General features: G+C 45.4%; 2 long non-coding RNA genes and 1 pseudogene across 9 annotated transcripts; 2 read left to right on the top strand and 1 right to left on the bottom strand.

Annotated features, from left to right (window-relative positions):
• The first annotated feature begins 29566 nt into the window (after positions 1–29566).
• Positions 29567–92823, top strand: LOC146404481 (uncharacterized). Of its 6 annotated transcripts, XR_014840489.1 has the most exons (9): positions 29567–29676; positions 80112–80244; positions 82331–82453; positions 86106–86176; positions 87783–87884; positions 88812–88879; positions 88989–89098; positions 90388–90523; positions 91064–92823. It is a non-coding gene; the product is annotated as an uncharacterized LOC146404481 (long non-coding RNA). The 6 variants fall into 6 exon arrangements; XR_014840493.1 differs by lacking the exons at positions 88812–88879; positions 88989–89098; positions 90388–90523; positions 91064–92823 and adding exons at positions 86435–86519; positions 86605–86732 and having other exon boundaries at positions 80112–80255; XR_014840490.1 differs by lacking the exons at positions 88812–88879; positions 88989–89098; positions 90388–90523; positions 91064–92823 and adding an exon at positions 63938–64070.
• Positions 73534–74214, top strand: LOC146404482 (proteasome subunit beta type-5 pseudogene; annotated as a pseudogene).
• Positions 90351–105848, bottom strand: LOC146404483 (uncharacterized). 3 transcript variants are annotated; one of them, XR_014840485.1, is made up of 4 exons: positions 105419–105848; positions 94610–94761; positions 94135–94287; positions 90351–91475 (listed from the first exon to the last, which is right to left on the bottom strand). It is a non-coding gene; the product is annotated as an uncharacterized LOC146404483 (long non-coding RNA). The 3 variants fall into 3 exon arrangements; XR_014840483.1 differs by lacking the exon at positions 94610–94761; XR_014840484.1 differs by lacking the exons at positions 94135–94287; positions 94610–94761.
• Positions 105849–144179: the final 38331 nt, after the last annotated feature.

The raw sequence follows: 144179 nt of genomic DNA on the forward strand, positions 1-144179 counted from the left end.
TACAGTTTCAAATAATGCAACTGACAAGGGGTTAATCTCTAAAATATACAAAAAAAAAATTATCCAGCTCAACACCAAAAACAACAATAACCCAATGGAAAAATGGGTAAAAGACCTGAATAGACATTTCTCCAAAGAAGATATACAGAGGGCCAACAAGAACATGAAAAAAATGCTCAACATCACTGATTATTAGAAAAATTCAAACCAAAACCATTATGAAATACTACCTCACACCAGTCAGAATGGCCATCAATAATAAGTTCACAAATAACAAATGCTGGAGAGGGTCTGGAGAAAAGGGAACACTCCTGCACTGTTGGTGGGAATGTAAATTGGTATAACCACTATGGAAAACAGTATGGAGGTACCTCTGAAAACTAAATATAAAATTACCACATGACACAGCATTCCTACTCTTGGGTAGATATCTGGACAAAACTTTCCTTGAAAATTATAACATGCACCAGTATGTTCATTGCAGCACTGTTTGCAATAACCAAGATGTGGAAACAACTAAAGTCCATGGACAGATGAATGGATTTAAAATATGTGGTATATATACACAATGGGATACTACTCAGCCATAAAAAAGAACAAAATAATGCCATTTGCAGCAACAACAATGGACCTAGAGACTCTCACACTAAGTGAAGTATGTCAGAAAGAGAAGGACAAATACTTTACATGATATCACTTATATCTGGAATCTAATATATGGCACAAATGAATCTTTCCACAGAAAAAAACTCATGGACTTGGAGAACAGACTTGTGGTTGCCGTGGGGAAGGGGGGGAGGGGGAAGGAGTGGGATGGACTGGGAATCTGGGGTTAATAGATGCAAACTATTGCATTTGGAGTGGATAAGCAATGAGATCCTGCTGTATAACATTGGGAAATGTATCTAGTCACTTGGGTTGGAGCATGATGGAAAATAATGGGAGAAAAAGAATATATATATTGTATATTATATATATACAATATATATGAATGCACGTGTGTGGGAGTGGGTCACTTTGATATATAGTAGAAAATTCTTGACAGAACACTGTAAACCAACCATAATAGAAAAAATAAAAATCATTTAAAAAGGATTTCAAAAGCAAATACCAATTAAATCATAGAAATTCACATAATCTATTATCAAAAGTAGCATTTTTAAGAAAGCCTTTTTTTAACAGAAAGACCAAATCCAATTCAAGTTTTACATTAGCTTACTTTTAAAATTAGTTTAATTATTAAATTTAATTTTTAACTTAGTCCTGACCACACATAAAATTATTTTCACAATGTCCACCTCCCACAAAACTTTCATCACTTTCTGTATTCATATTATTCAGTTCCCCATCTTTCCATTCAAAATAACAAGTTATAAGTCAGACTTACTATCTTTTTCCTTTATAAAATGTAATTTTATTTCTCCTTCCTTCTTTACTGAAAACACACATCCTACTTTTACAGAGCAACCATGGACTGGCTTGGAGAGAACATCTCAGGGTGATTCATAGTTTTAAATGACTTTGGTGTTTTGGTTTAGTAATTGAAGTTTCAGTGTCTCATTTGACTTCTCTTAAACCTATGTACAGTAAGGTGTTATGGTTAATGTTTATGACTCTAAAGACATGTCTATGTTAATTAGATCCACAAACTTTATCTTTAATATTGGAAGTTAATTTAATACTGATTATTTTTCAGTTCACATGAACCTAAAATTAATATACCTTATGTATTTTGACAATTTATGTAAGTACCTAAATTTCTTTAAGCCAATTAAGTGGAGCTCTCTTATGAATTAATTTTGGTGATGCCATATATGCACAACACACACAAAGATACATACAAACAAGCAAAATGGAGACCTCATATTTCCCATTCCGAAGTTTTAGCCACAAATAAAGTGCAACTTTGTAAAACGCATCAGTTACAAAAGACACTACATTTAAATTGGGTTTCTGGCAGATGGAACAAATAGCATGATGTTAAGCTATGGGAGGGGTGGAGGAATCCCATACCTTAGGGTAAACCATGGAGGCTGGGAGAGGGAGTTTATCAGGTGTTGGATGAGAAAGGGTGAGGAGGTTTGGATTCAGCTTGTGGGGAGAGTGAGGAGAGACTGCAAGGAGGATGATCATTTAGTAGAAGAACCTAATATTGTAGGAGAAAATATCCCAATAAAATGTAGAAAGGAGAGACCCCAGCCATGATAACTAAGCAGTCCTCCCCCATGCATCTGCTTCCGTATCTACTACCTTGCCTGACGTCACTCCAGTCCAACTAGTCAAGCTTGGACCCGGAAGATGTAGCCCATAAAAGCCTTGTGAAACCCTTCTTCTGGGCTCAGACTTCGGAGAGCAATCTCCTCTGAGCCGGCCGGAGCAATAAACCTGAGTTCTCCAACTCTCCAAGTGCTCGCTTGGTTTCTCGGCCGGGTGAAAGAGCTGATCCACTGCAGCCGCAAAGCTGCCGGAGCTGGTATGCTACAGCCACGGGGCTGTTGCCAGAGCTGATACGCTGCAGCGCAGGGCTGCTGGGTATCTGCCATAAAAATATGAGTTACAGACAGAAAAACGGGAGGTTCAAGACCTTAGGCAGACATGAGTTCCCATCATGGCTCAGTGGTTAATGGATCCAACTAGGAACCATGAGGTTATGGGTTCAATCCCTGGCCTTGCTCAGAGGGTTGAAGATCCAGCATTGCCAAAAGCTGTGGTGTAGGTTGCAGACATGGCTCAGATCCTGCATTGCTGTGGTTGTGGTGTAGGCTGGCAGCTACAGCTCCAACTAGACCCCTAGCCGGGGAGCTTCATATGATGTGGGAGTGGTCTCAGAAAAGGCAAAAAGACAAAAAAAAAAAAAAAAAAAAAAAAAAGACCTCAGGCTGACAAAAGCCTGTATACAGGGAACTTTCAACAATTTCTCAGTGTGTTGAAGAAAATTTTCTAGATCATGTTGAATGTGGTAATCAAATTCTTGGGCTATTCACTTCCATTATCTAATTTATATTGGGGCCAGACCATAATGCAGAAGAAAATGAGATGCTCGGGCTTAATATCTGGGTGAACGCCCAGAGTTTAAAGGTTATGAAGAAGATGACAAAGAGGTATATCCCATAGAGGGAGAGAAAAGGAGGCACCCACAGCATTAATTTGGGAGTGGAAAGGCTGGTCTATGGAGCCTATTAGCCCACCTTGGTGCTCTGAGAAACATCCCACTAAGAGAGCCTAGGATCTGAACTAGCAAGTCCACCCAGACAATCAGAGGGGCATCCCCCCCACAAAAGTGTCTGAGACAGAGGCTCTCCACCAATTTGGAGACATCTTTCCAGAGGAGGGGGAGAGCAACCAGACCCTGGGACTCATCAGGACCTGGCTGACTGGACATCTCAATTTCGTGAGAGTAGGATCAGTCTGGGTTGGAGGGGAGAGAAAAATAAAAGAAGTGAGCTCCAATATTCACTCACCCTCCACTCTTCTTGAAAGGAAGGCCAGTGTGGAGTGTGTTGGGGTAGGTAATCACTGGAAGGCACTTGAGACTACAGAACTTGACAGTCACAAAGAAGAGAGACTTTGACTCTTTTGAGTGGTAGTTACTGGGAGAAAGAGCTAAAGAAACCTTCAGAGCTCACCAGGGAGTAGCCCTGGCCTGAGTCTTCAATTGTTCCAATAGCTTCACTCCCTTCACTGAATGTCTCTTCAGTTAAGGGGAGAAAGTAGGAAAAGACTTTAAGAACAGATGAGGTTTCTACCCCTTTGGGCTAAAAATTATTCACCACCAGGACCTAGAAGGACCTTCAGAACACCCCAGAGAGTAGCTCTGCCTGGTGTCTTCAATTGTCCCTCCAAGCCTTGCAGTGGGCCTGGAAGTGTGGTAATTAGAAAGGGAGGGCCAGGTAACCCTCCCAGGTTTTGGCACCAAAATGTTAGGAAAATCAAGAAGAGGCAGGGGGCCAGAGCACTGAGACTTCAAGTGAGTTTTATTGACCAACAGACTGCCAGGATCACTGAGAGAGAACTCAGGCTCCCCACCTCCACTTCTCAGGGAGCAGTTAATTATGCAGGAAAAGGGGTAAGTTTCTATTTTTAGCACAGGTTTGCTCTTGGGCTAAGTCAGTATTCAAGGCTTGGGGGGAGGCAATCTCCTTTGGAACATGGGTAATTGATCTGGGTAAGGGGTAGAGGGAAATTGTAAAAAAAAGTCCCATGAAAACTGGCTATGTAAGTATAACTGGTCTCCAAGGCAGCTCATTGTTGGGGGAGGGAATCAGCCTTCTAGATTGTAAGTCTGATTAGAATTTTGGTGGTGCCTGCAAGTCAGGTCCAATTCCACACCTAAGAAACTTGACTGGCTAAGAGAGAGATAGCTGGTAAAACATATCTAGGTGTATCTCTGAGGGTGTTTCTGGAAGAGATTAGCATTTGAAAAGAGACTGAGTAAAGAGGATTGTATTCACCAATGCAGGAGGGTATTATACCATCCCCTGAGTGCTCAACAAGAACAACAAAGTGGAAAAAGGCTAAATTTGTTCTCCCTGCTGGAGCTGAGACATCCCTTTTATTCTGCCCTCACACAGGTGTTGCTACTAGTTCTCCAGTTTTAGTCTTAGACTAGGATTTGCACCATCGGCAAGGTTTGATTTCAGGCCTTTAGACCCAGAATGAATTACACCACTGGCTTTCCTGATTTCTTTTTTAAAAACATTTTTATGGTTATTTAAATCCTAGTCAATAAATCACCAAGCTTTGTATAATAACTGTATTTCCTTCTCTTTGGCTCAGTTTTGAACTACATGAAACTCAGAGGGACACTGAAATAGAGTCCACTTTATTTTTTGATTTTGTTTTTTTTTTTCCAGGGCCACACCAGTGGCATGTGGATATTCCCAGGCTAGGCATCAAATTAGAGCTACAGATGCAGGCCCAGACATAGCAACATGGGATACAAGCTACATCCACAAGCCTCATGGCAATGCCAGATCCTTATTCCACTGAGTGAGGCCAGTGATCAAACCTGCAACCTCATGGTTCCTAGTTGGATTCATTTCTGCTGTGCCATGATGGGAACTCCTAGAGTCCACTTTCTTACACTCCAACCATCTGTCAAAATCCTGTTGCACTGTGCATTGTTTGGTTTTTGAAGAATGTGTTTCTTGGACAATCTCTTTTTAAACTGAAAATTCCTGATTGATATTGTTTTCTCTTGTGGGATGAAGAAATATATGCCTTCAACAGCAAATTCTTAAGATACTGAGAATTACTCATTCAACTTTCTGTGTATAATCCAGTCTCATATTCCCAAAATTTACTCACCTATTAAATTAATATTAGCCATGAATTTGTACATTTTTTGGTCTTGAAAATTTCAGTAGACTTCCATTTTTCTAATGCATCCTGTTCATTCTGTTCCCATCATGATTCTGTGGGTAAAGAACACAGTGTCATTGAGGATGTGTGTTCAATCCCTGGCCTTGCTCAGTGAGTTAAGGATCCAATGTTTCAGCAAACTATGGCGAGTTTGCTGAGGCATCTCAGATCTGGCATTGAGGTGGCTGTGGTATAGGCTGACAACTGCAGCTCAAATTCCACCCCAGGCCTGGGAACTTCCATATGCCACAGGTGTGACTGTAAAAAGAAAAAAAAAAAAAGATTGATGGAATTCCTTGTTTCTGTATAGAGCTCTAGGGTACACAGAGAAAGATCCACCATAAAGATATGTACCTTTGCTCAGTGGAAATAAATCTGACTAACATCCATGAGGATGCAGGTTCGATCCCTGGCCTTGCTCAGTGGGTTAAGGAACTGGTGGATTAAGCCATGGTGTAAGTCATAGATGTGGCTCAGATCCCACATTTGCTGTGGCTGTTGTGTAGGCCAGCAACTACAGCTCTGATTCAACCACTATCCTGGGAACCTCCATGTGCTATGGTGTTCCCTCAACATGAACCTCCTCACAGAGGGAGTCTGGAGGGTGAGCCCCATACTGGAAGGGGGCAGAGGGAGCTGGGACACATGCATGGTGAAGTTGGGGACAGAAGTTGTGAGGAGCACCTGTACTTGGCCTCTCCTTAGACCCCCACCAAGGACCCAGAAGTGGAGCCTCATTGCCAGCAGCGGGCTGGGGTACTCTGGGTGGGGTTTCCTGTCCCTCTCCTGGGGGCACATGCCAGGTTGGCCCCTTCTGTTCTGAGCTTTATTCTCTTGATCCACTGTGGGGCAGTGGTGTCAGCTCCCTGGCTGTCCCACAGAGTCCACCAGGGCCTCCTGGCCAGGATGCAGCTGGCAGAAAGGTTGGCACAGCCTCCCAGCCCCCTCAGATCTTGACTACTCAACATTGTGCCTTCCCCTGGCACTTCCTAGCCTGCTCTCCTGGGCTTCAGGACCTTGTGTGTACTAGGGAGCTGACCTTCCCGGCCCTCAGTGACAGAGCAGGTCAGCAGAGGGCAGAAGAGGGCCATGGAGCCAACCTACAGAGCCCACTGTCCCAAGGACGCCCAGACCACCACCAGAGGCTTCAGAGGGACCTCACCCCACCCCAACACCCATGATAGCACCCCTCCCCCACCTCCCCTTCAGGCCTCTCACCAGCTGCCTGCCTCCTGCAGAGAGCTCTCCCTCCCCTGCCCTCAGCCCCTTCCCCCATGGGTCATGCCCAGACAATCTTGGCCCAGCCCAGAGCCCAGCACAGGGTTTGCCTCCTGCAACCTGCCCCCACCCAGGAGGGGTTGAAGCTCTAGTACATTTTACATTTTTTTTTTTTTTTTTGTCTTTTTGCTATTTCTTGGGCCGCTCCCGCGGCATATGGAGGTTCCCAGGCTAGGGGTCCAATCGGAGCTGTAGCCACCGGCCTACGCCAGAGCCACAGCAAAACAGGATCTGAGCCACGTCTGCGACGTATACCACAGCTCACGGCAACGCCGGATCGTTAACCCACTGAGCAAGTGCAGGGACCGAACCCGCAACCTCATGGTTCCTAGTCGGATTCATTAACCACTGCGCCATGACGGGAACTCCTCTAGTACATTTTAAACAGCATATGGTGAAGCCATCTCAGGGGCTATAAAGCACATGTGTGTTGCCTCTGAACCACATGTCCTAAAGAATGCACCTCTCAGCAGCTCAGGGACCCCACTTGCCAGTGAGCCAGTATGGCCTCAGGCAGGCAGCACCTTCGTGGAGCAAGCCTTGGCCTCCAGGGCCTGGCAAGCATCCTCAGAGGCCACTTTTTCCCTGAAAGTGTGTGTTGGGGGATAGCAGATGTAGCTGTGCCCTGGGCCCATAAGGATCCCTGGACCCAGCATGTTGCTTTTTTTCTTTTTTTCCTTTTTTTTTTTTTTTGCCTCCCTGTAGCATATGGAATTCCAAGGCCAGGGATCAGATCCGAGCTGCAGCTGCAACCTATGCCACAGCTGCAGCAATGTGTATCCTTAATCCACTGTGCTGGGCTGGGATCAAACCTGCATCCTGGCACTCCAGAGATGCCACAAATCCCATTGCACCACAGCAGGAACTCCTGGACCAAATGTCTAGAAGGCTGCAGAGCCTTGTCACCTCAGCAGAAGGTCAGTCTCTGTGTCCTTTGGTGATGGGGGGCTTAGCCCTTCAAGGCTGCTGGTTCCAGAACCACCACAGCTGCTTCCCACAAGCCCAGGCTTGGCACTTCAGGGTCCTCTGCCCCACAGGTGGTGTTCTGAATTTGTTATCACCACTCTCAAGCCCTACTCCCTCTGCTGGTCCCAGCCTAGGCCCTGGGCCCACCCCTTCACCTGGGCCTTCCCTTTATTGTGTGGGACATTGTGGTGGTTTGAGGAACATTACCTTGCAGGCTCCCTGAGCTGGAGGGTCCATGTTTGGAAGGGAAGGTCTGGGGTCTGTTCCAGACATGGTGCCCCCAGTGAGGCAGGTGTAGAGCTCTGAGCCAGCTGCTGCACCTGAGCCACCTTTATCCTGCTGTGTGAGGCTCTGTGCTAGCCCAGCCCTTGTCCCCTCCCTTTCCCCTCAGTCCTGCCTTCTCCCCTGGAGCCCTCAGTCCCCTGACTCAGGGATCAGACCCCAAAGTGGAACTCAGGGGAGACCAAACTGACCCAGAGACCACCAGGAGGGAGGCAGCCTGGCTTGGGCAGGGGTTTGAGGGTGTGGTACCCAGACAAGAAGGGAGGAAAGAGACCCAGTTGTCCTAAACTTCCCTGAGCCAGGTGTGCAGGGGTCCAAAAGCTGGGGGCTGTAGAGGGCACGAAACCTCAGGTGGGCCATATCGTGTGTCTTGGGCCCAGGCTCCCTGGGTTCCCATAGGGTGGCATCTTCCACGACAGGTCAGCCTAGGCCTCAGCTGGAGGTGGCATGGATTCCCACAAGGCCTCTTATCCCCAAGTTTTGACTCCTCATTAAATCCAAGGCTCTGGTGCCTCCGCATCCTTTTCTTGCCTCAGAGGATGAGTGTGTAGCTCATCTGACAGGCTGGGTTTGAATTTCCAGTTTGATTCTCCTGATTTCACAAAATATTTCCTCAACCTAGACATTTACAAGGGCTGCATACAGGAGGAGTGAGGGACTCTTGTGGGGTAGGTCTGGGGGAGGTACCTGCAAGGCTGTGACACTCACCTCCATCTCTTTCTTTCTCTCTTCAATATGGCTCAAATATTTTATTTTATTATTTTATTTTTTTTATGGATGCACCTGTTGCTTAAGGAAGTTCCAAGGCTATGGGTTGAATCAGAGCTAGTCAGAACCTTAATCCATTGAGTGAGGCCAGGGTTTGAACCAGCATCCTCACGGACACTATTTCAGGTTTTTAAGTTTTTTTTTTGGACTTTCTGCCTTTTCTAGAAAGGGCTGCAATCATGGCATATGGAGGCTCCCAGGCTAGGGGTTGAATTGGAACTGTATCTGCCAGTCTACACCACAGTCACAACAATGCGGCATCCAAGCCACATCTGTGACCTACACCACAGCTCATGGCAATGTCGAACCCTTAACACACTGAGTGAGGCCAGGGATGGAACCCACAACCTCATGGTTCCTACTCAGATTCATTAACCATTGAGCCATGATGGGAACTCCACTATGTCAGTTTATTAACCCAATGAGCCACAACAGGAACTCTGGCTCAGATACTTAAATAGTGAAATGAAATCTATGTTTTCTATAGTGGTCTCTGCATTGTCTGGGACAACTTCGAACCTGTGTCCCCTCCTGCATAACTGAAGAAGCCACCCCCCTTAACAAATATCCCCAGGTGTCTGGGGGGCTGTGCTCTGTACTGAACCTGGTTTCTTTGGAGCAGGTCTTGCCCCCTTGTTCCAATCCAGGAACTCTTGTAAAGATGATTAATCATGGATCTCACTCCCCTGCAAGTCTCAGAGCAGGCTCAAGGAGGGACTCATGAGAGTTGACAGATGCAGGGACACAAGCCAAGGGGAGGCTGCAGAGCTGGCTTCACTGCAGACTGGCTCTGTCGGGTCCAGGCTTTGCACCTACCATCCCTTGCCTGGACTCCTTTCCACCTGAGCAACTTGGCCCAGGGCAACCCTCACCCTCAGACTGCACATGTCCTGCTTTAAGGATACACAGCTTCAACACTGTCATGGATCTTAATGGAAGTCCTCTATTCCCTGAAGAACATATTTCCCTTCCTCTTCTTCTGGCAGGCAGGGTCTCCATAAGAGCTCTGCAGGATGTGGAGGAAGCCCAATACAACAGCCCAGAGAAGGCAGGCACTCTCATGAGACAGCAGGAATCCTAGTCTTCAGGTCTTCCGTGGTGCCGCAAAGGGTCCTAGGAGTCTGCCATCTTGCAAAGAGTTAACAGCCAGCTGTTTTCTCCAGGATTTGAAGGTGTCCCTGTGAGCTTAGTGGATGTTTAGTAGTGGAGCCCAATATGGGAAGACCAAAGAAGATAAGCAGGGTGTGGGGGAGCTGGGGTGCTGGGCAGCCACCCTGTGGCCATGGCCATGGTGCCCCTCACTCGGTGTGGTGCTTGGAGCCAAGGGTGGTGGCAGAACCCCGCAGCCGAAGGATGGTCATGACCAGGAGGGGCCAGGGGCCAAATTGAACTCTCACAGATCACAGCAGCTTCTGAATTTTCAGTTTCTAGATCGCAGATCATGGGATTTTTCAGCCTTCAAAACTGTGAGTTGATTTCCGTTTTAAAAATCCTCTCTTATCTATATCTATGTTTATATCTATACATGCATCTATATCTGGATCTTATTGGTTCTGTTTGTCTTGTGTACACTTCTATAGTTATCATAAACTTTAAAAAAATGAATGTTTTCTCATTTCTGAAAATTTTCTATTGGCTACCTGGAATAGGATCCTTATACACAAATCTACCAAATCTACCAATTACCAATAACCTCACTTTACAATAGAAATAAAAACACAAGTTTCCAGTTTTAAAATTTTAAGGCTTGTATCAGGGTAATTTATTAGCAAGATATGTACCAATAAGATTCCTTTGACATTAGGGAGACTATAATTTGTCAAAATGTTTATATCCCTAAGATGATTTATTTGCATTGTGCATCTGAATTTCCCCTATTACCTGAAAATGGTTCTTCTTGTTAATAAGTAAAAGGATGGTAGGCAGCGCTAATAAATTTTAGGTAAATGCCTCTGATAGGTACTAGCTCTAGATTTATGCCTGTTGCACAGCCAGTAGCAGTTACATCTTACTTCTTCTGGAACAGCTTTCAGTTAGACATTTTTATCCTTAGTAGCCAGGAGATTATATTAGCAAGTCTTTGTGTGTATGTATTTGTGTGAGTGTTTGTGTAGCTTGAATTGCAGACTATCACTCATTCCTTACCCCCATCAGAGTAAAGGGAGAGAAATAGTCATTGCTTAAATGAGAATGGTGTTTTCACGAATCAGTGTCCTTATATATTCCTTCAAATCACCAAATCCCATTTTGTACTTTTCTTTTAAGATTATTTTAGATTTAGCAGTTATCTTCAGTTTATTTTATAGTTCTTCAAACTTTATATGACTCTCTCAATCCTCTTACAGTTTTTTTCTTTCTTTTTTTCTTTTTGGGATCCTGATAACACTGTCCTTCATTGTGAAAATCAGCTGTCACATGATTTTGCCTAACATTAGAATAAAAACATCCATGTGGCAGGTTAAACACTAGTTTCTTGCTATATATTATTTCATGTAATTAAAAATGTTCTGAAACACTATTATTATCCAAATAGTAAAGATTAAGAATCTAATAGCCAGCTAAGTTAAATAAATTTTATGTAGCTAGGAAAAGGCTTGTGAAAGAATGACCTGAAAGAATGAGAGGTGACAGTGCTTGGTCCTAAGACAGGACCAAGAATAGTGCCTTTTCCCATTAGCTAGACAGGAAGACTTCTTGGTCCACAAGACAATAGGGACAGTTATATAGAAGAATCTTAGCTCACTAGACAAGAATAATTATATTCAGGTTTGTCATTCTTTTAGGTTTGCCTTATTAGTCATTAAACCAATATGGGAATCCAACTATTTACACATAACTATATCACAGAAAAAAGCTCAATACTTTTAGATGTATAAAACATCCTGGGAGTTCGCGTCGTGGCACAGTGGTTAACGAATCTGACGAGGACCCATGAGGTTGCGGGTTTGATCCCTGGCCTTGCTCAGTGGGTTAACGATCCGGTGTTGCCGTGAGCTGTGGTGTAGTTTGCAGACATGGCTCGTTTCCCCAGTTGCTGTGGCTCTGGTGTAGGCCGGTGGCTACAGATCCGATTCGACCCCTAGACTGGGAACCTCAATGTGCCACGAGAGCAGCCCTAAAAAAGGCAAAAAGACAAAAAAAAAAAATCCTGGACCTGATAAAGTACAATTTCTGATGTCTATCATCCAGTGAAAGATTCTGAGGCCCTCAAGGACAGAGGAAAAGAAGATAAAAAAATGAAGAGACAATTAATCAGTTAAATGCAGTCAGAATTGGCACAGATGTTTGTAATTAACAGTGAAAATCACTAGACCAGTCGTTTAAAATATTTTTTTCTTCAGAATTCAGGTTCAACAAGTAAAGACCTTGGAAGTCTCATACATATTCTTAGAACAAGTAAAAGCTGAATGGACTAATTATCACTGATTTTTTTTCCCCTCAAAACTAACAGAATTGAAGTAGCAAAGTAAATGGCCCAAAAAACTCTGGAGAATTAGGTAGATACAGATAACATAGCCCAAATCATCTTACCTTGATCAGAAGCCACTGGAGCAATAAATATATATGAACACTTAATTGATCATTTGGACCATTTCCTATTGACCAAGCATAGAAGAATCTCATGTAGTCTTAGTTGGCCTCAACATGTCTGTGGATTTTACCTCCACTTAAGATATAATTTGTCACTGTGAAGAGATAAGATAAAAATTCCCAAGTGTCTCTAGCAGGAGGAGGGAAAAGTCATAGTCTTGAAATATGAATGGAGTGTTGTCACAAACAAAGATGTCTACTGACCATGGAGAAAACTTGACCAGAGCAGTGTCTCCCAAAGTGGAAAGGGCATTTACCATCTCCAATCCCCTTCTGCCTTCATGACTCACACTTGTGAAGGTTATACCCTAGGGCCATAGGACTTGTAATGGCTAAGACTTGTATAGAAAATTACAGAATACTTCATCTCCCCCATACCTTAGCCACACAACCATAGATTTCTGTCATAAAGAGTGGATTCCAGAGAGAAGAAAGATTATGCCAGATGGAAGTGTTTATCTATACAAAGGATCAAATGGTATCAGATGATAACTACACACAGACTTTTTTTTAATTTAAATTGATTCTTTGTTTAAACACAATAACCATGGAGCATACAATATATAACATATATTTAAAAGACAATGGTGGCACAGAAATCTGAGTGGGAGAAAAAAGTACTATTTTATCATATCCATAATATAAATTAATTATGCCATCATTCAAAAGTAGACTGTTAAGTTACATAAGTATACTAAAACTGTATGGCAATTTTGAACAAAATAAAGAGGGCTGATTTGCTTCTGAAAGAGATAAAATGGAAGGGTTTCCTTAAAAATTCAGTTAGAGAGTTTCTGTCATGGTGTAGTGGAAGCAAATCTGACTAGGAACCACAGGGTTGCAGATTAAATCCCTGGCCTCACTCAGTAGGTTAAGGATCCAGCTTTGCTGTGCGCTGTGGTGTAGTTCACAGAAATGGCTCAGATCCCACATTGCTGTGGCTGTGGTGTAGGCTGGCAGCTGTAACTCCAATTCTACCCCTAGCCTGGGAACTTCCATATGCTGAAAGTGGGCCCCCCCCCAAAAGCAAAAGACAAAAACAGAAAGAAAAAAAAAATTCAGTTAGTCCAAAAGAAGGCAAAGAAAAATAATGAGGGAAAAAAGAAATGGAGCAAATACAAAACACAAGATGATGCATATAAACCTAAGATATCACCAAACACATTAAACATAAGTAGTTAATTAAAAGGTAAGGATTATTAGGTTTGACAATGTGCAAAGCCAAACTATGTGCCTCATATATAAATTCAAAAAAACAAATGTTTTACAAATCAAAGATGAGAAAAATGTATACCACAGTAAAACTAATTAAAAAAAAACATTTAATGCAGTATCGAAGATATGAGAACATAGAATATTTCCAATACAAGATTAACTTAGAACTATAAAAAGGATGATTAGGATGACTTTTTTTTTTTTTTTTTTGTCTTTTTGCTATTTCTTGGGCCGCTCCCACGGCATATGGAGGTTCCCAGGCTAGGGGTCTAATCGGAGCTGTAGCTACTGGCCTACGCCAGAGCCACAGCAACGTGGGATCTGAGCCGCGTCTGCAAGCTACACCACAGCTCACGGCAACGCTGGATCATTAACCCACTGAGCAAGGGCAGGGACCGAACCCGCAACCTCATGGTTCCTAGTGGGATTCGTTAACCACTGCGCCACGACGGGAACTCCAAGGATGACTTTTAAAAATATTTATGTACCTAACAATTAGTTTTAAAATATAATAAAGCAAAAATGATGAAAATGGAAGAGAAATAGACAAGTCAGTATTTATAGTTGGAGGTTTCAATAACCACCAGTGATAGAACAAATATTCAGCAGGTTGATAACGATATAGCATACTTCAACAACATTTTGTACATTTCCTTACACTAACAATGAATTATCAGAAAGAGAATTTAGGAAAACAATGTCATTTACAATTGCATCAGAAAGAATAAAATACATCGGTATTAGAGGCTTGCCAGATATTCAGGTATACAGGCCATAGTGAATCAAAGAAACTAGATGGCACTTGAAGAATGATGCTAATCTTGGCTTGCCAAATATATGTCTTTCCTAGACCCCTGGGTGAAAGGGAGTGAGATGGGAAATGTACATGGTAACAGTGGCTGCTTGAAAGCAAGTTGCCAAATACTCCTGCAAGCCATTGACATTCTTGTTCTCATGACCAGAACCCTAAGGGAGTTGGAGGAAAGGGTGTAATAGCCTTAAGCATAAACAAAATAATCTTTCTCTGGAGGGTTAATCATTTATAGCATCTATGAGTACAAAGGGTCTGTGCCTTGCATATCTGTAGCCTTGATCAGTAACATTGTAAATGACACATGTGATTCTGTACATACAAGGAAGTAGAAAATAGCAAATAAAAATCATGGCTTGGCTCAGAGGGTTGCTATTGCCTCTCAATGGTGGTAGCCCCCTGATCTCCACTCTATTTCTTTGTCTCTTCTTTCTTAAATCTGTGACACTGCTAAATTTGGGACCTGAGTTAATGAGCAGGTCTCATCAGTTTCAATCCCTGGCCTTGTTCAATGGGTTAAGGATCTACAGTTATGGCAAGCTGCAGTGTAGGTTGCAGATGTAGCTTGAATTTGGTGTGGCTGTGGCTGTGGTGTAGACTGGCAGCCACAGCTCAACCCCTAGCTTTCATAGGCCATAAGAGCAACCATAAAAAAGGGGGGGAAATAAGAGCACTGAGAATTAACTGTAATCTAACAAAATAACATTTATTGGTTCCATCCAGTGCAGGAAGGAACTTGAGAGGAACCAAGGAACTGCTCAAGAAGTGGAGGTAAAGGATATTTTGTAAGGCTTGGGTTCCAAAGGAGAACTCTGACCAGCATGTAAGAGAAGGGAGACCAATTCAGGATCATCTGCTATTTTTGAAGCAAGATTGGGAGAAGCAGGAATTAAGTAGTGACTGCAGTTGCAGAACAAGTGATGTTAGTGCATTCACTGGTTATAAGCAAGTAGTCACTTCCAGAGGTTGTTTTTTTCAGCCTCAGAGAGGTTTGTCTCTCTTTAAATCCAGTGGAGAAATTTTGGGAAATAGTGCAACACACATCGCAAAATTACTTTCCCTAAGGGGTCTGTGAGCCAGAGTTAGAAATCAACTCCCCTGGGCTGCTAGTTGAAGGGGGATGGGGTGATAATAATACTTGCCTCTCCTTCAATGAACCATCCCCATGTTCACATTTTAAAAGCCCTCAGGCATAAAAATGCAGATACTGGCAATGTGAAGTTTGTAAGAGCACAGAGAAAATGTCAGGGAAATACTGAAAGCATGGGTGTGGTTGGCCTACATACATGTGTGTGTTAGGAGTAGATATTGGCACAATAATTTGAAACATTGTCAAGTTCAAAGCTGATTACGTGTGTACTCAAAGATATGTCCATTCTTATCCTAGATATCAAGACCAATAAATGCCTACATACATGTATATATAAATGAACATTTAAAAATGTGCATAGCAGTGTGATTTCAATAGCATTAGTTGAAAACAGTCATAGAATTAATTTCAAAATGTAGTGGTATTAATATATATGGGAACATCACACAGTAATGGAAATAAACAAACTACTATGACATCTGCCCACATGCATGAATCTTATCAAGAAAATGCTGGGTAAAAACAGCCAGACACAAAATGGTACATACTGAGTGATTTGATTTCTATAAAGTACAAAAACAAGCAAAAATTGTCAAGTATAGAAATCAGAATGGGGGAGTAGGCAGTGATCAAAAGGAGACTAGTGTGGAGAATTTATGGAATGTTTTTCTTCTATTTCTTGACCTGGTTGTGCTTACTTGATAATACATTGAACTATGCATTGTGGCTTTGTCACTTCACTATACAAATGTTATACTAAAAGTTCACCCAAAAATACATTGCATTGCTTTGTGTACCTCCTTCACTGGAATGCACCTCATTTAAAGTCTGTAAAGACTGAATTTATTTTTTTCCAGTCTCTACCTTTCAAGTAATGTGCTGAAATCATGGGGAGGCTTGTCCATTTTGTGGGGGAAAAAAATTTCCTCTAAAAATTTATATCATGGTCTCAAGCAGCAGGAGAGGCAGAAGGTGTTTAACTGCATTCTTAAGCCATCCTCCAACTTTAGCTTTCATCACTTTAATGCTAATTTTTGAATGTTACATATTTTACTTCTCTCTCTAAATCACTAGTATTTCTGAACGTGGGTGGGAATGATTCTCTTTTAGGCCTGTCCATTTTCAGTGTGGCAGGCCAGTGACTCTTAGAAAGGATTTTCAATCTCTTTTATGGACACTGGGTTCTTGCTGGTATGCCTATAGTGAACACAACTTCTTTCTTTGGTACTGGCTTACTGTAAGCTGTTTATCTTCATATGTGCTGGATTCCAATACATCAGTGGACACAGACTTCCACATGCCTTGCAGGTGTTCTTTGCTTTCTAGATGTAAATCTTTTTATTCTTGGTGAAAATAGGCATAAGGGATGGCAACATGCCCCATGCCAGGCATGGAAATCCCTACTCGAGTATTTTCTTTCATGGGAGAATAAACTCTTTCAGGTTTAAAACATTCTAGCTAAATATCTGTGACAAATAGCTGAGGGCATCCCATCATTTGCATGATTGTGAGTGATTTTGGTTGCTACATTTTCTATTTTACTACCAATTAATACAATTATTTGGGCTTATACCATGGAATAACTGCAGTTAGTTTTGGTACAAACTTACAGTAGAGAACTATATGAAAGGGGAAAAAATATAATACATTATCTAGCAAATTTTTCTCCTACTTTATTTATTTATTTACTTATTGATTTTGCTGTTTAGGGTCTCACCCAAGGCATATGGAAGTTCCCGGGCTATGGATCAAATCAGAGTTGTAGCAGCAGGCTTAGACAACAGCCACATCAACACAGGATCTGAGCCGCATCTGTGACATATACCATAGCTCATGGCAATGCCAGATCCCCACCCCACTGAGCAAGGCCAAGAATCAAATGTGCATCTTCATGGATACTAGTTGGATTCATTTCTGCTGCACCACAATGAGAACTCCTCTTCTTACTCTTTGTTGATCAAATTCTCCAATTTCCTTCTAGGTTTTAATCACATATTATTAAATCCATCATCTCTTTTTCCTCATTGAATATACCTGATATTTGTAATTTCTCTAAAAACAAGTAGCAATTTTTTATTGATTCCAATTATATGTTAAATGTTTCTATTTTTATAATAACAATTATATTAAAGGTGTAAGCACCTTTATGATATGGATTTTTTACTTTTTTTTTTTGACATTTTGTCTGCCCCTTGGCATATGGAAATCCTGGGTCAGGGATTGGAGCCATGGTTGTGATGTAAACCATAGCTTTGACAACACTGAATCCCTAACCAACTGTGCCAGGCCAGGGGTGAAGCCCACTGCCCGCAACTCCCAAGACACCACCTATCCCATTGCACTGTTTTTTTGTTTTTTACTACATTTAAGTATCTCTACAGTCATATGCATTAAGTTTACCATTAAAAAAAAGGTGGCCATCTTTTATAAAATTTAAATTGAAACATGGGAAAACAGTATAAAAATCAAGAAATTTGTATGGTACAGCTATTTCTAGGATGAGTTTCTCTAAGAGGGAATTTTTAAATTGAGAGACTTCAGGAAGGCATAAACCTAAGAATACATCTGCACAAACAAAATACTTTGTTAAGAATGATTGAACTTCCCTTTGTTGGATGAATTGTATACAGTTGATTAAATATTCTTAGGTAGAGCACTGTAAAGAAGCAAACAATGAGCAGATGATCTAAGTAGACATTTCTCCAAAGAAGATATTCAGATGGCCAAAAGGCACATGAAAAGATGCTCGACATCACTAATTATAAGAGAAACACAAATCAAAACTATAGTGAAATATCACCTCAACCAGTCAGAATGGTCATCATCAAAAAGTCTACAAATAGGAGTTCCCATTGTGGCTCAGTGGTTAACAAACCCGACTAGTATGCATAAGGACACAGGTTTGATCCCTGGTCTTGCTCAGTGGTTTAAGGATCTGGTATTGCTGTGGCTGTGGTGTAGGCTGGTGGCTAGAGTTCCCATCTGACCCATAGCCTGGGAACTGCCATATGCCATGGGTGCAGTCCTAAAAAGACAAAAGAGACAAAAAGATCTACAAATAATAAATGCTGTAGAGGATATGGCAAAATGGGAACCCTCCTATGGTCTTAATGGGAATGTAAATTAGTACTGGAGAACAATACAGAGGTTCCTTGAAAGACTAAAAATAGATATGATACTGCAATCCCACTCCTGGGCATACATCCAAAGAAAATCAAAATTTTAAATGATACATCCACCTTGATGTTCACTTCAGCACTATTTACAAAGCCAAGACATGGGAGCAACCTAAATGTCCATCAACAGAGGAATGGATAAAGAAGATGGGGCACATGTATACAGTGGACTATTACTCAGCCATAGGAAGGATGAAGAGAATGAACCATGTACAGACCTAGATATGATCATACTCAGTGAAATAAGCTGGAAAGAGAAAGATAAATATCACATACCACTTATATTTGGAATCTAATTTTGGAAGTGATACAAATGAACTTCTTTACAAAACAGAAACAGACTCACCAACTCTGAAAACAGACATACGGTTACCAAAGGGGAAGAAAGGTGAATGGGAAGGGATAAATTAGGAGTTTGGGACTGACAATACACACTACTAGGTAGGAAATAGATAAGCAACAAGGACCTACTGTACAGCACAAGGAACTCAACTCATTAGATTGTAATAACCCCTATGGGAAAAGAAACTAAAAAAGAATGGATATCTGTATACGTATAACTGAATCACTGTGCTGTACACCTGAAGCTAACACAACATTGTAAATCAATTACATTCCATTATACAATAAAAATTCAATAAAAAACAGAATATGTAATGGGTATGATGTAGGACTTGGGTTCTTTGATAAAGGAAGGTCAAAGCCTTTTAACCAGTGTGATAATGAATGTGTTTGCATCCTTGAATGGATTAACTTCAGTCCTACATTGTTTTGTTCCACCATTTTCCAGTTCTGAAACCCTTTTTGTGTGCTGCTTATACCTTTGTGATTTTTTTCAAATCATGGTGTTAGTAATAGATTTTTATCAGTTGATTTATTTAGAATCCTAGCTTCCGATCTGTGATTTCAAATACTGTCTATGGCTGTGTGATCAGTCTCATAAAATTGAATCCTCCCAATCTGTATTCTCTTTGATCCTTTATTAAGGTCGTTGCATTGTCTCTACACAGTTGCTTTCCTCTTTGTTATCTGTTGTAGGTATGAAGGTTCAACATCTTTCTTTCCTAAAATTGAGAATATACAAAAAAACAGACTTTGCAAAGCCAAGGAACTCCTGGGTCACACCATTACATGTCTCCTAGAAGCAGGAGCTCAGGCCCAGCTCAGGCCTTGATCACATAATACATGACTGCAACTGTATGTTAAACTGAGCACAGCCCTGTGGAGCCCCTGGCACAAAAGCCTTTGTGTATACTTTTCTTATTTTTTAGGAAATAGGCTACATTTAGCCTCCAGGACTTTCTCTGTGCTCCAAAGGGCAGGTTGAAACAATTACTAATCAGGGAAGGGAGGGGATGCAGAGACAGGGAGGAACCAGTCCAGAAACAATAGAGCATCCTTGGGGCAGGGTCCTGGTTCCTCCTCAAGGAATATACATAACAATAGCTTTAAATTTTTTTAAATTTTTTTCCTTTTTAGGGCTGCAACCAGGGCATGTGGAAGTTCTCCTGCTAGGAGTCAAATGAATGGGAGCTGCAGCTGCCAGCCTTCACCACACCTACAGCAATGCAGAAATCAAGCCTCATCTTTGACCTACATCACAGCTCACAGCAATGCTGGATCCTTAATCCACTGAGCAAGGCCAGGGATTGAACCCTCGCCTTCATGGATACTAGTTGGGCCCCTTACCTCTGAGCCACAATAGGAACTCCCATTATCTTTGAGTTATTCTGCAGAACTAAACCCCCCAGCAGAAGAAAATTGTTATGAAGCATTCTTCATTCCAGAAAGGAGGAGGACCACAAGAACCAGTCCTGGGTCCACTAAACCCTAGGTTTGAAGAAGATGCCAAGCTTGCATCTACCCTGATCCTTCAACATGGACCTATTTTCCACTCCCCAAACTATAAAACCACCTCCATTCTCTCCCCAAAGAGAGAAGGGTCTTTAGGGCATTAGCCTGCTGTGGCCTCCTTTGCCTGGCAAAGCAGTAAAGCTGTTTTGTTTGTCTGTCTGTTTCTCCTTCACTGCAAACTCTTGTTTGCAGGTTTCTGCTTAGCACTGATGGACAGAGGTGGAGTTCTGGCAACACTTGTTCACATTGTATGTTTTAATTCCAGTTAAGGCCAGAAGATCCTGACATAGATGAGAGGAATAAATCAAAGGTAATTAAAATGTCATTTAAAATTACACAAAGGATTTTTTTAAAGGTAAATTCAGCTTATTCACTGTGATTTTGGGGTATTCTCAATTTTTTTTTGTCTTTTTGTTGTTGTTGTTGTTGTTGCTATTTCTTGGGCCGCTCCCGCGGCATATGGAGGTTCCCAGGCTAGGGGTCTAATCGGAGCTGTAGCCACCAGCCTACGCCAGAGCCACAGCAATGCGGGATCCGAGCCACGTCTGCAACCTACACCACAGCTCACGGCAATGCTGGATCGTTTACCCACTGAGCAAGGGCAGGGACCGAACCTGCAACCTCATGGTTCCTAGTCGGATTCGTTAACCACTGTGCCACGACGGGAACTCTGGTATTCTCTATTTTAATAACAAGTGTAACATGGTTCTGATTTTATATTCTGCAATTGTGACTTATTTGATTTTAATGCTAATAATGGATGAAGAAAAATTCCATGTGATTCAATCCTTGCAATACTTTCTCATCATAAAAATTTATTTAGTAAAGCTACAGCAAACAAAATATGACTATCATTTTACTGCTAAATGCTATATTGAGCTACAACTATGATAAGAACTACTATATTTTGTAGTATGAATATTTCAATATTATTTAAATATTGATCTGCAAAATAAAAAAAAAATCACCCAGTAGCTTTCTGCATGGTTGTATGACTAAAAATGATACCCTTAGAAGAATTATATTGTAATTTAGACAAATAAATGATATAAAACATCACAAGGTTTTGGGTACTAGAAATCCAACTTGTTTTCACTGAAATACAACATGTGAAATATATTTTAATATCTTATTCATAGTTTATCTTATTCAATGAAGACATGATTTGCTTAAAGTATATCCTTTCTAAAGAGAAAAATGTTAATACCACCTAGTACAAAAGAATAAAAAAAAAGAGTAATAATATCCAAGTTCCAATTTATGAATGTTTTCACAAAAAGTAAAAATGTTCAACATGTCTTAAATATTTACTTCAATATCCATATCAATTAGGAAACTCACTGATATTACACTGTAATCAAAATCAAACCTCACAATAATGAAGTAATAAATGGACTCTCGTTAGAAGCCCTGTTGAGGATTTTACACATTGCTGCTTTTGGAGAAGCCATGGTTTCCCTTTGTTCTAGAGGTGCCACTTTGATTTCAAGGACAAGTGAATGTGTAGAAATCTCTGAGGAGATGAATGATTTCTGGCATTTATTTGTCTGGGTGATTCCTAAATGTGTGTTTGTGCACACAGACCTTAACAAGTGCCTCCCACAGAACATAATTTTATTTATCTCTAATGGTGCTGAACCATGTGGGTGGGAGTTCTGTGTGACACCAGGAATCCAGGCCACCAAAGCAGTTTGGCCTTAAACAGGTACCAGCGAGACTGCTTCCATCATAGCCAGATGCACCCAGAAGAAAAAAGAGTGAGTGCCCTGCAAATATGGTTTGGAGACATAACCTAGAGATGCTCTCTTGTGGCACAGCAGGTTAAGGATCCCGCATTGTCACTACAGTGGCTTGGGTCATCTGTGTGGTGTGGGTTTAATCCCTGGCTGGGGAATTTCCACATGCCCCAGGCAAAGCTCAAACAAAAAACAAAACATAATTTAGATGTCACTGAGCTCAATTCTCCTCCTATCTTCATTTTGGGCAAAGAGCCCCATGGCCAAATCTAAGTGAAATGGAGGGTGGGGAGTGAAGTCTCAGGTTAAACAGCTTTCTTCCAAAATGATCAGAGAAAAGAGCTGGGAACAGGGAAGAGAGCCATAAAGGTGGCCACAGAGAGAGGTATTCTTCCAAAAGCAGTGAAAAACTAAGGACATGGGACACATTTCCTTAAATATGTAGCTTAAAACATGTGGTTAAATAACACATTTGATATATTTTTTTGAAATGATGTTGGCCATGATGAAGTTTTTTTTGTTTTTGTTTTTTACTTCAGGGCCACATGGCATGTGGCATCCAGGCTTCTCAGAGAGAGTGGTTGGTTGGTGGTTGGGTGGGTGGTAGTGGTGTGCGTGTGTGCGTGTGCCTGTGCTTATGTGGGTGTCTGTGTGTATCCCTGTGTGTATGTGAAGTTCTGTGGAAACCCTGTGTCAGACAAGACCTCTCTGCCCATTTTGGACAGGTCTTGGCTCCCATTAGCTGTGGTGGCAGCGCTACGGAAACTGGAGGCCTGTGGCTTGGAGGCCCGAGAGAGCCTTGCGAGGTCCGAGTGTGGGCACAAGGGTGGCAGGTGGTGAGGAGCAGTGAGTGCATGAGTGGGGGTTGAGGGCAAGGAGTGTCAAGGGTGTGGGGTGCGGGAGGTGTGCTTGCGATAGGCAGACCAAGAAAGCAGGCAAGCAAGGCCAAGGCGAGGTCAAATGGTGAGGGCCAATGCGTGAGGTGAGTGGGATCCCAAAAGAAGGGGCCCAAATCTGAGGCATATTTAACTTCCCAGGCTGGGGGTCAAAGAAAAGCGGGAGCAGAAGGAACACTGTGGAGATAGTTTGAGAGACACAGGGGCAGTCCTGAGGCTTGGTTACCCAAAGGTCCTCAAATAGAGCACAGCTCCTGACAGCACAGGGCATCTGCGGGAAGGGTGGAACAAGCGCCACCTGGTGGGCTGCAAGGGGATGGGAGAGCTGCGCAGTGCTGGGGACAGTGTGCAGCAGGGTGGGGACAGGGCCTTAGAGCTGTGGGCTGGGATTCGCCGGCTCTGCTCTGGGGCCTGGCCGACCTGGTGCACCCTACCTCTCCCCCACCACGGGGCTAGTTCCCTGGCTCCCGGGCCTCCACTTCCTGCCCTGGGCAGGGGCACTCCCATCCTAGATGGACGGAGACCCACAGCTGCCCTGCCTGCCTAGGCCTCGGTCATGCTCAGCCCACTGCAGACAGCAGGCAAGCCCTGCGTGGGGCCGGGCTGCAGGGGCATGGGGCTGATGCTGGCGACCAGAAGCACGGGGGTGGGGTTGGATGGGTTGTGGACGGGTTGCAGGGCCTTGGGACTGGGCCCGTTCGGTGTGTGCTGTGGGAGAGATGGAGCCCCAAGCACAGCAAGGAGCCTCACCCAGAGCGCCATACACCTGGTCCCCTGCTGGCCACCCAGGGATTTGAGGGAGAGTCCCTCAGGGCTGGAAGCATGCAGAATGCTGCCCTGTCCACAGGGAATGCCCAGGACGGTCACTCGCGGGCTATGTGACCCGAGCCACCCCGCAGGGGCAATGAGCACCCCCCCCCCCCGGACTGAGGGAGCACCCTATGCTTGGGAGAAAGAGGGCCCCGGGATAGCCGAGGTGCTCCAAGTACGAGGAGGCAGGAGGTAGCCTGAGGCAAGGGATGGCAGTGTGCCCTCAGGTCCCTGGGCTGCTGGCAGGGGCTCCTGGTGGGAAACCCTCCCAAGGCCTTGGAGGAAGTTCAAGGACTTGGCTGGCCCCGGAGGCCAAGGGGCAGCTGAAGGCAGGGTGCAGAGGGAGGCAGGGCCCGGCTCCCACCACACAACCCCACCCACACCCCCACCTCACTCCCACCAACCCGTGCTGGGCCTCCAAGTCCCAGGCAAGGGCACTGCCCTGGGTCCCCAGAGCCATGGGTGCCACGGAGGCCGTGCAACAGGGAGAGCAGCATCCCCTGCCCCACGGAGAAGGACCTTGCCGATGAGGGCCAGGGGCCAGGGCTCTGGATCCAGGGTGGGGGGCTGTGGGAATGGCAGTACCCAAGAGCTGCCCTCCCTGCCTCCATCTGGCCAAAAGACCAGCATCCCCGGAAGCCTGAGGAGCGGAGCCCAGGAAGCTGGAGCCATGGCCCTCGGCCCTGGGCTTCCCCGCAGGGGTGGTGGCTGCGCTTTGGAATTTGGCCCTGGCACAGGCCTCAGCCCCGGCAGGGGGGTACAGGCAGGGGCCAGAGGATGACAGGCCTGAGCCCCAAGCACATGCCCACAGGAGAGGCGAGAAACGGCCGGCTCTGTCCCCCCACTGAGGCCACCTTGCACCCGGCGGGGGCAGCACCTGAGCCGGGTGGTCTCCTGGGGCGAGTGGCTTGGGCAAGACAGACCTGGTCAGGCTTAGGCCTCAAGGCACATGGCCTCAAGGCCTCTCCCAGAGAGCGATGGGTGGGTGGGTGGGTGGTGGTGGTGTTTTGTGAGTCAGTGCCTGCGCGTGTGCCTGTGGGTGTGCATGTGCGTGTGTGTGTGTGTAAAGTGCTGGGGCCTCCCTGCATTGGACAAGGCCTCTCTGCTCCATTGGCCCCCCGGCCTCCGCTCCTCTCCCCTGTGATGGCGGCCCTTAGGGAAGGTGGAGGCAGTGGCTGCTCTGTGGCTTGGAGGCCTGCGAGAGCCTTGCGAGGTCCAAGAGTGGGCAGGAGGGTTGCAGGTGGGGAGGAGGAGTGAGGGTGTGAGTGGGGTTGCAGGGCGAGGGGTGTCGGGGGTGTGGGGTGCGGGAGGTGTGCTCGGGAGAAGCAGGCCAAGAAAGCAGGTGAGCAAGGCCCACACGAGGCCAAAAGGGTAGGCCCGGGCCCGGGAGACAATTGGGAAGCCAAAAGAAGGGGCCCCAACCTGCAGCCTGTGGAAGTGAAGAGACGAGGAGTTGAGCCCAGCCACTGCCAAAGCAAATCTGCGGATGTACGTTGGGAGCCACCCGAGCAGGCCTTGGCCTGTGCTGCCCAAGGGCCCTCAAATGGAGCAGGGCAGCTGAAAGCACAGGGCCTCCACGGAGAGTGGGCAGCAAGCACCACCTGGTGGGCTGCTGGTGGATGTGTGTGCTGCGTGTTGCTGGGGCCAGTGGGGCACAGGGTGGGCACAGTGCCTTGGGGCTGCCTACCGGGATTTGCCCGCCCTGCCCTGTGGCCTGCCAGGCCTGGTCCCTGACCCACACAGCGCCTTGGCTCCCGGGCCTCCACTTCCTACCCTGAGCAGGGGCACTGCCATCCTAGAGGGATGGCAACCCACAGCTGCCCTGCCTGCCTGGTCCTCAGTTGGGCGCAGGCCACGGCGGGCTCTCTCCATGAAACCCTGCATCAGGGCCTCCTTGGGGGTGCCAGGGTGGAAACCTGGGGCCGGTCTCCAGGGGCATGGGGCCGAGGCTGGCAACCAGAGGCACGGTGGTGGGGTGGGATGGTTTGGGAACATTTGGCAAGGCATCAGGGCCGGGCCAGTTGGGTGTCTGGTGTGGGAGATACAAGGCCCCGGGCACAGCATGGAGCCCCACCTAGAGCTGGGGCCGGCTCCCCACCCACACCCCCACCCCCACCGCCATCCCTCACCTCCACCCCAACCAGACCTCACAGGCCCAGGTAGGGGGTCTGCATTTGCTCCTCAGAACCATGGGAGGCCACAGAGGCCCTGAAGCAGGGAGAGCAGCATCCCCCATCCCTTGGAGTTGGACCTTGCCTATGGCGGTCAGGGGCCAGGGCCCTGGGTCCAGGACATGGGGGCTGTGGCAGCAGCAGGACCCACCAGCTGGCCCTCCCTGCCGCCATCTGGGGTCAGAAGACCAGTGTCCACTGATGCCTGTGGAGCTAAGCCTGGGAAACTGCTGACATGACACTTGGACCCAGGCTTCACAGCAGGGACAGTGGCTGGGCTTTGGCACTCGGCCTCGGCACCAGCCGAATCCTCTGCCCTGGTCCCAGCAAGGGGGCCTGGGCAGGCCAGAGGATGGCAGGACTGCTTGAGCCCCAAGCACGCGACTGCAGGAGAGGCAAGACCCGGCCGCCTCTGTCGCCAGAGAGAGCCTGGTGAGGTCCAAGGATATGGGGGAGTGTTACAGGTGTTGAGGAGGAGCATGGGTGTGAGTGGGGGTGTGGGGCGAGGGGTGTTGGGGGTGTGGGGTGCGGGAGGTGTGCTTGCAAGAGGCAGGCCAAGAAAGCAGGCGAGCAACGCAAAGGCAAGGCCAAAGGGTGAGGGCTGGGCCGGGAGGTGAGCAGGAGCCCAAAAGAAGGGGCCCACACCTGTGGCATCTACAAGTTCCCAGACTGGGGGTCCACCAGCCTGGGAGAAGCACCGCTGTGGAGTTCTGTGGGGAGCCACATGGGCAGTCCACGGCCTCAGCTGCCCAGAGGTCCTCAGATGGAGCCAGGCGGCTGACAGCCCAGGGCGTCTGGGGGTGCCATGGTGGGGGGAGGAGCACCACCTGGTGGGCTGCTGGGGAAAGGGAGCCGCTGTGGGTTGCTGGAGACAGTGGGGAGGAATGTGAGCACAGTGGCTTAGGGCCGCACGCTGGGATTCCCATGCGCTTCCCTGGGGCCTGGCTGGCCTGGCCCCTGGCCCCTGAAACTCCCAGGCTCCCAGGCCTCCCCTGTGGAGGGGCACTCCTGTCCAAGAGGATGGTGACCAACAGCTGCCCTGCCTTCCTTGTCCTTGCTTGTGATCAGCCCACGGGGGACTCCTGGCAAGCCCTGTGCTGGGCCTCCTCGGTGGAGCCAGGGAGGAAAGCTGGGGACCGGCAGCATGGGCATTGGGCAGAGGCTGGAAGCAAGAACCATGGGGGTGTGGTGGGGTGGGGTGGGGCGGGGTTAGGTGGCATTGGCTCCAGGCCCGTTGGGTGTCTGCTCTGGGAGAGACGGGGCCCCGAGCACAGCAAGGAAGAATGCATACCAAGAGCCTAATGGACCTGGTCCCCTGCCACGCACCCGGGGTCTTGAGGGAGGGCCAGACTGGGCCTGAAGCCTGCAGGATGCTGCTCTCTCCACAGGCGTTGCCCAGGACGGTCCCCCTCGTGGGCCGTGCCACCCCAGGAGTCCCGGAGTGGCCATGAAGCACCCCCTACCCAGGAGAGCTCTCCTTGCTTGTGAGAAGGAGGGCCCCTGGAGAGCTGAGGTGCTCCAAGCTGGAGGAGGCAGGAGGTGACCTGAGGCCAGGGAGGGCAGGGTGCCCTCAGGTCCCTGGGCTACTGGCAGTGGCTCCTGGGGGAGAACCAACTCAAGGCCTTTTTCTCAGAAGTAGATTACGCAATCCAAAAATGTATATGAAACCACAAAAGTCCCAGAATTGGCAAAGCAATCCTGAGAAAGATAAACCAAGCTGGGGGCATAACTCTCCCACACTTCAAGCAACATTACAAAGCCACAGTCATCAAAACATTGTGGTACTGGGATCAAAACCAAGGGAACAGATTGGAGAATTCAGATATAAACCCTGACAACTATGGTCAATTAATCTTTGACAAGGGAGGCAAGAACATAAAATGGGAAAAAGAAAGTCTATTCAGCAAGCATTGCTGGGAAACCTGGACAGCTGCATGCAAAGCAATGAAATTAGAACACACCCTCACACCATGCACAAAAATAAACTCAAAATGGCTGAAAGACTTAAATAGAAGACAAGATGCCATCAAACTCCTGGAAGAGAACATAGGCAAAACACTCTCTGACATCAACCTCATGAATATTTTCTCAGGTCAGTCACCCAAAGTAACAGAAATAAGAGGAAAAATAAACCCATGGGACCTACTCAAACTGAAAAGCTCTTGCACAGCAAAGGAATCCAAAAAGAAAACAAAAAGGCAAAAAGACAGAATGGGAGACAATTGTTTCTAAAGATGCAAGGGACAAGGGCTTAATCTCTAGAATATATAAGCAACTTATACAACCCAACAGTGACAAGGCCAATCACCCAATAGAAAAACCGGCAAAAGACCTGAATAGACTGTTCTCCAAGGAAGATACACATATGGCCTACAAGCACATGAAAAAATGCTCAACATCACAGATTATAAGAGAAATGCAAACCAAAACTACCATGAGATACCACCTCCCACCAGTCAGAATGGCCATCCTCAGTAAGTCCACAAAGAACAAATGCTGGAGGGAGTGTGGAGAAAACGGAACCCTCCTGCACTGCTGGTGGGAATGTAAACTGGTACAGCCACTATGGAGAACAGTTTGGAAATACCTTAGAAATCTATACATAGAACTTCCATATGACCCCACAATCCCACTCTTGGGCATATATCCAGACAAAAGTTTCCTTGAAACAAAAGTTTCCTTGAAAAAGACACATGCACCCCCGCAGGTTCATTGCAGCACTAGTCACAATAGCCAAGACATGGAAACAACCCAAATGTCCATCAACAGATGATTGGATTGGGAAGATGTGGTATATATACACAATGGAATACTACTCAGCCACAAAAAAGAACAACATAATGCCATTTATAACATAGATGGAACTAGAGACTCTCATACTGAGTGAAATTAGTCAAAAAGACAGAAATACCACATCACTTATGACTGGAATCTAATATACAGCACAAATGAACATTTCCACAGAAAAGATAATCATGGACTTGGAGAATAGACCTGTGGCCACCAAGGGGGAGAGGAAGAGGGTGGAAGGTATCGGGAACTTGGGGTTATTGGATACAACTTGGAATGGGCTTACAATGAGATCCTGCTGAGTAGCATTGAGAACTATGTCTAGATACTTATATTGCAACAGAACAAAGGGTGGAAAAAAATGTATGCATGTATATATTAATTAAAAAAATAAATAAAATAAAAAGTTTCTGGAATATAAAAAAAAGTCTATGATAACTACTGTACTATACACAATATAAACAGCATGGTCCCCATGCTGCACAGCAGAAAAAAAAAAAAAAACGAATTGAATTAGAATAATTATTGAAAAACAAACAAACAAACAAAAAAACCCACGGTCATGAACCTTACCTGAAGTCCTCTATTCCCCGAAAAAGGTATTTTTTCTTCATTTTTCCCCAGGGCAGGAAGAGTCTCCATAACAGTTCTCACGATGTGATGTGGAGGACCCCAAGACAGCAGCCCAAGGAGGACAGGCACTCTCGCAAGACAGCCAAATCCGGGTCTTCAGCTCCTCCGTGGTGCTGCAGGGGCTCCTAGGAGTCCGCCATCTTGTGGACCATTAACGGCCAGGCAGCTGCTCTCTCCCAGAGTTGAAGGTGTCCCTGGGAGCTGAGCGATGTTGGGCAGGAGAATCCGGTATGGGAAGCTCAAAGAAGGTAAGCATGGTGTCAGGGAGCCCCTCGCAGAAGACCATGTACTGCTTGGGGTGCTCGGGCAGGCGCCGTGTGGTGGCAGCCTCGGTGCCCGTCCCTCGGTGTGGTACTTGGAGCCGAGGGTGGTGGCGGAAACCTGTGGCGGGAAGGATGTTTGTGACCAGGCTAGGCCAGGGGCCAAGTGGCTGCTGGGCTCACACACAGCTTGCAGCCACTTCTAATTTTTCAGTTTCCAGGTGGCTGATTATGGGATTTGTCAGACTTCAAAATTGTGAGTTGACTTCCATTTTAAAAATCCCTTACCTATATCTATATTTTTATCCATAGGTGTGTCTATATCTGGAAGTTACTGGTTCTGTTTATATTGTGTATAGTTCAATAGATATCTTAGACCTTTTTTATATTCCAGAAGCTGTTACTTATTTTTTTAATTAAAAAAAATTAATATATAAAAAATCATTTTGAACATTTCCCCCCCTCTTCCATATGGATAACTACAGTAATTAGAAAGAAATTGGGGGAGATTGTAACATTATTGCATGTGAAATCTTAGTGAAAAAGTTCCCCTTTCCACCAGTCTTGACCTAAAACCAAGGTGGATTTTTTTTTTTTTTGGTATAGTGTTCATAGCAATCTAATTTCACAGGTTTTCCACCCCACAGCCCAAGCACCTCCCCCCACCCCCCACACTGTCTCCTCCAGAGACCATAAGGTTTTCAATGTCTGTGAGTCAGCATATGTTCTGCAAAGAAATTCTGTCTGTCCTTTTTTCAGATTCCAATGTCAGTAAAAGCATTTGATGTTGGTGTCTCATTGTATGGCTGACTTTACTCAGCATGATAAATTTCTAGGTCCATCCATGTTGCTAAAAATGCGGGTATTTCATTCTTTTTAATGGCTGAGAAATATTCCATTGTGTATATGGACCACATCATCTGGATCCACTCCTCTGTCGATGGACATTTAGGTTGTTTCCATGTTTGGCTATTGTAAAGAGTGCTGCAATGAACATGGGAGTACATGTGTCTTTGCGAGTTAGGTTTTCTCTAGATAGATGCCCAGGAGTGTGATGGTTGGATCAAATGGTAGTTTTATGTATAGTTTTCTGAGGCCTCTCCATCCTTCTTTCCACAGTTGTTGCACCAGTGTACAGTCCCACCACCAGTGTCATAGGGTTCCTTTTTCTCCACAGCCTCTCCAGCACTTATTGTGTGTAGACTTTTGGATGGTGGCCATTATGGCTGGTGTCAGGTGGTACCTCATCGTGGTTTTGATTTTCATTTGTCTAAGCATGAGTGATGTTGAACATCTTTTCATGTGTTTTTTGGCCATCCATATGTCTTCTTTGGAGAACTGTCAGTTTAGATCTTCTGCCCATTTTTGGATGGGGTTGTTTGTTTTTTTGGAATGGAACTTTGGAAGGTGTTTATAACTTTTGGAGGTGAATCCCTTGTCAGTGGATTCACTTGAAAAGATTTTCTCCCATTCTGTGGGTTATCTTTTCATTTTCTTTAGGCTTTCCATTGCTGTGCAGAAACTTTGAAGTTTGATTAGGTCCCATTTGTTTATTTTTGTTTTTCTTGTCAATACTCTAAGAGGTGTATCTGGGAAGATGTTGCTGTCATTTATGTCAAGGTGTGTTTGGCCTATGTTTTCCTCTAAGAGATTTATAGTGTCTGGTCCTATATCTAGGTCTTTAACCCATTTGGAGTTTATTTTTGTGTATGGTGTTAGGGAGTGTTCTAATTTCATTCTCCTCCATGTGGCTGTCCAGTTTTCCCAGCATCACTTATGGAACAAGCTGTCCTTTCTCCATTGTATATTCTTGCCTCCTTTGTCATAGATGAGTTGGCTGTAGGTGCGTGGGTTGAATTCCAGGCTTTCTATCCTGTTCCACTGATGTATATTTCCATCTTTGTGTCAGTACCATATGGTTTTGATGATTGTTGCTTTGTAGTATAATCTGAAGTCCAGGAGCCTGATTCGTCCAGCTCCATTTTTCTTTTTCAGGATGTCTTTGGCTAGTCTGGGTCTTTTTTGCTTCTAAACAAACTTTAAAATATTTTGTTTGAGGGAGTTCCCATCGTGGCGCAGAGGTTAACGAATCCGACTAGGAACCATGAGGTTGCGGGTTCGGTCCCTGCCCTTGCTCAGTGGGTTAATGATCCGGCGTTGCTGTGAGCTGTGGTGTAGGTCGCAGATGCGGCTCGGATCCAGAGTTGGTGTGGCTCTGGCGTAGGCCGGTGGCTACAGCTCCGATTCAACCCCTAGCCTGGGAACCTCCATAAGCCGCGGGAGCGGCCCAAGAAATAGCAACAACAACAACAACAACAACAAAAAGACAAAAGACAAAAAAAAAGACCAAAAAAAAAATATTTTGTTTGAGTTCTGTGAAAAGTGTCCTTGGTAATTTGATAGGGATTGCATTGAATGTGTAGATTGCCTTAGGTAGTATAGTCATTTTGATAATATTAACTCTTCCCTTCCCCAAGCATGGTATATCTTTCCATCTCTTTGTGTCATCTTTGATTTCTTTCATCTGAGTCTCATAATTTTCAGAGAACAGGTCTTTTGTTTCTTTAGGTAGGTTTATTCCTAGGTATTTTATTCTGTTGGAATTGATGGAAAATGGGATTGCTTCCCTAATTTCTCTTTCTGCTCTTTCATTCTTAGTGTATAGAAATGCCATTTATTTCTGGGTATTAATTTTGTATCCTGCGACTTTGCCAAATTCATGGATGAGCTCTAAGAGTTTTCTGGTAGAGTCTTAAGGATTCTCTAGGTATAGTATCATGTCATCTGCAAATAGGTATAGATTTACTTCTTCCTTTCCAATTCGGATTCCTTGTATTTCTTTTACTTCTTTGAGTGCCATGGCTAGGACTTCCAGAAGTATGTTGAAGAGTTGTGGTGAGAGCGGACACCCTTGTCTTGTTCCTGATCTCAGCAGGAATTCGTTCAGCTTTTCACCATTGAGAATGATGTTCGCTGTGATTTTTTTCATATATGACCTTTATTATGATAAGGTGGGTTCCCCTATGCCCACTTTCTGAAGAATTTTTATCAGAAGTGGGTGGTGGATTTTTTCAAAGGCTTTCTCCATGTCTATTGAGAGGATCATATGGTTTTTATTCTTCAGTTTGTTAATGTGGTATATAACACTGATGGATTTGTGTATATTGAAGAACCATTGGATGCCTGGGATAAATCCCACTTGATCATGATGTACAATCCTTTTAGTGTATTGTTGGATTCGATTTGCTAGTATTTTAGTGAGGATTTTTGCATCGATGTTCATCAGTGAAGTTGGCCTGTAGTTTTCTTTTTTTGTTGTATCTTTGTCTGGTTTTGGTATCAGGGTGATGGTGTCCTCATAGAATGAGTTTGGGAGTGTCCCTTCCTCTGCAAATTTAAAAATAGTTTCAGAAGGAGAGGTGTTAGCTCTTCTCTAAATGTTTGATAGATTTCACCTCTGAAGCCATCTGGTCCTGGACTTTGTTTGTTGGAAGTTTGTTAATAACAGTTTCGATTTCAGTGCTTGTGATTGGTGCATTCATCTTTTCTATTTCATCTTGGTTTAGTCTTTGAAGATTGTACTTTTCTACGAATTTGCCCATTTCTTCTAGGTTTTCTGTTTTATTGGCTTATAGTTGCATATACTGGTCCCTTATGATCCTTTGTATTTCTATGATGTCCATTGTTACTTCTCCCTTTTTGTTTCTAATTTTATTGGTTTGAGCCCTCTCTGTTTTTTGCTTGGTAAGTCTCGCTAAGGGTTTATCAATTTTGTTGAACATTTCCAAGAACCAGCTTTTCATTTCATTGATCTTTTCTATGGTTTTCTTTGTTTCTATTTCATTGATTTCTGCCCTGATCATTATGATTTCTTTAACTAACTTTAGGTCTTGTCTGTTCTCTCTTGAGCTGTTTTAGATGTAAAGTTAGCTTGTTTCTCCTGAGCTTTTTCTTGTTTCCTGAGGTGGGCTTATATTGCTATAAACTTTCCTCTTAGAACAGCTTTTGCTGCATCCCATAGGTTTGGCAGTGTTGTATCTACATTGTCATTTGCTTCTGGGTGTTTTTTAATTTCCTCTTTGATTTCTTCAGTGATCCATTGGTTGTTTAGTAGCATGTTGTTTAGTCTCCAGGTGTTTGTGTTTTTTGCAGATTTTTTCTTGTTGTTGATTTCCAGTCATATAGTGTCATGGTCAGAAAAGATGCTTGATATGATTTCAGTTTTCTTAAAGTTACCGAGGTTGGATTTGTAGCCCAGGATGTGCTCAGTCTTAGAGAATGTTCCATGTGCACTTGAGAGGAATGTGTATTCTGTTGCTTTTGGATGGATGTCCTATAAATACCTATTAAGTCCCTATGGCTTCATGCATCATTCAGGGCCTGTGTTTCCTTATTGATTTTCTGTCTGGTTGATCTGTCCATTGCTATAAGTAGGGTGTTAACATCCCCTACTATGATTGTGTTATTGTCCATTTGTCCTTTTACGGTTGTTAGCAGTTGCCTTATATATTGTGCTGAATCTGTGTTGGGTACGTAGATATTTAAAATTGTTATATCTTCTACTTGGATTGATCCTTTGATCATTATGTAATGACCTTCTTTGTCCCTTAAAATATTCTCCATTTTAAAGTCTATTTTGTCTGATATGAGTATTGCTACACCGGCTTTCTTTTGATTCCTGTTTGCGTGGAATATTTTCTTCCATCCTCTCCCTTTCAATTTGTATGTGTCCCTAGATGTGAGGTGGGTCTCTTGAAGACAGCATATATATGGGTCATATTTTTGTGTCCATTCAGCCAGTCTATGACTTTTGGTTGGGGCATTTAGTCCATTAACATTTAAAGTAATTATTGATATGTATGTTCTTATTGCCATTTTACTAATTTCTTTGGATTTGTTTTCATTGCTCTTTTTTCTTTCCTTCATCTCTTGTTCTCTCATCTTCTGGTTTGATGACTATCCTTAGTGTTGTATTTGAGTTGATTTTTCTTTGTGTATCCATTGTAGATTTCTGCAGTTTTTCTGATGTTTTGATATGAGTCTATATGTATATGAGATTGTTTTCAGTTGTTGGTGTCTTAATTGCAAGTTCATCTCCAGTGTCCTGCATTTGTACACCCACCTTTTCTCATGATTTCTGATTTTGGTGGTATAATTGTGCATGGATGATTTTGTATTTTTACTTTATATATACGTTTACGGGTGAGCCTTTTCATTTGAGGAATTTTTGTTTCCTGTTGCTGTCTTTTCTGCCTAGAGACGTTCCTTTAGTATTTGTTGTAAGGCTAGTTTAGTGTTGCTGAATTTTCTCAGCTTTTGCTTGTCCGTGAAGGTTTTGATTTCTCCTTCAAATCTGAAGGAGAGCCTTGCTGGGTAAAGTAATCTTGGTTGGAGTTTTTTTCTACTCATCACATTAAGTATATCACACCACTCCCTTCTGGCCTGCAGAGTCTCTGCTGAAAAATCTGCCGATAACCTTATCAGGGTTCCCTTGTATGTTATTTGTTTCTTTTTCCTAGGTGCTTTCAAGATTTTCTCTTTGTCATTAATTTTGGTCAGTTTGATTAATATGTGTCTTGGTGTATTCCTCCTTGGGATTATTTTATATGTTACTCGAGCTTCCTGGATATGAGTGAGTGGTTCCTTTCCCATGTTAGGAATGTTTTTGGCTATTATCTCTTGGAATATTTTTTCTGTCCCCTTCTGTCCCTCTTCTCCTTCTGGCACCCCTGTAGTATGGATGTTGGTGCGTTTAACACTGTCCCAGAGTTCTCTGAGACTCTCTTCATTTGTTTTCAGTCTTTTTTTCTCTTTTCTGTTCTGCATCCATAATTCCCACTAATCTGTCCTCCACCTCACTTATTCATTCCTCTGCTTCCTGTATTTTGCTGTTAGCTGCTTCCATAGTGAATTTTTTATTTCAGTTACTGTATTTTGCATCTCTTCTGGTTTAAGTTTTATGTCTTGTATCTCAGTGTGTCCTGTAAGTTATCCATCTTTGCCTCCAGTTTATTTCCAATGTCTTGCATCATCTTCAGCATCAACAATCTAAAGTCTTTTTCCTGGAGGCTGAGAGTCTCCTCATCACTTAGCTGATTTTCTGGGTTTTTCCCTTTCTCCCTCATCTGAGTTACAGTTCTCCGTCTTTTCATTTTTATAGGTTTTTGGTGTGGTGATTTTTTACAGATAATAGAGTTGCAGCTGCTCTTGCTTCTGGTGTCTGCCCCCCTTGTGGCTGAAGTCAGTATGGGAGCTTGCTATTGGCTTCCTGATGGGAGGGGCTGATGCCTGCCCACTGGTAGGTGGAGCTGATTGTAATCCCTCTGGTGGATGGGACTTAGTCTCTGGATGGGATTAGAGGCATCTGTGTGCCTGAGGGGTCTTTAGGTAGCCTACTTACTGAGGGGTGGGGCTGTGATCCCACCTGGATTGTTGTTTGCCCTGGGGCTTCTCAGAGCTGACTGATGGGTGGGGCCAGATTTACCCAAAATGGCCACCCCCAGAGAAAGGCAGCTGCTGAATATTCCTGAGAACGTTGCCTTCAATGTCCTTCCCTCACAACCAGCCGCATTCACCCCTGTTTTCCTGGGATATCCTCCAAGAATTGCAGTCAGGTTTGTCCCAGATTCCTATGGAGACTTTGCTTTGCCCTGGGACCCAGTGCATGTGAAAGTCTTTCTGTGCCTTTTAAGAATGGGGTCTCCATTTCCCCCAGTCCTGTGGAGCTCCTGCACACAAGCCCCACTGGCCTTCAATGCCAGATGCTCCAGGGGCTCTTTCTCCCAGTGACAGATCCCAGCTTCTGAGGGTTTGTTGTGGGGCTCAGAACTCTAACTCCTGGAGGTGAATCTCTGTGACCCAGTTAGTTTCCAGTCTGTGGGGCTTCCCACCCAGGAGGTATGAGGTTGTTTATGTCATGAAATCACTCCTCCTACCTCTTGATGTGGCCTCCTCTTTTTCTTCTACAGTAGGATATCATTTTTAAGGTTTCCAGTCCATTTCGGTGGAGATTGTTCAGCCTTTAGTTGTGCATTTTGTTGTTTTTAGGAGAGAAGTTGAGCTCCAGTCCTTCTATTCCACCATCTTCATCTCATCTCCTCACTATGGATTTTAAATTTAAATTTGCTTTAAGTTGGACGACCAACCATCTTCTCTATTCTGTGTACTGTATTTCTTTTTTTGTTGTTATTTTATTTTTTAAATAGTTACTTCCCCAATACGTTTTTTTTCCTCCTGTATGGCATGGTGCCCCAGTTATGCCTACATGTACACATTCTGTTTTCTCACATTATCATACTCCATCCTAAGTGACTAGATATAGTTCCCAGTGCTACACAGCAGGATCTCATTGCTTTTGGAATGTGTACTGTATTTCTGTTGATAAAATATTGATCTGTTAATATTTTGACAGCTAAGTCAGCTTTGTTTGACTCATTGATTTAATTGACTTTTTTTAACTTTTTGCCATTTCTCGGGCCACTTCCACAGCATATGGAGGTTCCCAGGCTAGGAGTCAAATTGGAGCTGTAGCCCCGAGCCTACACCAGAGCCACAGCAATGCAGGATCCAAGCTGTGTCTGTGACCTGCACCACAGCTTATGGCAATGCCAGATCCTTAATCCACTGAGCAAGGCCAGGGATCGAACTCACAACCTCATGGTTCCTAGTCAGATTTGTTAACCACTGAGCCAAGATGGGAACTCCTGATTTAATTGACTTTTAAATCATAAGTACTCTTTGCAGATATCATGTTGGTTGATGAATTCATTGTGTGATTCTGTAGTTTGTTGAGCCTGAGGGCAAAAATGTATCTGAGTCCCCTCAAAGTCTTATGGTCATATTTAGCCCTTTCCAGTAGATTACTGGGATTTTTAAAAAATGAAGTGGATTGTAAATAACCAGAAAATTAAAATATAGGAGAGGCATCAATGTGGAAGAGAGCAGAATGATCATTATAGTTAGAAACAGATTTTTCTTTGTCAATAAGGAAAGGATATATTCTTCCTTAAATGGATAAAATAGTTGAGTACTTATCGAGAAAGAAATAGAGCAATAATCTTAGCTCAAAATGTACCGTACTCATTTCAGAAAGATGAAATATATAAACACTATGGACTTTCAAAGCTCATTTTCATAATCTTACACTAGTGAAAGGTTTGACTTTTTATGTATGAATTATTGAAAGAACATCTGTGGGGCTGTGGTGCTGTGCAGATATATCTCACTCTCTCTGGCCTTAGTTTCCTCTTATGAAAAATGAGGGGTCGATCCATGTTCTCTGAGCCCTATTTCATCACTCCCAGTCTGTAATTAGGATGGTGTGTAATTGTGTTTGACACACACATGCAATTGATCAGCAGGTATGGATATGGGTAATGACTTTGAATTGGTCCAAAAACATGCACTTTTTCCAAAGATGGGTTGTGATAAATAATAGATATTTTGATTAGGAGAAATATAGTTTCTTTGAAGTATTAGTTGAAGACACAGCAATTCTTGCAAATGTCACAGTGTATTCAAACATTTTTCTATCAAAATCCTTATGTAAAAGATGTCTGTTTTGTAGGTAACTTGTGGTAGTAAATGTTCTCTTTAGTTTAGAATTTAAAAAAATGTAACCTGTTGTCCTTCAGCCCTGTGTACTAGCCTTAATGTATTAATGTTAAACACTTGCTCACTTCAGACTTCTTCTGGCAGGAATCTGACACCCTCCCTTGTCTATCCACTCCAGATATAGTGGGGCTGCATGGGTGGGTATTGCTCTATCTCTCTGTATTTTTGTATATCTGTGTGTGTGTCTGTCTGTCTGTCTTTCCAGATGGTCTCTATGCAATTTTCAGTTGACCATGGTGGCTTGCAGGCAACTGAACATCTTACATGAGAGCTAAAGAATCTCAGAATGAATGCCCCAAGGGAGAGAGCCTGGCAGAATTTGTATAGACTTTTCTGACCTGGCCTGGTAAGTCTCATAGTGTCACATTATGTTTGTTCAAGGGAAATTAGTAATGCTAGCCCACATTCAAGAGAAGGCGTTAGATAACTACACTGTCTCATTTGTAATTGTATTTCTTAGTTTTTTGGTGTGGGCCAGATGAGTTATTTATATATTTTGGAGATGAATTCCTTATCAGACGTAGGATTTGCAACCATTCTTTTCCCATTCAGTAGGTTGCTTTTTAATTGTTGGTGAGTTCCTTTGCTCTGCAGAAGCTTTTTAGTTTGATGTAGCTCTCCTTGCTTATCTTAGCTTTTTTTGCCTTTGCTTTTGGAGGCAGACCCAAAACATCATTGACAAGACCTGTGTCAAGGAGCTCATCTGTGCTATCTTTGAGCAATTTTATGTTTTCAGGTTCTGCATTCATGTCTTTAATCCATTTTGAGTTAATGTTTTAGATACGGAGTAAGAGAGTAGTCTAGTTTCATTCCTTTGTATGTGTATATGAATCATGCATATTTCCTGGGGAAGAGTCTCTAATGCCCAACAAATTCTCATATTTTTATTGCAAGAACAGATAAATAGCCACAGCCCTAGAACTTAGAGGACATTTTGAAATGCTGAATTGTGTGTTATAGCTACAGGCTATGTTTTGGAAAGATTAAGGTGGCAAGCTGTTTTGCCCAAATCTGTGTCTTAGGTTATGGAATTTGGAGGGTATACTTATTGAGTCAAAATAAGCAAAACCAAATGGGACTTCTATTATGCTTAATTATATATGTCAACTGTACTGGCTAGGGTATGCCCTAATAGTTGGTAAAAGAATTCTGGTATGTCTGTGAGGGTATTTCTGGTAGAGATTAGCATTTGAATCAGTAGGTGAAATAAAGAACATTGCCCTCTGCAATGCTTGTGGGCATCATCCAACCTGATGAGAGTCTAAATAGAAGACAAAGGTGAAGAAGACATTTTCTTATGGTCATGACCTGGGACCTCCAGCTCTTGTCTTGGATATTGGTGCTCCTGGTTTTTAGGCCTTCAGACCAGATCGGGACTTCCACCACTGGCCCACAGAGTCTCGGATTCTCAAGTCTTTGGGCTCAGATTTACAGCATTGGCTTAATTGGTTCTCAGCCTTCAGACTTGGACTGCATTGACCATTGGCTTTCCTGGTTCTCTTGCATGCAACATCAAATCATGTGTCCTCCTGCTTTTGAATGAAAATTTTATATGTATTAATTTTGGGGGGAGGTCTAATGTGTCCTTAAAGGCCAGGGTTTCCTTATTCATTTGGTCTGAGTAATCTGTCCATTGATGTAAGTAGGGTCCTAAAGCCCCCTACTTTTATTGCGCTACTATCATGGTTTCCATTTGTGTTTGATTGTTTTTGCCTTGTGTTTTGAGGTGGGCCTATGTTGGTTGCCTATGTATTTACAGCTATATCTTGTTTTTTTTTTTTTTTTTTTTTTTGTCTTTTTGCTATTTCTTGGGCCGTTCGTGCAGCATATGGAGGTTCCCAGGCTAGGGGTCGAATTGGAGCTGTAGCTGCCAGTCTACGCCAGAGCCACAACAACGTGGGATCCGAGCCACGTCTGCAACCTACACCACAGCTCACGGCAACGCCGGATCGTTAACCCACTGAGCAAGGGCAGGGACCGAACCTGCAACCTCATGGTTCCTAGTCAGATTCGTTAACCACTGCGCCACGACGGGAACTCCTATATCTTCATTTTGGATGGATCTATCACCATGTGTTGGCATTCTTTGTCTCTTAGAGTCATTGTTTTAAAGTATATTTTATCTGATACAAGTATTGCTATCCCAGCTTTCTTCTCGTTTTCATATACATGGAATGCTCTTTCCATCCTCTTGCCCAAAGTGAGTTTCTCATAGACAGCATAGATAAGGGTCTTGTTTTCCATTTATTCAGCCAGTCTGTCTTTTTTTAAATTTTTATTTGAATATAGTTAACTTACAGAGTTGTTAGTTTCAGATGGCCAGTAATTTAGATCAGTTATACATGTTCTTATATCCATTTTTTTCAGATTCTATTCCCATGTAGGTTATCGCACAGTATAGAGTAGATTTTCCTGTGCTATACAGTATGTCCTTGTTATCTATTTTTTAAAGAAATTATTTAAGTTATAGTTGACTTCTCATGTTCTGTTAATTTCTGCTATACAGCACAGTGACCTAGTAATACACATATATGCATTCTTTTGCTCACATTATCCTCCATCATATTCCATCACAATTGATTGGATATAGTTCTATGTGCTATACAGCAGGACTCATTGCTTGTCCACTCCAAGTGCATCTACTAACCCCAAACTCCCAGTCCATCCAATGCCCTCCCCACTCTTTGGCAACCACATGTTTGTCCTCCCTGTCCATGAGTTTGTTTTTTTATGTAGATGGGCTCATTTGTGCCATATATTAGATTCCAGATATAAGTGACATCATATGGAATTTGTCTTTCTCTTTTGGACTACCTTCACTTAGTATGAGAGCATCCATTTTGCTGCAGATGGCATTATTTTGTTCTTTTTTATAGCTGAATGGTAGTCCATCATGTATATTTACCACATCTTGTTCATCCATTCATTTATCTATGGACACTTAGGTTATTTCCATGTCTTGGCTGTTGTGAATAATGCTGCAATGAATATAGGGGTGCATGTATCTTTTTCAATGAAAGTTTTGTCCTGAGATAGGCCCAGGAGTGTGATTGCTTGATACTATGGTAGTTCCATGTTTATTTTTCTGAGGTACATCCACTCCGTTTTCCATATTGATTGTAACAGTGTATATTCCCACTAAAAGTGTAGGAGGGTTCCCTTTTCTCCACACCCTCTCCAGCATTTGTGATTTGTAGACTTGTAAGTATTATCCATTCTGACTAGTGTGAGGTGGTACCTCATGGTAGTTTTGATTTGCATGTCTCTAATCATTAGTGATGTTGAGCAACTCTTCATGTGCCTGTTGGCCATACGTATGTCTTCTTTGAAGAAATGTCTGTGGAGGTCTTCTAATGGTTTTTCAGTTGAGTGGTTGTTTTGCTGTTGAGTTGTAATGAAATGTTTGTATATTTTGCAGATTACTCCCTTGTCAGTTGCCCCATTTGCACCTACTTCCACGCATTCTCTTGGTTGTCTTTTTTTTTTCTGGTTTCCTTTGCTGTGCAAAAGCTTTTCTGTTTGATTAGGTCCCATTGGTTTATTTATGTTTTTATGTCTGTTGCCTTGGGAGAATGACCTAAGAAGACATTTGTATGGTTGATGTCAGAGAATGTTTTGACTGTGTTCTCTACAAGGCATTTTATCGTGTCTTGTCTTAGGTTTAAGTCATTAAGCCATTTTGAGTTTATTTTTGTATATGGTGTGAGGTTGTGTTCTGGTTTCATTGATTTACATGCAGCGCTCCAATTTTCCCAGCACCACTTGCTGAAGAGAGCATCCTTTTCCCACTTTATTTTATTTTATTTATTTTATTTTATTTATTTTATTTTGTTTTGTTTTTGTCTCTTTAGGGCTGCTTTTTTGGCATATAATGTCCATGTATTGGATATTGTCAATTTACTGCCATGAGCATATGGGTGCATATAAATTTTTTTAAAAAATGTGTATTGCCTGTTAACTGGTTGAGATTCAGCACCCCCTTTGTGAGCTGCACAGTCTTCATTTGTCCATTGGAGCAGAATTCATGGATCCCATCCCCTCCCATAAAAGTCTGTGATCTTTCCAGTCCCCTACTGTGTGAACTCATGCTGTAATGGATTCACATGAAAAGACATGTTTAAAGATTTGAGCACAAATTTTAGTGGGATCAACTCTAAGGAAACCCAATTCTAGGAAAGGGGTACACCCCTGGGACTTTGCTGGGTCTTGCACACTTTTCTCCCAGAGTGGACTGTTCATGATTCCCTCGGAGATCTCCTGGGGTGCTCTGCATCCTCACATTGTCACCTGGGCTGGTGGTCACCCAACTAACAACCTGCCAGATTGATGATAACCAATGCTGTCTCCATAATGTTTACATTTGTGTGTGTCCTCCTCTGAGTGGTCAGGCATCTCTAACAGAGACTAGCCATGTGCATGGCCTCTTGTTGGAATTGCATGTGTTTGCTCAGGTTCTTGTTAGAACATTTGTTTTGAGAGGATTTTGGAGCACAGGCATGTTCAGGCCTTCTCTGCCCTCTTAAAATATGTGGGCAGAGAGAGAAAGACAGAGTTTGTATGGATTCATTCCAGGAAACAGCCAGAATAGGGAAAGATGCTGAGAAAGAAAGATTCGAAGTTGTCAGGGGCTGGGGGATGGGGGAATGGGGTCTCCGCTTTGGTTTTATTTTGGGGAATGAAATAGTCTCAAGCTAGACAGTGGTGATGGTGACACACATTGGGAATGCATCTGAATGACACCATTTAAAATGGAAAATGCTTCAATGTTATTTTAAACTTAAATTTTATTATTATTACTGTTATTTCTAATGTTTTGTTTTGAACTTAAATATATAGAAGCTGAATAACATGACAGCAAAAAGAAAGAAAGAGAATGAAATAAATAAAAACACAGAAAATATGCCATGTAGAATGAAGTAAAGATCGGGTTGGTGAGAGGGTCAGTGGTGTGGAACTAGAGCGGACAGTGAGAATGGTTGCAGAGCCATTGGGCCCATGGGCTCAGTGACTGCTGATGAGGCTCCTACCAGTGCAGGAATAGGAGGAATAGTAGTTCCAGGTTCACCCACCAGGGGTATTAGTTCTGGACCTGGATCTTGTTCTCGTGCAGGCCCAGGGGCATGTTCTCTCTTGAGGGGTGGTCAGTCCTCACTGGGCTGAGGGTCTAATGCAGGAACAGGTGCTGGTTCTCCCTGCAGGAGCTGGGAATCCTGACCAGGCTCTGGGTCTCTTGCAGCATCAGGTGCAGTTTCTTCTTGTTGCTGTGGATCCTGACCTTGCTGTGGATCTCCTGCAGGAGCAGGTGCATGTTCCCCCTGCAGGAAGAGAGAGAGTTGTGGATACTCTCTTGCCTCTTGGTTTCCTGCAGGAGCAGATGCAGACACAGGTGTGAACTGGCCCTCAGTGGTGGTGTGGCTCACCAGCCCCTCACTCACAGAGAGAGATTGGGTGTCCCCATCAACCAGACCATCGCCAAGCTCTGGTATGGGGAGCTGCACCCACAAGACCAGCAGTCAGTCCACCCCAGAGGTATCAGAGTCCCACCTGACCATCCTCACTGCTGCTTTTGCCCACAGGACCTTCCTCCAAATCAGGTCCATATGTGTGTCTGTTCAGATATCCACCCAGGTAGAAAGAGGTATTCCTAGAGGTCTTGGGATAAAGCTTGGCCTGAAGGGTGCTGCTCTAGCTCTCCATGTCCTCAAGCAGCCAGCTTTGACCTGGGCTTTGGACATGACTGGCCCACCAGGCTTCTGACCTGTCATCAGCCTAGAGGCAGACCCACTCCTCCTCAACCCTCCCTGCCCCCACCTCCACACATACTGGGAGGGCAGAGAGGGCTACCTAGCTGAGATCAGAGTAGTGGCCTGGCCTGGACTTCCCTATCCTTGGGCTCCATTTGGGCCTTTGGTTTCCTCTGGGCAAAGGGCCATAGGCACCTCAAGTGAGGCCTGACCCAGTGCCTACAACCATTGAAACCAGCTGTTACGGATGGCTTCCCCAAGGCCACAATAGCACATGTTCCCTTGAGGTTCTCCAATGAAGTCAACTGTGAAGGGGTCTTGTCTAGAGTGTGAGTCCCTGGTTACCCAGGTTTCAAGTTCTCTTGGCCTTTCTTGCCAGGGACATGAGGTCACTGCCTGAGTCTCCTTACCCAGGCTTCCTCCTTACAGAAAGATTCCCTATAACATATCTGGGATACTGACTGCTCACCCTGGACTGCAGGCCAAGTCCCAGCCCATTGACACACACACAGCCCACCCCCAAATTTCTAGGAGGCCTGGGTGCCACCAGGGCCCCAACTCTGAAGATACAATTGGCTTCAGACCCAGCTTCTCCTGCTTACCAGTCATGTGAGCCTGGACCAGCTACATTCCTCTCAGGATCTCCCTATCCTCCCTCTGCACAGTGGAGGTCATTCTATTCTCTACTTCCCATGGAAGTCATCAGGTACATAGAATGAGAACAACTGACAGAGCCTTTAAAACCCACTGGGCTGGTAATGCCATGGAGCTCATGCATACACTTGGTGAAGGAAAGGTGACCTAAAGGGCTGGCATAGCCCAAAATACAAGAGAGACAGGCCTGGGTCTGCTCTAGGATCTAGAGAAAGTCCCATTTCTTCCTATTTCCTAGTCCCCCCATGGGAGGGTTGAAATTCAGTAAAATTCAGGGATCACCCCTCTAGCACACAACCTTCCAGGTCCATCTGATATATTTAGGTTCAGGTCCAAGTGCCTCTTCTCAGCCTCTGTGGCATGCTGCCCCCACAATGGTTCCTGGGGCGTTCTTGCTTCCAAGTCAACCATCCACATGTAACCCTCAGCTTTCCAGAGTGGATGGACTCTGGTGACTGGGTTCTGACATATAGATCAGCTCAGGAAAATTGTGGGAGTTCTACTAGCTCCCCTTCCCCTGTGTTCCTTCTTTCTGTCTCTCGGTGCTCTTTCTCTCTACTCTTTCTCTGTCATTCTTTCTGGCTTTGTCCTTGTCTCTTGTTCTTTTTATGTCCCTACTCTCTCTACCCCCCAACCTCTTTCACAAATGAATTCACAAATCAGTAGAGATTTTGTTGACCTCCTTATATTGGATATTGTCAATTAAGTTGCCATGAGCTTATGGGTGCATATAACTTTTTTGAAAGGTATTTTAGTTGATTTACAAATGTTGTGTCAGTTTCTGCTCTCACATCATCCACCCTCCTGTTCCATTACAAGTGGTTGGATAGAGTTCCCTGTGATATGCAACAGGATCTCATTGCTTATCCACTCCAAAGTCAATGGTTGACATCTACTAACCTCGAAGACCCATGCCATCCCACACCCACCCCCTCCTCCTTGGCACCCACAAGTCTCTTCTGTATGTCTATGAGCTTGTTTCTTTTCTGTAGGTAGGTTCATTTGTGCCATATGTTAGATTCCTGGCATAAGTGATACCATATGACATTTGTCTTTCTCTTTCTGACTTCTTCACTTGGTATGAGAGTCTCTAGTTCCATCCCTCTTGCTGCAAATGGCATTATTTTGTTCTTTTTTGTGACTGAGTAGTATTCCACTGTGTGTAAGTACCACTTCTTAATCCTTTCATGTGTAGATGGGCTTTTAGGTTGTTTCTATGTCTTGGCTACTGTGAATAGTGCTGCAGTGAACACATTGATGCATTTATCTTTTTTAATGAAAGCTTGGTCCAGATATGGCCTGGAGTGGGATTGCTGGATTCTATCGTAGTTCCAGATTTAGTTTTCTGAAGTACGTCCATACCATTTTCCATACTGGGTGTACCAATTTACATTCCCACCAACAGTGTAGGCAGGTTCTCTTTTATCCATACCCTCTCCAGCCTTTGTGGTTTGTAGACTTCTTTATAAATGGTAGCCATTCTGACTGGTGTGAGGTGGTATCTCATTGTCATTTTTTATTTGCATTTCTCTAATAGTAGTGATGTTGAGCAATTTTTCCTGTGTCCGTTGCCCATCTGTATGTCTTCTCTGGAGAAGTGTCTATGTAGGTCTCCTGCCTGTTTAAGCACTTGGGTTGTTTGCTGTTTTGCTGTTGAGTTTGTGCGTTGTTGGTATATTTTGTAGATGAAGCCCTTGTCAGTTGCAGCCTTTGCAACTATTTTCTCCCATTCTGTAGGTTGTCTTTTTGATTTTGTACTGGTTTCCTTTGCTGTGCAAATGCTTCTCAGTTTGCTTAGGTGCCATTGGTTTAGATTTCTTTCTCTTTCTATTAATTTCTTAAGAGACTGGCCTAAGAAAATATTTGTATGGACATTTGTCAGAGAATGTTTGCCTATGTTCTCTTCTAGGTGTTTTAGAGTGTTTTGTCTTAGTTTTAAGTCATTGAGCCATTTCGAGTTTACTTTTGTGCACAGTGCAGTGTGTTGTGTTTTCCTTGATTTACACCTAGCTCTCCAGTTTTCCCAGCACCACTTGCTGAAGAGAGTGTATTTTTCTAATTTTGTATTCTTGCCTCCTTTGTTGGAAGTGAATTGACCTTAGGTGTCTTTGTTAATTTTTGGGCACTCTATTGTGTTCCATTGATCTCCATGTCTTTTTTTTTTTTTTTTTTTTTTTACCAGTACCACACTGCCTTGATTACTGTAGCTTTGTAGTATTGTTTAAAGTCTGGGAAAGTTATGCATCTGGATGTGTGTTGTTGTTGTTGTTGTTGTTTTCCCTTAGAATTGTTTGTAGACCATTCTCAGTCTTTAATGGTTCCACGTGAATTTTCAGATCATTTGTTCTAGTTCTGTGAAAGATGTCATGGGTAATTGGCAAGGGATTGCATTAACCCTGCAGATTGCTATGGGTACTGTGGCCATTTTAACAATATGAATTCTTCCAATCAAGGCGTATGGAATATCTTTCCATTTGTAAGTATCCTCTTTATTTTTCTTGAATAATGTTTAATAGTTCTCAGCATAAAAGTCTTTTACCTCCTTGGTCAGGTTTATTCCTAGTTATTCATTGTTGGCGGGCTTGATTTTAAAAGGCTTTGTAGGAGTTCCCATTGTGGCACAGTGGTTAATGAATCCGACTAGGAACAATGAGGTTGCAGGTTCATTCCCTGGGCTTGCTCAGTGTGTTAAGGATCCAGTATTGCCGTGAGCTGTGGTGTGTGTCACAGATGTGGCTCAGATCCTGCATTGCTGTGGCTCTGGCATAGTCCAATGGCTACAAATCTAATTAGACCCTTATCCTGGGAACCTCCATATGCTGTGGGAGCAGCTCAAGAATAAGAAAAATACAAAAATAAATAAAGAAGAGACATTGTATTTTTATATTCCTTTTCTAATATTTCATTGTTAGTATACCAAAATGCAGCCAATTTCTGAGTGATAGTTTGTGTCCTGCAACTTGGCTGAATCCGTCATTCAGTTCAAGGAGCTTTTGTGTGGAGCCATTAGGGTTTTTCCTCTGTGGTATCATGTCATCTGCATATAGTCAGAGTTTTACCTCTCGTATTCCCTTTCACTTTGGTTTGTTTGCTTGCCGTGGCTCTGAGTTCTAATACTAGGTTGAATAAAAGGGGTGAGAGTGGGCATCCTTGTCTGGTTCCATATTTTAGTGGAAGGCTTTCAGCTTTTCCCCATTGAGGATTTTATTGGATATAAAGATAATATACCTTTGTTATGTTAAGACATATTCCCTCTTTACTCAAATTGGTCAGAGTTTTTGTCTTTTTGCTATTTCTTGGGCCGCTCCTGTGGCATATGGAGATTCCCAGGCTAGGGGTTGAATCGGAGCTGTAGCCACCGGCCTACGCCAGAGCCACAGCAATGCGGGATCCGAGCCGCGTCTGCGACCTACACCACAGCTCACGGCAACGCCAGATCGTTAACCCACTGAGCAAGGGCAGGGACCGAACCCGCAACCTTATGGTTCCTAGTCGGATTCGTTAACCACTGCGCCACGATGGGAACTCCTGGTTAGAGTTTTTTAATCATTAGTGGAAGATGGATTTTTTTCAAATGCTTTTCCTTTAGCTGTCGAACTTCTCTTCTGGTTTTTAACTCTCCTTTTTTTTTAATGTGGTGTATGACATTGAATGTTTTGTACATGCTTACTCATCCTTGTGAATTTGGGATGAATCCCACATGGTCATGGTGTATGATCTTTTTTATATGTAGTTGGATTCAGTAGACTAAATTTTTGTTGAGAATGTTTGCATCTAGACAGATCAAAGATATTGGCCTATAATTTTCTTTTTTGGTAATGTCATTGTCTTATTTTAGTATGAGGGTGAAGGTGGCTTCATCGAATGTCCTTGGGAGAGTTCCTTGTTCTTGTACCTTTGGGAGAAGATTAAGAAGGATGTGTCTAAATTCCTTCATGTATGTTTGGTACAATTTGCTCCTGAAGCCATCATGTCCTGAACTGCTTCTTGTAGTGAATGTTATTCTTATATATTTGATTTCATTTTTGATGATAATTCTGTTCAACATATCTATTTCTCCTTGATAGGGAGAATTCATGTGTCTCAAATGTTGTCCATTTCTTCTGGGTTGTCACATTTGTTGGCATTTTAATTGTTCATCGTATTCGCTTTTGGTTTTTTGTGTTTCTGTAGTATCTGTTGGGATGTCTTCTTTTCCATTTCTCACTGGGTTGATATGAGTTTCTTTCCTCTTGGTGAGTCTGTCCAGAGTTTTGTCATTTTTGTTTTACCCTTTCAAAGAACCCCTGTTGGTTCTCTTAATTTTTGCTGTTGTTTTTTGAATCTCTATTGTCTTGATTTCCTCTCTGATGTTTATGATTTCCTTCCTTTTGAGGACTTTCTTTTTTGTTTGTTCTTCTTTTTCTAATGCTTTTAGGAGGTAGAAGATGATTTTCTTCTTCTTTGAGGAAGGACTGTATTGTTATGAACTTCCCTCTGAGAACAGCTTTTGCAGCATCCCATAGATGTTGACTGATTGTGTTTTCTCTGTCATTTGTCTCAAGGTATGTTTAAAATTCCCTTTTGATTTCCTCATTGACCCATTGTGTGTGTTTAGTAGCATGTTGTTTAGTCTCCATGTAGTCTTATTTTATTGTCCTGTGGTTGATTTCTAGTTTCATGCCATTGTGGTCAGAGACGATGCTTGAAAAAATTTCTTTACTCTGAAGTTTGTTGACTTCAGTTATATGCCCCCATATGCGGTGAGTCTATGAGACTATTCCACATGCACTTGAAAAGAATGTATATTCTGATAGTTTTGGATGTAATGTATACATTTGGGTGTAAAGTCCTGAAAATATCATTAAGCGTAATGTTTCTATTGTGTCATTGAAGATCTTGTTTGGCTTACTGATATTCAGTCCCAAGGACCTGTGCATTGATGTGAGTGGGGTGTTGAAATCTCCTCTAACCTTACTGTATCCCCCTCAATTTGTCTTTTTATGTCTGTTAGTATTAATTATGTATTTGAGTGCTCTTATTTTAGAGGCATATATATTGATGATTGTAATATCCTCTTACATTTTCCTTTTATCATTAGTGTCCTACTTTGCTTTTGTTTATGGCCTTTGTTTTAAAGCCTACTTTGTCTTAAGTGAGTGTTACAAAGACTTGCTTCCTTGTCTTTTCCATTCACATGAAATATCATTTTCCATTCCCTCAGTTTCAGTTTATATGGGTCTTTGCCCTCAGTTGTGTCTCTTGGAGGCAGCATATTGTAGGCTTTTTGTTTTTTAATCCAGTCTGCCACTGTCTTTTGATTGGAGCATTCAGTCCATTGACATTTAAGGTGATTATTGAAAAATATGTGTTTATTGTGTTTTAAAACTCATTATGTCTCAGTTGAGTTTGTGTTTCACTTTGTTTCATTCCTTTCTTATCTTTTTCATTCTTTCTTTCTTGGATGATTTCCTTTTACTTTAGGATTGTTTTCTCTTCTTTTTGGTTTTGGTGAATGTAGTGTTTGGTTTGGATAAGTGGTTGCCATGTTTTTCAAGTATGTTAACCCCTCCCTATATCTGCTCATCAGTCCTCAACTGACATTATAAGAAATATTCAAAGGTCTTCTTGCAGTGAAAAAGAAAAGACTACAAGAAATAATGGGAGTTCCCATTGCAGCTCATTGATAACATACCCGACTCATATCCATGAGGACATGGGCTTGTTCCTTGGCCTCACTCAGTGGATTAAGGACCTTGTGTTGCCCTGAGCTATGGTGCAGGCTGGCAGCTACAGCTCCACTGGCCCCCAACCTGGGAACTGCCATAGGCCACAGGTGTAGCTCCCAAAAAAGACAAAAGATAGATAAGAATGGATAGCAAGGGGAAAATCCCACTTTAAAGGCAAAAAATGGAAGTTCCCATTGTGGCTTAGCAGGTTAAGAACCCAGCTCATATCCAGGAGGCTACATGGTTAATTCCTAGCCTCACTGGTTAAGGATCTGGTATAGGGACAAGCTGCAACACGGGTCACAGATGTGGCTCAGATGTTGCATTTCTGTGTCTGAAGTGTGGTCCAGAAGCTGCAGCTGTGATTCCACCCCCAGCTCTGGTGTCAAATCATATGCTGTGTTCACAGCCCTAAAAAGAAAAAAAAAAAGAAAGAAGGAAACATACAAAAGGCTGTGAATGAAACCACTTAAATAAGCGACTATGAATGTTTGAAAAGAATTATAAAATCAACTCCACCTATGACAAATAGTTAGGGGACAGATAAGAAGATGGAAAAGAGGACATCAAAAACAGAAAATATGGGGGAGGGCATAAAACAGTAGATCTTTTAGAACTTATTTGAACTTCAATGAGTATCAGTTTAAAACAACTAGACATTGATATAGATCAACATATATGAAACCCAAGGTAACCATAAATGAAAATCCTCTAACAGATATGTGAAAACAAGGGAAAGGAACATCAGCTTAACACATGAGCTATGGGTTTTCAGCTCAAAGATGGAGACAGGAGGCCTGGTGTGTCTCCAGACAGGCAGGTGGATGCACAGGTCATCCAGGCAGCCTGGGCTGGTCGGAACCTGGCTGGGGGCGAGCTTCAGGTTCCCTGGGTTCTCGGGCTGTTTGCAGGCTGGGTAGGGTGGGCCCCCCTAACACACAAAGCATGAGTATTAATCCATGACAGATCCTCTTCTTCTGTGGATCCTGGTTTGCTAGTCTCATCATTGTCAGTTAATATTCTGCTGGAATCTCTGCATATCAGTGAACGAAGGAGGTGGTCTCCACTTTCCTCATGAGCTGATATCCTGGGCAGGCTATGGGTTCTTTGGGACACTGTTTTCCCCAACATCATTGAAAATTCTTCCCAGTGTTCTAAATTGGGAGAGTGTGGAAATCAGAGTTTGATGGTTGGTGGTTGGTTGGTTGTCTGGCTTGCTCCTTTGCCTGCTAAGTGTTTGCACATTGGAGTGTTTAATAAGTTTTTGTGTAGAAGGTACTTTGTGAAAAGTCTGTTGCTTTTGGACCTTGCTGGATATTTTAAAGCACTGATTCTATTTGTTTATTTATGTCTGAATGTATGTATGTAGGTATGTATGTATGAAATCAGTGGGTTTTCATACATGTTTGGTGGAATTTGTGTTAGCTTTCCTAAGGTTTTCCAATGGGGTGCATTGCAATCTTGGTTGGGATGGTGTTAGTGGTTGTGTCAGGTCATTGGAAAGACGAAAGGTGAGAGATGATCGCACTTGAAACAATGGGGCATCCAATATCTAAGCTGTGTACAGAGGAAAGAGAGGCCTATCAAGGGGAAGCAGAGGGATCCATCAGTCACATTCCAGGAAGAATTCATTAGAGTCTGAGGTCCATGGAAGGAAAACGGTGAGTGGGACATCCTGGGGGAGAGCAAGTATGAAAAAAAAAGGAACCCATGCTCCTTGGATCAGCAGTTCTGTTAGATGTGAAAAATATGTTGTGCCTTCTGTAAGCAACTCCTTTTTTTTCTGAATGATGGGAGCAGTATCTATGTAGCTGTCTCAAGGGTTTAGTCCTATCTTGAGCAGTATCATGAATGTATGATTTTATTTCTTGGTTTTGTTATTTGTGGTAGACAGTGGTCAGCTTCCTGAGGGACAGAAACATGGTTTCATTCATCTTTGACTTGTGGACTGTGTTTGGCACAAGCGATCTATAAAACAACACTTATGGTGAATGACCGACTGACTGATGGTTGCCAATTTAGGCCCCAAGGTCACAAACGAAACAGAAAAACAACTTTTGCTGTAGGGCTAGAACCATTGATCAAGTGCATTGGCTCCTTGGTTGGCTTTGACCATGGAGTAGAGTGACCCATGTAGACTCCATTTGTTTGATGGATATGTGGAGCACTTGATGGTACTGTAAGGTGACTGACTGCACTGTCGTTGGTGATTCAGCCTTCCCCTTCCTAGGCTTTCCTTAAATGAAACCTGGTAGATGATCAGAGGGCAAGAGTCCGAATATGTGTTGCAGATGTTGAGGTTAGTTGAGCACCAATGCTAGGGACCATTTCCAGGAATAAGCTATCCAAGTGGTTTTGGGGCTGAGGTTCAGGAGACAGGCCCAAGGCAGCAGGAGTCCTGAGCCCTGGTTCCACCCCCTGTGAGCTTTCCTTTTGTGCTGTTAGACCCGCCCCTTTGCTTCCTGGCTGTGCTGCTTGCAGGCGCATGTCTCCTGCTGAGTGAACCCAGAAGTGCAGCAGGTCACAGGGCTCACTTGCTGTCTGCCCGCCCAGGAGCCAGAGCTAGAGGTGTGAGCCAGAGAGGGTTCGAGCCACACTTTCCCATCTGGCGTTGGACCCTGGGCAGGGCCCTGGCTGGGGGTTCAGGATGCTGACCATCCCTCACCTATCTTCCCCAGGCCCCAGTTGGCAGCAAGGCATTGTCAACCTGTGCGGGTCACCAAGGTATGCAGGCCCCTCCCTAGGTTGCTTTGTGTGGCAAGCCTCTCCTCCTGTAGGTGTTGCCCTGTTGGGCTTGGGCCCACTCCCTCCTCTCCTTCTGTCTCCTCTGCCTTCCTGTTGCCTCCTCTAGCCCTGGGTCCCTCCTCTGGCTGGCAGGGATCTCTCTCGGATCCCCCAGGGTGGCAGTTGGGCAGCTGGCAGTGCTGTCACGTCCCCAGTGGGCCTGAATTTTGGCCTCCTATCCTCAGGAGCCCCACTGGGTGCCTCCTGCCTGGTCCCAGGTCAGGTGAGGTCCCTTTGTGGAGGTTAGTCAGCCTCTTGGCCTTTCTTGTGCCCTTATCGGTTTGCTCCCTTTTCCCCATGGGGGAAGATATTTTTGGCCATTATGGTTTCCTGGAGTCCCCGGGCTCAGAGGAGACACCCTCGCTGCTGACCTCGGATGAGGTGATGCCTTCTCGGCAGTAGACCCCACTGCAGGGTGGCCCAGGGCACCCCAGCAGCCTGGGCTGGACTGAACCTGGCCAGAGGCAACCTTCAGGTCCTCTGGGATCACGGGGCTGTCTGGCAGATGGGCAGGCTGGGCCCCATGAGTGCCCAAAGCCTCCTTTTCAGATGTGCCTGAGCAGAAATCCTCCACAGATCCTCTTCTTCCCTGGATGCTGGTGTCCTGGTCTCATCATTGCCAGTTCATAGTCTGCTTGTCTCTCTGCACGTCAGTTCATGAAGTAGGTTGTCTCCACTTTCCTCAGGAGCCCATATCCCGGTCAGGCTGTCATTTCTCTGGGAAGCGGGTGTCCCCAAAGAGAGTCAATGAGAAGCATTCCCAGCATGGGCTCGAATTTGGGAAGGTCTGGACCTCTGAGGTTGGTGCTTGGTGCCTAGTGCCTGGTGCTTGGTTGTTTGGCTCACTTCCTCGCTGGCTATGTGATTGGACGTTGATCATTTAGGAAGTTCATTCCTAGATGGCACATTTGGAAAAGTCTGTGGCTTTTGGCACTTGCTTGCTATTTTCCAACATTGCATCTATTTATGTGTTTCTGTGTGTCTGTCTATATTTATGTAGGTATGGAATCAGTGCATTTTCATATGTTTTTGATGATATTTGGGTTATATTTCCTAAGGTTTTCCAGTGGGGTGCATTTTGGTCTAGGTTGGGATGGGGCAGTGCTTGTGTCAGGTCATCTGAAAGAGGGAGAGAGGGTAGGGAATGGCATTTTAAGAAACAGTGGGGTGGCCAACATCTTAGCTGTGTGCAGAGAAAGAGAGGTTCATAAAGGTGATTGGGAGGCATCACTCGGTCACCTTTCAGCAGTAATTCAAGAAAGCCTGAGGTCCATAAAATGAAAATGGTCAGTGAGAGGTTCTGGGGGAGAGAGAGTGTGAAAAAAATGAATCCACGCTCTTTGGGATCAGCAGGTCCGATAGAGGAGAAAAAATCTGTTGTGCCCTTTATAAGCAACTGCTTTTTTTTATCCTGATCTTTGGTAGAAGCATCTTTGTAGCTATCTCAGTTGTTTAGTCCTATCTTGAAGTGCATGGTGCATGTGTGTGTGCGTGTGTGTGTGTGTGTGTGTGTGTTTGTATGTATGAATGTGTGTGTGTGTGTGAATTTTATTCAGTCGTCAGCATCCTGAGGGAAGGAATCCTGGTTTTTATTCATCTTTCAATTATGGTCACTGTTTGGCATGTGTGATCAGTAACATACTTATTCTGACTGAATGAATTACTGATCGTTTCTGGTTTAGTCCCCAGATACCTCAGTGAAACAAGGAAGATAGTAAAAGCTGTTGGGCTAGAATCATTGATCAAGTGCATTGGCTCCTTGGTTGGCTTTTACAGTAGAGTAGTGTGAACCTTGTTGAATCCATTTGTTGGATGGTTATGTGGAGCGCTTGATGGTACTATAAGGTGATCGACTTACAGAAGGTCATTGGTGCTTCAGCCTTGCCCTTCTGACATTTTCCTTGAATGAAACCTGGTAGATGATCAGAGGGCAAGAGTGCTAATGTGAGTTGCAAATAATGAGGTTGGGTGAGCACCAATGCTAGGGGCCATTTCCAAGGATTAGCTGTCCACGTGGTTTTGGTGCTGAGGATCAGGATACAGGCCAAAGGTTATCTGATTTTGTGAATCTGGAATAGGACCAAAAACATTGCTGTGAACAGATGCAAAGCAGTTCTCTGATGGCTCAGCAGAATCAGGATCTGGTGTTGTCACTGCCATGGCTCTGGTTCCTAGTGTGGTGCAGAATTCTGGACTTTTTATCACCCTCTTAGGGCCAAAACCATGGCACCTAAAAGGTGCCAGGCGGTGGAGGGAATCAGAGCTGCAACTGTGGAGAGACACTGTAGGGACAGCAACGCCAGATCTGTGACATGTCCAAAACCCAAATCACAGGACACAGCAATGCTGGATCCTCAGCCTTATGAGTGATCCCAAGGATTGAAACAATGCCCTGATGGTTACGAGTCAGATTCCATTCTGCGGAGCCACAATGGGAATTCCTGTGGAACACGTTTGGAAGACCTGTCCATACTGAGTCCTTCTAGGTGACATGGGTTGGAGCAAAGAAGACAAACTCAAGTTACAAGGCAGGGGCGGGGGGTTAATCCTGCTTCTTGGGCACCCTAATTTTACAGAAATGGTTTGGAGCGTGGAGTCAACAGACAAGCTTTCTGTCATCTCATCCTGGCCATTCTGCCAACCGGATATATGAACCCTGGACAGGGTCATGTTACCCAGGCACAGTATCCCCATGCAACCAATGGGAACCATTGTAACACACAGACAGCTGCTGTGAGAGTTGGGTGGGTTTGTATGCAGTTCCGCACCTGACCACAGGACCTGGAGCCTCTGGTGCATGCCTGGTAGTGACTGGGACACGAGTTGGGGTGTTGACTCCCATGCCTTCTTGACTCTCCTTTGAGGAGCCATCCCAGCCAGAACGTCATGGAGCCCTTCCTTGGGGGGCCAAATATGCTTGCTCTGCAAACAGGTCATGAGGTGTTCCTGCTGTGGCAGAGCGGGTTCGCGATCTGGCGTGTGTCTGTGGCATTGCTGGTTCTATCCCTGGACCAGAGCAGGGGGTCCAGCGTCCAGCATTGCTCTTGATACCTCCGGCCTAGGCTGCACATATGGCTCGGACACTCCCTCTGGCCCCCAAACGTCCGCATGCCACAGGTACAGCCGAAAAAGAAAAAAGTGCCGCGTCCCGTCAGGCTCCTGCTTGTCGACTGCAGAGTGGTTTGCTTGGAAAGGACACTGAACTTCTCCTGGGGAAAAGGAATATATATGGCATCCTAACATACATATGATGTATTGTATTTATTGCCTTTTCAGTGTAGGTACAGGCATACGTGTATCCATACACCTCCGTGATGTAATACATCTATCCACACACACATAACTCATGCACTCACACACTCACCCGCCCCCCAGACACACACACGGACAAGCTCCCGTCTGACACAGCCTAACTTCATCTCACCAGGCAAAGGCACATCGCCTCATTGAGGAGTCTCGTGAGCCTTCTCCATTTCCCTCCAAGGATTCCACTCTAATCCCATTCCTGAGCTTTCTTCTCAGATGTTGGAGCTGTGAGAGGAAGGTGGATTCAGGCTGTGGTGGGGGTGAGGGAAGGATTGGGACCCCCTGATAAGACACAGGGGACCACACCCTGGAGAGCCATGCTCTCCTTTCTGGCCTGCACTTGGGGAGGGCCTCTTGAGGTGGGCGTGGTTGTGTTGGATCCCCCTGGGGCACAGTGTGCCCTGGTGCTCTCATCTAGGCCCTGGGGTCGAGACGGAAGTCCCTGGGTCCAAGCACTTCTCCAAACCGCCTTCCTCCATCCATGTGGGCCCTGCCTATTTCCCACCTACCCTCTGTCCTGCATGCTGGGCTAAGGGGTCCCCCAGGCCTGACAAGGTCCCAGCCCCACCGAGCTGCAGGCTGCCATCCAGTTGGAGGTGACCTGTCGCAGCAGGCACTCAAGCCGTCAGCAAAGAGCAGCGGGGGTGATGTTGGCCAGCAGCCGTGCACTGAAGGCCCTGTGTGAGAGGGAGGGCCCCCGGGTGGGGGGTGAGGGCCACCCCTTTCAGCATGGTGGCCAGAGAAGGCGTCCTGGAGGAGGTGGCCTTTGAGCTGAGGCTGGACAATAGGGCCCCAGCCATGGGGAGAGGCCAGCAGCCAGAACGGCCAGTGCAGGGACCCCGAGGAGGGAAGAAGCCAGGCTTGGAGTTCTCCACAGAAGCCCCCGGATGGTCAGAGCCAGATTGGGGAAGGCCTCCCTGGTGCCAGGAGAAAGGGAGGGGAAGGCATCGGACAGTTTTGGGTTTGGCGGCTTCATTTGGCCTTCTTTGGCATCTGTGGAACCAAAACAAACAATCAAAAAAAAAAAAAAAAAACACACAACAACAACTAAACCATACCACAGTGAGGATGCATGAGGGGAAAGATGAAGTTCCTTTCCCAGTTTCTCACACTTCCTCTCCTATTCAATGAAGCTTTGTGAGTTGAAAGGATGAATGTGAGACAGCCACAATGGTTTAGTGACAAGGGGACCTTTTATTGAAATCAAAATACAATACTTATCCATGTTCAATGTGAGGGCCCAGGAATCCAATATGCAGGTATTCCTGAGAAGGTTAGGAAATGATATTGGCCTTTTGGAGCCAATTCCGATGAGGCACGCTGGTGCCAGCAGATGTAACTGGGAGGAGGGAGAGCATCAGGTCAAGAGAGCAGCTGGACTGGATAGGGAGAAATCCACTGTCCCTGTCTAGGGCGATGTCACAGGTGTAGGTCTTGGCGTGGCTGTGTGTGTTTCGACCCAGCTGTCTGTCTGACCAAGGCATCCAACCTGGGTGGGACTTGGGAAGGCCGAGCCCTCCCGGTGCGAGCTTCCTGCTTCCTGGGGAAGCTGAGGAGCGAGGGGTTGCCCTGGGACTCACGGGCACCTGTGGGCCCTGTGTGGGACCGCAGGCACCACAACCCTGCTGGGGCAAGGCTGGAGCTCGAAGTGGAGGTGGGCCAGCCTTTGTCTCATGGCCGCGTTTTCCCTTCTGAGCTGCAGGAGCTGTCTCTCCGCCCACAGAGCTGCCATCCCAGTTTCGTGGGCTCTTGTCTCATGGAAGAGGATCCCGTTCTGGTAAGAGACAGCGGTCCTGGCCACCTCTCTGCCCACGTCTTCCGCTCGCTTCTTGTAGACTCTGCCCTGCTGACACAGAGAGCCCAGGTGCCTGAACACCTGGGGGCATTTCTTCTGGAAGGCAAGGCCATGAGCCTCCTCCTCAATGGATCTTCTGAGGAGCAGCTTGAGGTGCTCTTCATGTAATTGAGGCAGCATCCTGAGTTGGAGCCGAAGCTCCTGAACCTCCCTTTCCAGCTGCGTGTCCTCGGCCTGCAAGGATGCGCACTCGGTTTGGAGCCTTTGTACTTGTCCCGCCAGCTCTCCATTGAGTGGATGGTCTTCAGGCCGTTTTCTGGAGATGGCCTCGATGTCCTCTTCGTGCTGTTGCAGGGGCCCATTGCCGTGCCCAGGGTCCCTGAGACGCTTCCAATGGGCTTGCGGCCGCCGTGCCGGGGGCTGGTCGTCGTCTGCCACTTGGGTTCCCTCTGCTTCCCAGGGCTCAGGCCAATGGGTGGTCTTCAGGGTGCTTTCAGCCAGAGATAGCAGCTGGCTCCCTTTCTCCTCCAGGACCCGCCGGCTCCGTGTGTGTAAACGTGCCAGCACATCTTTCTGTCCCCTCAGGACCCGCATTCTCTGCTTCCATCCCTCTGTTTCCTGGCAGAGTCTTTCCAGGCATTGCTGCAGATGAGTGTTGTCCTTCAGCCCAGCCATGAGTTTCTTCTTCATCACTGCCTATTCTGTCACTGCCAAAAGTATCCATATGCGCTTCGAAGAAACAAAGGATGTAAGAGGATGGGTTGTAGTTTTAAAAGCATTGCTTTGATTCTATAAAGGAAATTTGAAAGTTCATGGTTGACATCACTTTACAATTTAGACAGGAATCAGAAAAAATATGACCGAAGTCACTGTGTTTATCTCGATGGACTTCACAGATGATTTTGAGTTATGTCTTCCTATGTTTCCTTTTTCTAACAATTTATCATTTTACATTGGTAGGAAATTTGGGATTGGTTATACCGGTCATTGAAGATTCTTGGCTCCACAATCCTATGAGCTATTTTCAGAGTGTGTTGCCATTCTTGGATGCCTGCTATTCCTCTGTTGGCACTCCAATTTCCTGTCAGAAAATACAGCCATTTCATATCATGGGTGTGCAGCGCAGATGTTTCTGTGTATCAGTTTTGGGACCTCAGAATGCTTTCTTGTGGCTGCCATGGCATATGATTGCTAAGAAGCCATCTACAACCCACTAGTGTATTCGGTTAGCATGTTACGTAGAGTCTATGTGACACTCATCGTTGCTTCCTATGTCTGGGGTCCTCTTGCATACTTCTGTACAGACCATGGCTACATTTACCCTATCCTTCTGTGCATCCAATGAAATTAGACGTGTCTTTTGTGATATCCCTCATCTCCTGGCCATTTCTTGCTCTGACCCTCACACAGACCAGCTTCACCCCTTCGACTTTGTGGGCTCTATTGAGGTAGTCACTGTTCTGATTGCCCTGATCTCCGATGGTTTCATTCTGCTGGTGAATCTTTTTTTAAAATTACATAATTAATTTTATTACATTTATAGGTATACAACAATCATCACAGCCAAATTTTATAGTATGTCCGTCTCAAACTCTAAGTATATCCCCCACCCCCCAACATGTCTCATTTACAAACCACAGGATTTTCAAAGTCTGTGAGTCACTATCTGTTCTGAAAAGAAGTTCATTGTGTCCTGTCTTTTATCTTCTCCACGTAAGTGGTAGCATTTGATGTTGGTGTCTCATTGTCTGACTTCACTTCGCATGATCATGTCTAGGTCCATCCATGTTCCTAAAAATGCCACTATTTCCTTCTTTTTTGGTGTCTGAGTAATATTCTGTTGTGTATATGTATGACATCTTCTTTATCCACTCCTCTCTTGATGGATATTTAGGTTGTTTCCATGACTCAGCTCTTGCAAATAGTGCTGCAATGAACATTGGAGTACATGTGTTTATTGAGTCATGGTGTTCTCTGGATAGATGCCCAGGAGTGGGATATCTGGATCGAATGGTAGTTCTATGTTTAGTTTTCTGAGGAATCTCCATACAGCTTTCCACAGTGGTTGCACCAGTGTACAATCTCACCAACAGTGTACTAGGGTTCCCTTTTCTCCACACCCTCTCCAGCACTTTTTGTTTGTAGACTTTTGGATGATGGCCATTCTGGCTGGTATAAGGTGGTACCTCAGAGTGGTTTTGATTTGCATCTCTCTAATAATGTGTGACATTGAACATCTTTTCATGTGTTTCTTGGCTATCTGTATGTCTTCTTTGGAGAATTGTCTGTTTAAATCTTCTGCCCATTTTTTGATAGGCTTGTTTGTTTGTTTGTTTGTTTGTTTTGGTATGGAGCTGCAGAGGTTGTTTATAAATTTTGGAGATGAATCCCTTGTCAGTGGATTCACTTGCAAAGATTTTCTCCCATTCTGTGGGTTGTCTTTTTGTGTTGTTTAGGGTTTCCTTTGCTGTGGAGAAACTTTGAAGTTCAATTAGGTCCCTTTTGTTTATTTTTGGTTTTGTTGTCAATACTCTGAGAGGTGGATCTGAGAAGATGTTGCTGTCATTTATGTAAGAGAGTGTTTGGCCTATGTTTTCCTCTAGGAGTTTGATAGTGTTTGGTCTTATATCTAGGTCTTTAATCCATTTGGAGTTTATTTTTGTGTATAGTGTTAGGGAGTGTTCTCATTTCATTCTTTTCCATGTGGCTGTCAAGTTTTCCCAGCACCACTTATGGAACAAGCTGTCCTTTCTCCACTGCATATTCTTGCCTCCTTTGTCATAGATGAATTTGCTGTAGGTGTGTGGGTTGAATTCTGGGCTTTCTATCCTGTTCCACTGTCTCTGTTTCTGTCTTTGTGCCAGTACCATGCAGTTTTGATGAATGTTGCTTTGTAGTATATTCTGAAGTTGGGGAGCCTGATTCCTCCAGCTCCATTTTTCTTTTTCAGGATGTCTTTGGCTATTCTGGGTCTTTTGTGCTTCCAAACAAACGTTAAAATATTTTGTTCGAGTTCTGTGAAAAATGTCCTTGGTAATTTGATAGGGATTGCATTGAATGTTTAGATTGCCTTAGGTAGTATAGTCATTTTGATAATATTAACTCTTCCAATCCATGAGCATGGTATATCTTTCCATCTCTTTGTGTCATCTTTGATTTCTTTCATGAGTGGCTTGTAGTTTTCAGAGTACAGGTCTTTTGTCTCTTTAGGTAGGTTTACTCCTAGGTATTTTATTCTTTTGGATGCGATAGTAAACGGGATTGCTTCAATAATTTATTTTTCTGCTCTTTCATTGTTAGTGTATAGAAATGATGTGGATTTCTGTGTATTGATTTTGTATCCTGTGACTTTGCCAAATTCATGGACGAGCTCTAACAATTTTCTGGTAGAGTCTTTAGGATTCTCTATGTATAGAATCATGTCATCTGCAAATAGGGATAGTTTTACTTCTGCCTTTCTAATTTGGATTCCTTTTTATCTGTCTCCATTTTAATCTTTTAACTTTTGTTGTTGACATGGATTGTGCTTATTACATTGTTCTATTCCAAGTTAAGACCAGTATTTGGACTTAAAATAATGGATTAAGTGGAACAATTGTAACTCTATAGAGTTAAATCTGATTCATTTATTTATTGAAATCACTTATCATATGCAAAAAAGTACATATTCATAAGTTGGATTGCTGAGTGTGAAATTCTTCTATACTGATGAGGGAATGTATACTTAGAAATGAAATCTTGAAATAGATCCATATTTATTTAAATGAATTAATTTTGCTTATTTGTCTCATATCAGGTGTCTTCCCTGGAGATCTATCACAGAAGTATTCATTTATCTATCAGTTCATTTACCTAATAGAGTAGGTACCTGTGTGGGGAAGTGAAAATGAAGTAAGATTGGAAATGAGGACTGAGGATGATTTTGTGGTATGGCATCAAAGTATAATCGCCTCAATTTAGTCACTTTTAAGTTAAAAAATAAAGTTATATACATATTCAGAGTTTATATTACTTTTGAAGCTTTCAAAAAACTGTAGGGCATATTTAATGTGGTTTATCTTTATCTTTGGATCTAAAACTTCAGAAGAAGCCATTGTGGAAAACCCTGAATGCTAAAGTGATTTGTGGGTGATTCTATCCAACCAATAATAAACCAAAAACAAATCTATCCAACCAATAAAAAATATCACTCCAGATATTTGAGGGAAGGCAATAAAACTAATAACCAAAGAAAGCAGGTGCATCATATTGAAGAGATGTTTCCTCAATAGTGAAATCAAATATACCCTGAATAGTTAACAAAGGTCAATGACATCATTTCCTATTCTCAAATGCTTTCAGAATAACCATGAAATCATGTTCAAGTTCCCAGGGCACTGTCTCCATGGGGAGAGTCACCCATAAATTCCTCTGAATGCAATCAGACTAGTAATCACATGGGGGAACAAGAAGGCATTTCTTGTTTTGGATGAGTAGATGGCACTGATTATCATAATTACTAGAATCCTTCCAGTGAAAACTATCAACCTGTTTTCAATTTCAAATCACAGACATGAGTTTTAGTCACCAATGCCAGACTCAGCACACTATACCATGAATGTGAATTATCTTTTCATAACTATCCCTTCTGCAGAAAGACTGTGTTTTCATCACTGTTATTGTGTTTTTGAAAAGGAGTAAACAACCTTGTTTCTACATGCTATAAGTCAAATACCAGGACTCAAGGTCCAAAGCACTCTGAAGGTGGAGTAAGCATTTCTTTAAAGCTCCACCTAGGATCCTGGCTAAGTAAAGATGCTGATCATCAGGCCAGAGTTGTTGATACTGTGTCTATGCCTCAGATAGTCCTAGTATTTGGTAGGGCTTTCAGTGATTCCGGAACATGACCTTACCATTCTCTCTTACCATCATGCATCCACAGTGTTTTATTTGTGCTGTAGATATCCATGGCCTCTTTTTATTAGCATCATATAAGAGACTGGGTTGTCAGAGTGTAAATTCCCCAAGAGAAGACTGAGTCATGAACAATATAATGTTTACTTGGTATATGTTTCAAAGACATATATGTTTACATGTAATGGATATAGGATATTTATTTGGTAAAAGATTCTAGGAAGCAAAAATGACAGAATGGGGATGGTGAGGATAAGAAAGAAGAAAGCTAATAAAGTATGCAAAATGAGTAAATTACAGCTGTATTTTTTCATATTTAAAAAGTTTTCTTGAAGTATACTTAATTGGCAACGTTGTGATAATTTCTGCTGCATAACAAACTGACTCAGTTATACAGGTACACACAGCCATTCTATTTCAGATCCTTTACCCAGATAGATTTTCACTGTATATTGGGTAGAGTTTTCTGTGCTATGCACCAGGTCCCCTTTGGCAAGTCATTCCAAATACCACGGTGTGAAAACCCCAGTCCATCCACACCCACAGAAGTCCCCTTTGGTAAACATAAATTTGTTTTCAAACGCTGTGAGTTTTTTTTTTTTTTCTGTTCTGCAAATGAGGTCATTTGTATCCTTTATTTTAGATTCCACATGAAAGTGATGTTTGTTTTTCACTTTCCAACTTGGCATAGTATGAGTACCTCTAGGTCCATCCATGGTGATCGTAATGGTGTTATTTCATTCTTTCTTCAGGCTGAGTGACAACCCATTGTATACAGGGACCACATCTTCTGTATGCAACTATGTTGCCATCACCTTAAGATGTTTTGAAGTTTTCCTTTAAATATCTATGAAGAATTGTTCAAATGAAGGCTAAGGAGCTGAGGTATTTATCCATTGAGTTCTATGCCTTCTTAGTTGAGCACTTTTCTTAGCCCATCAGATCTCAGGCACTTCCAAAGCACCTTGAAGATAATCTGAGGATGATTTCAGGATCCTTTGACCTCAGGAAGAGAAGTCAAACACCTGAAATGGGAAGTTACCAGCACACCAGCATGGCTGTAGGTCAAGTCAGAGGTGACCGAGAATGACAAAGGATGGGAAATAGATGTGTCTGCTATAGCGACATCCACATTATTAAGTGGATGGCAAAGGCAAAAGAATACCAAATAGACTTTTGAAAGAAAATTAACAAGAGTTCCCATTGTGGCTCAGTGGTGAAGAACCTGAGTAGTGTCTGTGAGGATGAGAGTTTGATCCCTGGCCTTGCTCAGTGGGTTAAGGATCCAGCATTCCTGCAAGCTGCAGCATAAGTTGCAGATGCAGCTCAGAACCTGTGTTGCTCTGGCTGTGGTATAGGCAGGCAGCTGCAGCTCTAATTGGACCCCTAGCCCCAGATCTTCTGTATGCTGCAAGTGAAGCCCTGAAAAGAAAAAAAAATATGTATATACCTGATAAGCTGACATTTCCTCCTCTCCTTCCTGGATCACTTTCTCATCAGTATTATGCTGAGGAACCACACAGCATTTTCAAAGGCCTCAGGATACTTCCTTCCCCTGCTCCTATCACAAACACCAGGCAGAAGGACCTTGAAATTCTGAAAAGGCCCTCTTCTACCCTTGGTCTCAAGAGAGATTCAGGACAAATCCCCTCCTATATGGAGACCAAACTGTGAACTTATTCTTTCATATTTATATGTGTTGTCTCTTCATATAGGTATGAGAATATTCTGCTAACATGCAGTATGTGGACTACACTAACTTGCCCCTTCCAAACTCATGTAACAGGAGACTGCATTGCCTTTTCTTGACCTCCCAAATAGACTTCTGGACTTTGGTTAACATGTCCACCACACAACAACAATAGGATATCTTTGTTCCCACTATCTTTGCATTTTTAAAATATGGATAGTAAGGTTAAAGGTTTGTAAGTATTTCCTAATATATTTACAGTGGGGCCAAAACTGAGTCTAAATTCAATGTCACTAAAGGGTTGAAGAAGCTCAGTTCTTGGGAGAATTATTAATCTAGTGCATGCATTATGTTTTCAGTATTGGTGAAATTACCATGCCAGAAACACCCCATAATCTAGCCTAGGGCATTTCCTTTCCTATTTCATAATGTACCTAAATGCATTGAGGGGCATTTTCTTCTTAACCTCTTCTTTTTCATTTTACACATAGCACATATCACAAGCAAATAGGAAAATTAATTCTCTTGAAGCATGTGAAGAGAGGGCAGATGACCTTTCCACACATCTCCACAGATCCCAGTTATATGACACAAGTAAAACAAAAATGTGTTACTCAGCTCATACAATTTTGCCTGCATGTTTGAGAATCTAACATCATGGGAACAAATTATAATGAAGAAGTTCAGTTTTTGTTTAATTTTCAGGAAGTGTTCTCTGGTGGTCTAATATTTAGGATTTAGTGCTTTCATAGCTGCAACCCAGGTTTGATTTCTGGTCTGGAAACTGAGATCCCATATCATACAGTTGCCAAAAAATGCTGTGGATTTTACAGAATGAGGAAAGGAAACATATGTAAGAGTCATTGGCTTTATTAGCTGTGTTGAATATGAGAAGTATGGATGTTTGTAGTTTTTAATCATTTTGAAATACTATATGTGTGTACATATGTATATGTATATATATGTATATGTGTGTGTGTGTGTGTGTGTGTGTGTATCTACTGATGACATCTCCCTTGTTTGGTTTGTGCTAATGAATCTATGTTTTTACTTTTTGGTCAATACTTAGTCAATATGGTGAACAGAATTTTGGAAAGATTAAATCATGGGGCAGACTTAATATTGCAAATTCCTCTTGAATTTAAATTCTGATGGTCTTGAAATTCAAATTTAGTGACCTCCAGAAGTTCTAGTTTTTAAGACTATGAGTTTAAATATTATAGTTCATGTTAAGTTCTTAACCAGTAGATGAATGGACTATACCTTCCATTTCATCATTTTCTATAGGGATAATTATATTTTCCAGCTCTATTTATGGAGTAGATAATATTGTCTTCATTGTCCTAACATGCCACCTCTCTCATATAACACAGTTGTATACAATCATGAGCTGTTTCTGAGTTCTCTATTCTGTTCCACTGATGTATGTGCCCACCCTTGTACCAATGCTACATTGTCTCAAAAACCCTAGCCTGTATAAGTTTTAATATCTGACAGTGACAATCTTTTCAAGTGTCTAACTTATTCTTCATATTTTGCATTTTCTAAGTACATTCTAAGTTGGTGCCAAATCCCCCAATGAGGTTGTATTTGCAAAGGCATTAAGGAAATAAATTAATTTCAGCAGAATTGACATCTTTAAAACATCTAGTTCTGCAATCCACAAACATATTACGTCTGTCAACTTCTTAGGCCTTCTGTCATGTTTTTAAATAATTGTTTTAACTTTTTTTCCTTTTGTGGGTGTTCAGTTTAGTTTTTATACAATAGTCTATCATTAGGGAATTTCCATTATCTTTTTTTTTTCTTGCATTTTAGGGCCACACCCATGGCATATGGAGGTTCAGAGGCTAGGGGTCAATTTGGAGCTACAGTTGTGAGCCTACACCACAGCCACAGCAACACAGGATCCAAACAACATCTACAACCTATATCACAGCTCATGGCAATGCCAGAGCACCAACCCACTGAGCAAGGCCAGGGATACAACCCTCATCCTCATGGATCATAGTCAGTTGTGTTAACTGCTGACCCAGGAAGGGAACTCCCCGTATAATTATTTTCATAACAGTTTGGAAGCACCTGACTTTTTAAAAAAATGAAGGAAGGAGGAGTTAGGAAAGTAGAGGTAGAGACAATGTGAACCTTACCTTAAAATCTGTTCATTCAAAACATGGGTTGTAGCCCTGATGAAAGATGAATCAAAGGCATAAGAATAACTTTCAAATCAAAACATAGTAAATATTCCTTATTTCTATGACTGTCAAGTCCAGCTGACTGAATCTGGATGAAACAATCTGTTGTCCTGTCCATGTATATTTAATCAAGTAAAATTTTAGTCCTTCAAAGGAATCATGCCATATCTAGTTCCTCTTGTTTTTCATTATTGTCTTTCTTTTTCATCTTACACATCATACAATGATATCCTTTGCCAGCCCCTGAGGCATTTGAAACAGCATTCTATACAGTGATGTTTCTCTGGGTTAGATAAGAATATTTATAATAGTTTAGTGTGTGATTTTATGTGGTACAATAGTTAACATGTTTAATAAGTTTTTACTTTTCATAAAATGTGCTAGGAAAATAAAACTATGCTGTTAAACCCACCATTTCAGTGATACTGTGTTAGGGTAACAGCGAGTGTCCGAATGCCTACCAATTGTTCTTTTTCAGATAGAATAAACTGTAGAGGCAAGGATGACTCAATATGCAACACAGGAAAAACATCAGAAAATTCAAAAATCAGCACACAGTGCTGAGACTCACTTCTAGAGGAAGTGAAATGCATCTATGTGCAATAAAGTGGGCATGTTAAGGTCTATGGCAAGGTAGCTAAATCATCCTCTATCATAAAAACCATTACATAACATTTAAATTCATAAAAACATAGTTGAAGGAGAGCACAATTTAATAAATCAAATAGGAATACCCATTGCGGCCTAGTAGAAATGAATCTGATTAGGAACCATGAGGTTGCAGGTTCAATCCCTGGGCTTGCTCAGTGGGTTAAGGATCTGGTATGGCTGTGACCTGTGGTGTATGTCACAGATGTGGCTCAGATCTGACATTGCTGTGGCTGGGGCAGGGGCTGGCAGCTACAGCTCTGATTGGACCCCTAATCTGGGAACATCCATATGCCATGGGTGAGACCCTAAATGCAAAAAACAATAATAAATAAATAAAATATCAAACAGTGGAATAAAAATATTTGGATATGTGGAATTATTATGAAGTCAAGTAAATCAAAGTCTATTAAATGACCTTAAAAATGGTTTTCCTTGGAGACAGAGACTGAAGTTGCAAGGGTAAGAAGCAGAAAGCTATTCCTTATTTTAATTCATTCTAAAATTTGATACAGTTTAACTAATTACATGTTTGCTTTTTCATTTATTTACTTACTTATTTTGGACTTGGAAATCTAAATTGAACCCCCCTATTTTTTGGCCACAACCATGGTGTGTGGAATGTCCCAGGGCCAGGTATTTAAATTGCACCAACACAGTGGCCAGAGACTTGGCAGTGACAATGCTAGTTCCTTAACCTACTAGGCCCACAGGGAACTCCCAATTATCTCTTCTAAATAAAAAACCTTTTGAAAAATATCAGGATTTCCATTCTGGCCACATATTTTTAATGACATATTGTTGACAAAACTATAGAGGGTCTGTAAAGACCTTGAAATGAGAACCAGGACAGAACAGAAAAGAAAAATATCATGGCTACTCTATATCCTAGGTTGTAGTGGTTTCTAAATTTGGCTCCAGGTTCTATAATGGAGGTGAGTCTTGTATTTGCTTTTTTTTTTTTTTTGAGAGAATTAACATCTTTATTACAACAGACCATCCAATCCATGTACATGACATGCCTCTCCATTTAATTTTTTAAAATTATTAATTATGTTTTCTTAGCAGTTATGGGACTATTAAGATTATCTATTTCATATTGGGTGAGGTATGGAGGTTTGTGTTTTTCAAGAAATTGGTCCATTTAATTTGAGTTGTCAAATTTATATGTGCAGAGTTGTTCTTAGTATTATTTTTCTCCTTTTGATAACTGCAAGGTCTGTAGTGATAGTTTTCTTCATTCCTGATATTAAAAAATTGTCTTTTTTCTTTTCTTTTGTCAATGCTGTTAAAAAGTTTTGTCAATCTTATTGATCATGTATTTACTTTTTTATTTAATTTTTTGTGTATTTATTTACTCACTTGACTTGATAGGGCCACACCCACAGCATGTGGAAGTTCCCAGGCTAGGGGTTAAATTAGAGCTGCAGCTGCTGGCCTGTACCACAGCTCACAGCAACACCAGAACAATACCAAACTGGGCAAGGCCAGGGATCAAAACCATGTCCTCATACATACTAGTGGAGTTTGTTACAGCTGAGCCCAACAGGAAATCCATGAATCTTGATTTAAATTGCTCTAAAATGATTGGGTTTATCTTCCATGTAATGCCTTTGCATAATAAATTTTCAACAGATGACATCTCCTGAAATGCAATGTTTTCTCCAATGGTTCATCACACAGTTATTGTCCTTAATGGCTTGGATGGCCAAATGGAGTCAAACTGTGCTGAGTGAATTCATCCTCATGGGAATCGCAGACCTTTGTGAGCTTCAGGCTCCCTCCTCTGGACTGTTCTTCATCACCTGTGCCATATCAGTGGGTGACTTGGGCATGATCATCCTCACCAGGTTGGACCCACATCTACAGATACCCATGTACTTCTTTCTCAGACACCTAGCTGTCACTGATCCTGGTTATTCAGTGCTGTGAGACACAAAATGTTGGTAAACTTTGTAGCTGATTGAAATACAATCTCCTATGATTGGTGTGCTACACAGCTGACTTTCTTCATTTTGTTCATCTTTAGTGAACTCTTCATTCTGTCGGCAATGGCCTTTGACTGCTACATGGCCATCTGTGACCCTCGGCTCTGCATGGTAGTTATGTCCCAAAGAGTATGCTGAGTGTTGGTCACAGTCCCCGATTTTACAGTGTCTTTGTTTCTCTGATAATCACCATAAAGATATTTATTTCATCCTTTTGTGGCTATAATGTCATTAGTCATTTCTACTGTGGCAGCCACCCCTTGTTAACTTGGCTGTGCTCAAGCACATGAGAAATTGAGCTGTTCGTACTGACCTGTTCAGTGTTTAATGTGGTTTCATCTCTTCGGATAGTCCTTGTGTCCTACATATGGATCCTTGAGGCCGGTCTCAGGAAGAACACCTCACAGGGAAGACACAAGGATTTCCCCAACTGTGGATTGCACCTGACAGTGGCAGCTGTATTATATGCAACTCCATCCTTTATGTACATGCAGCCCAAGTCCAGACACTCCTTTGAAGCTGATAAAATGGCCTCTGTATTTTAAACTTTGGGAATCCCCATGCTGAATCCTATGATCTACAGCTGGAGGAACAAAAAAGCAAAAGGTGCTCTGCAGACGATACAGAAAAATCTGCACAAACACCCTGCATAAAATTGAATATGGAATGTGTATATGATGCATTTGGTTATAGAATACTGTTTACTATATGTGATAAACAATTAGAACGCAATCTTTTGTCAACAGAAGGCAACATACAGATTTTTTTCTTGCTTTCAACTTAAAAATGTTCAAGTAGTGATGATCTCTCTGGTATCAGCTTTGATATGCTTCAAATTTCAGTGCAAGAGACTACCATCCAGATCACCGTTCTCACACTGCCGAGCATGTTACAGTGGAGGGCAAACCTTTTTTTATGGCATCTATCATTAAATAATCTCTCTTTTTTTGAAATTTTATTTTTTACAGAATAAAATACACATATTTAAACAATTACATTCACACAGATTATTATATCATGGATCTTAAGAAACAGTGACTCCCTCTGGAGAAGTGGGATGGAAAATATGCTGAGACAAATAGGAAATTTATTCTATACTTTATCCCATTTTGTATGGCTTTCATCTTTACCATTTAGTATTATCTATTACATTTCAATTTTTCCTTAAAAATTAGCTTTGTATTAAAATTTTGTATATTATGCAACTAAGATTTATAAAGAAGAAATCCTTATATACCATTAAATATTTTATATAGTAAATAATCTTTCTAAGAAAAGGCTTCCTATGTGTTTTAATAAATGTTTTCTGTGTCTTACACAACATTTAAATACTAGTGCCTGTCACACTGATCTACTGACACACAGAGGATGGCAGCTAGTGTTCTTTGTCCTGGGCATTTATACAGCAATGAGTAACATATCATCATAACTGCCTAAGGATGCTTTAACTGTCTTGTCTCAGTTGGTGGCACCCTAGATTTCTGTTAAATTATGATATGTGAACATTTATAAGCATAAGGATACACAAATAAAAGTATAGCTCTTTTCAGTGTTTCCATTGTGGCTCAGCATGTTAAGAACCTGACATTGTCTCCAGGAGGATGTGGGTTTGACCTCTGGCCTCACTCAGTGGGTTACGGATCCAGTTTGGATCCAGTGTTGCTGTGGCTTTGGCATAGGCCCTCAACCACAGCTCTGATTTGGGACAGAGCTGGGACACTTCAATATGCTGCAGGTGTGGCCTTGACAAGGAATAAAAAAGGTATAACTCTTTTCCAGTGGCATAAATGTCCTAATTAAAAATCCAGAAGTATTTCCAAGTGTTTCCCCCATGAGAAAAGTGAGGTTGCAATGTTGGTAGATATAAGGTCAGCATACAAAAACATAGTTATTTTGCTATAATATTAGCATAAAACAGACAAAAACCACAATACTAGGTAATAAACTATATAGGAAAAATCTGTAAAGTTCTTAGGAAACAACTTGTGTGACTTCATTGTTAGGACATATGGAAACGTTTCTGAATAGGAAAGAAGACATGCATGCAGCAAAATATCATTGGCTGGAAGAAATAAACATGATGAAGTCATTTGTGCCTATATTGCTCCATATGTTTAATGCAATAACAATCAGAATTCCACTCAAGATAGTATTAACATTTACATGGAAATGCAAATGATTGAGAACAATCAGGACAATATGGTAGTAGAGGAAGGATTCCAGAGGACTTCCAGTATCAGACATCAGGTCCTTAAATGAGGCTAGATTATTTTAACAGTTGTGTCATCAATGCATGAATGGACAGAAAGACCAATAAAGTAAATGAAAGTAAATTCAATATACAGACTCACCCATATAATTTCACTTGATTTCAAAAAAAACCTCCACTGAAATATAACAAAGAAAGAAGGGGTTTTCAGTAAATTGATCTTGTTCAATTAGGTTTCCTATGTAAAACAGGGACCATAGTCATTGACTTGCTGTATAAGTAAAACTTAAATAAGATGTGTCATAAATAGAAATATGCAAGCTAAAATCACACAGTCCCTTGAAGAAAAGGAAGTAATATTATTATTTGGGTCAAGCCCAGTTTTCCAAAATGAAGTGCAAAAATTGTAACACCAAAAGATAAATAATATCACTCTTTCCAAAATTATAACTTTTTTTTATCAAAATACACCATAGGAGAGTGAAAAGCAAATCCTGAGAGAGTATATTTGAAACACATGCACCCTACAAAGTACTGGTATCAGACATTTGTAAAAAGAATAAAACAAACAGATAACAGGTTGCCTATCAGTGTGACCTAGTAAATCAACCTATTAAGGAAAAAAAAGGCGAAATACCTGACCAAACACTTCACAAAAGAGTGTGTCAGAACATCCAAAAAATACATAAATATATTTCCAAAATTACTCATTATTAGATAAGTGCAATTTAAGATTATAATATGATATCACTATACACCCACCAGGATAGCTTTTAGCTTTTAAATTTTACTCAAAAATTACTTTGGACAATTCAAATTTGATATGAACATAAAGAAACTAAAACTCTCAGTTTCTTTACGGACTATATGATGCTATACAAACTTTAGAAAAATCAGTGCAGTGAATACTAGTTTTTAGTTATGTATTCTCTGTGATGCAGAAATTCCATTCCTGAGTGGTTAGGTCTACTGGAGGATATGTAATAGCTTGTCTTGGAACATGTATTCATTATAGATATCAGGTGAAAAAGAGCCCAGGTATTATGGGTCAGTATGTAATGGCACACTCAGCATTCACACAATGTATTCTATAAGTAGTAAGGTAATGGAGGGAATGGGATGTGGGAGAAGAATGGGAAAGGGGACGAAGGAGGAGAAAAATAAATGGATACAATAAGGGAAAGATACCATACTCTCTATAAGTTACATCAATATACACACATATGAAAGATAATGAGCTGTACTCCTAAGATACCACCACTTTGTGTGTTGTACTTTTTTTTTTTTTAAAGAATCTGTGATACACTGAAAGGGGTACTAGCTGTAAGCAAGAATGACAGGTTGATTTTGCACTTAGAATTCAATCAATGTAATTAATATCATTATATTTTAAAAACAAAATAGGTTAATACTAAAATTCAATACCCATTTGTAATAAGCTGACTAGCAGACTAGAAAAGAAAAAAATGATTTTATAAATAATTACATATAAACTTCTACATATAGGGAGATGGTGAATAGGCAGAACTCTGAGAATTTTTAGGGCAGTGAAAAGACACTATTTGATACTATGGAGATGGATACATGTCATTAGATTTTTCTAGGAAAGCTGATAGCCATGAACCAGCACCAGTTTTTCAGACTAGGGGGTTATGTGGATCTGCTGGACCTGGGTCCAGGGAGCCCTGGCAATGGGCTGAGCCTGGTGGTGCCCACCTGGGGTGTCGCAGAGGAGGCAAGAATCAAAATGCTTCTGTTGCAGCAGACTCCCCGGTCACAGCAGGTGCCTCTGCTGCTTCCCAGACAGTAAAAAAAGGTGACAGAGATCAACCCATACATGCTGGGCACCAGGGCTGGAGGTCCTGGCTCAGCAGTGACAACTCTATGAGCTTCAAAATGCATCTCACTAACAGCTGCCTCCAAGCTGCTTGTCAGTGTGGTGTATCAGTATAAATAAAAGCATTGGGCTATCCATGGGCACCATGATCTGTGGTTGGGGGAAGAGAGCCCTGGCCTCTTCTATGTCGACAGTGAAGGAAACTGGATCTTGGGGGCAGCCTTCTCTGTAGGTTCTGGCTCTATGCATGCTTACTGGTTCATGGATCAGGGTGACATCTAGGACCTGGAGGTGGAACAGGCTTATCATCTGGCCCATCAAGACTTCTACTGAGCCACCTAAAGTGATGCCTACTCAGGAGGCTCAGTCAACCTCTACCATGTCTGGGAGGATGGCTGGACCCACATCTCCAATGACAATGTAGCTTATCTACGTTACAAGTATAGTGAATCTTTCCCCTGATGGAGGGTGTATATGGCTGTTTGCATTTTGGTGGGGGTGACTGTTGGTAATATGGATATGGCTTGCCATCCTCTTGTGGAGGGGTCTCCGATTGTACTGATCATTTTTTTTTAAGCTCTGGTGCAATGACCTTCATGTGTTACCAGTTGTTAGTGAGCTGCTGCAGAGGTCATTATTTGTTTTACTTGGATGTTAACATTACACTCTTTGACCTCAAAACAACAACTACAAAAATATCTACATAAAATATCTAATGCAGCACTGAAACACTTTAATATAACCCCCTGAAAATGATCTCACATGTAGGAGACCCAGTCTCTATACTCATTAATAGTCAGATTATATTGGACATAGTATTTATTTCACTATGATAAAGAAATAAAGGTACAAAAAAAAAGAAATTAGAAACTGCCACTTTAAAAAATTGATGAATATTATGATTAACTCCACAGTGAAAGATCTATACATAATGTATGAAAAATAACAAGTGACTTTAGTGAAGTTACTGGATACAAAAATTTAGAAAAATCAACTTTATTCCTACATCCTACTCACAGCAATTAGAAAATAACATTGAAAGATTATAACAATTATAAAACCACAAAAAATAAACCTAATTTAGGAATAAATACAAAAAAAAAAATCTAAGCCCTGAGCAATCACAGGTATAAAAATTTAACAGCTTTTTTTTTGGGGGGGGCGGATTGCTCCCAGCATGTGGATATATCCTGGGGTTGGACCCACACCACAACCGGGGCATGAAATCCTTAATGCATTAAGCCAACAGGGAACTCTTGAAAATATTGAACAATTGTACAATAAGTAAATAAAGGAAAACCGATACCAAATTTGTCCATGGAGTGGCAAACTTATTACTGTAGCAAAGTCTAAAATCTTCAGATTGATCCATAAATTCAATATAATCCCACATAAATCCTCTCTCCCTCCCTTCCTCCCTTCTGCCCTTTCTTCCTGTTTCTTTTTTACCTCCCTCCTTTCCTTCCTTCCTTTTCCTTCCTTCCTTTCCTTCATTCCCTTCTTTTGTCTTCCTTTTAGAACCTTGAAGGTGTATTATAAAATTGATTCAGAAAGTAAAGCACAAAAAATAGCAAAGATACCCTTGAAGGAAGGGAATAAATTTTAAAAAGTTACATGTTGCATGGCCAGATACCCTGGCCTATTACAAAGATTTAGTAATGAAGAAAACATTTTTTTGTGAGGACAGACCAGTCAATGAAATAAGTAAGTCCAGAAACTGATCCATCCACTCATCTACTGTTTCCTGACATGCTATTCTCCAAAAGAGAAGAAAATATCTTTTCAGGAAATGGTATTAGGTAATTTGCATATTGAATTTGAGAAAAGCATAAAAGAATTGGACAACTACACAATATCCTATACAGAATCAATTCTCCCCAAACTAAAGATCCTAATGTGAAATGCAAACTTAGACATATTAGAGGACAACACCATGGGAAAACTTTGTGATATTGGAACATGCACAATTTTTTACACAGAACACATAAGCAATAACTATATGGGATTTTAAAAGATGAACTGGACTATTTTTAGAAATAGAATAGAATACTAGAGAATGAACAATCTAAAAGTACATATTGCAATATATATTATACTAAGTAAAATAACCCAGATAAAACCAAAACTAATATATAGGATTTCCTTTATATAAAGTAACACAAATAGTTGAAAATGACTTCTGTTAATAGAAGTCAGAATATTGTGTGTGTGTGTGTGTGTGAGTGTGTGTGTTTGCATGAGTGTATGAATGTGTGTGTATATGTAATGGGACAGGTCAGGGTAGGAAGAAGAATAAAGGATTTTTCTGGGGTCCTAATATTTTAGTTTATGTTTTAATTGTGATTGCTGTTTAATTTGGATTCTGATTACACAGGTCTGATATGATTGTACTTTTCAGCATGCAGTCCTATCCACATTGCATACCTAAGTCTTTTATTTTCTGAGGTGTGACTGTATCTGGTCTGGTGTCTTTGATTGCTTTCCAAGTGGCTGTTGTGGCAAGGAGGAGCCCGTGGACTGTCATGTGAGCTTTCCAAGCCTGCTGTCTTCCTGCCTGTGTTTTTCTTACTTCCCTGAGATGTTCTAGTCATCCATGCCCCTGCAAATGGGGAGTGTGATTTCTTCCCTCCCAGTCTGTCTGCATTTCCTTGCCTTTGGAAGCAGCTGGGATTCTCAGGGTTGCTCTGCAGGGGGTGGAAAGAGCAGACTTGCTGTGTCACTCCCACCTCAGGGAAAGACCAGGGGCAGAACTGGGAACTGCCTCACATGCTGTCCAAAGAGACCTCAGACTTGGTGGCCAGTGTCACTTACAACACAGGGCTAGTCCTTGCCTGTAGTGATCATAGTGTGGCTGGCTCCACAAATGGGAACAGAAGGTGACAATGGACGACCCCTCCAGACCAGATGACACAGGCTTTAAGGCCAGAGTGAGGGACCTGTACCCAGTGCAGGAGCTAGTGAGCCAGATGAACAGAGAGAGAGAGAACCTGTGACAGCAGAGGAGGTCTTCTTTTGTGACTCTGTCCCTTTGCAGGGGGATCTGGGGTGGGACTTATCCTGGCCAGCTGCACAGAAGCAGCTGGACACAGAGCAAGGTCCCACTGCTTGCCCATGCCAGCTGTGTCTCAGCATTCCTGAAGCACCAGGTTCTTGGACTCCTGCTGGGGCACAGCAGGTGCCACCTTGCACCTGCCAGGAGCTATGTTATCCTCAGAGTTTTGGGTGTGGGGCCGGGGAGTTCCTTTGGTTTTCATTGGCACTTTCCACACTGTAGGGATCAGAAAGTCAGAAGTGGTAGATGGTCACACAATGCAGTGTCCTGGATGTGTCCTGGCTATCATCTCCTCAGGACATTCTGGCCCGGCCCAGGCTAGGAGCAGTCAGAAGAGTGGAGCTTCAGCCAGTCTCCTGGTGCTGGTTTTGGGCAGGGCCAGCACTGCCACACATGCAGAGGTCCACATGGGCAGAATACACAGAGGGATGGAGGGCCTGGTGCCTCTGAAGGGACTGGGCAGGATGGAATGGAATGTGGCACTTAGTCTGCATGGTCCCACAGGTCATGGAGCCCTGTTTGTGGCTGAAAACTCACGTGCCCTGCAGAGGCTACCAGAATCCCTTCTCTCTATCCAGAATTACATGGCATCTGGTGACCTGGAGGGCATCACTGATTCCAGTCCAACTGCAAGGGCTTAGTTTCCACATTGGTGTCCTCCTGGCACTGGTAGTAAGCAAGGGGAGAGAACGAGTTAAGGAAGGTCACGGATGGAGAAGCATCTGGTTATGAGAGTCCAGGTGCCCATGTCAAGCTTAGCCATGCTCCATTTGTTCCTGGTCACACTGCCCTGCATGGAGAGAGGACCCTCATGGAAAAGGAAAGTCATTTTTAGGTCAAGGATTCAGTGTTGCTCATGGCTAATGGGATGGGCTCCAATGTGGGTAGAAAGGCACAGACTGCAGAGTTCCACCCCCTGCCCTCCACCCACTCTGCTTCATGTCCCCAGGCAGCTGGAAACCCTTGTGATCACTGACCTGCTCTGACATGCTCACCTGTCCACCCTGCTCTGACTCACCTGATGCCTACTCCCACCCAGTTACCTTGTAACCATTTTGAGAGGAGAGGCGCATATTCAACAGCCAGGGTCAGAAAGGTGACCATGAGCTGTGCCCTAGACCCTTATCACAACCCCAAGGACAGAGGCCACTGGTAGATTCCTGAAACACTCAGGTCTAAGACTGAGGTGAAAAGGACTGCCAGCCCCAATCCCTGAGTGAGCAGCTCCCTCAGGGCTCTGTGGAGTATGGGTTTCTGCCAGAGGTGCCTAAATCCCTGTGAGGAGCCTGAGGTGAAAGCTCAGGCCCCTGACCAAGAAAAGGAATAGGGGGCAGGAGGGATGGGAGAAGATACAGGTGGTGGAGGAGGAGGATGTGGAGGAAGGAAGGTCTAGTTGGACCAGAGTTGCACGGAGGAAGGAGGAAGGCAGAGGTGAGTGAGGAGGAGTAAAAAAGGCAGGAGGGTGAGGAAGTAAAGGAAAGATGGTTGGAGGCAGAGGGGGAAGACATAGGAAGGAAGCAAAAGAGAAGAAGGGGAGGGTTGAGGTGGATTGAAGAGAAGGAAGGTGAGATGGAGAAGGGAGTGAAAGAGAAGCTGGGGGGCCAGAATTCCAAATGGTGTTACCTAAAAATTGTACTTGACTGAGCCCCTGGTTTCATGCTAGGACAGGGAACCTCAGGAAGCTGGGTGAGGCCTAGGTGGGACATCTCTGGCCTTATTCAAGTCCAAAGACAAAAACTTAGTGTCCACATTGGTATCTTCCTGGAAACCTCTAAGAGGGAAGGGGATAGGGGGAGTGAAGGAGGGTCAGGGTTGGGAGACCAAGTGTTTCTGTGGGTCCACGTGCCCATGTGCATCACAGGCCAGGCTACAGCTGCCATGGTCCCCTTCCCCTGCAGGGTGACACTCCTGTCCCTGGAGAGGATGACCGCCTTGGTTATGGGCTCAATGTCAACCCTGACATCTGACATCCACACTATTGTGGGTTAAATGATAGTGAACTGGAAATTCTATCTGCTTCCTGAGACCAGCTCTGCTTCATGTCCCCAGGCAGATAGAGGCCCTTGTGGTCACTGACCTTCTCTGGCCATCACTCACCTGCCTGCCCCGCTCTGACCCACCTGATCCCCACACCCACCTGGTTACCTTGTTACCTTGTTACCATTTTGAGAGGAGAGGCTCACATCCAACAGTGAGCATCAGAAAGGTGAGCTTGAGATGCACCCTCACCCTCGACTGATATGTCAAGGACAGAGGACTATGGTAGTTGCCTGGAGCACGCAGGTCTGTGGTCGAGGTGACAAATCCTTCTGGCACCGAATCCAGAGCATGCAGCTCTGTCTGGGTTCCATGGGCTGCAGGCTGCTGCCAGCATTGTCTGACTCCCTGTGAGGAGCCCAAGGTTAGGGCTCATATTCCTGGCCAGAAAATGAAGAAGTCAAAAGGAGTGTCATGAGAGGCTTCAGGAGGTTTCAGGAGGGGAGAGGATGCAGGAGGGGAGAGAATGCAGGAGGAAGAGGAGGAGGAGGATGGGAAGGAAGGAAGGTCTAGCAAGAGGAAAGGTGGATGCAGGGTAAAGGTGGATGGAGGAGGATGGAGGGAGGAGGTGATTGAGGAGGAGACATTAGGACAGGAGTGAGAGGAAGAGGAGGAAACATGAATGGAGGTGAGGGGGAGGATGCAAGGAAGACAGATCAGGAGGAGGAGGAAGAGCAGGAGGAGGAAGAGGAATAGATGCAGGAGGGGGAGGAGAGGACTGAACAGGAGGAAATGGATGGATGGAAGAGGTGGATGAAGAGGATGAAGGAGAAATGCAGGAGCAGGGAGAGGAAGTAAGGGGTCCAGGCCAGGCCAGAGCAGGTGGTATTGGGAGCTGGGTGGGGTCACTGAAAGGCTGTAGTTGAGTGAGCACCTGGTTTGATGATTGGACACAGTGAAATCCAGCAGCATGGTGAGGCCTGGGCGGAACATTGCTGTCTTGAGTCAAGTCAAATGGCAAGGGCTTAGGGTCTACATCAGTACTTTCCTAGAAACCCTAATTGGGATGGGAGAGGAGGAAAGAGTGATGGTCAGGGTTGAGGGACAAGAGTTAGAGAGGGACCAGGTACCCTTGTCCATCACCTGCCAGATGACACCTGTCCCTGTCACCTTCTCCTGCAAGGTATAGCCCTGCCCCTGGAGAGGATGACATCCTTGGTTATAGACTCAATGCTAACCCTGACCTCTGGCCTTGGTCCTTGTGGGTGGGATGGCAGTGACCCCAGAGCTGCACCCACCACACAGCACCTTCTCTGCTTTGTGTCCCCAGACAGTTGGACAAGGCCCTCGTGGTCACCAACCTGCTCTGACACTCACCTGCCCTCCTTCCTCTGATTCAGCAACCTGACGACTGATCTACTGATACAGAAGGGACACAGCTTTGACAGCAAGGGGTCAGAAATGTGAGTATAATGTGAGTATGACCTGCACTCTCACCACATCCTGACCCCTGCGGACAGAGGCAAGCTTGTGGGTGACTCCATCCTCCCTGGTCCCTGCCAAGGTGATCCTAAACCCAGCCCTAGAATGAGCCAGGTGCATACAGTCCCCTCATGGCTCTGATGGGTGTGGGCTGCTTCCCCTGGTGCCTGAGTCCATGTGAGGGGCCCCATGTCAGATTTCAGACACTTGGCTTGCTGGGGGTGGGGATTCATGGGAAAGTGGAGTAGTGCTGGGAAAGGATGCAGGAGTAGAAAGAGGAGACACAGGAGGGGGAGGAAGAAAAGGAAAGAGGAAAAGAAGTTGAGGGGAAGCAGAAAAGAAAAAAGGGGCAGGAAGAAAAGAAGAGGAGGATGGGTTGGATGTGGAGGATGAGTCAGGAGGAGATGGATGAATAGAGGAGGAGCAGGAGGGAGGGCCAGGCCAGCCCAGAGCCTGCTCTCTGGGGCTTTGGTGTGGTCACTGCAATGGTTGTACCTGAGTGAGCCCCTGATTTGATGCTCAGACCCAGCAAGCACAGGAAACTGGGGGAAGACCTGATGGGAAATAGCTGGCCTGATTCAAGTCCAATGGCAAGGGCTTTGGGGCCACATCACCATCTTCCTGGCACTGCTATCAAGCAGGGGGAGACGAGGAGTGCAAGAAGAGTTGGAGAACCAGCTAGTTGCAATGGTTCAGCCCAGTCAGTCTCCGCCTGCCCCTGCTGATGCTCCCCTGTGTGGAGAGAGGAGCCTCCCTCAATGGAAAATCAATTTTAGGTCAAGGTCCCAGTGCTGCTCCTGGCCAATGGGATGGGCCCCACAGGGGTTGGAAAGGCAGTGGCCCCAGATTTCCACCTGCTGCCCTGTACCCCCTCAGCCTCATGTCCCCAGTCAGGTGGAGGCCCCTGTGGTCGCTGATCTGCTCTGACACTTGCTCACCTGCCCACCCTGCTCTGACCTACCTGATCCCCACACGTGCCTGGTCACTTTGTTACCATCTTGAGAGGAGAGGTCCACATCCAACAGTGAGAGTCACAAATGTGAGCATGAGATGCACCCTCATCCCTTACTGACACTTCAAGAGAAGAGGCCTGTGGTGGGTGCCTGGGCCACTCTGGTATGAGCGTGAGGTGAGAAGGACCTCTAGCACCCACCACTGAGCATGCATCCCCTCAGGCCTCCATGAAATGTGGGCTGCTGCCAGAGGTGCCTGAGGCCCTGTCTGGAGCCTGAGGTCAGGTCTCAGAACCCTGGCCCAGGAAACAAAGAGGGGGAGGCAGAGGGAGGGGAGAGGTTGCAGGAGGAGGAGGAGGAGGAAAGAGGAATATTGGGAGGAAGGAAGGCAAGCCTGATGAGAGATATACGGAGGAGGAAAGGTGGATGCAGGAGGATGGAACAAGGAGGTGATTGATGGGACAAGGAGCACTGAAGACAGGAGTGTGAGGAGAAAAGGAAATGTTGATGGAGAGGGAGGGGGAGGATGAAGGAGGTGTATACAGAGGAGGGAGTGTAGGAGAACCAAGAAAGAGAGGGAGGAATGGGATGTGGATGAAAGAGAATGAAGGTGAGATGGAGAAGGGCTGAAGTGGAAGCTGCAGGTCCAGGCCAGCTCATAGCCCATGCTATTGGGACCCAGGAGCTGTTGCTTAAATGTGTGCCCATGTGAGTCCCTGGGTTGATGCGCAGACCCTGAAAAATATGGAAGCTGGGGAGCCCTGGGTGATCAATCGCTGGCCTGAGTCATGTCAAACCCCAGGGGCCTAGGGTCCACATGGCTGTCCTTGCTGGACCACTAAGATGGAAGGGGACAGCAGGAGTGGAGGAAGGTCAAAGCTGGGGGCCCAAGTGTTTCTGAGGGGCCTTGTGGCTGGATCCCTCACCTGCCAGGCTACAGCTTCTCCTGACATTTTCACTGCCAGGTGATAGCCCTGCCCCTGGAGAGGTTAAACTCCTTGATTATGCACTCATTGCTTACTGTGATCTCTGACCTGGGCCCTATTGCAGGTGGAATGGCAGTGGCCCACATGTTCAGTCTGCTGCCTGGCACTCACTTTTTTCTTGTCCCCAGGCAGTTGGAGGCCCTGTGGTCTCTGACCTGCTCTGACAGTCGCCCATCTTCTCCACCTCTCCTGCCCCATCCCTGGGTGCATTTCCACCAGAGGCACAGCTCCAGCAGTGAGAGGTCACAAAGGTAAGTGGGATGTGCACCCTCACCACATACAGACACTAGGAGACAGAGGCTACTAGTGGGAGCCTGGACCACTCTGGTCTGTAGCCAAAGTGACAAGGACCTCCAGCAACCACCACTGAGGGTGCAGCTTCCTCAGGACTCCATTGGGTGCCTTTGGCTGCCTGAGGTGCCAGAATCCCTGCGAGGAGGCCTGAGGTCAGAGCTCAGATCCCCGCTCAGAAAGGCAAGAAGGGGAAGAGGAGGAGGGGAGGGGATGACGGAGGAGGAGTTGGACATGCAAGGAAGCTGGATTGGGTGGAGAGATGGATGTAGGCAGTGGAGGGAGGTGGATGGGTGAATGTGTGTTGGAGGAGCAGTGGGTGAGGAGGAGGCACATGGAGGAGGACCATTGCAGAAGTGGACTGAGGAGACATGGGCCTAGGGAATGGGCAGAATGCAGCAGTAGGATGGTGGTGGATAAGCATGGAGGGAGGAGGAAGGTGGAGAAGTGATGGCTGGAGGTGGAGATTAGGGAGGCAAAGGAGGATGGGAGGCCTGGATGGAGGGACAAGGAGCAGCATGGGGGCAACTGGGGAGGAGGAGGTCTGCACTTAGGCAACTCTCCAGGGTGCACTCATCCCTCAAAACCTCTTCTTTAGCCTGAATCCTAGGTTTCCCATCCACCCTGCCTAAGATCAGAGATGCCAGCTAGGTGAGCACGTGTGGTCTGTGGGCTGGGGTGGGGACATAGAGCCTCCCTCAGTTCAGCATCCTGTCTGCCATCATTCCATGTGTCATCTGACTCAGAGACCCTGGCTGTGTTCCCCATTGGTGAGACCTTCTTTGTGTTGTCCCAGGACAGACGTGTCTCACCACGTGAGCAGGGAAAATGAGGTCTTCCCCCTGTGAATTGTTCCCAATATGAACCTCAGGATGGTCTCATAGCACAGAGGCCACCTTTGATCATCCTTTCCACAATCCTTTCCACCCACACCCCCACCCCCAATAGGCTGGCACTCTTCTCTGATTCATCAGCCAGAATCAGCTGAGAGTTGAGAAGAATGGAGCAGATGGGAGCCTCCTGTCCTAGAGACCTCTGGTCCCCACATCCCAGTCTGCATCGCCAGTGGGCACATCTGGTGTAGGGGCATGGTTAGAGAAGAGCTTAGTGGGCAGGAGCAAAGGGCTCTTCTTGGCTGGGTGAGCACCTGACATTATTTAAACCCATGCACCTTCCACTCCCAACTTCAGAGCCTCAGGGCCCAGGAGGTGGGGAATATGGTCAGAGCTTTTGTCGTTGCTAAAGTGTATGATGGAGAGGTTTTTAGGGTATTAGCAGAGCCATGCCACTATCACCACTCTTTCCACCTTTCACTCCTTCTTCAAAAAAATCTTTTACCATCAGACACCTTCCCTCGGCCCTCTCACAGTCCTGGGGACCGCTAACCTCTTCCTTTCTCCCTAGGCCTGGCTCTTCTGGACAGGGCAACTCCTCAGAAACTCATGACAGGCAGTCTCTGGGCCTGCTTTCTTTCCGGAGCATCATCTCTGTCCATGCTGCAGCACGTGGCCGTGTTTCACTCCCTCTCTGGTTGAATGATGTTCCACCACATCCTGGTCCTCTGGCCGCCTGTCCAAGGAAACTTAGATGGAGCCCAGCTTTTTGTTCTTGCAAGTAGCTGGGCTATGGACATACACATTTAGATGTCTGCATCCCTGTCTTCTTCTCTCTTGGGTTTATACCTGGGAGTGGCGCTGTTGGGTCATGTGGCAGCTCTTCATTTAACTTTTGGAGAAAGGGCTAGTTTTCTATAGACGTTGCACCACTTTACAATCGTGTCAGCCATATAAGAAGTTTCCAGCTCCTCCATGGCCTCATTTATCAGTGACATTCACTCCAGTGGGTGAGACGTTCGGCTCTCTGGTGGCTTTGATTTTCATCCCCCTGATGCTAACATTGAGCCATGTCTCCTGTGCCCATTGGGCCTGCTCTCTAAAGTTGGGTCGACTTTGGAGAAATATCTATACAGGCCCTCCACCCATTGTTTCCGTGGGCCGTTTCTATAGTGGAGATGGGAATTTGGCCATATTCTACATACCAGGCCCTTATCGGTCAGGTCATTCATTCTCATAGTTTTATGAATTGTGTGAGTTGCCTTTTTTTGGCAGTGTCATTTGAGGTGCAGCCGCTTTAATTTTAATCAAGTCCAAGGTAGCAATGTTTACTGTGGGGAGCCGAAAAAAGGCAGGGACTCAAAATAAGGACCTTGCCTGATGGCAAAAAAATAAAAAAAAAACCCTGAAGGCAGGTTCCTAACCAAGGAAGGGGGCTCAACTGAATGGTACAAGCTGAAGGTGGGCTTCTGGTCAGGAAAAAAGCTCACCTGAATGGTGCTGGTGGAAGGTGGACCGCTGGTGAAGATCAAAGCCTGCCTGCATGGTACAAGCCAAGGGCAGGCCTCAGGTTACATAGCTCTCATTTTGATGTTGATGGGGAAGAACTGGGGCTTTCCTGGGAAAACAATTTCCATGTTTGCACTGGAGAACATGGATTGTTTCTCGGGTGACCTAAGTCTTTCCTGCTCTTTTATTTGTTATTCAGTTTTCCTCAGCCTTTCCTGATTATTTTCTTATTATTCTTATTTTCCTGTGGTGATTTGTGATTTAACAAAGTCATAACAATAATATAATAAGAATTTCATCCTGAAAGACTTTTCCCTATTTTAATCCAACTTAGTTAAAACAGAGTGTTTATCTATTAACTAGTTATACAGTAATCTTTAGAGTTAGGATGTTAATGAGGTTCATAAAAGTTAGCCATATCTTATCCCAAAAAACCTAGCTGTGAGTTTTGTCTTTGATTTTAAAAGCTTTTAAGTGATAGCTAGTTTAGTGAAGTTGGTTTATATTTACTTACACTACCTCCCTGCCTTCAACGCTTTGAAGATAAGCACCAGTCTACAAACAAGGCTTGTGAATGCCAAATTCTTGTGTCTATGGCCTCTTCAAAGTACTAAGTTTAGTTAAGATAGAGATCTTAAAACATGATGTATAGCTGCTATACCATGTAATAGTTAACCAAGGTACTTTTAACACTGTGATGTAATCCATAGTGAAAAACTGTCTATATAATCAACCACTGTTGCCAGTAAAGTTTGAGCAGTCCAGCGCCCTGAAAGAAAGGACAAAGAGAATGTCTCCTTATGTACATTCGCTGACGCCGTGTCCCTCTCCAATGAGGAAAAAGTGTACACTCCATGGCTGCCGTAGCTGGCCTTCAACAACAGTTTACCTGTTGTTGGTGGGCTTTTGATGCCTAGGCAAAATGTGAGTCCCATGAGCCTGCAGGGCCTCCCCAGCTGGCAGCTGCCCTCCTCTCAGCACACCTGGGCCAGGAGTGCACCCCCTTGCACTGCAGGACAGCCATTGCTCTGGGTCTCTGGGCCCACTTCTCGGTCTCCCTCATCTCACTGTGACAGCATCTCCCAGGCTGCTGGGAGGGGTCTATTAAGCGGAAGTGTTAGGATGGATGTATGGGATGTCACCCACCCAGGCAGCACGGTTTTCTCCCCTCTGATCAGACAGACAGGGAGCTTCCAACAGGAGGTCACTTTAACCTGTTGGTTCTCTGGAGGACTTTCGTGCAGTGGCATATCAGGATTTTTTCTTGCAGCACCAGACACGGTGAGCCTCGAGACCCCACTGCCCCTGGAAGGAGCAGAAATAGTGGCCACGTTTGAGCAGGTGAGGCTTCAGAGGGAGCAAAGGCACTAGAAGCAGGCGCAGCCATGGCAGGGGTCAGAGCCAAGGAGAGACAGGGAGGCCTGGGTGGGACCAGAGCCAGGTTACCAAGTGAGGCCCAAGGGGGCATTGGCATCCACAGGAGCAGGGACATTCCCCAGGTGGGAATCCTAACAGCCCAAGTGCAGACCACAGCCTGAGGAGACAGGTGAAGCCCAGGTGGGGAATCACGGCTCTCAGGGCCAGGTATGTTTCTGGTAGGATCCAAGCCAAGGCTGAGCAGGTGAGGCCCACGTGGGGACCAGAGGCAGCTGGAGCAGGTGTGTCCCAGGCAGGATCAGAGCAGGTAGGAGCAGGTGAGTTGCCAGCAGCTCCTCTTGGGGCAGGGTCGTGTGCTGGGCCTGTCATCTGACATTCCTTGCCTCCCTCAGATGCTCTGCTCACACCCTCACCTTGGTGCCCCATCTGGGTTTCGGGGGCACTGGTCAGCGTCTCCAGTGGACCCATGGGATGATGTGGACCTCTCGCTCTACAAAGTCACAGCATAGGTTTTTCTGCTGTGAGTCATCTGGACACCCCCTCCCCTTCTCCCTCTCCCAATGGGGAGGGTTGCCATTTGTGGAATCATCTCTGGAGGCAGGACCCTTCAGCCTAGCTCAGGGCCTCCAGCCCTGATGGCCACTAGGGGCCAGGGTCCACACTAGGCTCATGATGAGAGAGCTCAGGGAGGTGGTACAGGCAGAACTGGGGGCTGGGCTGGCCTGGGCCTCAGTCCCATCGCCTCCACATCCACATTAGGGAGATCCCAGGGCATCTGTCCATCAGGGTCAGAGACTGCCCACCCATGTGAAGAGGGGCACTGCCAGGGGTTCTGCAGTCTTCTCCACAGCCAGCACCCTCCTGGGGCAGTCCACTGCTCTGGGTATCCCAGAATCAGATAGGGGGGGTTGGCAGGAGCAGGGATTTTTGGGCACCTGGTCCCCATGCTCTCCTTCTCTTGACTTGCAGTCAGGAGAAGCCTGGCCTCAGAACCCAGGGCCTCAGCATCCATGGTCCCAGCACCCACGAGGTGAGGGTGAGAGCCCGTTCACACTATGTGGGTAGGAGTTGAGAGGTGGCTGAGGGGTGGCTGTGGTTCCCTGCTGCCTGACCTCCGAGGAGACCAGGGGTCCTCAGGCTGTGAGTGGTCTGTGCCTTCACTGGTTCCTCTAAGATCACAGCCCTGAGCCAGGGCCACTTCAGGGAAGTGGGGAGCTTGACTAACACCACCATATCGCCTTCTCCAGCAAAGAGCCCAGGAGATCAGGCGAGCCTCTAAGTGGGTGAAGATGCTGTGAAATTGGAGTAAATACCAGGGCAGTCAAAAAGGAGAAAGCATAGGATCCTGACACTGAAGAGGGCTTGCCTGTATCCCCCGGGACTTCCCTGGCCACCCTAGCCATGGCACAGGGCAGGGCCAGCCATGACCACACCTCAGACTCTTCCTTGGGGGAGATGGGTACAAGTTCAGGCAGAGCCAGCCTCTTCTGAGCATCTTCTGGATGGGACTTCCTCCATCTCACCGTGGGGTGTCCCTTGCACCTGTCTTAGGGTACCTTCTTTCCCACAGATGCACTGGAGGGTCTATGAGGGGATCCCCCCACATGTAAGAGGAGAGACATGGTCTCTGCTGTTGGAGAAGGTGAAGGCAGACAATCAAGGGAAATACCAGGTATGGCTTCTCCATCTGTGCCTCTGGGAGCCCTCCCCTGTTCCCAGCTTTCCTAGTTCCTCCCAGGCTCACCTGCCCAGAAAGCCATGCCATGCCCACCTCCTTGCTCCCTGTAGCCTTGGCCCAGTGCAGACACTGGGTCCAGAGTTGCACAGGTGCCACCTGACATTACAATTAGACCTCCCAGATACCTGAGGGGGACTGAGTCACACAGCAAGGGACAGAAACCAACAGGACAGAGGAAGGAGACCCCCACAGAAACCACAGAAGATGACCACGCCAGATGAACACAGGTCTGACAGAAATGAGACAAGAAACTGGTCTCAACCCATTGATCCAGAGAGATCCCTGTCCCTGCCTAGTTCCCGCCACTCAGCCCCATCACCAAGGTGGGTAGCCCAGGTCCCGCTGCCCAGGAAGGGTGCTCTATGCGCCCAGGCTGAACTGCATCAGCAGGGTAAGTGTAGATGGAGTGAGAGTGGCAGGGACAGTGGCCATGGTTGTCCAAGTGGCATGAGGATGCATGGACCAAGAGGCCCAGAGCGTGATGCACACACACTGACACTGGGCCAAAAGTGCCAGCCTCACACGTGGTCTGCAAGCTCTCAAAAGGGCCTGAAAACCAGGCATGGGCTCCCCTTCTGGCCCTCTGCCTCACATAGCTTATGTGTGGTGGGACTCGGAGGGCTCAAGGGACAGAGGCCCAGTCACCCTCCCAGCCTCCCACTGCCCTGGGACACCCACACCTGGGAGTAGCATCCCAGGGGACAAGCCCAGGCCAGAAGCGGTGGCACTGTCATCATGGACTGCCTTGTGTGGGCTGAGGAGGGAACCTGGTGGCCTAGCCAGTGTGTTCCTATTGGGTGGGGGTTTAGGCCTTGCAGAAGCCATAGGCTGACCATTCACAGGTCCACATCCCCAATCCAGGGCTCCTGGATACAGACTGTGACCTCAGAACCATTGTGACCCTGCCTAGCTTGTGAAATAAGCAGAAGGTACGTTTCTTCAGAAAACACACATGCTGAGCCAGCAGCACCCACCCAACTGTGGCCAGTTGGTTAGCATTCTTTGCTTCTAATCCTCCACCCCTGGCTCCACCCACAGGGAACGAAGCAGCAGGCCAGGCTCTAGTCTCTGGACATCATGTTTATTGACGTGTATGTGAGCCACACCTTCCCAAATGATACTATGTTCTGGGAGTGCTACAGCATCAAGTGAGGCCACTGAACCACTGGTCCCAGGGCAGAGGGGCAGGGGGGTGGTGGCCAGGGTTCCAAGGGGAGGGGAGGCACAAGGGCGAGGGTGGGAGCTGAGGTGGCAAGAGTGGGGCCCGTCCAGGGCACCTTCCGGAGTGGGGGAACACAGGGCAGGATTGGCCCTGAGGGTGCTTGGCTGTGCCCTCAGGGATAAACAGGCCCCTGTGGGGAGGGGAGGGGCTCCAGGCAGCAGAAAGCAGGCTGGACTAGGACACAGGAGGATGGAGTGAGAGTCAGAGGGATCAAAACGGCACCTCATTTTGATGTTTTTCTACTTTCGACATTCGGCATCATTCATTAAAGTATAATGGAGCCCTCAATTCTATTACCCCATCCTACATTAGTGACCTTTGCCCCATCCAGGCTCCCACACTCACCACACACTTGACCAGGGACAGGTGTTTATAGTGAGACCATTGCCCCCTTCCCAGGCAGCAGGCCCTCTTCAGTGTGCTCACAGCTTACTCTGTGTACAACACAAGGAGTACCTGCTCCTGGGTCAGCCATCTCACAGGGGCCCTGCTTCTTAAGTGGCCTGTTGGCTCCAGTCAGGATGCCAGCTCCCCATGGCCACAGACATGACGTGTGTGGAGCTCTGCTCTCAAACCAACACGAATGGCCGTGGGGCAGACCCGGCTTTTCAGGACTGAAACGGTACAGGAGACCTGGGCTGTGCCAGCCCACGAGCATGAAAATGGTATATAGCAGGTTCACATAGGCCTAAAAAGCATTGCTTGTGTTGTCACAATTGAGTTTGGAACCCAACATGCCATTTGATGAATCAAAATCAATCAAAACTCTCACAGGGATGAGAGTTCCCAGCAACCCAGACTCCTGTGGGGACCCCTGGAGGGTCCTGTTGGTGCCTGAGTCTAGAGAGAGCTGTCTTCTCTGCCACAGTACACAGTGACCATTAAAGTGAATGAAAAGAATGACCAATATCCCATTCTGATTTAACGCACCTTTCCCTTCTAATCACATTTGCAACAATGGACTGTTCTGGGAGGGAAGCAGCTGAATCTTACGCCACAACAATGGTCTGTTTCCCACTACCAAGCCATCCCGCTGTTTTCATACATAAACTCTGACCTGTTTTTCTCCTCTTTCAGCTTTCCATCTAGTTCAATTTGTGTACCTACTACTAGTGTCTAAAGCACTGCAGTATTTCAGACACCATTACCTTATTAACACAAAAAAGCAACCCCAAAAGTAGCAGCTTCAAACATCAACATTTATTACTATTACAGATGGTCCCAGTGGGTCTGGAATTGGCTGAGTTCATTCAGATACTGCTGGTTCAGCCTCTCTGAGGAAGGTGCAGTGCGAAATTCTCTAAGGTCTGAGGTCCCGTGGTGGAGCAGCAGCAATGTGTCCAATCCATAGGTGGGTTCAATCCCTGGCCTCGCTCTGTGGGGTGAGGTTCAGGTGTTGCTGTGATGTAGGTCTCTCTGAAGTGGCTCAGATCCAATACTGCTGTTGCTGCTACATGGATCATCCACTGAAGCTCCGACTGACCCCTACATAGACTGGGTCCGACTGACCCCTACATAGACTGGGAACGCCCATATGCCACAGGTGCGGCCCTAGAAAGATACATACATAAACAAAAGAAACTGGGTGAGGTTGATGTCCTCAAAAATTGTTTATTCACACACTAGATGTATAGACTGTAAAGCCTTGAATGGGGAGACAGAAAGAGCTGTTGCTTCTTAATATTCTAAGGGTGGGGCAATAACAGATGAGACCAGGGCTTACATGTAGGCTTAGAGGAAAGGCCATGTGAGGACAGAGCCTTAAGGCAGCCATCCAGAGTCAGGGAAGAGAGGACACCCTCGAAGCCATCCCTGTTGTTGTCACCTTGATCTTGGAGGTCCAGCCTCCAGAACTGTGAGAGAAGAAATGACTGTTGCTTACGTTCCCCAGGCCATAGTATTTTGTCATGGAAACCCTAGCCAAGAATCTGAAAGTGCCACTGACAAGGATGATGGGGATGAGCACATAGAAACTGAGGTGGTGCAAAGAGAAGGAGGAATGAAGCATCATCAGGTTTGATTCAGAACAATCATGCCTCTTCCTTACAATCATCCGAGGAGGAGCATTTCCATATCCCGGGATTTTGGAATAAGTAACACATCATTTTTGAATACGAAATCTGGAGTCTCATCCAAAGTAAGTGGTGTCCATCTTCCACCTAACCTTCCTCTGAGGAATCTGAGAGCATTTACCAGAGGAATTCTGCTCTGCACAAATGGACATACTCAACCTCATTGAGGAGATCCAAGCTAACCCTCACTCACGGGTGGCAGAACAGTGGCATCCTCCATGGGTTGATGACCTGAAACAGAAAGAATGGTAGATCGTTTTGGCACAAACATGATGAGTGTATTGGGGATCAGCAGGAATTTCAACTGGAGGCCTGAAACCATGACCAACCATAAGCCATCTCCATCAAGGCGAGAAAAGGAGACTGCTTGCACAGAGGATAAGAGACAGTTTGGAGAGGTCAGTCAATCAATACAGAGCCCATGGCTCATGGCTCTTCATTGGTGGAACAACTTGCAAGGAAAGAAGGCTGTCTTATTCTTGTTGGGCTCTGCCATGCACAGGGCAGAGAAGTGCTTCCTGCGGGTCTCCCAATTCCATTCAGTAGAGTTTAGGTTAATTACTTCTCATGAGGGGAGAGATATGGATTCAGCCCTCTCAGAAGGGACCTGGTCCTCCTATCTAGCAGACCATGTGTTTTCTTCAGGGGGCATCAGTTTCCATCTTGGGTCCCAAAGGCGGGAGTGAACTTACTGTTGGAAAGCACGGTGGAGAAGCATTTGGAACAAGCAACACTGTATGAAGTGCAACTCCAACCTACCACAAGATACCACCTCGCACCAGTCAGAATGGCCATTATTCAGAAGTCCACAAATAGCAAGTGTTGGAGAGGGTGTGGCGAAGAGAGAACCCTTCTGCAGTGCTGCTGGGAATGTAAGCTGGCACAGCAACTACAGCCAACAGTACAGAGGTACCTTAGAAATCTACACATAGAACGATCATATGACCCATCAGTCCCACTCTTGGGCATATAGCCGGACAAAACTTTCCTGAAAAAAAAGACACATGCCCCCACATGTTCATTGCCGCTCTCTTCACAATAGCCACCACAAGGAAACCACCCAAGTGTCCACCGACAGTTGACTGGATTAGGAAGAGGTGGTGTGTGTGTATATATATATATATACATACACACAATGGACTACTACTCAGCCACAAAAATGACATAATGCCATTTGCCGCAACATGGATGGAACTAGAGACTCTCACCCTGAGTGAAATCGGTCAGAAAGAGAAAGACAGATACGATATGACTTCACTCATATACAGCACAAATGAACTGTTCCACAGAAAAGAAAATCATAGACATGGAGACCTGGGGGGAGGGGAAGGGAGTGGGAGGGATAGGGAGCTTGGGGTTGAAGAATGCAAACTACTGCTTCTGGAATGAAGTACCAATGACAACCTGCTGTGGAGCACTGAGAATAATATCTACACACTTACCTCACAACATGACAATGGGAGGAAAAATTATGTATGCATGTATGTGTAACTGGGTTCCCATGTGGTACAGTGGGGGGGGGGAAAGAAGATGTAATCAAAACAAACCTTCATGGCAACAAATAAATAGAACAAAAATCTCTATTAACATTTGAGGATATATACACCAAACATAAAAAAAAATAATTTTCAGCAGCTACTCAACCAGGGAGACTTTTGTTTCCCACCCCCACCCCCACCCCCACCCGGAATACTTCATACCATGAAAATGTGTAAGTATATATACACCTACACACAAGTATTACATATTGTTTACATACTGCATGTTTTTCATACAAAATACATTGACTTATTTGTGTGTCCTACCAAGTATTGCCCCCAATAATTCTGTGTTCCTCAAGACTAAGCTTATCAGGAGCAGAATCTAACGACTTAAAGCAAGGCTTGGTATATGAGGGCCACTTGAGATAGCCAAGTGTGGGGAACCTGTTTAGGCACCACAGGGGGAGAGGCCCCCTTGAAAATGACCTTGAGTTTAGAGGGGCACATAGACACACTCTGCTTCTAAGAGAATCTGTGCATATCTCAGTTCCACTTCCTTTACCGTCACTCAGCTGTGAAAGCCCCTGAACCTCAAGGACGGACACTTTAGATACCACATCAAAAGGCATGTTAAAACACATAGGATCATATATCCAAAGAAGAGCAATGTTTAAAGGGACCCTAAGTCAACAATTTATAATGATATCTGCAGAAAAGACAAAGGTTTTTCCAATGTGAAAAGTCTTGCAGAAAAGCATTTAAAAATGACTGCTTTTATATAAAGGATCTCTACATTACGTTAGATATTGAAAACATCTATCACATGCTTATCACTAAGGCTCTTTCCTTCTTTTTTTCTTTTTTCACATGGTTCTACCAGGGGCACATGGAAGTTCTTAGGCTAGGAATTGAATCCAAGCTGCAGATGCAAGCTAAAAGGCACCTGTGCTCATGCCCCATCCTTTAACCCACTGCCCAGCATCAGCATCGAATGCACATCTCCACAGCACCCTGAGTTGCTCCAGGCAGATTCTTAACCCCCTGAGCCACATCAGAGACTCCCAATCTATTTATTCATGCCCCATGTAGTTACAGGTTTGAGAGACCTAAGTAGCAAATGCCATGATGGGAGTAGCAGCAAAAAGACTAAAGACAAATGCAGGCATATTTCCTTTACTTCAGACCTCATTGCAAGGGACGCAAACAATGTGAAAAGGACAACTACTCAGAGGTGATGACCAAGTGGAGGCTTCCGGGACTGACAGATGTAGCTGAGGTGCAGCCTGTCCTGCTGGTGGTATGCCTCGTCATCTACCTTACCTTAGTAATTGGCAATGTCCCTACCAGTCTGCTAATGCACAGTGACTCAACGCTTCACACTCCAGTGTGCTTCTTCCTCAGCCACCTACCTCTGCTTTGTAGGTCTGTGTCATGCCACGAAGGTCACCCCTCAGATGCTGGTGCATTTCTTATCCAAGGGAAGGGAAAACAAATTTCCTTTCTTGGTTGCTCTATCCAGTTCCACTTTTTCATTCATCATCCTGGAGATCACACGATGGCTCCTACAAACCACAGATGACGTGATCACAGTCATGGCTTCTGACCATGGCTGTTTGCCAACCCTTGCTCTATGAGAGCAACATGTCCCAAAGTTTCTGCCTCTCTCTCACGGCTACCATTATAGTCATGGCTTTGTAACTGGTCGAGCCCAGACCATCCTGATACCCTGTCTCTCCTTCCTGGGACCCAATGAAATCAACTGCTTGTATTGTGCTGATCCACCTCTCTTCATCCTGCCCTGCTCAGATATGTATGTTAACATGACTGCCATGTTTGCGGTAGCTGGTTTCAACCTCTGCTGTTCTCTCACACCATCGTCCTCACCTCTGACGTTTTTATTTTCACAGCCATTCTGCGTTAACAGCTCTGTTGAAGGGAGGCCCAAGGCTTTTTCCAGCTCTGGGTCCCATCTGCAGGCTGTCACTCTTTTTTATGGATGCTCTTCTGCATATATCGGGGGCCTCCTTCTGAAGCATCTGTAGAACAAGGCAAAATGCTAGCTGTTTTCTATATCTTTGTGAGTCCCCTGTTAAACCTTTTGGTCTACATAGCCTTTGGAACAAAGATATCAAAAGGGAAATAAGGAGAGGCATAGTCAGAAAAATTGTCAAATAGGGTAGATATCTTCATCTCAGGTGTGTAACATATGCTGCGTATTCCCCTCACCAATGCGTGAACATTTTACAAAAGAAAAAATAAAAAATCTCTTTGTCACTGGGTACTTTGTCCTTTGTAATTGGCCTAAAAGACTTGGAAGAGTGTGTCCAATCATTAGCCTTTGTCTTCCCCGTGTATTTCAATGAATGAAATGTCACAAAGGAAATCAAAGAAAGCATTATTATTGCTCCATAACATCAGTAAATGATGGGTAATTCTAACCATGGAACGCCAATGAGTATCATGTTATAAAAGAGGGAATGACTAATGAGACTACAGTGGTGGCCATTTGGATTTTCAGGGCTGAACGATTTCCAACCAATGTTCCAGAAGCTTGCCAATCACAAAAGGGGCATTTTGGGGTATTTTTCCCCCTTAATTCAAATTACATAGCAAATAACATCTTGAAGATTCTTGGGTTACTACTCCGAATATTATCTTTAGTTTTTTAAAGGTGTTACATTATTTTTTTATTGGTGAGGATGACATAAAAATAGCTGACCATGCCTAGGTACTCCTCCTGTGTCAGGCACACTGCAAATATATTACCTCCTCAGAGGCTCACACAAATCTCTTGAGCCAGCAACCATTATTATTTCCATTTTGCAAACGAGGAAATGAGTATTTCGGTCCAGTATCTTTCCTTTGGAGTAACGTGTTTCAGTGGAATCCTCTTTCAGTTAGACCTCAAAGGCCCTTAGCACTGGTCATGTAGTTGTGTGGTTTTGTTTTTTTTGTCTCTTTCGGGCCACAACCACAGCATATCCAAACTCCCAGTCTAGGGCTTGCATTGGACCTGTAGCTGTTTCCTACACAAGAGCAACGCAGGATCTGAGCCACACAGGCAACATGCACTGCAGCTTCTGGTAAAGCCAGATCCTTAACCCAATGAATGGGACCAGGGATGGAATCCATGTCCTCATGGATACTACACTCAGGTTTGTTACCACAGAGACACAATGGGAACTCCCACAGCTGTTCTGAAAAAGCTAACTTCCTGTATGTAATAAAGCATTAGAAACTTCTTACCCTTTCTGTGGGTAGATCATCCGGTTCTTAAATCAAAATGGGGATTGAATCTGCATGAAAGCAGCCACCATGGGTAACTTTACTCACTTCCTCGTTTTTCCTCCCCTTCTATTCTTTGCCCTAGCTGGCTGTTTCCAAAATCATGGTTGCTTATATAACATCCGCTCCATATTCCAGCTCTGTCCTATCTCCTGTGAATGCTAAATCTGTACTCACTGCAACCTCAGGCCATGAATTTTAAATAATGCTATGGAATTTCTATGAGAATATACGCAACAGTGCACTGTCCAAAACTTTCCCCATAAAAGAAACTCTTGTGATCATATGTGACAAGATCAACTTGAAGACGACAAAGAAATGACTAATGCTGTAGCCAGCAAGAGCCCCAAGGAAACTCAGGGTCTATCTTTTATTAGGATTGTGAACAAAGGCTGTTCATCAAAGTGTGTGTGGAGGGGGGGTAAAAACACCAAAGAGTACGGATACAGCTTGCTAAACCAACACCGGAGGAGTGTACCTCTTGGGTGTATGATGAACAGTTTGCTCTAACCATCGTCCGATCTGATCTCAGCAAAGCCTTAACATTTACAGCAGGCCTGAGTGTCCCTTCACAGGGCCCATAACTCTTCACTATCTGAACTTCTTTCCTAGCTTAACCTCCTTGGCATTCCAAGGGGAGATCATGGTTTTTCCATGATCTCTATATTCTATTCTCTTTCATACTCTTAGCTCTGTGCTTTCAAGTTTGAAGCCTATGGCCCTGTTTTCTGGCACCCACACTCTTAGCATCTACAGAGCTTTTTTTGTTTTCGTTTGCTATGACTACACTGTATTTTATAATACCCTGACTTAGTTTCAGTCATTAGACAAGCTCTGTATTCAAACGTTATTCAGCAAGGATCCCATGTAATGAACACTCAGTTATCTCCTCCACCCTCTGTCACAAATCCATGAGTGGGTTACCATTGAGGCTTTGAGCAAGATTCATGCATAGGAATTTATAAAATAGACCCTGGAACAAAAGCTGAAAAGAGCATTTGTTATTATTCACTACAGGAACACTGAGACACAAAGATATGCTTGCTGCTTTTTCTATGCTCAAGACATCAACGTGGAAAAGCATCACTCCATGGACTATTGTCTGGGTTGTATGTATTGTGTACTCAGAAGCAGGGCATTATTACCTCTGAGTATATACTCTGGCTATATGCCTTCTCTGTCAGATTAGGCTTAAAAACTCCCTTCCTCCAAAAAGCCCTCTGTATCTTTCACCTGCTTCTGATATGTTTTGGCTTTGTATCACCAGGGAACATTTGACCTCGACTACATGACCATGTGTTCCCTAGCAGTAAGATGTTAAGAGCATTTGTAAATGGTCATTATCTATAGCTTCTCTACCTACCAAAGGTGGAACCATTCATGGGAATGTGAATTCAAACATGGCCTGCATTTTTCCCCCCCTAAATGTTCATGCTGATAGTCTCATCAAGAGATAGAAAGTGTTCCTCTACTCTCTACCTATGGGGTAGTCAACAGCATGCAGGGGAAGAGGTACATGAGGATGAAACCTGATTATTAGAGGGCTGGGCAACTTTCTTTTGGAATGCTCACCTACTACAACAGGATGAATCCTTTTAGAGCCCAGCTTCCATGTTGTGGGATGCCCAAAGCCATGTGAAGAAGTCAGGTGCCTCCAGTTTGCATCCCTAGAGGAACTCCCAATTGACAATAGGCATCTCTGCCCAGACCATGTGAGAGTCCAGCTACATAAGCCCCCAGATGATGCTACCATTGCCAAAATTCCAAGGAGAACCATCCAGCTGAGCCTCGTCAACCCAAAGAACCATGAGAAATAATGCAGTGGTGTACCTTTGTTATGGAACCAGCCATGAGACCACCCTCCACACCCCATCTTTGGACCCTAAACAGAAGCCTCCCTTACTTAGAGTTACATCCCACTCAGGTTTGTGCTGTCGGTAAGATTTTGAGGCCATGGCCAGAGAGTGGAGAAAGGACTCTAAGGTAACTTCTCCCCAGAGGGAGGTCAAGTACAGTACAGGAATTTTAAGGTGTAGGAGGCAGAGAGATCCTCAAGGCTTTAGGGATGGGACAGAGATGATCAGGCGTAGTTGGGGACAGCTGGAGGATGTGGCATTTTCCACATGCCTCTCAACATGGCACCAATCGTGTCTAGCAGAGTGTGATGCTCACCTTTGGGAAGACATCTCAGAATGGTACAAAAAGGAAAGGAAACTTGTGGATGATGCCATGTGTTCGCTGCCCATGTGCCTCCTTGTCATCAAGTCAGAACTAGGTCAGGGTGTGTATCTCTGAAAGCACAGAGATTTCAGAGTATAGCTGCAAAAGACTCTGTTGAACACCAAGTACTTGTGAAACAAACTCAGAGATAAATTGAAGTGAGTGTCCTCCACCTCTCAGGGAGGAGCAAATGCCTACCAATAAAAGTCCAGGACCAGATGGCTTCCCAGGTGAATTCTGACCCGAAGACACAAAGAAACAGATACCCACCTTTGACCTTTCCCAAAAGGCTGAAGGAAAACTCCCAAAGATATTCTTTGGTGTCACTATCACCCTAAAAACTATAGTTCTGCATCATTTATTAATATAGATGTAAAAATTCTCAACATTTTCAGCACCCAAATCCAAAAACCTCCATGTGTTTAAAAATAAAAAATACACCACGACCAAGTGGTGTTCGCCCCAGGTTCACAAGGGTGGTTCAACACACACACCTCAGTCAATGTTGCACACTACATTAACAGACAAAAAGCATTAAGAACATCTCAACAGAGGCAGAAAAAGCATTTGTCCTAGTCAAACATCCATTCTTGATAACTTTCTTAGCAAAACGGGTATAACTTTATGTAATAATAAATAAAATACACTCACAACAAAACTGACAGCAAATAAAACACTCAATGGAGAAAAGCTGAAAGCCCTCCCACTCAAATCTGGAACAAGACAAGGATGCCCACTCTCACCGCTGCTATGCAACCCAACACCGCAAGTCCTAGACTCAGTCATTGGACAAACAAAAGAAAGCCATGGTATCCACATTGGAAGAGAAGTGGTACATTTGTCACTGTATGCAGATGACCTCATACGCCATCTGGAAAACCCTAAGGACTCAACAGCCCACAAACCACTCAAACTGATCAACAAATTCAACAAAGTAGCAGCACATAGAACCTTAACTTCCAGAAATCAGTCACATTTCTGTTTACAAACAATGAAATATTAAAGAACACCAAAATCCTTTTTAAAATGTCATCCAAAGACTCTGAATACCTGGGACTCCACCTGACCAAGGCAAGGAAAGACATACCTGCTGAGAACTAGAAACCCTTAATCAAGGACATTAAAGAGGATGCAAAGCCATGGAAAGACAGTCCATGCTCCCAGGTGGGAGAAATTACTGCTGTAAAAACGGCCATACTACCCCAAGCAATCTACCAATTCAAGGCGATCCCTATCAAATGACCCATGATGTTTTCCACAGAACCAGAACAAGCAATCCCAAACCTCATTTGGAACCCCAGAAGACCCAGACTTGCTGAAGCAATCCTGAGGAACCAAATGCAGGCAGGAGGCATGACTCTCCCACACTTCAGGCAATGTTCCAAAGCCACAGTCATCCAGCCACTGTGGTCCTGGTACCAACAGAAGACAGACCCCACAAATAAACCCAAACGCCTACAGTTAATTTCATCTTCCATGAAGGAGGCAAGAATCTAAAAGGGGAGAAAGACCATCTTTTCAGCAAGTGGTGGTGGGAACATGGGACAGCTGCATGGAAGACCAATGGAACTGGAACACACCTTCACTCCACACACACAAATCAACTGAAAATGTCTTAGAGATGCAAACCTAGGAGAAGACACTTTCAAACTCCTAGAAGAGAACATGCTAGGCCAAACAGTCTCTGACATCAACCTTACAAATATTTTCTCAGGGCAGTCTCCCAAAGCAACAGAAATAAAAGCAGAAAGAAGCCAGTGGGACCTAATAAGACAGGCTTTTGCACAACAAAGAGAACCCCTAAAAACACAAAGACAACTTAAATAATGGGAGAAAAGACAGTTTCAAAGGATGCAATCGACAAGGGCCTAATCTCTAAAACATACAACTTACACCCCTCAACAGCAAAAGAGCCAACCACCCAACTGAAAAGTGGGCAAAAAAACCCTGAATAGATACTTCCCCAAAGAAAATACATGACTTAGGTATGTCCAAAATGTAACATACAGCACAAAGGAACCTTTCCACAGGAAGAAAATCATGGACATGGAGAACAGGCCTGTGGTTTCCCAGAGGGAGGGCAGGAGAGGGTGTGGGAATTTGGGGGTTAAGAGATGTAAAGTATTACCTTTGGAATGGATAAGCAATGAGATCTGGCTGTATGGCACTGGCAACTATACGTAGTCACTTACGATGAAGCATGATAATGTGAGAAAGAGAATGTATATACGTATGAGTGACTGGGTCACCTTGCAGTACAGTACAAAATAGACAGGACACTGTAAAGCCACGACAACGGAAAAAATGACATTCCTTAAAAAAAGAGTAAGGTTTGAGCTGAATCTCCACCCCAGAATGTCCAAGTTAAAAACACTAGGACAGCTTGCTTGGTGCTTCTAAATCTCGTTTTCCTCCCATGTACAGTTGAAAGAAGATAACGCATCTGTTGATAAACAAAACTGCGTATGGAGCATCAGCACTTACTGCTACATAGCATTATCATATCTTCCCCTACAACATACGACTTCTGTATAAAAACATACCTTTTGCAGCTTCCTTTCCAAACTCTATCTTCTTTGCAATTAAGGTTTCTTACTCGCGCTCCAACTTTCCTTAACACTTCATGTAAAGCTTTGTAATTCTAAAACTATACTACAGATTGGAAACTTTGTAATTCTAAAACTATACTACCGTTTGGCTTGTACCAGAGTTTCTCTTATACACAATGAACTCCTTAATAAGTTTCTGTATCAGAATTTTATTTCCCCAGGACATAGCAAAATGGCTGCTGTCCATAAAATGTTTATCATATGAGAAATGTTTCTAGGGAGACTAGCTACTGTTTCTAAATAGGCCTCATCCTCCTAGTATGTAGCAACACTGTAAGAAAGATCTCCATCAATTGGAGAGAACATAAAAGAAAACAAAAAAGCAACTAGAATGTTCATCTATTTTAATAAAATCTTCATGTTTCTTAAAATGGAAAGGTCCAGGAAATGTTCAGGACGAGGAAAAATATTTACCAATGATCCCTCTGGCACAAGGCTATTCCAAACATGTGGACTGCCACAAACACATTTTGTGTTGTTTCAGGGAAAGTCGGGATGCATGTATACACACACAGGAGAATGTATGGTACACTCTTCCCGTTTCACTGAAGTCATTAACTCCTTCCAATAAAATTGAAAGTCGACTTGCAAATACCTTTAATGTTGACACCACCATGTCACTGGTGCAGAGGAATGGTTTTTCTGATTGGTCCAATCCATATACTGCATTGCCTTTTTCTACCACATTACACTGACTGCAACTTCCAGTACTATGCAGAAAGTAATACTAGGAGAGGCATCCACTCTGGTTTTGATCAGAGGGGAAATGTTTTCCATCAGTTCACGTTTAAGCAGCATTGATGTTAGTTTGAAGTGCTTTTTAATACTGGAAATCAAGTCCTCTTCTGTTCTTCCTTTCCTGAGAGATTTCCTCATGAGCATAATGAAAATCTTGCATGCTTTTTGTGTCTGCATCTGTTTCTCATGTGACTTATTTTTGAAGACTGAACTAGCCTTGCATCTCTGGAATAATTCCAACTGAGTTAGTGTTTATTGCCTGGCAATAGCCTTTAATCACTGTTACCAGAAACAGACAACTAAGGCAAGGGATCGATCAACCCATTTAGAAAATACAACAATGTAAACACGTAGGCACCCAACAAAGGAGCACACATCAAGAAAAGATTAATGGACATAAAGGGAGAACTTGATAGGAAAAACAGGAGTAGGGGACCTAACATCCCATTTACATTAATGGATAGCTCACCCAGACTTAAACACCAGTAAGAAAACACTGGCCTTATGTGACTGACACATCACATCCAACAGACGAAATTGATAATTGTATATATCCACAGACACACATGCATGCTGAAAACAGGAAAATACGGATTCCTTTTAGGTGCACTTGAAACATTCCCCAAGAGAGATCACATCAGACACCACAACCCATCCCTGGTCCAATTAGGACAACTGAAATGACACCAAGCATCTTTGGTGATAGGAGAATAGAAAAGACTTCAAGAGGAAAAAATGCACACACACAAATAACCAGAGAATAAACAGTAAGCTAAGGAACAACCAGTGGGTCACTAAAGAAATCAAAAGAGAAATGTAAAAATTAAAACATGACAATTCAGGAGTTACAATTATGGCTCCGTGGGCTAAGAGACCAACATAATGTCCCTAAAGAGGGTGATTCAACCCCTGGCCTTGCTCAGTGGGCTAACGATCCAGTGTTGCCATGAATTGCAGTGTAGCTTGCAGATGCAGCTCGGCTCCAGGATTACCTTGGCTGTAGCAGAGGCCTACAACTGCAGGTCCAACTTAACCCTAACCTGGGAGCTTCCACTGGCCAATGGTGAAAACCATAAAATGAAAAACATGGCAATTCAACACCTATGCAACAACACATCAAAAGCATGTCTAAGCAGAAAGCTCATCATGACACATGCTTGACTCAGGTCTAAAAAAAAAAGAAAAGAAAAGGAAGCGTTCCCTTCCTGGCACAGAAGAAATGAATCTGGCTAGGAACCCTGAGATTTCGGGTTTGATCCCTGGCCTTGCTCAGTGTGTTAAGGTTCTGGCATTGCAGTGGCAGTGGGAGACCCGCAGCTACAGTTCCAACTAGACCCCCAGCCTGGGAACCTCTATATGCCTCAGGTGTGGCCCTAAAATTACAAAGAAAAAAAAATTGCAACAACCAAACCTCCCAACTGAAGAAAATAGGCCAGGAAAAACAAACCCAATACAATTACTTCAAAATAATATTCTCAGCCCATGTTTTTTACACTGCTAAAGCTTTAACTCTCATTGTAATTTTACTCATTTTGGGACATTTATTTGCTTTCAACTAGTTCTTTACAATCAGCTGTCTTCACACGAGTGAGGAAATGAAATGCAGATTTTTTGAGTATGCTTGCATTGAAATGACTCACACTTCAATACTTGGACGTGCTGGGCAACAAAACAAGTCTCAGCAGATTAACTGAAATTATATCAAGCATTTTCCCCCATCACAGTATGAAACCAGGAATCAATGACAGCATCAGAAATGGTACAACACAATCATGTGATAGCTAAACTACTGTCAGTAAAAAACCAATAGGCAAGGGGGGGGGAAGAAACCAAAGCAATTAAATACCTGGAAACAAAGAGAAAATCAAAGACAACAGCACAGATTCACAGATATAAAGAACTTGCTTACCAGCATGGAGAGAGAGGAGACGAAAAAGAGGCAAGGCATTAAGAGGTAGAAACCACTCCATGTAAAACAAATAAGGTACAAGGAATACTGCATACCACAGGTAACACGGCCAATATTTTGCAGTAACTTCTAGCTATTGTATTCTGTTTAGTGGAATACAATCTATAAAACTATGCAGGAGTTCCCGTAGTGGCACAGTGGTTAACGAATCCGACTAGGAACCATGAGGTTGCGGGTTCGGTCCCTGCCCTTGCTCAGTGGGTTAACGATCCGGCGTTGCCGTGAGCTGTGGTGTAGGTTGCAGACGCGGCTCGGATCCCGCGTTGCTGTGGCTCTGGCGTAGGCCGGTGGCTACAGCTCCGATTCAACCCCTAGCCTGGGAACCTCCATATGCCGCGGGAGCAGCCCAAGAAATAGCAACAACAACAACAGACCAAAAGACAAAAAAGAAAAAAAAAACAAACAAAACTATGCAGCCACTACACTGTAAACCTGAAATTAACATAGTAGTATAAGCATACTGTACACCAATTGAAAAAACTACACCGACAAAGGACATATGATAACACCATAACCAAAACAGAAAAAGCACAAAAATAAGTTAAAAAAAAGTAACCTTCTAACAGTGTCTTAGCACCCCACAGGTCACTGAGGCATTGGCAAGGCCTGCTCTCCTCCAGTACAGTCCAAGGTCAGGCCAGGGGAGGAGGACCACTCCCTCTCTCCTGCCCAGCCTGGGCTACCCACACCCAACCACACCGCCCCAATGTGCAACTCAAATCCCCATCACTCTGCGCCCGACCCCACCTCACCTACTGGAAGGTTACACCCTGATCTGAATTTTCTGTGCCACATTTAGGAGAGTAGGTACCGTCAGGCTAGGTTGTTCAGTCTAGGGAGTAGCACCTCACTAGAAGGAGCTTCAATGGTGGTAGACTTGGCCCTGGCCTATCCCCTTCACCTTGGCAGGGAGAGCATGGCTTGTTACAGGCGAAGAGAACAGTTACCACAAAATGTCAACAGACAACAAAGAACTTAAAGTCTCTAAAGTCCTTCAGGACTGGAGGAGTGCCTGAGACTAATACAAAAGAAAAGCTGGAGATAAGCAGCAGTGAGCCCTGCTGCCTGATGAATACATCAAGGTGTAACACTTACTAGAATCTATCAATAACTTCCAAAGACACTTGCTTTTTCACAGAGGATTCTGCACAGGGAGTAAATGGGGGGGAGGGGAATATGTAAAACTACAGGTGCAAACAGGTTGATTTTAAGTTGCCTGGAGACAGGCAGATCTTCTGCTGAGCTTCACTCCCCTGGAAGAACAGAAGGAGTTCAGGAAATTTAATAGTGCTAGACACTGCCAACCTTTCCTGCCCAGAAAAAAAGCTTCCTAGCTACCGCTACAGTTCCAGAGACAGAAGAACTTAAGATTTGTTTCCTCACTGGACATCACATGCTACCCCCCATAAAACCAGCGCTTTGGTAACACGCGACAGGAAACGCGCGCCTCTGCAAGTGGACTCCGCGTCAGGCTCGCGGAGCAGAAACCCCACCAGAGCTCTCCAGGTATTACTTGACGCGAGAGCCCAGAGGCTTCTAGCTCCTAACCCTGAGGCCACGCCCTTGTGTGTTCCTGTTGGCATACCAAGAGCTAAGACAGCAGCAGAAAGAGCCCGCCTACTTTTTGCCCAACAACAGCACGACTCCTACGTCCAAACCGGCGGCTTGAACAAACCAGTAGGTGTGGGCAGAACAAAAAGCTCAGCCCCACCAGTAGCAAACCCGCCAGAAAAAGCGCCCTAGAAATCCCAAACACCATCCTTCACAGGCCCCAAGAAAAAATGAAAACTAAACCTCACAGCAACCAAGAGTCATTGACAGAAATCAAAACGAAACTGATCCTCGAGCTCCCTGAAAAGCAAAAAAGCCTACCTTAAGTGGCTTTTTCTTGGAAGCTGACGATGATCCAACAAAGTCAGGGTTCTCTGTTCCTCACTTTCTTCCTCAGTCTTTGCCAACACACTAGAATATAAGCACAGGCCACAAAAGGCGGTAACTGTGCTCCAACACCACCAGTCAGCTTTGATGCACGAAATGGAGATCTTCGCCCCACAGCAGGTCGCTCCGACCGAGAGGCAAATAGCTGCAGCATAGGAACAGGAACGGCGTTCTTGCTCTGCGAAGTCTGGAACAGTGAGTCCTCTCAAGTTTGGAGATGGTTCTCCCCCCAGTGAAGAAGAACAGCTCTCTCCGGGCGCTCTACCAAAGCGCCCAGAAGCTCCTGCAGGACTCGTTCTAGGATCAGGTGAGGCGGTAGTGCACAGCTCCTCCAACGACGCTCTTCAACGGACTGGCCGCTGCCCTGAGGCAGCGCGGCCTTGCCTTATATACCCACCTCACGGACCTGTTTGAGGACCGCCATTCTGCAGCACCATGCCCCCTAAGTTCCTGGCCCAACCCACCTGCTCTGTGCGTGCTTGCGTCAGCACCACTTTGGTGCAGGGGGTGGGGTGGAGGGGCAGTTGCATCCTGTGATTGGTTCCAAGGCAATGCCTTATTTGCATGGGCAAAAGTATATAAGGCAATGCCCCAGAGAGCATTCTGCCAGTACCTGCATCTTTCTTCTTTGTTCTATCCCAGGCTTCTTGTTTCTGGTAGTAAGCACTGGCCTGTTTTGTATCACCCACTTCCCAGTCCCTATCTTATGGAACATTTTAGCATTACCCGAAAGGGGAGGTTTTCCATTGATCTGGCTCTGTGTCCACAATGTGTATTTAGATAGTCCCTTTCAGAGAAGGAACTATTTATTTTTATTTACTTGTTTTATGTATGTATGTATGTATGTATGTATTTTTAGGGCCACACCTGTGACAAATGGAAGATCCCTAGCTAGGGGTCCATTTGGATTGGTGCTTCAGCTGCTGGGATACACCACAGCCACAGCAGCAGGGTGTCCAAGCAATGTCTGCAACCTAAACCAGAGCTCACAGCAACGCTGGATCCTCAACCTCCTGAGTCAGGGAACGTATCAAACTCACATCCTCATGGAAACTAACCAGGCTCATCATCGCGGAGCCACAATGGGAACTGCCTTAAAATATTTTTAATCTAGTCTGCTAATCTCTCTCTCTCTCTCTCTCTCTCTCTCTCTCTCTCTCTCTCTCTCTCTCTCTCTCTCTCTTTCTCTCTCACTCTCTCTCTGTATTTTATTGATTATTTTATTTTTGCCGTGCGCATGGGATATGGAAGTTCCCAGGCCAGGGTTCAATATGTGCCAACCCATGCCACAGCTGCGCCAAGGCTGGGTCCTTAACCCACAATACCACAGTGGGAGCCCTGCTTATCTCTTTTTACCGATGTAGGTTGACTGTTTACATTGAATGCAATTACTGATGTGGTAGGCCTTCACTCTACCATTTTTGTTTTACAGCTTTCTTTTTTTTCCCATTTTTCTTCTCTTTATCCTGCCTGTTTATGGGTTCGTTCAGGGCTTTATTAGATTTCCATTTTTCTTTACATATAATCATTGAGTTTCATACAGTTTTCTACGTGTTGATTCTAGGCATTATATCATATAAATGTATTACCTTCCACAGCTTTCCTCCCCACTTCTCTCTCTCTGGGACTCTGGGGAGTCAAATGCTGAAATTGGGTTAGAGTCCCACAGGTCCCAGAGGCTCTGTTTTTGTTTGTTTGTTTGGTTGGTTGGTTGCTCATTTATTTTCCCTCTGTTGCTTGATTTGGTTAGTTTCAATGCTCCCAGTTTCCAGTTCAGGGATTGTTTCTTCTATTCCCTCCATTCTCATGCTGAGTCCATTCACTGAGCTTATTTTAGTTATTGATTATTCAGTTCTAACTTTCCCAACTAGTTCTTCTACTTATGGCCCTCAGCTTACATGGGTTCCATTTACAACATTTCAACTTTTTGAAGGTGTGAAAGTAGCACATATTCTGAAGAAACCATACATTGAATTTTGATCTTGCCCGGGTGACAGGTGGTACCATCCTCTTGGGATGTTGGGCAGGGGCTGTGAGATGTGGATCCCCATTAGGCACACAGTTGTGAGGGTGAACAACCAACACACTTAACATCCATGGGCCCAGACACATTTCTGGTTTTAACCTTCACTCCAGTATTCAGTACATTCCATAAGATATTCAAAACTATATTATATAAGTCGCTGCTGTTGTAGATGGTTTGGCCCAACTGTAGGATAATGTAAGTGTACTAAGCACGTTGAAGGTTCAGCAGTTAGAACATGTGAGAACTGTTAGACCAGAGTTCCAGTTGGGGCTCAGTGGTAATGAAATCTAGTTTCATCCATGAGAAGGTGGGTTCCACCCATGGTCTCCCTCAGTGGGTTGAGGATCTGGTTTCGCCATGAGCTCTGGTGTAGGGTCACGGACGAGGCATGGATCTGATGTTGCTGTTGCTATTGCTGTTACTGTTGCTGTGGCACAGGCCAGTGTCTATTGCAGCTCCAATGTGATCCCTGGACAGGGAACTTCCATATGCTGTCAGTACAGGGCTAAACCAAAGGGAAACAAACAAACAAACAAACAAAACAAAACTGACCAACGTGGTCTTCCTTGGGTCCCTGGCCCCAACCCATCTGCCTTCTTCTCTTTCCTTCTCATGGTCTTATGTTTATTTTCTCTACAACATCCTAGGGTTTTCCTTGCACTTCTTGGAAAGAGTAGGGCCAAGTGCATCTTCTCCATCTTTCTGGAATTGAAAATGCAGCCCCTGGTTTTCAGCTCTGAGATAAATAGATATGCTTTAAGGTTTTTTTTTTAATATATATTCTTTTCCATCAGGGTATATCACAGGAGATTGGATAGAGTTTCTTGTGCTATACAGTAGGACCTCATCACTTTCCCATTGTGCATGTAATAATTTCCATCTACTCACCCCAATCCCCAGTCCATCCACCTCACTTCCCCCTCCCCTTGGCAAAATGTCTGTTCTCTATGTCTGTGAGTCTCTTTCAGGTTCATAAAAAGGCATTGTGTTCAATTTTAGATTGCACATCCAAGTGATATCATGTGGTATTTGGCATTCTCTGGCTGACTTACTTATTTCACTGAGCACGAGTATCTCTAGGTCTATGCATGTAAATGCAAATGGCATTATTTCATAATTGTCTTTGTCTGACTAGTAAATGGCATTATTTCATCATTGTCTTTGTCTGACTAGTATTCCATAGCATATATGTACCAAATCATTTTTTTTTGTCAGTTTCCAGAGATAATGTTTCAAGAAATTAAATTATGGTTGATTTACAATGTTGTGCCAATCACTGCTGCAGAGCAGAGTGGCCCAGTCATGTATATAGGTATGTATGTGTGTGTATATAAAACTTTTCTCATATTATCTGCCGTCATGTTGCAGCCCATGAGACTGCATAGAGTTCCCTGTGCTCTAGAGTAGGACCCCATTATCCATTCTTATTTTAAACGTTGGCACCTGCCAACCCTAAATACACATCCAACCCATGGGGAGAATTTCTCCCTGTGTGGAGTTGGGGGTAGGGGTCTCTGAGGAGTGTTGGTGAGGTCACCACCTTCCCTGACTTCTCCTTGAAGTACCAGTCTCCCTTGCTTATCCTATCCATCAGGAAGGATTCAGTGTAGATCCAGGTTTCTCCTTATGCCCACAATTCAGCAGGAGATGAGAGGAGGAGCTAGGTTTCCCAGAGCTGGCACTGCCACAGCTCCTCCTAGCCAGATGCCAAGGGACTCCATGGATTGGTAGGCAGTGGGAAAGAGCCAGGCTTTGGGGGTTTCAGGGGCTAGGATCAGAGCAATGAGAAAACCAGGCAGCTCCCCCACCCCTGAGAAGCTCATTGGGCTGAATGGGAGGGCACATGAGCTTACCTGCTGACCAGATGGGAGAGGTGGCAATGAGGGAGCTAGAATCCCTTCGTGGCCACAGAGGAAGGATCTGGGTTCATCGCTTACTTTCTGATGGGCTGTGCTACCTGGCCTGTCATCACCCCTAAGATTATTCCAGAAGGGGATGGTGAGTTGTATGCTGACTTCCCCCACCAGTGCTTCTGGACCACATCCATCCTCATGCCCTCAGCCCAGAAGAGACGTGGGTGGAGAATACAAGGCCAGGTCTTTAGGTCATTCAAGGAGACATCCCAGGGGATACAAGCCCGGGCATTGATGCCTGGGGTCTGGTGCTTCCGCCCTCCTGATGGTCCACGGCTAGAGCAGAGCCCATTTGCTGGCAAGACAACCCCTGGGCCCCTCTCCTGCACCTCCTGGATTCACCTCCAGCTCTCTCCACCTCTCTTGTTCTGATCCTCACCATCCTCCACTTCCTCCTCACTTCTTCCCCTTCGTCCCCACACAGAATGAAGGCAAGCCCTGCCACACCACCCAGAAATCTACAGCCCAATCATGAGGCCAGTACCTGTGAGCACCTCCTCCTTCGAAAGCCATGAGCTCTCTGGGTAGTCCCACATGGCAAACCCCTCTCCTGAGTCAAAGGGAATGAAGGCAGGAGGCCCACCTAACTTGGGCCATGCCTAACCTCCACTGACACCAAGGGCTCTCTCAGGGCTCTGCCTTGGCCCTCTCCTTTCCTCCTGTCAGCATGCTGCCACCCCACTCACCCTGCTCACGTCTCTCATTCCTAGTCACCTCCCCAAATCCCCTACTCACACCCCTCAACACCATCGCCCCTCCCCTCATCCCCTTCCTACATCCTGTCATTTTGAGCACAGCATAGAGCAAGAATATGCTTGCATTAAGAGATAAAACCTCTAAAAACTCCCTGACACTTGAGCCTTGAGTAGGAAGCTCCTTCCAGAAGGAGTATTGTCTGGATGAAAGATTTCTGCCTCTCATTCACAATGGAAACATGGATCTTAAGCTGGCGAGGCCCTTCCTGGGCTTTGAGAGCCGTGACAAGTGTGAATACAACACACTTCAGCCTTTCTTCTTCAAAACACTTTTCCACTCCCTCAAGAATACCCTCCCTAAGGGTGTTCAGCTCTACTTAGGAAGGTTTGCCACTGAGAGCATTAGCTATCAAGTTTGATCGTGCTTTCTGTAAAGCCAAACTTCCAGATGCCATCACCACCTGTTTAGTGCCTTATCACATCCCATGTACAACAGCCAGCAGACAGGGCAGGTTTTACCAATCCCTCCAGACAGCTCACACCAGGTATAAAGATGAGCCCATAAGTGGGTGTCCACAGCCTGCAGTACCTGGTATGTAAGTCTCAAGAAGGCTGGTAGAGGTTTTCAGGTCATGGGATTGGGCAGCTGGAATGGGCTCTACACTTGATCAGATGGCAGCCATCAAGATCCCAGAGTGAGGATTACTCCCACCTACGAGACCTCCTGTTTCACAAGCTGGGATTTGGCCTTAGAGAACTGGTAGCCCACCTCGGCAAGAGAGTTGAGAACCAGTTGTGTGTGTTGTTGAGATTCTTTTTGGCTCAGTCGACAAATGAGAGTATCATCTACATAGTGTAACAGCTTTCCTCCTTCCTTAGAATGAGCTGTGCTAAGTGTAATTCTCTTAGGTCCCTGTCCAAAGTGAAGGGTGTTGCCTCTAAATCCCTGAGGCAGGACTATCCATGGGAACTGCTGAGGGTTTCCTTCAGGGGCATTCCACGCAAAGGCAAAGAGGAATTGGGATTCCTTTGCCAGTGGAATGTAGAAAAAGACCCATTTTAGGTCAGGAGCCATGAGCTATTGAGACCCTGGAGGAATCTCTCTGAGCAGCACATAAGGGTTAAGTACGGTGGGATGCAAGGGGACCACCTCATTTACGATCCTTCAGTCCTGGAGCATTCACCAGGTCCCATCCTTTCAACTCACCAGGAATAGTGGAATGATACATGCGGAGAGGGTGGGCTCCAGCAACCCACACACCAGGGATGTGTTAATCATGGGTTGTAGTCTTTCCTCAGGCTCCCTTTCAAGGAGAGGCTGTCTTTGCTTGGGAACTATGGTGGGGTCTTTAAGGGAGATTGCCACCTAGAATGCCCTGTGAGCTCATTGAGATATTCTCTGGTGCCAGAGCTGGGGGTCACTATTCAATTCCCAAGGTTCTGCCTCCTGAGGCTCAGGTGGTTTTTGTTCCCTGGAGCAACTACGGGGTTGCAAGGGGCTTGGGCTGGGAGTCCAACCTAGAGGTACAGGGATTCGCACCTTGGAGAGTAGGTCCCTTCTTTGTAAGGGAATGGGGCATTTGGGGATCACCAGGAAGCTATGGGTGAATGTTACTATATCCCACCACCAAATTAGTGTCAGCGGGATGCGCCTAGTGGTGGCTTTCCCTGTGACTCCCAGAATGGTGCAGGCCTGAGAGGAGAAGGGTCCTGAGTAGGAGATTGAAAAGGAGTAGGCAGCCCCAGGTTCCTACAAGAAAACTTTTGGCCTACCTGCCGTGTCCTGTTGTACCCTTAGCTCCAGCCCCTTGAGGATGATGCCAGAAAGTGGGGTGGGATGGAGTGGGTGGCTTCAGTCCCATTGGACCACCATTACCTTTGGGTTTGCTTCTGACCCAGGGGCCCCGGGGGCAGAAGGCTCCCCAATATCCATGTCAGTGACACGTAGGGCAAGCTGTTTTAGGTGGTCGGCTCCATCTCAGACACTCTTTGGCCCAATGCCCCAGCTGTCGGCAAATCCGGCATTTCCCATCTGGTTTACTTCTAGGGGCTTTAGTGGAGATCTGAGTGTTCCCCTGGAGGCCATAAGCATTTGGGCAGGCCCCAGTTGCTTTTTCTTCTCATCCTCCTGAGCCTTGCCCTCCCTTTCCTGCTCCCTGTTGTAACAGGCATCAGTGACCACTTGGACCCTCTCATCTAGTGTGGCCCCAGGGTCCTGCTGTGGTACATTCTCAGATGTGATTCTCATGTGTGATGTACACTGGGTCAGGAATTTTTATCCGTTAAGATGACCTGCCCTTCCTAGGACTCCAGGTCTAAGGTTGTGAATTTCTAGGGTGCCTGACATAACCTTTCCAGGAATGCAATAGGGTTTTCCTTGGGTCCCTGGTCCACTGCAGCTACCTTTGCATGCTGATGACTTTAGGCACTTTGATACATAGGAGTTAATGGTCTCTTTCCCAAATATGGCCTGGGTTATTTTAATTCCCACTTAGGTTCTGAGGGGAGGCCTGGCAATTCCTTCTCTGGCTACCTGCAATGAGACTTGTGGAGCCCAGTGTCATATTTCCTAGCTTTCCTGATCTTTGGACTCTGTCCTGGGCCTGTCAGAGTCTCCCTGGGGGTCACCATTATATCTTTCCAGTTCAAGGCACATTGGAAGGCATCTATAGAGTGGCTTGTCTTGTCTATATAGCTCCCCAGGACCTGTTTGATTTGTTTTAGTTCAAGGAGAGGAGGGATTGGGTAATAGTCTTTGGGGCCCCAATTCCCCTTTCTGTCTCTACTAATGGGCACATTTTAACCTTGGACATGGTCTCCTTTCCTCCATTTTTGGACTTGTGAGCATGTCCCCATTATTCCTAACTGTAAGTTTGGTCTCAAGGAAGGAGGTAATTCTGGACGGCTTTGGGGGACCTTTGGGGTCACCTCATGAGGTTTTAAATTCTCCTGAGGTAGAGAGACCCCTCCCATTATCTGGTCTCTAGTGGGATCGCACCTCTGGTCAATATCCAATCCACACTTATGACTTAGCTCCTGTTACCCCTCAGATGGAAGATTACCTGCACAGAGTGTATTTCCCTCGGTTTCCCCTGCCAATTGAAATGAAGCCTAGTTGTAGGATAGTGTTCTATCTTATGATCCCATTCTCGGGCCAGTGTTCCCCACCCCAGCAGCCTGTTTTGAATCGCCCAGGTCAAGGTGTCCATCCTACCCCACCTAACAGTTGATGAGTGCCCAAAACAGGAGGCCTGTGATCAAACAATGAAGACACGTGCAGGAAGAGGAGTGCTCTTTGGGGCACGGCTGCATAACCTTTTTCCCATGCAAACAAGGCATCCCTGCCCTGAACCAATCAGAGGAGAAGAATGTGGTCCCATAGAGACAAAAACAAACAAACAAAAACAACAGAACACCCCCAAAATCTCAGGCATTATGCAAGCCCAACCCAGGAGGGTTGGGCCAGAAAATTAGTGGGCATGGACAAGAGACGAGGGGGTCCCCAAACATGTCCATGATAAAGGTATATATGGGAAGATCAAGTTGCAGCTGCAGCCAGTGTCTACCTCAGCCTGGCCTTTTGTCTTAGATCATGAAAGAAGAGCTTGGTGTACTCTGCTACTGGACTTTTGGTTTCCATCTTCACGTCGACTGGCGGGAGCATTTTTCACATGGGTCCGTGGACATGAATCACTCTTGAGAAAAGCCCAGGTCCACGCTGTTACGCTGCACAACAATTGAACACTTGATTGCTTCCTCCTTTTTGCTTGGAGCAACAGATGTAAATTGCTCATGGAAAGAGCCTAGAGCAGAGCTGTTACATTGCATTCCCATCTGACAATTGACTGCCACTTCAGAGGCAACAGGCAAGAGTGTGTCCACACTCCCCAGCTCAGGGCAATGGGTCTGAACGGTTCATGCAAACAGTCCAAGTCAGAGTTGTTACCCTTCACTCTTCCAGACTCTTGATTGTGATCTCTCTTTTTCCGGGTGGTGGATCTGAAGGACTCATGAAAGCAGCCCAGGCCAGAGCTGTTACACTTTACTGTTCCAGACTCCTAATGGTGATCTTACTCATTCGGGGTGGTTGACCTGAAAGACGCATGACAGGAGCTCAGGTCAGAGCTGTCTCACTGCACTATTAAGAGTCTTTATTGCCAGCTCCAGGGCAACCATCAGGAGTGCTTTTTGCTCAAGGCAATGGATCCAAATTGCTGAGATCAGAGATGTTACACTGTATACGTCCTGGATTCTTGTTGTTTGTGACCTCCTTTTCACTGAGGTGGGGGCCCGCAATGTACCTTAATGGCTCATGAAAAGAGCTTAAGTCAGAGCAGTCACACTGTGGTGTCAGTTCTAGGGGAACTTCCCTGTGAGCCAGAACCACACCTTTCCTTTGCATGTCACTCCTGCCTGCAGAGACCTCCTGCCTCCGTCCCCGCAAAGCAAAACCACAGGATCTCTCCTGCTTAGGCACCACTTCCAGGCCAGATCTACATCCTGGCCTACTGCCTGCCTCCATCCTTGTGCCCTGTCCTACACCTCCAAATCCTTGTTTGGGATGGGCAAGGACCTAGAGAGATTGCTCAGAGCAGAGGAAAGGAAACTGACACCCAGGGCCAGCAACACACTGGCACGCAGTGAAAAGAACATCTTAATCTCTTTGGACTGGGATTCCTTCTTGTTTTGCTTTGTTTTGCTTTCTGCAGTTTTCTGGAGGTTTCTTTTGTTGTTGTTGTTGTTTTCTCATTGTTAATATCACAACTGATGCAGAACCTAGAACCTGGAATTAGGCAGGGAAATAAAAAATTGCCACTAGACAAGTCCTTTTATTCAATAACTATAAAATATGTGTAAGAATGAAAGTCAGCTAAATTCCTCTAGAACATGCCAAATGGGTGTGACCTTTACCAACCCATTTAAAGCTGGCTGGAGGACGGGCAGTGAAATGTTCCCTTCCACCACCCCCACCACCCACCCCCACTGACCACCAGCAGGCCAGGAAAGAAGTCACAGTGGGCACTCAGCTCTATGGACTGAGCAGGAATCTTTGGCATGTTCACACAGATAAGGAATCTGAAGGTGCCAGGGCTTTAGTCAGACTAAATACTTGAAGGAACTGCCCCCTGTATACGTGGCCAGCCACCAGTCCAGTCAGGAAGAGGGAGCAAAAGGAAGCCACCACCCACTTCACAGGTCCCCTCCCTGGGAGATCCCAGACATCACTTCCTGTGTGATGACCATGACCAGTGAGGAAAAGGAAGGCCATTTCAGGTAGAGGAGCAGAAAGGAAGGTGCTCTGGCAGGCCCTGAAGTACCCCATCCTTGGGCCCCTTTTCCTTCTGTCCTTGTATCTCCCTCTGCTGGCACCTGCAGGGCTTGCTCAGCTGAGTGTGCCACCATGAGAGCACTTGTCCTCGGGGAAACCATTGTTTCCAGGGTCCCCTGAGAAACCCAGATGCCAGCCCTTCTTTCCCGCTCCTGCTCAGGAAGCATCTGCTCGCCGAGGTATCTTTGTCCCCCTGACCCTAACACTAACCCTAACCCTAACCCTGTCCTGATCCTATGTAGCCTGTTTCCCCATGTTTTATCTCTGAGCCCCTGTGACCTGGAGTGTGATCCCACAGGGTCAAGATGAAAAAGGTCATGGCCATGTGGGGAAGGGACATGAGGGCTATCTCTGTACACAGAAACTGACCTGACCCCACTCCCTATATTCTGAACAGTTTCTCTTTTCCAGTTTCTCCTTTCCTCTATTCTGAACAGTTTCTCCTTTCTCTCCTCTCAGAGAAAATGAAATTCCTATTTGGTGGGGATAGGAACCATAGCAGGTTTCTGGCACGTGGATCCCCATGTTAGCAGCAGGTCAGCCCAGAGTGTCCAGGAGTAATTTTTACCATATCTCAATTAAGGAATAACTTAAATTTAAAATTAAATTTAAAAAATAGCAGCCACAAAACTATTTCACATAATTACAATAACATTTCATACTTACCTAAAAATACCAAAAAAAAAAGAAAAAAAATGAAAAAAAAAAAAACCTTTCTATGAACAGGCCTTGACGAAAGACTACATGTAGCAGATGCAGAAGGAGATCAGAGATCATTTCAAGGGCAGAAGTTCAAAGAAGCAGTTTGTGAATAATATTTCCAGTAACTTTTTCCCAACTTGGGAAAAAGCATCCTTGCTGACCTAGAACATACCTATTCATTGTCCATCCTGAGCAAAAGCAAAGCAAGGGGAGGTGTCCTGAGGGAGAGGATGTGAGCCTTGACGATTAGCAGTGAGATGGGCACACTTGCTCTGCCTCAAGGACATTTTCATTTCTCTCTTGGGACAGATATATGAGATGGAAAGATAAAGTGCCTCTGACTGTGTTTCTGTTGTGAAAGCCCCACCTCACCACTTCAGGGTGTTGCAGGCTGAGCTGAGGCCAGGACACTGAGGTGGTGACGGGATGTGAGAGGCTTCAAGGGGTGATCTCCTTCTCCTCGTGAGCCCAACACCTTTCTCTGCAGCCAGAACTTGTCCCTGTAAGACCTTGGGAGATTTGAGATTCAGGAAGGCCGGGGCTAGACTGATCCACAACCATGCTGGTTTTCTACAACCAAAGTTTCATGGGTGAAATAACAAACACGGAATCTGAGAACCATGAGGAGCTAGTGTTTCCCAAGACAGAGCAATTCCCCCTGACCCAAGAGCCATAAGAGTGTATGTTCATTAATCAAACGTAGCCCATGTTTATGGCAACTTTATTCAGGAAAGTCAAAAATGTGAACCACCCAATCTTTGAACTATCCATCCCGATGTGATATGTGATGGGGTGAACCAGTTCCGATGGGCTCGCAGAAGGGAAAAACACTGGAAGATCACAAGAACACGTGGCAGTTGTGTGAGGCAAGTGGAAGGAATCACAAAACAGAGTCATGAGCTAAAGGAATTAAAACAAATGGTTATACATTGTGTGATTTCTGAGTGAGTTTAAGGAACCTCTGGCCATTCATATCCGATCAGACGGACTAATGATTGCAGGAAAGGAATTATAAATGGGAAGTGACAAGTTGCGAGATGACACAGAATCTATGTCTTTGTTTTGGGTGGGGACATGGGTACATACTTTGTAAAATATTGTTTCCAAATGGAGGCCTTTTAGGGTAGGTGACTTATACATACATCATTTTTTTTTAAAATAAACTAAAACTCTCTGGAGAGAACCAGAATTTCAGAAGGTATATATGCACACCAATATCCACTGCAGCACTATTCACAACTCCCCAGACATGGAAGCAACCTAAATGCCATCAAGAGAGGCAGGGGTAAAGAAGGTGGGGTACATGTGTACAATGATATATTACTTAGCCATACAAAGAACGAAATAAGGCCATCTGCAGCAACATGGATGGACCTAGAAATTATAGCACAAAGTGAAATTAGTCAGACAGTGGAAGACAAACATTGTATGGGGTCACGTTATGGGGAACCTAAGGAAAAATAAAAGATACAAGTCAACTTCGATGCAGAACAGGAACAGACTCACAGTCTTTGAAAATAAACTGATGGTTACCAAGAGGGACAAGTGTGGAGGGCTTGACTGGGGGTTTGGGATTGGCATATGCACAGTGAGGTGTATGCACTGATTGGCCAGTGGAGACCTGCTGTATAGCACAGAGAACACTACCCAACCCTCTGTGACAATCTATGGGAAAGGAATGTGACCTCGAATGGATGTGTGTGCATGTTTAACTGAACCACGTTCCTGTGCAGAGAAATGAGCACAATATTGTAAACCAACTATCCTTCAATAAACCTTTAAAAATGAAAAAAAAAAAAAAAACCATAAAGGGAGTTCCCGTCGTGGCGCAGTGGTTAACGAATCCGACTAGGAACCATGAGGTTGCGGGTTCGGTCCCTGCCCTTGCTCAGTGGGTTAACGATCCGGCGTTGCCGTGAGCTGTGGTGTAGGTTGCAGACGCGGCTCGGATCCCGCGTTGCTGTGGCTGTGGTGTAGGCCGGTGGCTACAGCTCCGATTGGACCCCTAGCCTGGGAACCTCCATATGCCGCGGGAGCGGCCCAAGAAATAGCAACAACAACAACAACAACAAAACAACAACAAAAAAGACAAAAGACAAAAAATAAATAAATAAAAAAAAAACCATAAAGTAAAACCTGTAGCCAGAAAATAAAGGCATAGTACTTGCAGATAATCATACCAACTGTCACTATCTTGGCCGCAATGATGAGAGCCAGGAATCCATGGGGTGTGATCTACAACATTCTAGAGACCGTGAATGTCAGCAGAGAATTCTAGGCCAGTGAAGTCCAAAACCATTCAGAAAAAAAGGGAAAGGTGAAATCCAAATAGGGTGGATCTTGGCTGTTGGGCTCCTCTTGGAATGTTGCCTCTGGTGTACCTGGGAAGGAAGAGGGACCATGTCCCAGCAGAACCTCATAGAGCCTGAGGTTCTGTGTCTCCGTGACATGAGACCCTGTGTCACTGTGATATGCTTTTCCCACCATTTGAGGCACATCATTGCCAGGCACACTGGCTGTAGTGTGGCTGGGACTTCCTGTGGGAAGCTGGCCTCGCCTGTAGGCCCTGGGTCCCAGGGGAGAACACCAGCTCCGGCCTGGAACCTGGAAGAGGGATCACAAACTTCCAGGTGGAACTCCACCATCCTGTGTCTGCTTGCTTTCATATCTTTGTGGTGCCTTCTTGCCCAGTGTTATGAGTGAGCCCACATGGGCGGTGGCACCTCTGATGTCATCTCCTGGGGTTCCTCAGGAAAGCTGTGACCCTCAGCAGCACAGTCCTTGCCAAGGGGAATGGTGTGGGCTCGGCCTCTTCAGCACATGGGGACGGCTGGATGATTCAGGGAGGACAAAGCATATCCATCCAGGACTCCCAAGTCACCAACTTTCTCATGTCTTTTATGAGCCTCGTTCAACAACCATCAATCTTCCATGTTTGGAGGAGCCCCCCGGCCTCCTGTTTGCTCCAGCTCCTGGGGTCCCTGCCAGGGGTGCATCCTTTATCCTGGGACGTTGTTCCTGAGGTGATGACAGGCCCTGCCTTCTCTAAACTCAGTTCCGCACCTGTGATCAAGAAGCTTCACCACACAGCCCTAGGGAACTCTCAGGAGTTTTCATGGACTTGGTGGGCTCTGTCTTTTTTCCTGCTGTCAGGTCAGAAGGCCCCTGGCTGGGGAATGGCTGAGGACCCTTGCCATTGCCTTGGCAGCCAGGAGAGGGTACCCAGGCAGGCCCCGGGGACCTGAGGATGGGGACAGGCCTACACGTTGGAGGTCTCTGCATTGTGTCTGAGCAAAGGGGCAGGGCTGCCACAATGGGAGGGGGTGCTGGGACATCCTGCATGCCCAGGGAGTGCAGGGAACCTGGAAGTACAAGATCTGGGGGCCATCAGCCCAAAGCCCTCATCCTTGCCAGGGTCCCACTCTGCCCCACCACAGCCCCCGGTCCCTGAGTTGGCTGGTCTCTGTGTCCTAGTCTGGCCCTCAGCTCTCCACCCTGGGCTGCATGAGGGAGAGCACCTTCAATTCACACCTCCTTTCCATTGCCGGGTTTTCTCTCTGACTCTGTGTGTTTGATTGGTTAGAAACAGTCCTCGGCCCACTGTGAAAGACTGCTTCCCCTATTCTCAAAGAATTGATTTCTGCCCCTAAGTGTACCCCCTCCCTCCAGGAGCCCACCCACAAATGGGGAGTTTCACCCTTCACTCCTCAAGCTGACCAGGCCCACTGTTCTTTGGTGCCAGAAGGCCGTGGGTGATTCTGGTTCAGCTCCTATCTCAGGATTTGCTCGTTGCCACCACTCCTGGTGCCAGCTGTGGCAGATGGTGTCCCCAGGGAAGCAGGGTTTTGTGAGGGAGGGTGGTGAGGAGGAAGTCCACCAGGGGTGACCCTTGGGGGATCTTCTGGGAGGGGATGGGAAGGGAGGAGAGGGACACAGGTTTGGGCAGCAGGTAGGGTGGGATGCCCTGCAGGCTGGATGAAGGCCACAGCCACGGGAAGCTGTGAGGCTGGGTGATCCTTCCAAGTTGGCTTGATTGGAGCATGGGGGCCAGACCCTCCACCCCAGGGCTGCACATAGACTCCTGCAGAGGGCTGTGCCCTGGGGGGCAACACTCACTGCAGCTGTCCCTGTTGTGAAGGGCCTGGGCCTGTGGCCCCTCAGCAGGTGGGATCCCTCCTTCCTGCTGGAGGGAGTCAGCTCTGAGCAGTGCCACATGGTCATCTGCTACAGCGTTTGCCACTAGGAGCCCAGTCCTGAGATCTGGCCACCAGCTTCCCTCAATTAGTCTGTACATCTCATCTCCAAAGGTAATGACAAAGTCTGTCTCCTCTTCATCCTACCTTTCCTGTGCTTCTCTATACACTCAGATATGCAGACGTACTGTGCTACTCTGTGTTATTTTGTCTTCTATTACTACTCCTAGTATTATTATTATCTTTTCTTTTTAGGGACACACCCATGGCATAGGAATGTTCCCGGGCTAAGGGCCACTTCAGAGCCACAGTTGCCAGCCGACAACACAGCCATGGAGATTCCTGATCCAAGTCACATCTGCAACCCACACCACAGCTCATGGCAATCCTGCATCCTTATCCCACTGAGAAAGGCCAGGGATCAAACCCGCATCCTCGTGGATACCCGGCTGCCTCTTAACCTGGGGAGCCACAGTGGGAACTCCCTTAGTGTATACAATTTGTAATGCTCTTCTTGGTCCAATGCACTGATTTCATGAACCACTCCCCCCACCCCCTCTCTCCACACCCCACCCCCAACATATACAGTTTGGAGGATACCCTTCCTCAGCACTAAATTCCACTGTCCCTATGAGTCCCTCACGAGGCTGACTCAGGGAAGGCTTGACCTTGCAAACCCAAGGCTTGCACACTCTTTGGCAGCAGGTGTAAGTTCATCCATATCTTAAAGTCTAATCTAAGTTCCTCAACTTGATCTAATCTCGATTCCTCCAATCTAATCGGAGAGGTCCCCATGGGCATGGCCAAATACTGGGATAAAACCTGAGAGCCCAGGGAGTGGGGTCTGCAGGATCACTGGGCTGAGACCTGCAGACACCTTGACAGGGAAGCCCAGGACCCCAGCCCCAGCCTCATAACAGTGCGACTCAGATCCCGTGGCAGCCACCCAGACTGGCTTCCTCAGGTAACCCAACCTGACCCCCCAGGAAAACACGACGAATAAACACACTCGCTGAAAAGAAAGCAAACTTGTTTATTAATTCTTTGGGTGAACATGCTGAGGTTTACAGTGAGGTGAGGGTCACTGACCCAACAATGGAGAAATATACAGGTAGCCGAGGAATGCTCTTCGGAGCACTGCCTTATGTCTTTTTCCCATGCAAATGAGGCATCAGCCTGGAACCAATCAGAGTATGAGAACATGCTCCAGCCCCACCCCTCAGGCTCATGCAAGCAGGCACAGCACAAGGGTTTTGGGACAGGCAATTAGGGGGCGTGGTGCAAGAGAACAGGAGGTCCCCAAACAGGTCCGCTATACAGGTATATAAGGGAAGACGCTGTGGTGGTCATAGTCAGTGCGTAGTTCCACGTGGGCTCTTCTCCAGGAGGGTGAAAGAAGAGGTTGCTGTCTTCTGGTCCCGAGCTTTTGATGTCCACCTTCCAGTCAACTGGCGGGAGCGCTCTCGGCACGGGTCTGTGGACCTCAAGCGCTCCTGAAAGAAGTTCTCGTCGTGGTCGGTTACACTGCGCCGCTATTGGACATTTGGTTTCTTCCTTCTTTTTGGTTAGCGCAACACCTGTGAGTTTGTTGTAGGAGGAGCCTAGGTGAGAATTGTCATACTGCGCGACTGCCTGACTCTTGCCTGCCACCCCCGAGGCAACAGGAAAGAGGGTTTGTTTCTGCTCGTGGCAACAGATCTGAATGGCTCTTGAGAAGAGCTTGGGTCAGAGCTGTTACACTCTACTGTCCCCTACACTTGCGTGTGACCTCTCTTGTTCCGGCTGGTGGACCCGAACGGTTCCTGGAAGGAGCCCAGGTCAGCGCTGTTACACTACTGTTCCACACACTTGAGCTGACCATTCTTGGTCTTGCTGGTGTACCTGCATGTTTCCTGGAAGGAGCCCAGGTCAGACCTGTTACATTGCGCTGTTCCTGACACTTGCTCGTTACCTGTATTGGTTCAGGTAGTGGACCTGAATGGCTCTTGGAAGGAGCCCATATCAGAGCTGTTACACTACTGTTCCACACACTTGAGCGTGACCTTCCTTCGTCTGGCTGGTGGACCTGAATGGTTCCAGAAAGGAGCCCAGGTCAGAGCTGTTACACTGCGCTGTTCCAGACACTTGATCGTTACCTGTATTGGTCCAGGTGCTGGACCTGAATTGTTCCAGGAAGGAGCCCAGTTCAGAGCTGTTACACTACGCTGTTCCAGACACTTGATTATTACCTGTATTGGTCCAGGTGCTGGACCTGAATGGCTCTTGCAAGGAGCCCAGGTCAGAGCTGTTACGCTACTGTTCCAGAGTCTCGAGCGTGATCTTTTTTGGTCAGAGTGTGGTCCTGAAAGGCCCCTTAAAGGAGCCGAGTTCAGAGCTGTTACACTACTGTTCCAGACACTTGTGTGTGACTTTTCTTTGGCTGGTGAACCTGAACAGCTCCTGAATGGAGCCCAGGTCAGAGCTGTTACACAACAGTTCCAGACACTTGATCGTTATGTGTATTGGTCCAGGAGCTGGACCTGAATGGCTCTTTGAAAGAGAACATGTCAGAGCTGTTACACCACTGTTTCAGATACTTGAGCATGACATTTTTTGGTCCGTCTGGTGGACCTGAATGGCTCCTGGAAGGAGCCCGGGTCAAAGCTGTTATACTGTATTTTTCCAGACATTTTATCATTACCTGTATTGGTCCAGGTGCTGGACCTGAATGGCTCTTGGAAGGAGCCCATGTCAGAGCTGTTACACTACTGTTCCAGACACTTAGGCATGACTTTTCTTGATAGTGATCTCCTTTTCCTGCAGGGTGACAGGCCTTAAGTGCTCATATAAAGGGCCTAGGTCAGAGCCTTGACATTGCAGTGTCAGTTCCAAGGGAAGTTCCCTGTGATCCAGAACCACTCCTGTGCTTTGCATGTCGCTCCAGCCTGGAGAGACTCCTGCCTCTATCACTGAGAGGCAAAACCACTGGGTCTGCCCCATGTAGGCACTCCCTCCAGGCCAGAACAACCTCCTGGCATACTGCCTGCTTCCATCCTTGCGTCCTGTGCTACACCTCTAAATCCTTGCTTTGAATGTGCAAATACCTATGAATTTGGACAGAGCAGTAGAAATGAAACTGACACCCAGGGTCAGCAACCCATCTGCAGTCAATGAAAATAAGCGGTTAATCTATTTAGATTATTCTTCTTTCTTTTTTTTTTTTTTTTGGTTTTTGGTTTTTGTTTTTCTTTTGCTTTCTGCAGTTTTCTTGAGTATTTTTTTTCTCATTGTCAGTATCACAACTGATGCCCAACCTTGAACCTGGAATTGGTATGGAAAAGGAAAAAATTGCTAATAGGCAATTCATTCTATTTCAATAAGTGTAAAATGTCCATAATAGTGAATGGCAGCTAATCTTTTCTAAAACTGACCAAGTGGGTGTGGTATTTATCAACCCATTTGAAGCTGGCTGGAGGACTGGCAAGCAGGTGGATAGTGTTGAAATATTCCCTTCCACCCCATTCCCCCACTGGGCCAGAGAAGCAATCAGAGTGGGCACTCAGCTCTGTGGACCAAGCAGGAATATTTGGCATGTTCACACAGATAAGGAATCCTAAGGACCTGGGGCTTTCATCAGCCTAAATACTTGAAGAAACGGCCCCCTTTATTCAAGGCCAGCCATCATTCCGCAGGGAAGTGGGAGAAAAAGGAAGTCCCTGCCTTCCTCACAGGTTCCCTCCCTATCAGAGCACAGACGTCACTTTCTGTGTGGTGATGATGGCCAGTAAGGTACAGGAAGGAAACTTCAGGTAGAGGAGTAGAAAGGAAGGTGCTCTGGCAGGCCCTGAAGTATACTCTCCGTGGGCCCTCTTTCCTTCCATCCTTGTATCTTCCTCTGCTAGAACCTGCAGACCCTGCTCAGCTGTGTGCTCCTCCATGAAAGCACTTGTCAAATGGGCAACCATTGCTCCCAGGGTCCCATGTTCAACCCAGAACCCAGCCTTCCTTTCCTGCCCCTTCTCTGGAGGCATGTGCCCTTTGAGGTGTCCTTGTCCCCTTGAGATTGGGACTGCTTTGGTCCTAGGTAGCCTGTTTCCCCATGTTATCTGTCAGCACCTCTGACCTGGAGTGTGACCACAAGATCAAGGTGAAGAAGGACACAGCCGCTTGGGGAGGAGACATCAGGGCTGCCTCGGCACACAGAAACTGACCTGGTACATCTTTCTCTTTTCTGAGCAGTTTCTCATTTCCAGGCCAGTGCCTTTCCTCTCAGAGAGAATGAAATGCATATTTGGTGAGGATAGGAAGCATAGCAGCTTTCTGGGGGCATGGATTCCCAGGTGAGCAGCAGGTGAGCCCAGAGGGCCTGGTTGTACCTCTACTATATTTCAATGAAGAATAAATTACATTGAAAAATAAAATTTATGAGACTGACCTGAGAAACCTTTGGTAAGTTTGATGTCAGAGAATGGTTTGCCTTTGTTCTCTTCCAGGAGTTTGGTGGTGTCTTGTCTTATATTTCAGGCTTTCAGCCATTTTGAGTTTATTTTCCTGCGTGGTGTGAAACTAGAACTTGCATGCAGCTGTCCAGGTTTCCCAGCAATACTTGCTGAAAAGACAGTCTTTTTCCCATTTTAAGTTCTTGCCTCCTTTGTCAAAGATAAGTGGACCATAGGTGTCTGGGTGCCATTTGCAGCAACATGGATAGACTTAGGGACTCTCATCCTGGGTGAAGTAAGTCAGAAGGAGAAATGCAAATACCATATGCTATCACTTAGATCTGCAATATAACACATGGCACAAGAGAACCTTTCCACAGAAAAGAAATTGATGGACTTGGAGAATAGATTTGTGGATGCTAAGGGGGAGAGGGAGGGAGTGGGATGGATTGGGAGCTTGGTGTTGATAGATGCAGACTCTTGCCTTCAGAATGGGTTAGCAGTGAGATCCTGCTGTGTAGCACTGGGAATTATGTCTAGTCACTTAGTCACTTATGATGGAGCATGATCATGCGAGAGAAAAGAATTTCTACATGTATGTGTAACTGGGTCACCATGCTGTACAGTAGAAAGAATGTACTGGGGAAATAATAATAGGTTAAGATTAAGCCTAAAAAATAAAAACATAATAAAAAAATAATTTTGCCCTTAACAAATGAAACAAAATTTAAAGAATTAGCAGGAACAAATATTTCACATAATTGTAATAACATTTCAGACTTAACTAAAAATGCTAAATAGTTAAAAAAAAAAAGAATTTCAATTGCTATGCACAGGCCTTCACAAAAGACCACCTTTAGCAGATGCTAAAAGAGACTGGAAAACATCTGAAGCATAAGAAGTTCAAAGAAGCAGTTCGTGGATAGTATTTCCAGTAAATTTTTCCCAACTTGGAAAAAGGCATTCTTTCTGACCTAGAATGTACCCATTTATTGCCCATCATGAACCAAAGGTGGTGTCCTGAAGGGTGAAGTTGCTACCCTTGACTATAAGGAGTGAGATGTGGGCACGTTCTGTGCCACAAGGGCATTTCCATTGCTCTCCTGTGACAGATATTAGAGATGGGAAGAGAAAGTACTTCTTCCTGTGTTTCTGTTGTGAAAGCCCCTCCGTGCCACTTAAGGGTTTTGCAGGCTGAACTGAGGTCTGATCACTGATGTGATAAAGGGATGTGAGAGGCTTCCAGGGGTGATCTCCTTCCCTCCATGAGCCCAAGAATGTTATCTGCAGCCAGACCTTGTCCCTGTAAGACCTTAGAAGAGTTGAGATTTGGGAAAGGGGCACCTAGACTGACTGAACTTCAACCACGTTGGTTTTCTATACCAAAAGTATCCTTGGTAAATTAACAAATACAGAATCTGAGAACCATGACAACCTAGTGTTTGCTACAACAGAGCCATTCCCCCGACCCTAGAGAAATAAGAGCTATGCTCATTTAAAAAACCCCACATAACCCATATTTATGGAAACTTTATTCATGAAAATCCAAAATGTGAACCACCCAGTCTTTGAAATATCCATCCATGTGTGGTGGGGGAACACCTTGTGATATACTCATATAATGGAAAACCCCTGGGTGATGAAAAGAGGAGGTGGCAGATGTGTGAGGCAACTGGAATGAATCACAAAAGAGAGTCCTGAGATAAAGAAAATAAACACAAACGAGTTTACATTGTGTGATTTATGTGGAGCTCTTGAGCAAGGAAAAGGAACCTATGGCAATTCACATCATATCAGATGGACTAGTGATTGTAGGAAACTGATTACAAAGAGGAAGCAACAAGTTGGGAGCTGACACCTATTCTATATCTTGGTTTTTGGGTGGTGACAGGGGTACACAGATTATAAATTGTTGCTTCAAAAGGAAGGCATTTTAGGGTAGGTGACTTATTCATATATCAATTTTTAAAAAAACTAAAGCAAAACTCTAGAAATGATAATTCAAGGAGATACATGCATGCCAATGTTCATTGCAGCACTATTTACAATAGCCAACACATGGAAGCATCCTAAATGCCCATTTAGAGAGGAAAGGATAAAGATGTGGTGCATATGTACAATGGTATAGCACTCGACCATAAAAAGTTTGAAATAATGCCATCTGCAGCAACATGCATGGACCTAGAAATGGTCATACTATGTCGAGTTAGACAGTGAAAGGCAGACATCTTATGATATCACTTTATGTGGAACCTAAAGGGGGAAAAAAAAAGATACAGATCAACTCCTATGCAGAACAAGAACAGACTCACAGCCTTTGAAAATAAACTTATGGTTACCAAAGGGGACAGGTGGGGAAGGGCTGGACTGTGGGTTGGGTATTGGCATATGCACACTGAGGTGTTTGGAGTGATTGGCCAACAGGGACCTGTGATACAGAACAGAGAACTCTACCCATCACTCTGTGATGATCTATGTGGGAAGAGAGTCTGAAAGAGAACTGACATATATACATGTTTAAGTGAACCACTTTCTTGTACAGCAGAAACGATCACGTTTGTAAATCCATTACAATAAAACTTTTATAAGGTGTCAAAAAAGAACTAAAAACTAGCCAGCGAGTAAAAGCACACTACTTTAAAAAATATAATACCATCACATAGTATCTTGGCCAAAAATGATGAGAGCCAGAAATCTATGGGTTGAAATCTACAGTGTTCTAGAGACAGTGAATGCCAATAGAGAATTCTAGGCCAGTGAAGACAAAAACCATTCAGAAATAAAGGGAAAGATAAAATGCAAATGGGGTGGATCTTGGTTGTTGTGCTTCTCTGGGAATGTTGCCCCAGGTATGCCTGGGAAGGAAGGGGGAACTATGTCCCAGCAGACCCTCTGAGACCCTTGAGTATCCCCATGTCACTGTGATATGATTTCCCTGGTGTAGTCACTCAAGGCGAGGCACATCTTTCCAGGCACCCTGGCCATAGGGTGACTAGGTCTTCCTGTGGGAACCTGTCCTCACCTGCAGGCCCTGGTCTCAGGTGGAAACACCAGCTGGAAGAGCAATCAGGACCTTCATGGTGTAACTCCAGCATGCTGTGTCCACTTGCTCTTCTATGTTTGGGGTCCCAACTTCCCCACCACTAGGCGTGAGCCCACTTCAGCAGTACCACTTCTTCTGACATCAGCTTCTGGGGTCCTCAATGAAGCCCTGGCCCTCAGCAGCACAGTCCCTGCTGTGGGGATCAGTGAGGGCTCAGCCTCTGCAGTGAATGGACCCTGTTGGATGATTCTGAGATCACAGAGCACATTCACCCCTCATCACCAGCCTTCTCATGTCTTTTGGGAGCCTCTATCATAAATAATCAGTTTTCCACATTTACAGGAGGCCCCCTAGCATCCTGTTTGTACCAGCTCCTGGGGTCCTTGATAGGGGGAGCATCCTTTGTCCTGCGAGAATGCTCCCAAGGAGATGACAGACCCTGCTTTCTCTAAACTCAGTTCCATCACTGTGATCAGAACCTTCACTATACAACCCCACGCAATTCTCTTTGAACTTGTCTTGGATTTGGTGGGCTCTTTCCCTTTGTTGCTATTGTCTGATTAGATGTGCCCTGCATGGGTTTTGCCTGAAAACCCTTGTCATTTGCTTTGCAGCCAGGAGAGTGTGGCCAAGAAGACCCTGGGGACTTGGGGGTGGGCATGTGTACAGGATGGAGATCTCTGTGTTGTGTCTCAGAAAGGGGACAGGGATACCACAGGGCAGGGGTGCAGATCTGGGACATCCTGAATGCTCAGGGAGTGCAGGCAACCTGGAAGTACAAGACCTGGGGTGCAGCACTCCAAAGCCCCCATCCATGCCAGGGTCCCACTCTGTCCCAGAACAGTCCCTGGCACACAAATTGGCTGGTCATTGGGTCGTAGGTCAGGATTTCAGATCTCCAGCCTGGGCTGCACTAGGATGGGGAACTTCCATTCACCAAGCAGCCCTTAGCTTTCACACCTCCTTTTCATTGTCAGGTTTTCCCTCTGCCTCTGTATATCTGATTGGTTACAACAAGCTACTCACAACACTGTGCAGACTCTCTTCCCCTATATTATCAAACACCTTATCTTCTGCACCAAATTGTACCCCCTCCCTCCAGGAGCCAACCTACCAACAGGGAGGTTTATCTATTGTACTGCAAGCTGACCAGGGTCTCTGATCTGTGCTGCCAGAAGGTCATGGGTGATCCTGGTCCAGATCCTATCTCAGGATTTGCTCATTGCCACTACTCCTGGTGCCAGCTGTGGTGATGTTGTCCCCAGGGAAGCAGGGTTTGTGATGGAGGGCAGGGAGGAGGAAGCCCACCAGGGGTTATCCTTGGGAGGAATCTTCTGGATGAGGAGGGGAAAGGAGGGGAGGGTCACAGGTATGGGCAGCAGGTAGGGTGGGGTGCCCTACAGGCTGGACGAAGGCCACAGCCATGGGCAGCTTCGAGGCTGGGTGATCCTTCAAAGTTGCTTGATTAGAGCATGGGGGCCAGACCCTCCACCCCAGGGCTGCACATAGACTCCTGCAGAGGGCTGTGCCCTGGGGGGCAACACTCACTGCAGCTGTCCCTTTTGAGAAGGGCCTGGGCCTGTGGCCCCTCAGCAGGTGGGACCCCTTGTGGGTGAGAGGAATCCTTCCTGCTGGAGGGAGTCAGCTCTGAGCAGTGCCACATAGTCATCTGCTACAGGGTTTGCCACTAGGAGCCCAGTCCTGAGATCTGGCCACCAGCTTCCCCCAAAAGTCTGTACATCTCATCTCCAAAGGTAATGACAAAGTCTGTCTCCTCTTCATCCTACCTTTCCTGTGTTTCTCTATCTACTCAGATATTCGGACTTACTGTGCTACTCTTTGTAATTTTATCTTCTATTATTATATTGATTATCTTTTCTTTCTAGGGACACACCCATGGCATATTGAGGTTCTCTGGCCAGGGGTCAAATCTGAGCTATAGTTGCAATCCTAGGACATAGCCATAGCAATTCCAGATTGGAGATACATCTGCCACCCACACCACAGCTCATGGCAATCCTAGATCCTTGACCCATGGGAAATAGCAGGGATCAAAGCGGCATCCTCAAGCTTACCCGTTGGGTTCTTAACCCACTGAGCCTCAATGGGAAATCCCTTATTTTATATTATTTTTAATGCTGCTTTTTGTCCATTGAACTTATTTCATGAACCACAACCCACCCCCCAGGCCCACATATCCCTCTCAACACTCACAGTTTGGAGAACACCCTCACGCAACACTACATCACCTCTATGTGTCCCCCACTAGGCTGACTCAGGGAAGGTTTGATCTTGGAAACCCAAATCTTTCACACTCTAATGGCAGCAAGTGAAAGTTCATCATTATCTTAACATCTAACCTAAATCCCTCAATTTTATCTAATCTAGATCCCTCCCATCTCATCTGAGAGTTCCCCCTGTGGTTGGCCTGGACAAATACCATCATAAATCCCGAAAGCCCAGGTGGTGGGGTCTGCACGGTCACTCTGCTGACACCTGCAGATATCTTGACAGCTGAGGCCAGGACCACAGCTGCAGCCTCACAGGGGTGGACTCAGGCCATGTGACACCCACCTGCCCTGGCTCCCTCAGGTCCCCCTGACTTGACCCATCAGGAGAACATGCTGAATAAAACACACTCGCTTAGACAAAGACAAACTTGTTTATAAATTCCTGGAGGGATCTTGGGCTGAAGTTTTCAGTGAGATGAGGCCCATTGACCCAACAATGAAGAAACATGCAGGCACATTAGGAATGCTCTTCAGACCAGTGCTTTATTACCTTGTCCCCATGCAAATAACACATCACACAGGAAACAATCAGAAGATGACAACATGCTCATCCTCACCCCTCAGGCCTTATGCAAGCGCAAACAGCCCAGGGGTGTTGGGTCAGGAAATTAGGGGGCCTGGCACCATAGAATAGGAGTCACCCCACAGGTCTGAGATGGATGTATACAAGGCAAGCCCAAGCTGCAGCCCCACATGGCCCACTCCTTTGGAGAGCTTCAGTACCATTTGATGCACACTGCTCACCAGCTCTTGATTGGGATCTCTGAAACAACCGGCAAGAGCATTTCTCACTTGGAGCAAAGTGAGAAAGAGCATTTCTCACTTGGAGCAAAGTGAGAAAGACTCTTTGGAAAAGCCTAGGACAGAGCTGATACACTGTGATGTTGGTATAGCGGAAAATGCCCTTTGATTAGAATCCCTCCCATCTTGAGTTGATTGCTCCTGCTTGGGGAGACTGCATGTGTCCAAGTCTGTGCAGCAGTATCATTTTCAGGCCAAAGAAATCTGCCATCTGACTGCCTGCCTTCATCCTTGAGACAACAAAACTTCCTGGTTTTATTTTAGTGCAGTTAAGGTGCTTTTCAGCCTGCACATCCTAATCCTTGTGTGTCGGCAAGGACAGAGAACAGTGGCGGGCAGAGAAACCTGACTGTTTTGTTGCAGTGACCAGACTTATTGTCCACCTCCCACAAAGATTCCCCTAGGGTAGGGATCTTAGTTTTCTAGGAAGTGCAAGTGGCTACCATGTGCTGATTTCAATCTGTGCTAATAGATTTTCATCTGTGTGGGGCATGTGAAGAGGAAAGTTCAGGATCTCCAGAGAATTTTTCTTGGCATAATTCTCTTGGTGGGGTTGTGGCTTTTCTACAACCTCTACTGCTCTGTGCCCCTGGCCCACCACGCCATGGGGCCTCTGCCCCCTGTTGGGTAAAACTAGGCAGGATCTTGTCTGTTGCTCTATCCAGCCAGGCATGCTCCCAGGAAACACCCAGAGGGGTTGTGGCACTGAAACATGGGCCGGTACCTTGGGGTCCCTAGCCCAATACAGATAGCCTTGGGAGTGGGGCATACAGTCAATAAGCATGGGTCATGTCTTGAGCTGCATGTTTCCTGTCTGGGGTATAATAGCATTGGGTTATTTGGGGTAGTGTGTGATGTCCGATGATGAAACAAATCCAAGGTCTTCTGTCTCCAGAATTCTGGCTGCAGTTAGAATGCTTTTTTTCTGGGTATGAATGACTGGCACCATCAATTGCCCCAAATTCCTCCTCTTTTCTTCCTCCTCTTCTCTTCCTCCTCATCCTTGTGGAGGGAAGCTCAGCAGGGGGTTTGCCTGTCTCTGGGCAACTTAAAATCCACTTTACCTGTCGGCAGCTGTGGTTTCCTTAGGGGTTCATTTGTTTGTATATTAATTAATTAATTTATGTCTTTTTGCCAATGCTTGGGCCTCTCCTGTGGCATGTGGAGGTTCCAAGGCTAGGGGTTGGATCAGAGCTCTAGCCACCAGCCTATGCCAGAGCCACAGCCACATGGGATCCAAGCTGTGTTTGCAACCTACACCAGAGCTCATGGCAACGTGGGATCCTTAACCCACTGGGCAAGGCCAGGGATCGAACCCACAACCTCATGTTGGAGTTGTTAACCACTGAGCCAGGAGGGGATCTCTCTTTAGGGATCTCTTTAGGATTAACCCTCACTCTGTGAACTCAAAGTCTCTCATCTGATTGAGTTCAGGGCATATTACAGCTCCCTCATCCCCTGACCCCAAAACAGCTACCATCCTTCTTGGGACTTCTTTAGGTATTGCAGACTATGGATACCCAATATAGCTGGTATCTGGCCTGAGATAATCTGGAGTGATGGGTGACCTCTGGCAAGTCAGCTCACTGTTGTACATGGCATGTGGTATGGCCCTGATCTCCCAGTGCATGGCATCTGAAAGTTTCACTTTACAGAAGGTTTACTAACCAAACTTGTTAGTCATTTAGGTTACTGGCAAGCATTTATAAGTAGAGCAGATCACCTTTAAGCAACATATTGAGTGAGAGAATTGAGTGTGTTTTGCATAAGAAAGCCCAAGATTGTGGTTTAATACATGCCAGGGTTCTCAAAACCTATGAAAGGCCTAGCCAATGAAGATATTGTTTCCATATTGAGAGGTGGATGTTTTCCCTCCAGACCTTATTTCTTCTGGAAAGAGCTTCCTACCCCAGGGTCAAGTGGGCAGGATTTCTTTTTGAAGTTTTCATTCTTAATCCAAACGGATACTTACTATGTGGCATCCTCAATTTGTGCCTGTTTGAGGGGAGGTGAATAGCTGTGAGGCTAGGTGAGAATGTGGTGAGAGGTAAAGGGGCTAAGGGGAAGTGAGTAGAGGGTGAGAAGAGGTAAGAATGGTGGCAGGAGAGGTGAGTAGGGGATGCAGTGAGATGAGTAGAAATGAGGGGTGGGAGGAGGGTGAAGGCAGGTGAGTGGGTGGGCACCACACAGACAGGAGGAAAGGACAGTGCCAAGGTACCCTGACAGATGGCCCTTGGTGTCAGTGGTTGGGGGGGATGGCCTTAGCTGCATGCAGTTCCTGCCTACGTGCCTGTGTCTCAGGGACCATGGGAGACTCTGCTATGTGGGACAACCCAGCCAGTGGCTGCTTGTGGGGGAGGAGTAGAATACAGTTGGAGCCCCACGATTGGGCTAAATGTTTCTGGATTGAGTAGATGGGCTTTGATACATTCTGGGTGAGAAGGAAAGAGTGGAGAGGAATTGTAGGATGGGGAGGAACAATACAAGAGAGGTGGAGAGAGAGATGGAGGTGAATCAAAGAGGTTCAAGAGTGGGGCACAGTGTTTGTGTTGCCTGCAGATGGGTTTGGCCCTGGCCCTGGCCCTGGCCCTGGCTCTGCTCCTGCCACAGACAGTCAGGATGGAGGAAGCACAAAACCTCAGACATCAATGCCTGGGCTTGCAGCATCTGCCCTGTTTCTTTGAATGTCCTTGAGAACTGGCCTGGAATTCTCCCCACCCACATTCCAGCCTGAGGGCAGTAGGATGGATGAGGGCCAGAATCAGTGGTGAGGGAGGTCACCATTCAAGCCAGAATCCCCTTCTGGAATCAGCTTAGGGGTGGTGGAATGCAAGGTGGGCACAGCCCATCTGAGGGCGAAGACCAGCCCAGTGCCCTCCATTGTTGCCACCATGGGACTGTATCTTGCTCACTGCCTCCTCTCCTATCCAGTCAGCAGGTGAGTGAGCTCTAGTGCCCAGGAAAAGCCCAGCATTTCAGGGGTGGAGGAGCTGACTGGTCTTCCCACAGCTCTGACCCTAGAACCTGTCTCCGGGGTTTGGTCACCCCCAGAGTCTGGCTCTTGCCCATTGCCTACAACCTTTCTGCAGTCACTTGGGATCTGACTGAGAGGGACCACAGCAGTGCCAGCTACTGGGAACCCTTTCTCCTCCACTCAGCCTCTGCCCAGGTGTGGGCAGGAAGAGACCTGGACCAGCCCTGCATCCTTTCCAGTGGACATGGAGAGCAGGGGAGAAAGAGAATTTGGGGAGAACCAGGAAGTGACCTCACTAGAAATCTTACTCAGAGACAGCTACTCCCCCGCCCACATAGGGAACCCTGCCCCCCCATAAAATGACATGGAGGGGTCAGCTGAATGCCAGGCCACTAGTGGGAGCTGCCCTTGCAGTGGAAGTGTGTTTGTGTCTACAGAGGGCAGGGAGGAGAGGAGACATGTTGGAGACTTGTCCTCTTTCTCAGCTTGGGGGGTTGGCTGGTGTCAGGGAGCAGCCTGCCCAACAACTGGCTGCAGAGAACCAAACACGCATAAAGGCATCGTATCACTTATGTCTTGTAAAGTTATTGGTGCCAGACGGTTTCAAAAGGCAAAACTCCCATCTGTTCTCTTCCCCTCCAGCACCCCACACAGAGGGAGATCAAAGCTAGTGGGCAAAGTGAAAGAAAATCAATTCAATTTTTATCTTCTGATCTTCCAGGTATCCAGATGCCAACACCTCTTTGCCCATCTTTGTCAGCTGAAACTTCCCCAACCTAGAGAATATTCACCAACATCAGAAGATTGACTGCATGCTTTCCCCAGCACCATCTGGTGTCCCCCCACCCTGGCTGGGGCACACAGCAGGCAGAGGCATGTCACCTGGTAGGGGGTTCTATTCAACACCAGTGACCTGCGGGTCCAACAGTGGACCCACAGGCCCAGTGATTAGTGCACTGGCCCCAGGCTCACAGAGCCAGCTGCTCCAACAGTGCCCTGGGGGTCTGGATGCCTACAGATGATACGGGGTCTCCTGGGACCTTGTGGCTATGGAGAGGATCCCCACAACTCGGGAGAACCCTGGTGGCCTTGTGTGAGTTCTACCACCTCAATTGTGAGCCCATTTACCGGGGCCAGAGGGCAGCAACCTAGGGCTAAGAGACCCTAGGCAATGGGTGGTGATAGGTCTATCTTCCTTACCTCAAGGGGAAGTGCTAGAGGTAAGGGGGGGGATCAATCCCACGGGGGACAAAAGGGGTGCTCCTGTGTTCTGCCCCCATGCTGTCTGCACTAGAAGACCGTGAGCTGGGGGTGGTGAAGGTTGTCTCTACAAAGAAGAACCCCCCCACATGATGCTAAGAAGCCCTTTCCTCAACACCCCATCTTCAACCCCTACATGACCAGAATAGTGCTAACCCAATATTTGGTGCTCCTGGAAATTCAAACAGTCAAAATGGAGCATGGTCAGGCACCCACAGGTCAACTACTGTCCTTCAGTACCTGCTCGGCACCCCCTCGTGCTGCCTCACCTGACTCTGGCAGCAGCTATGTGACTACAGGCAAACTGCCATGCACCTGACTTGGCTGCAAGCATTCCAGCAGCACTGTAGCCATCCTGGCCAGAGTACAGTGAACAGCCACAGGTGCTGCTACTCAGCTCTCTGGGTGGGGGATGGAGATGCCACAGGCCCAGCCAGTCCTGCAGCTGGACTGAGGCCTCCCAGAAGGGATGGCTCAGCTGCCCCTCCCCTTGGCAGAGCTCAGGCAGCTTGGATCAGAGAGGCTGAGGGGAGGATGGCTGCTTGCCCCCTACCTGGGACTTTCCCTGCAGCTTTGCTAACATGGCTTCAGAGAGAGTCCATGGGCACTGGGTTCAACTTCCATCCAAGGGCTCAGCTGTCTGTCATGTTACATAATAATGCTGCCTGGCATCTGAGGGTTTAGGGATGTCCAGAGGTGGTTGCCTTTGGAGACTTGAGTTTTTAATCCACTTGTCAGGGACTCCAAGGCTCGCTATGATAAAGGGGTGGAACCTCTGTTTTCCTGGATCTTTGTGCCCATTGGGGATTCATTGATGGTTAGGGGGGAAGGTCAAGGTGGCAGCCCTCAGGGGGATGAATAAATGATAAGGTGGATTTGTGTCCCAGGAAGTCACAGTATCCTTCGGGAGACAGAGTGGGAGACCCTTGTTGTAGTAGGAATTAGGCTGCTTCAAAAGTGGCTAGATGTAGAACTCCTGGGGTGCAATGTTCTAAAGGAAGCAGGATCCGTTATTATGCTGAGGAATTTCATTTCAGAGAAGAAAAAATTGGGTGGGACTCTGGTGCTTCTTTGGGCCCCTAATAGTGGCTGGAATTCAAGTATCCAAAGGAACCCTTTATAAAGATCCTGATTTTGCCTATAAAGGTGGTTCCCAGTAGGCACTGTTGACAGCACATGGCTACTTTGAACAAATCAAATCCCTTTGGACAATGAGGCTGGCCAGGGAGCCTTCATGCCTACAGGCTCCAAGTACCATTTGCTTTAGAAAGCCCTGCTCATTTCCAGGTGAGTTTCTAAGAGGTTTTTCATTCATTCATTTTTTATTTTTATGTTCTTTTTTTTTTTTTTTTTTTACTATTTCTTGGGCCACTCCCGCGGCATATGGAGGTTCCCAGGCTAGGGGTCCAATAGGAGCTGTAGCCACCGGCCTACGCCAGAGCCACAGCAACGAGGGATCCGAGCCGCGTCTGCAACCTACACCACAGCTCACGGCAACGCCGGATCGTTAACCCACTGAGCAAGGGCAGGGACCGAACCCGCAACCTCATGGTTCCTAATTGGATTCGTTAACCACTGTGCCATGACAGGAACTCCTATTTTTATCTTCTTGAAGTGCTTGTGGTTGTGGGAAAAAGCCCTAGCATCTAGAGGTCACCATGTGCAGGTAGTTACGTCCAAGCCTCTGGGGGCCCCTATCTGGGAGAAGCCCAACCCATGGTCCTGCTGGGGGTCAGATGTGAGGAATGCCACCAGGAGGAAGATGCAGGGCATCCAAAGTAGCCCTGCATTTCATAGATCAATTCTTCAATGATAGGGAAGAGAGCAGAAGAAGGAGCCTGAAACTGACAGGTATGCACATTAACCAATGTGCAGGAAAACACTGGTCACAACTGATTTCTGCAGGGAGATAATTCTTTGCCTTCTGTGCTTTATTTTCAAATATGCCATAGAGGTCTAAATGATAGAGTTCTGGTGTCTTGCCAGCCCAAAGGAGTTAAAATTATAAGGGTGTAAGATTTATTTTAGAAGAATAATTATTAGAATTTTATAATTAATGTTTATGATTAACATTATGCTTTTATTACTATTATTACCATAAAAAATAATATAAAGACCTGTGGTTACCTGGATGTGTTTTGTCACTCTCCTGCCATGACACATGCATGAAATGGTGACATTTACAGCATATTGGGGTAGATGGAAGGCTGTTTGCAGCCAGACACACCTGGCTGGAGCTCAGGTGATCCTTTGGGCCTCTGGTTCCTATTCTCCACCTACAGGACACTGTGGCCATATAACTGGCTTTAAAACAACAGTGGAGATGATTTTAGACTATAGGCCAGTTGACTTACGAAAACTGTTGGCTCTGACGGCATTTGAGGGTCACCGGAGGGAAAACTCAAAGGCTCCTGAACAGGAAAAGAAGAAGATAGAACACCGGGCTTACAGGAAGGTCCTAAAAGATTCACACAGGAAATGTTTTCAGTGCACACAGTAATCAACCCGCCTCCCCACCAAGAAGGGCATGAAAGATGAAGAGAAATGGAGCAAAGATGCCATGGGTGCAGAGAGTGCCCCTGATGCTCAGTGATACTCATTATAGAAAAGATCACCTATGCCCAGCCTGACACCAGTTGATCTGCCCAAACAGCTGCCAGTGTCCCTCATGTCATCCTGAGACATTTGGAGGGGGTTGTGTCTCATTCCCGTCAGAGGAGCTGGAGTTGCACTAAGGTGTTACTCATGGGAGAGGCTGCAGAAAGGCTTGAGGCTTCCGAGGATGCAGATTTCATCCATGGAAGTGAAAGGAAGAAAAGAAAAAAATGGAGCCAAGCCAGCCCCTGATAAAAATTGAGGTTTCAGGAGTTCCTGCTGTGGTGCCACAGATTAATGATCTGACTGTGTCACTGCAGCAGCTCAGGTTGCAGCCAAGGCATGCATGGGTTTGATCCCTGGCCCCGGAAATTCCATATGCCATGGTTTGGAAGAAAAAAAAAAAAAAAAAAAAGAAACAGAAAAGAAAAGAAAAAAAGTTTTCCGTGCTGATGCCACTCTGCATGTTTTCGTATTAAAGTAAATGATTCTATTTGAAAAAATGCTTTCTTTGGGGCAGGCTGATAATCTCTATTTTTTATAATGATTTTTATTTTTCCATTATAGCTGGTTTACAGAGTTCTGTCAATTTACTACTCTACAATAGGTCTTTTTCTATGTTTATGACCTTCATTTTGAGCCTGAGGTCTATACAAAATATTTGAGTTCAAAGGGAAAAAAAGTCTCTAGAAACTGGCATTCATAGACAATTTTCCACTTGGAACCTGTGCCTCTGGTGGAAATCCTGGGATGCTGAACTCCGTTGGGTCCAGTGTACTTGGGACAATTTCCTCTTGAAAGATGTATATTAAAGATTCTGAGCATTTTTCAGGTTAAAGAGATAAAAGTGATGAATACTCAGATGGAATGGGTGTGAAAAATTCATTCCCATGAGCTTTTATTTCCTCGGCCATGAACTTGAGACAGTTTAACTGATTGTTCAATAAATGACTTTTCTACCCATTTCTCTTTTCCAGTCCTCTCATTTCCCTGCCTTGGCTTGTTGATATGGCTTTTCACAGGGTCTGAGTTGGGAGGTGGGTCTTTCTTCCCTTCAGTAATAACTGTGGTCTTTGGGGCCACAGTGAAGAAAATGACAGAATGTTCTAAAACTCAGGTCAGGAGGTTGAGTGGAAAACAGCAAGCAGAGGGGAAAGTCCAAGCTTGGATTTTCAACTATCTGGCACTGTCTGGGAAGGTAGGGAGGGGAAGGGGCTGATGCTGAATCACAGCCAGCTTGTGGGAGACCAGGTTCCAGGCCCCAGTGGTGCTTTCTAAGAAGCCAGTGAAGGTCCAGTTTCACGCTCCTCAGGTTCCCATTGGTCCAACCTGTGTCTCCTTGGCTCTTTCATGGCTTAGGTTCCCCCAGAGGCTGGATCTTCTCTGGATAGGTCATCAAAGGGGCCCCACCTCTAGGGTGTCCTTCCGGAGAAAGGCCGCCCAGCATCCATTGAGTGAGGGAAAGCCAGTGTGTCCCAGGCACAGACATTCTTACTGATGAAATACAATTTACATTTTAAGGCAGGACATGCACAAAAGGCAACATAGAATTTTCTCTATATCTCTTTGTACCTGTTTTCTCCCTGATGTGCAGATGCCACTGCATCCCACAGTAACCACAGCTTCTCCGAGATGGGTGCCATGAAGTTCCTCTCTCTCCCTCCTTCTCATGCTAGCAATACAACATTTTAAAGGAGTAGTCTTCTTTGAGTATGGGGGCTCCTTAAACTATAAATGGAGCTACCCTATGTGATCCAGCATTCCCGTTCCTGTGCATATCACTGGAGAAAACTATTCATTGAAAAGATACATGAACATTTAGAGCAGCCAAGACAGGGAAGCAACCTAAAGGTCCCTCGACAGGAATGGATAAATATGTGACATATATATACTATCTACTAACACACACACACACACACACACACACACACACACACACACACACACACACAGAGAGAGAGAGAGAGAGAGAGAGAGAAATCTACTCAGCTATAAAAAAAGGAATGAAATAACGCCATTTGCAAAAACCTAAAAGATCATACTGAGTGAGAGAAAGACAAATATTAAATGGTACCACTGACATGTAAAGTCTAAAAACTGCAATACAAGTCAAATTTTTTACAAAACAAATAGACTCACAGATATAGAAAAGAAACAAGTTATGAGGGGATGAAGATGGGGGAGGGATAAGTTAGCAGTTTAGTTACGATTAATATATACACATCACTGTATATATAAAATAGATAACCAACAAGGAACTACTATAGAGCACAGGGAACTTGTGTAATATCCCGTCATAACCTATAAGTGCAAAAGTATCTGGAAAGGAATGGATATATATATATACACACAATGGAGTCACTCTGTTGTAGATCCACAAAGAACACAGCATTGTAATTCAACTATACTTTAATAATTTAAAAAAGATAGCCACCTTTCCCAGCTATGTGTGGGCTCCTGGTGACCCTCTGCTTGCTTTGTCCATGCTTACCTGGACTAAGTATCCTTGGGGAACTTTATTTAACATATCTGGGTGTCATTTCTGATGTACAATCCTTTGTCTCAAAAATTTACATGTGCCTTCGACTACTACCAGGTAGACTAGTTCTCAGAGCTGAGAATCTGCTTCCTGGGTTATAAGGCTCAATTTAGTGCAAAGAAAATTCCTTATTTTTCTTATTAACTTGAGAGCTAACTAAATTTTTATCAAAATGACTTGGATGTTCTTACTTGCAAAGCATGGCATGTGAATTGCTTCTGAGTGTCATTAAGAGTCACAATGTCAGTGACAAGGTTCTCTCTTATATGTACATCCCTTTCCCACACATCTGAACCTCCTGAGAGCAGACACTCCACCTGCTTCATTTCCAGGAGCCTCCATCCATAGGCTATCCATAGTGTCTGTCATACAGGTGGAAGGTAGGACAGATGGCTGCCCTGCTGAGGAGGGAGTTAGACTTCAGGCTGGTGGATAAAGAGGGTGGGCAGGATGCACATGTCTAGTTTTGGAACAGGGGAGTTGTTCAATGGGTGTTTCTTCAATGAACAAAAGAAGAATTTCCTAAGTGCTGTTGGTTGATTGACAAGACCAGCATGTCTGGGGGCTAAAATCCACAGGTAAGAAATGATGGGTCTTTGCTGTAGATGTAGTTGTAACTGGATAGGAAGGAGACCCAGGTGCCTCAGAGGGATGCAATGAAATTATGCCCCTGAGCTCAGGGACCAGATACAGGCTGATGAGGTGAACAGATCTAGGAAGTCTTGAAGTAAGGCACAGAAAGGAGAGGCTGGGACAAGTTTCTTTGAGAATCAGGTTCAGGGATTTGTGCTGTGTCTCAGTGGGTTAAGAATCTGACTCAGTGGCTCAGGTCACTGTGAAGGTGCTGTTTCAATCCCTAGCCTGGTGCAGTGGCTTAAAGGACCTGGCATTGCTGCAGCTGAGGCTCCGAATCAATCCTTGGCCTTGGAACTTCCATATGCCATGGATACGACCATTAAAAAAAAAATATTGGCTAAAAACAAGGAAGCTCCCTGGTGGCCTAGGGATGAGGAATCATCACAATGACCACTGCAGTCTGAGTTTAATATCTGGTCTGAGAAGACATTCCACAAGAAGGGGGCTATAGGAACAAAAGGTGCTGCCAATCAAATCATACAGTTAATTAAAGTGGGAAGAACAAGAATCAGTCATAAGCAAAAGTACTACAAAAGTAAGAAGCAGCACAGTTTTTCCCAGGATCAGCACCAGATTCCCAAGGGCCCAGAGTAGGGCTCCAGGGCTTGGACCAGGACCACAGATGAAGGAGGAGGCCTGGGGGACAAAGCAGGCAGCCTCCACAGGAAATCCATGATGGAGGCAATAATTAACACCTACCACAAGAGGGCACAGCTTCCTCATTGTGGAGTCCAGACCAGCTCAAGCCAGCCCACAGAGACTGCAGGTGTTCTAGGTGCTGACAAAGACACCAGATAGGACAAAGTGTGGCAGAAACAGCCCACAGAATGAGCAGAGCAGGAGTTATCACTCACAGCGTGCTGTGGATGCCACATGGTCGTGCCACTTTGCATTGTGGTGTGTGTGTGTGTGTGTGTGTGTGTGTGTGTGTGTGTGAGAGAGAGAGAGAGAGAGAGAGAGAGAGAGAGAGATTGCGCCAGAGAGCCTGAGGGAAGGATTATCAGCTTGAGGCTGCTAAGTGAAGTGAGTAGAGGAAGAAATCCCTAGGAAGCTGTCCAGCACAGCCCACAGGGCTCAAAACAAGGACTAGGTGCCACTGCCTGAAGTCAGGGTTGGGGCTCAGCCTTGGGCAGGAGCTGGACATGAACCCTGGTCCCAGAGGACCCCAAGCTCATCTGGGCCCATGTCAGGGTCGTTCTTCATCTGGAAAGTGTGAGTCAAGTGACACAGGACTTTCTCTCCCATGCTTGCTTGCATCCCCACTGCTCTCCCAGCTGCCTTCAGCTTCCCAGGATCAGGGACCCAGTGCCCTCAGTATGCTCAGCCCTTCTTGTTCCCACTTCAATTCCCCAGGATCCCTTCCATCCAAACTGTGGCACCTACTCATCCTCCTTTGCAGGAAGCTAGATTCTTTCCTTTATTGTCTGGGTCCAAAGGAATTGGGATGTGGAGGTGGGGGAAGGGTGTCTGAAGTGATGCCCTCCTGGAGTTGAGCACCCTCACCCAAGCATCTTGGTATGCTCACCTCATCACCTCCCTCCCCAGTTTCCAGGGATTACCTACCAGAAGCACCAGCCACGTCTCAGCATCTCCTAGAACATTGATCTCTAGAAAGTTTCTCCTGGACATTGAGTTTCTCCTGGACACGTAGACATGCATACATGGAAATCAGGCAACCTGGGGTGGTATTTACATTTCTAAGGTCACCTTTTCCATTGAAAACTCTGAAAGTTGAGCATTGTGCAAGCAGTGTGAGGTTAGGGTTGAACTGACATTTTGTATGTCTTAATGTGGCTGCAGGTTTAAAAGGCAACTTCCACTTTGGTTGGCCTTCAATTCCAATGTGGGGGCCTTGTCAATCTCCCTGCTTGTGGGAGGAGCGGGGTTGTTGTTGTTTTCTCTCTTTGATTTGTTTCATGTTTTAGGCTCACACCTGCAGCTCCTGGAAGTTCCCAGGCCACTGGTCAAATCAGAGCTGGAGCTGCCAGCCTACACCCCATCCAAGGCAATGTCAATTCTGAGTTGCATCTGAGACCTGTGCTTCGGCTCACAGCAACACCATGATCCTTAACCCACTGAGAGAGACCATGGATCAAACTCACATCCTCATGGATACCAGTCAGGTTTATTACTGAGGAGCCGAGGGTCTCGTTGTGTGCATTTTATTCTTCCTGAGTTTGAGAACCTATGCGTAGAACTTCACCACAAAACAATGACCGCTTACCCACACCAGGACTTCAGCTCATCAGCAACAGCCCCCTCTCCACACAACCCAACCAAACCTAAACCCACCCTAATCTAACACAAAAGAAACCCAAACCAACCCAACCCTCACCCAGCCCAACTCAAATAAAACCAACTAAACTAAACCCACACTCAAAGCCAAACCACCCCAAACTAATCCCAACCAAACACTAATACCAAACCAAATCCAACCTAACCAAAAGCAGTCCGCATACAAATTAAACCAAAACAAACTCCAATCAAACTCAACCCAAACCCACCTGCTGGTATTTGCTTTAGGACAGCATTGGGAAGAATTGACATCTTTATATTACCAGTTCTTCCAATTCACAAAATGTTATGTTCCTCCATTTATTTCAGCCTTCTGTAATGTCTCTCCATTTCTTTTATTTTTCAATGTCCAGGTCATTCAGATATTTTAATATATTTATTGATAAGTATTTGATTATTTTGAAATATTCCAAGGTACTATAAATAACACTTTTTCAGGTGTTCGTATTGTGGCTCAGTGGGTTAAGACACCAACATGGTGTCTATGAGGATGTGGATTCAATCCCTGGCCTCAGGGTCACAGTTGCACTTTAGATCTTGTGTTGCCATGATTGTGGTATATGCCAGCAGCTGCTCTCCAACTGGACCAGCAAATGCTCTTTGGGTCACATGGGTCAGTGCCCCTCTGAGCCAGGAAATGCCTATCCTAGGGCAGATGAGCTGTGAGGGGTGTGAGACCAGGCACTTCACTCTGGGGTCCGAGCTATGCACCCTGCATCTTTCTTAACCCCATTCCTTCCTAAGGTCACCCTAGAAACCCTCAGCTTGGCTGATTCCAGAATATCCCATCATGAGATCCAAAAGAGCTTTGGGGGCACATCCCCCTCAGATGATGTCAGGTGCTTTCTGCTGAGTCAGTGGGGACAATGATCACACTGTTGCTTCCAAGGTCTGGCCTGGACCTCACTGGCAATCCCACACACCTCCCCAGTCCCCATCCTCTTGCTGTCCTCTCCTCCCTGTGGCTGCCCGGCTCTCACTGATG

Source organism: Sus scrofa, chromosome 3 (assembly GCF_054392235.1).
Source record: "Sus scrofa isolate SSC_HxYL_T2T_F1_AM1 chromosome 3, Sscrofa_HxYL_maternal_Yorkshire_Landrace_v2.0, whole genome shotgun sequence".
Classification (NCBI taxonomy): Eukaryota; Metazoa; Chordata; class Mammalia; order Artiodactyla; family Suidae; genus Sus; species Sus scrofa.